This window comes from Salvelinus sp. IW2-2015, linkage group LG11 (assembly GCF_002910315.2).
Source record: "Salvelinus sp. IW2-2015 linkage group LG11, ASM291031v2, whole genome shotgun sequence".
In the NCBI taxonomy this organism is placed as follows: Eukaryota; Metazoa; Chordata; class Actinopteri; order Salmoniformes; family Salmonidae; genus Salvelinus; species Salvelinus sp. IW2-2015.
The window spans coordinates 34,409,138-34,526,518 of record NC_036851.1 but is presented as its reverse complement, the minus strand read 5'-3'; the positions used below and the strand labels follow the sequence as shown (position 1 = coordinate 34,526,518).

Below are 117,381 nucleotides of genomic sequence, written 5' to 3'. Positions count from 1 at the left end.
TGCTCTTTACTGAGGGAAGGAGGTTGTTGCTAAGATCTCGCATACATGGCCCATCCATCCTCCCCTCAATACGGTGCAGTCGTCCTGTCCCTTGCAGAAAAGCATCCCCAAAGAATTGTTTACCACCTCCATGCTTCACGGTTGGGATGGTGTTCTTGGGGTTGTACTCATCCTTCTTCTCTCCAAAACACGGCGAGTGGAGTTTTAGACCAAAAAGCTCTATTTTTTGAATCATCGAAGACCACATGACTTCTCCCATTCCTCCTCTGGATCATCCAGATGGTCATTGGCAAACTTCAGACGGGCCTGGACATGCGGCTTGCCTTGAGCAGCGGGGACTTCTGTGTGCGCTGCAGGATTTTAATCCATGACGGCGTAAGTGTGTTACTAATGGTTTTCTTTGAGACTGTGGTCCCAGCTCTTCTTTCAGGTCATTGACCAGGTCCTGCCGTGTAGTTTCTGGGCTGCTGATCCTCACCTCCTCATGATCATTATGCCCCACGAGGTGAGATCTTGCATGGAGCCGCAGACGAGGGTGATTGACGCATACTTGAACTTATTCTCATTTTCTTCTATTTTTCTAATAATTGCGGTCCCAACAGTTGTTTGCTCTCTCACCAAGCTGCTATGCTATTGTCCTAGTAGCCCATCCAGCCTGTGTGCAGGTCTACTAATTTTATCCCTGATGTCCTTACAAGCTCTTCTGGTCTTTGGGCCATTGTGGAGAAGGTGGAGTCTGTTTGATTGATTGTGTGTTGGACAGGTGTCTTTATACAGGTAACGAGTTTAACAGATGCGTTATACAGGTTAATGACGTGAATGAGAACAGAGAGGGCTTCTTAAAGAAAAACTTAACAGGTCTCGTGAGAGCCGAGATTCTTACTGGTTGGTAGTGATCAAATACTTAGTTCATGCAATAAAATGCAAAATTAAATACTTTGAAAAATCATACATGTGATTTTCTGGCGATTTTTGTTTTTAGATTCCGTCTCTCAAGTTGAGAGTGTACCTCATGATAAAAACAAGACCTCTACATGCTTTGTTTTTAAGTAGGAAAACCTGCAAACAGGATGCAAGTATGGGTCAGTGTATTCAAATACTTGTTCTCCCCACTGTAGGTATTCCTCTTGTCCAGATGGGTTGTAGGGGCTAGTGTGCAGTGTGGTTGCGATTGCGTGCGTCTGTGGACCTATTGGGGGTAAGCAAATTGGAGTGGGTCTACTGGGTGTCAGGTAGGGTGGAGGTGATATGGTCCTTGACTAGTCTCTCAAAGCACTTCATGATGACGGAAGTGAAGTGCGACGGGCGGTAGTCGTTTAGCTCAGTTACCTTAGCGTTTTTCTGGGAACAGGAACAAGGCTTTTATGCCGTAAAGTGGCTCTGCCCGTCTTGGTCATATGGGACTGTGTTCCTGTGGGGGAACAGCGACTGGATTAAGGATGATTGAAATATGTTCCTTAAACACCACCAGCCAGTCTGAGTCTGCGGCGTCCTCCTTCATGCTCTGAGGCGCATGGGAGCGAGCCATCGTTGTTCAGATGGAAATGCCGTATGTGGCTGGACCTGCAGTCCTTGCGAGGGGTTAAACACGGTTAAATTGTTTTTTACTTTCACCTCGCGAGGCCTGCAGTGAAGGACTGCACTTTGGAGCCCGCAGGTCAAGTTTTAACGGTTTCAATAAGCGGGGCCGTTTTGATGTACTTTAGTATTGCACCCGTTCGTACTTGTCTCTTCAGGAAGCGGGACGGAAGGGCACTTAAAAAGTGGTGATTAAGGCCACTTTGGTCTCGTGGGTTTCTTTGCTTTTGACGCTTGTGGTCCTTGAGGCCGTAGTAAACAATCCTGTCGTCGCCATGGACTGACGGTGCATCCTGCCTGTTTGGTTAGTTGATTGACTGTAGAGTCCATTGCACCATCTCAACCTCTGTGCTGTTATACCCTCTGAGCTGATTGCCAACCTTTGCAGACCCATTGTTGTCAACTTCTGATCACTACCAATATACTGGGACGTGATCTAGCTTGTATTGATTGCCATTAGGTGCGGAGAGAATAGCGCTACACTTTTTGTATCGGTTCATGTTTCCGTCTCACCCTATGCTGCGGCTTCTTAAAGCAAGTGGTATCGCGTTGCTTAGTTCACCGCCGGAACAGAATTGCTGAATCAATCCACGGGGTTTTTACTAGTTTGAAATTAAATAGTCCAAGTTTTAATCCAGTTGATCGTTGTAACTGTACGACATCGTTCAATGCACTTTCTTAATGGGAACTCGCTCTAATTTAACAAGGCACACCTGTTAATTTTAAATGCATTCCAGTGTGCCGATACTAATTCCTCATGAAGCAGCCTGGTTGAGAGAAATGGCTAAGCAGTTATGCAATACGTTGGTCTCCAAGGGAAAATAGGTGTCTACGGTTGGGAAGAATTCTCAAATATAAAAATTTTTAATTTTGTGATTTTTTTTAAACACTTTTTTTCGTGCTTACTACATGATTTTGGACACGCAATGTGTATTGCGATTCCAAATACACAGTTTGATTCATGCTCCTTACCCCAACTATTATATCTTACAATGTAGGAAAATAGATACAAATTAAAGAAAAACTGGTGGTCTGTTACATCGATTGTCTTCCTAATGTGTGAGTCAGGTGGATGATTTCTCTGGATATTTTCCCTGTCTCATAGAGCATGGTGACGTGAGAAACACGGGACTCCTCAGAAGTTTGAGTAATTGAGAAACAGATGTAGCCAGTTTCACTGACCATTTTATGACCTATTGGTGCCGTGCTGAGCTTCTTGACCATGTGTTTCACTCCTGTTTCCTCTCAGGCAGGGTGATCGAAAGCAGTCATGTGGAGAGGGCCTGCAGTTTGGTAATCACGCACAACGCAATTTGGGTTCCCCAGCGGAGACTCAGGAAGAGACTCTCAGGTGGACGCACAAACGCAAACAGATCGGCTCACTGACGTATGTAAACTAAATGGGTTGGGGGACATTCTCTGAAGACTAAAATCATATTCCAACTGTACCGAGTGGGCAGGGAGCCTTCACGCGAATTTACAGCTGTATCACAAATAATACATCAGGTTTTCTGTAATAGACAAAATAGGTCGGATATAGATCTACAACGGCAAAAATATGTGACACGTCATTGTTTCACAAAATTTTTTCACGAAACACAGGGAGGGCGAGACAAAAGTATAACCTACACGGGAATTACAGTTCACAAAAATACACGGAACAAAAAGCTATACTACACGGAAATTACAGTTCACACAAAAATCATTACTACACGGAATTTACAGTATCACAAAAATACACGAACAAAATATACTACAACGGAATTACATATCACAAAAATACACGGGAAACAAAGAATGGATCCATTACTACTATACGGGAATCGTGGGTATAAGTCATTAGCGACCAAAAATACACGGCAACAAAAACTATACTACACGGACATTACAGTTCACAAAATTAACGGAACAAAAATATTACTACACGGAATTACAGTTCACAAAATTACTACACGGATATAATTCACAAATGTTGCAACACATCAAAAGGTTATATTACTACACGGATTAACACTTACGAGTTCACAAAAAACTCAGGTATCAGTACCCACGAATCGGGACAATTACAGTTCCAAAAAAGTATACTACCACGGAATTACAGTTCACAAAATACATACGGGGAAACAAAAAATGTACTACCGGAATTACAGTTGGCACACAGAAATACACCGGAACAAAAACATGAATGTGACTACACGCGTAGAATTAACAAAATATAAGCGTATTTACAAGTGGAGTTTTTTTTTTTCAGTTGTAAATACGTGATTACTTTAGCCGTTGTTAAAATTCCCCGGGTACCATGTTTCATGAAGCGCTTGAAAACGTAAAAACTTATTGAACCTGCAGCAAAACTCTCTTCTTACCAAGACGCTTAGTTTCTCTCCACATTTTGTGGTCGAGGCACAGTGGTGGTTTACACCCCTGTTAGTGCGCAGCAATGGTTCTGCCTTACTCATGCCAAGATAATCCATCCACAGTTGACAAGGAGTTTAAAGGTTGCGCATTATCTCAAGAAGCTGATGTAAAACATGATCGATACACAGGTGCTTCCTGATGGTACTATGGACACAATTCAAGATTTGTCTGCTAGAAGGGCCACTCTAACTTTTTGGCGAGTTTCGTCACACAGAAAGGACGGAATAAATACCTAGCATCAACGTGGCGTCTTCAGAAGTGTGGATTATAACGAAGAGAATCCCGGGATTTGCGTGCAATTGGGATTGCTGGACTGCAGAACTTTACCACCAGAGACTAATTGCGGGTTATCGACAACTAGCGGAATATTGATGATTGTGATGAGTGATTCAATTCTCTACCATTAAGCCGCCTCCAACATAGTATTAGAGTAAACAGGGCATTTATGACTTGCCAGTACAGGTTCTCCTGACTAGTGGTTGTTATGATCACACACGTTCTCGCCCCGAACACAAGTTAACATAAGGCATACCGCACCCTTATTACTGTTCCATTTATTCAGTTCCAGCCAATACTATGAGCCCATCAGTTTATCGCCGGATTTAATGCGGTACATCGTCAGTGTGCTCAAATCTGTTTGTTCACTCACTTTGTCTATTGACTTTCTTATGTTCTTTGACTTGAATATGAGCTGACAAGTGTGCCATTGCTTCCTCTGAGATTGTGTGTTACAACGTAGTGCTTTTGAACGGGCCTCTGCCCCAGATGCCTGACCCCAGGCGGTATAAGAGTCGCAAACCCATTAGTAATTCCTGGTTGGTTGAGTGTAAAGTAGGGGTGGGTGTGTCATGGGTAAGAATGCGTGCACTTGAGGCGAATGTATAGCGCTACATGCTTGTTGACACAGAAATGTGGACAGACACAATTGCATCTTCGTATATCATTGGGGAAGATGGCAATATTGTGTTTATCACCTCAGATCAAAAGGCCAAGTGATTTTCTTCGCGTGATGACGACCTGAGGCCCTACCATTGTCGTGCCATATTGCATCCTCCAAGCCCAATATTCAAGTCTACATGCTTCAAGAGCATGATAAATGATCTCACTTTGGCTCACCTCCATGTCACATAGCGAATCTGGTACTCGACTAAGATTACGCTGAGTGTTAAAAGGCCAGTTTTCTCATGAATCATCGTCTCATAGTTACGTTATCACCAGTCGAGTCGGTTCTAGACATTACATCACCAGCGACCACTCTAGTCACGCGTTCTCTCTCATGACGAGCATGTTTTGGCATATCTCATCTGTACAGATGGAATCGAGTGTGTGATAGAACTAGTCCAGTGTTCTTCCTTGTTCCCACCAGTATTCCAGCATACTATCAACACATCCATTAAGAGTCGAGTTGGATTGATATTACATTACTCGACAGCCACATCAAGCAGGACTCTGGATCCACTCTTCAAATAGTCCAGAAGGAGATAGGCTCGGTGTCACTGTCGGCTGCGATGGTAGATGCTAACGGTTTCTTTGGTCAAACCAGATAAACTGACTAGTGAGTGTTCTTGATTCACACGGTTCCACCACACAGGTATATTTTTAAGCGATACAGGATAGTGGTATGCCGGCAACAAAAAGTAAGGTTTAGTTCAGCGCACACAAATGATGACCGCACAGTTCTCCCACTTAAAATAATGTTAGGAGATGCCTGCCTGTAAATTTTCAATCATAAGGATGGTATACCCTTTCAAACGACTGCATGACAGCAGCATCCAAATGAGAATATAAAATAATCAATCCAAGACTACCATTGACCCATCCTGATTAGTGTATTTTTATATATGACAAATCAAAACATCATAAACAATTGACAATTTAATTATAGCAAAATTATGGTTGCAAATAAGTATTTGGCTCACCTAAAATAAACAACGTGCAAGAATAGTAATGTTCTACAGGTTTTGCATCTCACAGACGCTGTAAACTTCATTCTTTAAGAGGCTCCTCTGTCTTCACTTCGTTACCTGCATTAAGGCCTGGTTTGAAACTTTGTTATCAAGTATAAAAGACAACCTGTCCACAACTTCACAGTTCACACTCCAAGATCCACTTATGGCCAAGACCAAAGAGCTGTCAAAGGGGACACCAGAAAATCAAATTGTAGACCTGCACCAGGCTTGGAAGACTGAATCTGCAATAGGTAAGAGCGTTGGTTTGAAGAAATTACAACTGTGGGAGCAATCTATTAGGAAATGGAGACGCATACAAGACACTGATAATCTCCCTCGATCTGGGCTCCACGCAAGATTCTCACCCCGTGGGGTCCAAACATGATCACAAGAACGGGGAGCCAAATAATCCCAGAACCACACGGGGGACCTAGTGAATGGACCTTGCGAGAGCTGAGACCAAAGTAAGTCGGAAGTTACAATCACCTTAGCCAAATACATTTAAACTCAGTTTTTCAAACTCCTGACATTTAATCCTAGTAAAAATTCCCTATTTTAGGTCAGTTAGGATCACCACTTCATTTTTAGAATGTGAAAATTCAGAATAATAGTAGAGAGAATTATTTATTTCAGGTTTTATTTCTTTCAATCACATTCCCAGTGGGTCAGAAGTTTACATATACCTCAATAAGTATTTGGTAGCATTGCCTTTAAATTGTTTAACTTGGTCAAACGTTTCGGGTAGCCTTCCATAAGCTTCCCACAATAAGTTGGGTGAATTTTGGCCCATTCCCTTGACAGAGCTGGTGTAACTGGTCAGTCATTTGTAGGCCTCATTGCCCTCGCACACGCTTTTCAGTTCTGCCTACACAAATTTCTATGGGATTGAGGTCACGCCGGGCTTCAGGGACCTCATGTAGTCCTGCCAGCTGCCAGAGACGGTGCACTTCCCCTGCTCTTAATGGCCAGTACATAGTCGCTTAGCCATCTGTAATGTGGGTGTGTTTGCTCCTATTAAGCCATTTTTGCCCCAGAGGCTTGTTGATTCGTAGAGAGTATGCTTTAGTTGATCCAGAAGAAGATTGGAGGGGTCGAGTTGATTCTATCATTTTGAAACACACTCTGTCAAGATGAAACCATTATAGCGGTACTCAAGACTCTTTTTAACTGTGTTACAAAACTCAACTCGGGATTGTCGGTATTGGGAGGTATCCTCAGAAGAATGCTGGGAGTTGCTCAGGTTAGCAAACTTCACATAACATTTCTCACATTAATCCTTTACTGTAGAAGCAATGGTCGTGGAAACATCATGCGCTTTTGCTGTGCTGTTTTTTCTGCAATGGAGACAATGCAGCGACGCACCTAGATCCGTGCTAGTAAGGATTTTGTGAAGTCCACCACAGAATGAATGGGGCATGTATCTCGCACCGATTTTGAGCTGAAAACCTCCTCCATCGCAGCGCAAAGGCACCCCGCACAAACATGATGCTGAAGGGCCACTTGCAGCAGTGAAGACGTTGCTTCCTGGGTCATCTTCAGGCCATGACCAGAGTGGATCCCCATCACACCGCCGAGGCCAACGCCAAGGAGATGGCACTTCGTCTGTAACAGCATTTTTATACCCTCTCGTGCTAGCCAGTCTCCACGATCTCAACCGCCTCTTAGAAAAACTCTTTGGAGGAGTTGAAAGTACGTGTATGCCCAGCAACAGCCCAGAAACATCACTTGCTTCTCTTAGAGGAGATCTGCGAGTGTTGCAAGGACCATTGCGCCCTGCCAGATTGTATACGTCAACAGCTGCTGATGACAATAACCCTTGGGAGACTTACAGAAACGTTTGATGGTCGCTCTTGTCATTGCCAACTCATAAGAGTGTATATAAAGCAACCATATTGAGACTAATAATACTTTTGTACTATTGATAGCATTGTCTCACAAATCAGAGTCTAGACCTCTTAAATGTACTCAGGGGCGGCTTTAAAGGTGGATGGGTCACCATGGGAATGACAGTATGTGTAACCTCAAATGTATAATTCCTCAATACCACTGATTTAGTATTTTCATGGGACAAACTGACCACATCTCTGACCGATAGCCTTATAGTTGATCAGGTCTCTCCACGATTAGAGGGATAAGATCCAAATATAATTGGCATCACTTTGTCTTGCAAATATTTCATTTTACATTTTACTTCTTAGCTATATTTTTTTGCCTTTCTCTTTATAGTATTGTATGCGTTGTATAACATTTTTTCAAAATAAAATGCTCTAGTGCTCACAGAGAGGGAGTTGGATTGGGGGACATTTGTATTTTGCCTGGAGTCTCCTGGCTGCCCACCACTGTCCTTTTGAATAGGCTCCTAAAATTGTTAAGTCCATCACTAACTGTGCCTCTGTTTCCAACTCGCCACTTTCCCCTGTTCCAATTGTTGTGTGAGAGCATCCCATCCGCAGATCAGTCAGCACAGGAAAGAACACAGCAGCATGCTAGTGTGATGTGGTTGCCTATCGGGCAAATAACATTCTCCCTTCCTGTCTAGCAGCYATGTAGGCCTAGCTCAGCCATCCTAGGTTGATATCTCAAAAGTACAGTACCATCTGCAATGCATTTGCCATGGCCGCAGTTCAGGGTGCCATAACATCAACATTTTGGCTCGACTAGTGCCGATAGAAAATTCTCCAACTCATTTAAAAGGCATATTAAGGTATGCATAGATAGGGGTATGCATAGTATCAGGCTCAGAACTGAAACTCTGGCTCACTTTGTCTCCATTTCGGCTCAAATTAATTAGACTGAGCTGATACCAGAGCTCATGTGGAGGTGTATTCTGACAGTTGCTTTTTTTCCGGAGTATCTGTTGTCGTCACTTTAGTAACGCTCAGAACATCCAAGGGATTGAGGTATTGATCCACTCAGACCTTTCAAATAAACTCTGGATTAAATTTGCTTGTCTCCTCTTCCTGGTTGGTTTGTTGTTGTAAGGGAGGGTAGGGAGGGGGGGATTTGGGGAATTTAATATGGATAAAGTATATTTTGAGTGTTGTGTTCTCTCTCTATTTATCTTGTTTATCTTCCTAACCTATCGCCCTCAACACACCCCTCAAGCACCTTCTAGAATCTAGTTCCACAGAAACATGGTCCTTTTTAGTTTTTATTTTCCGATAGTCCTGTTTAGTATTTAATACTGAGAATACCAAACTCTTTCAAGCCTAATATAACAAAKATATTTTAAATAATGCCTTTGGGGAAAAAAAGTAGATTTATAGCATTGTGGGTAATACCATTACATCATGAAATATTGATTTACCATGATGTTTTAAGAATAAACCATATACAATCTTTCCCATTGTCCATCATTTTACTAATGGAATGAACAATGTCCTTGTTATGCGGTTTTCATCCGACGTTGAGGGAGAGTATCTTATTGAACTCCTGGTAGTGATATGGAGTGAATGCCTGGTTCTAAGGTATGGGATTGGGGAGGTTCTTTCTGAGATGGGGCAGGTCGAGGGAAAGGAGTGACTTGGTGATATAAAACATTGATCAGCATTGATTTAGTGTCTGTGCGTGCTCCAGCCTCTCTGTCCCGTCCCCCCCCCCCTTCCCCCTGCCTCCATAATTACGCAGGTGCACCGTGTGCTGGGGACAATAAAAGGCACTCTAAAATGTGCAGTTTTGTCACACAACACAATGCCATGTCTCAAGTTTTGAGGGAGTGTGGAATTGGCATGCTGACTGAAGGAATGTCCACCAGACCTGTTGCCAGAGAATTGAATGTTCAGTTCTCTACCATAAGCCACATCCAATGTCATTTTAGATAATCTGGCACTACGTCCAACCTGCCTCACAACCGCAGTCCATGTTTATGACGTTGTGTGGGTGAGTGATTAGCTGATGTCAACGTTGTGAACAAAGCGCCCCATGGTGGCGGTGGGGTTATGGTATGGGCAGGCATAATCTACAGACAACAAACACAATTGCATTTTATGGATGGTAATTCGAATGCGCAGAGATACCGTGATGAGATCCTGAGGCCATTGTCATGTCATGCACTGCCATCACCTCATGTTTCAGCATGATAAACGGCCCTATGTCACAAGGATCTGTGCACAATTCCTGGAAGCTGAAAATGTCCCAGTTCTTCCATGGCCTGCATACTCACCAGACATGTCACCCATTGAGCATGTTTGGGATGCTCTTGATCGACGTGTACGACAGTGTGTTCCAGTTCCCGCCAACATTCCACAGGCCAGAATCAACAGCCTGATCAACTCTATGCAGAGGAGATGTGTAAGGAGATACTGACTGGTTTTTCTGATCCACGCCCTACCTTTTTTTTAAGGTCTGTGACCAACAAATGCATATCTGTATTCCCAGTAATGTGAAATCCATAGATTATTGCCTAATGAATTTATTTCAATTGACTGCTGTCCTTATATGAACTGTAACAGTAAAATCTTTGAAATTGTTGCATGTTGCATTTATATTTTTATTCAGTATACTAAAAGAATCTCCCCATTAAGAAATGCTCACTTCAGTTGCTAGGTCGTCATGTGTTGTCCATGCTGGACGAAAAGGCTCATGTTTTCTCTCACTCACTCTATCTCTCTCTCTCTCTCCACACACCATTAGTGTCTCTGAATAGCTAAGCCCCATTCTACTTCAGTTATCTCAGATCGAGGAGTCAGTCAGTGATTCGATGGGACTGTGAGCTGCCTTGCTGAGCATGTCACCCCTCCAGTGAGCAAACAGCATATGGCAGACCTGAGATCAGTGTGTGTCCCCAACAGGGGTGGGTGGATCTGAGTGTTTGTACAGGATACATCCCAAATGGCACTTTATTCCTTTTAAGTAGTGCACTACTAAGGGAATATGGTGGCATTTGGGACACAGCTCCATCCACTGAGCAGAGCACAGCAGGTCTCAGGTCTGTGGGAAAGTGTGGCTGAGAGTCTCTGCTGTGTCACAGCGGCAGGTGGCAGCTCTCCAGATGGCTGCTGAGGAGCGTGGAGGCCACAAGGCTGAAAATCCCATCAAGTACCAGTTCCAGGCCTGTGCGCCAGTGCGCCATTGGACAGGCACAGCCAAACCCTGACACATGTCCTCTTCATGTCCCTCTTTCTTTCTTTCTAAATCATTTCTCCTCCTTTTTCTTCCTTCCAGGAGAATACTGCATGCCCAACAAGCCAGAATACACCACAGTGTTGCCCCAGGGTTCGTGCCCTCGCTTGTTAAATGAAGGTGTTGACTGGCTGATTGATAGACCCTCACCAGTCCCTGCACCTCACAAGTTTATCCAGTTTGCCTTAAATAAGAATCCTTTGTTGGGCAGCCTGACATGGGTGTTTGTTAAATGTAGAGTTTGATGGATGGCACCAATTTTACTCCAAACCCAGATGAGCCACCTAAGCAACACCCCCCCACAGCCGCCTCGTTCCACCACAGGTAAACCCCCTGTGTGCGAGAGGACAGGAGTATTCCAAAACGGTATCAATCACACCAAASCCCACACCGCCGCAGTGCAATGTTTCAATTATACCTTCTTGGCCCCCTACTCAAAGGAGAGTCTCCAACCCTCTTATCACCGAAGTGCCCTCTTTATAAWCCAAATTCATTGTTTGATTCACAGTTTTCTCCACTTCGATCACCCTGTCTAGTCTACAACACGGTCCTCCCTTCCTTACCCCAATGTGCCACACGTCAAACCAACCTCAGAGTGGACAGATACTGCCGTCGTCCAAAAAGGCCGTCTTCCACACCACAGCGCACGGCTGTATCTGAAAGGCATGGTTTGAGATCCGTAGAGGCCGGCCCGGCCGGGGCTTTGTCGGTCTGCTGCAGTGGGTCGGAGACAGACAGGCAGGCAGGTGGATAGAAGAGATAAACAGATGCGAACCCACGGTCTCCAGTGTGTCAGGTTCATTTGTTACCTGGAAGGACAGACATATTCCCCTCAGACGGGGCCACAGCAGCACCAGATGGGAGGTCAGTTCCGTGGCAGAATAAAAACCTTGGTTTAAGGATAAGGATTTTCTCGGCTGTGGGCTTTTATTTCCCTTGTGGTGCATTCGAAGCAGCCAATACACCTAAGCACTCACAAGACTTATCCAAGAACTGTTGCTCTTTTGAACTCTTCTCTCTGCCACTCCTCCTTTATGTCGGTTTTCCACTGTCTTCTGTTTTCTTTTATGAAATKAGCTAAATGTGATGCTGACTGTCTTTTCAGATTTTGTATACAGTAATTATTTAACACAAGAGCAGTCATTTGATAGGCTACAATACATATTTCACTGAAAGGACTCAAGTCTTCAGTAATATTCTTCACTCTCAAGTGACTTTTTCCTCTTAAATTTGTATGTATTTAAACGTTTTGACATTTAGCAGACACTCTTATCCAGAGTGACTTACAGTAGTGAGTGCATACATTATGTTCGTACTGGTCACATGTGGGAATCAAACACACAACCCTGGCATTGCAATCGCCATGCTCTACCAACTGAGCCACACAGGACCATGTAACCTGTAGGGATGATGCATAAGGACCAGGTCCCATATCAACAGAAAAACTGACTATGAATACACTGAATACGGACTACAACAGCAACCAGATCAGAAACCCCTCTATGGAACCAACTGGTTGCATCCCTCATGCATGTCTGGTACCATGAACATCCACATTACCGGACATAACTGGTTTGAACATCACTGAATGGCAAACTGAACGAACGTCTCCACCATCTATGTAATTCATTAGGTGAGTTTTACTATCATACTATAGGCATCGCTATTGATTAGCCTAACTAGATKTAATCAATGAGTCTTGCATAAACCTCATACAGTTGAAGTCAGAAGTTTACATACACCTTAGCCAAACACATTTAAACTCAGTTTTTCATAATTCCTGACATTTAATCCAAGTAAATATTCCCTGTTTTAGGTCAGTTAGGTTCACCAATTTATTTTAAGAATGTGAAATGTCAGAATAATAGTAGAGAGAATGATTTATTTCAGGTTTTATTTCTTTCATCACTTTCCCAGTGGGTCAGAAGTTTACATACACTCAATTAGTATTTGGTAGCATTGCCTTTAAATTGTTTAACTTGGGTCAAACGTTTCGGGTAGCCTTCCACAAGTTTCCCACAATAAGTTGGGTGAATTTTGGCCCATTCCTCTTGACAGAGCTGGTGTAACTGAGTCAGGTTTGTAGGCCTCATTGCTCGCTCACACTTTTCAATTCTGCCCACACATTTTCTATAGGATTGAGGTCAGGGCTTTGTGATGGCCACTCCAATACCTTGACTTTGTTGTCCTYAAGCCATTTTGTCACAACTTTGGAAGTATGCTTGGGGTCATTGTCCATTTGGAAGACCCGTTTGCGACCAAGCTTTAACTTCCTGACTGATGTCTTTTGCTTCAATATATCCACATAATTTTCCTTCCTCATGCAGCCATCTATTTTGTGAAGTGCACCAGTCCCTCCTGCAGCAAAGCACCCCCACAACATGATGCTGCCACCCTCGTGCTTCACGATTGGGATGGTGTTCTTAGGTTTGCAAGCCTCCCCCTTTTTCCTCCAAACATAACGATGGTCATTATGGCCAAACAGTTCTATTTTTTTTTCATCAGACCAGAGGACATTTCTCCAAAAAGTTTGGTCTTTGTCCCATGCAGTTGCAAACCGTAGTTTTGGAGCAGTGGCTTCTTCCTTGCTGAGTGGCCTTTCAGTTTATGTCGATATAGGACTCGTTTTACTGTGGGTATAGATACTTTTGTACCTGTTTCCTCCAGCATCTTCACAAGGTCCTTTGCTGTTGTTCTGGGATTGATTTGCACTTTTCGCACCAAAGTACGTTCATCTCTAGGAGACAGAACTCGTCTCTTTCCTGAGCGGTATGACGGCTGCGTGGTCCAATGGTGTTTATACTTGCGTACTATTGTTTGTACAGATGAACGTGGTACCTTCAGGCGTGATGAACCTGATGAACCTCACAGTCAACTTAGTGTTCTGACCCACTGGAATTGTGATACAGGGAATTATAAGTGAAATAATCTGTGTGTAAACAATTGTTGGAAAAATGACTTGTGTCATGCACAAGGTAGATGTCCTAACTGACTTGCCAAAACTATAGTTTGTTAACAAGAAATTTGTGGAGAGGTTGAAAAATGTGTTTAATGACTCCAACCTAAGTGTATGTAAACTTCCGACTTCAACTGTATATAYAGAGTTTAAATACTATTTTAAATAGTATTTGAGCGTTAGCTTTAGCCTGCCTGGAGTGCCAGGTTGGACTGGGTTTACAATTTTCTATTGGTTCCATTGAAACAGGCAAGCTCAATCAAGCACAGCTAAAGTATTTGACATTTTTAAAAGAGTATTTGAACCCAGTTCTGGTTCTACCTAGCTTCACTAACCCAATGACTCAGCCCAGCCGACATCACTACTTTAGGCTCTCTGCAATCACTCAGGGCACTAAATGCAGTCTGTTGGTCAGATCTTGGTTGACATTAACTAAATAATTAGATATTCAGCAAAAAAATATGGGAGTGTATGCCTCGTTACTGGCTCTTTAGTCAGGGTTTAGAAAGCATGGCCCACTTGACTTTGATTTAAGTGAGTTTGGGGGTCTTAAAAACTACCCTTTTCATTGACATTTTTTTTTGTTATTACTGTGAAAATGACTACTGTATACCTACTTTCTACAAAGGCGTTCTTTCCATTTATATCAACCTGAATTATGTTGCTATAGATGGTGAATTTCATGCTATTCCTGTCACACAAGTGCAAACACCACAGAGCCAAGATGACTACTGTTCAACCTACCCAAAATATTTCAAATTGTGTTGTTATGGCTACAGGCGTCTTGGAGTGGGCCGGTCCGATCCATGGCTTTTAACATGAAACCAGGAGCAAACACGGYCTATGAGCAATGGCTATGGAATTCACAGTAGGACAGACAGACCCCGAAAGGGAAGTTTGGTGGGGTGGTGCTTGAGTTGAGACACACTGGCCCAAGATCAGAACTGGCACCTTTCCTCCGCAGATGGACACACAGGTGGGGGAGGGAGCTTAAGGGCCCTTGCCAGATTTGTGTTCTCCGTGCTGCTCCGTGTGTGTGTTCCAAGTGTTTTCTGTTGCCTTGTTGCTGGTCACATCTGGACTGTGGTCCGCTCACCGTCTTCCTTTCTGAGGCTGTAATATGAATCTACACTGCACTCCAGTGGACAACAAAGGTAGTGCCACAAACTTAATGATTAATAAATGATGTGGTCTTTATCTTCTGTTTTGATTTAGAAGACTACATTTGAACTAAGTTTTGAGTGAATGTTTAATATTTGATTGTTTAAAATGCAGCAAATACAACAGGTGTTACTACTTGTGGGAGAGTTGGCTATATGCATCATTTATAATGTATTTATAGTGGTGTGTATCATGGTCCAGTTACTTTTTTATGCTACTGGAGCATGGAGGCACAGGGTTATTATAAATATGTGTATCCACACTTTTCAATTCGTAAGAAGTGCTTCTTTCCACCAATGTTATTGCCTTCACATTAAATATGGATATTCACACATCCTTGTTACATAGGCCTCGAGGTCCTCTTTTAAAGCAACATTTGATCTTCCCCCGTCAACCCTCATTCAAAAGTAAAATTGCTTGTCTATCTTTTGTCCTATTAAAAAAAAWTCAAACAATCATTGCAGAAAAGCAAACTTACAATAGTATTGATTTCCTTTAACGTACAGACAGCAAATCGATGTGTCTCCTCAGCGCAGGCCGTGAGACTAGTTACATTTCAGAGAGGAGTCATTGACAAACGAAGTGGAGTTGCTCCAAGGCGCGTTCAGCGGTGTGGACTGTGGTGAATTTACCATCAAACCAGACCATTGCTATCATAAGTGGTCAGTATGTTTGTAAGACTAAAGAGCAAAGGTACCATCATCYTCACTTCCCCAATTTGGGTAATAAAAGACTAGTTATCAATTAAATATAATTTGAYATTTACCAGACGCTTTTGTATAACATGTCAGCCTGTTTATCTAAGATTCTCTTATTGCGGTTACCCTATCCATGCATCTTTACCATCCCCTCACTCCGTGGCCCTCCCCTCTAATCCCAAACTACGAGATGATGTATTGATCAGAGGTAGCCTCCATGTAACCTGTAGAATTGCTTCATTGCTTTCCCATTATCATCCCATGATGGGCTGGGTCACTGAAAGCTACAAAAAGTGTCTCCCTAAGGGGATCTTATTCAACGGGGAACGGTGGAGAAATCTGCTTCTTCTAACGGCCAATTCTTCTAAGGTTGCAGAAGGTTGGAGGTTTGATCATTCTGTCGGCGAAGCAGCAGACACACGTTTCAGACACTGGACATGTATTACTGTACCATTCAAATACAAAGGCAGATAATTGACAATCAATAAAATTGTATATTATTTGCCACAACGTAAACATAAGGGGAAAAACAGACAGTTATAAAATTCAAGCAAATTAAAGATGATCATTGTACATTTTAGTCATATGAATAAACACAATCCAGGCTATGCATTGAAGACAAAGGCAACATGACTTCCATTGTATTGTTCCTAGAAATAGAGGTTAAATTGGAGTAGTTACACTAACTCAAGTTTTTTAGTGACATGTCAACGTCACAATGAAAGGCAACTGTGGCAATACTGTACCAGTCATATGAGTAGATCATCACCATGGCAATGACACTGAACAAAAATATAAATGCAACATGTGAAGTGTTGGTCCCATGTTTCATCAGCTGAAAAAGAATAATCCCAGAATTGTTCCATACACACAAAAAGCATGTTTTGTCACACAACACAATGCCACAGATGTCTCAAGTTGAGGGAGTGTGCAATTGGCATGCTGACTGCAGAAATGTCCACCAGAGCTGTTGGCAGAGAATTTAATGTTAATTTCTCTACCATAAACTGCCTCCAACGTCATTTTAGAGAATTTGGCAGTACGTCCAACCGGGCCTCACAACCGCAGACAATGTGTATCCACGCCAGCCCAGGATCTCCACATCCGGCTTCTTCACCTACGGGATCGTCTGAGTGGGGTGGTGAAGAGTATTTCTGTCTGTAATAAAGCCCTTTTGTGGGGAAAAAAAACACCTGATTGGCTGGGCCTAATTTAATTTCAGTTGACTGATTTTCTTATATGTACTAACTCAGTAAAATCTTTGAAATTGTTGCATGTTGCATTTATATTTTTGTTCAGTATATATTAAAACCTGCTCAATGTCCCTGATAACATAAGAATTAGCCTTAAAAAAAAATATTAAAAGAACACAACCATGTCTAAGTATTTTCAACAAAGCTGGTGGTGGTCCTTGAAATTCAGCATTAGGATATATAACTTYACATTTCAGCAAGATACTGAATGACAAAATGTAAAAAGACATCAACATAATACCGAAGGTCCAAAGATGTCCTTACTTATGTCATTGAAACAAACTCACGTTTCTGTAGCTTTACTGATTTGCACCGTCTTTTGCCAAATTGGCAACAAGGGATGCAAAATAGTAGCTGGGGATACCGGTCTTTCTGCTTAGCTAACTTAAATTGTCAGCAATTTGATGTTCTTGAATAGCACAGTTCAGTAGGCCTACCTCCACTAGTAATATGTAACCACATAACCACATTTAATTACACAGTAGCTTTTTGTAGTCGTGTGTAGAAAGAAAACATTTCAAAGTGTTGTATAAGCGTGTTGTATCTGGCTTAGAAAAAACCCAATGAAATTGATTGACATACACTGAGAATATAAAAAGGGCATTTCCAAAGCTATCCTCCTAAAGGAAAAGGACTCGTSTCACAAAGTCAGTAAGAAGCAAAAAATAAATTWAAAATTAAATTTAAAAAAAAGGCTAACGTTGAGAACTTTTCCCAATCCATCATTTGAGGCCATGAGCCATACATTCATTGCTATATCAGTGCGTACCTTTCTCTGACTAACAATACATTGATACTTTACTCTTTTGAACCTCACATTGTTATAAAACTAGCCTTACCATAGTCTTCACTGTTCACACAATCTTATGAAGAACAATGTGATGCAAGCAAATACAACTGCAAATCAAACTGTTTGACTTTATGGTGGTGGGAGACCCTCACAATAACTCTCCCACATACAAACAATGTAATCAGTCAACCTAATACACATCTACCTGTTCCAGGTCACATAATGCTGAACGTGTATTGATAAGCCTTCGCATATTGTGGTTTTGGCCGAATTACTACATTATGCTGTTCACTAGAAAAATATATAATAAAAAGGTACTTCATATAAAAGTTAATCAAAGCGGTTTCACCTGCAATGACAGTTCCTGCAAACTATGTTGCTATTTCACTCATGTTTTTGGCTTGCATACAAAATCTCCTGTCATGGGTAAAGAGTGCTCTGAAATTCAAAGGGAAGTCTGTCAGCATCTTGATGTTTTTGTTTTGTATGTACCAAAAGTGGAAAAAACTTAGGCTAGTTCCAGCGAGTCTTTCAGGAGAGCATAGATCTACTCTTGTAAGGTAATAGTGCTAGACATAGACGATGACGGTCTAGACTAAAGGTCGATATGAGAACTGCTATAAATAAGCAGAGATGTTATGGAGAAGCTTCTGCCAGTAAAAACAATGACCCCTAGGTGACCTAAGAGTTCACAATACCGCGACATGGTGAATCACACGTACACAGGTTCAATCTTTAAGGTCTCCAAGGACTGGCTAACAAAACAGTAAAAAAAAAAATTGCAATATAACAATTACAAAGAGTAGTGACATTCAAATATCGGTCAGAAGTATAATTCATGCAGTCATAAGTCATGCAGAAAATGTGGCAGTATATTATTTGTTAAACGGCATTTAAGACAGTCTGGATGGATATTTGACATATGTCACACACAGTGGTTCCAGTTCAAAGTTCAGTTCACTCAGACCTCATAGCATCTTACATATTGGATTATTTCATTATTGCCTACTTAAACAAAACTTGAATAGCACGCATTTCAAGTCCTCTCAATGAAGCCTGTAATGTAAATACTATTTAGCCAAAGGTTGAGGGTATAATATTAAAAAGTGACACCAAATTAAATGGATAGTTTGTCACTTAAAACATTACAAGACTGAGAAAGTAATTAAGCTTTAAGCACTCAAAAAGACATGTCTAATCACCTACTTCCATGACAAGAAGTGGGTCCCAGTATGTCTGAGCGGCTTGTATGAGTGGAGGTTTGGAGATGCTAAAAGTGTTTATGTTAATTAATGGTCAGTTACCGTGAGACCAGCAGTCTTTTGCATGACAATAACCGGCTGACAAAATGTTATGACCGCCACAGTTCTAGTCCCAGATGGCACCATATTCCCTATATAGTGCACTATTTTTGCCTTATACATAGGGAATAGGGTGCCATTTGGGAAGCACACAAGGTTAACACAACAGGGGAAATATGACACCCAACTTCCTGAGAAATCTTCAGGTGTAGAATCTCACGTGCACCTTCTTTTGATTTCAGAGTGGGGAGAACCTTAACAGAACAACCACTGACTGAACAATTACACACTGTATTGTTAAGTGCATTGACACAATAACAAAAATATCAGCAAAACCAAAAAATCATTAACATATATGTAAGTATACAAGGCATTTTCACATGTCAAATATACATCTTCCCTTCTTAGTGTGTTGACTCATAAATAAGACATGAGAGCATTCAAATATCAGCCCTTAAAAATGTCAAAGACAGCCGATGACTATTCTGTTAATAGTCGACTGTTATGTCATGCTGAATAAATGTTTGGGTCATATGTCTCATGATACATAATTGTAATGCATGAACATATCTACATTCCAGAGGATGCTGGTGGGAGGGTCTATAGGAGGACGGGCTCAATGTAATGGGTGGAATGGCATAAATGGAACGGTAAACACAGACATGGAAACCACGCTTGACTCCGTTCCATTAATTCCATTCCAGCAATTACAATGACCCTGTCCTCCTATAGCTCCTCCCACCTGCCTCCTCCGCAACATTCCTGGTTTATTGCAAAGGCACATGTTTGAGCAAGCAGGAAAGGTTTCTCCTTGATCATTCTTCAATAATAGTGATTCTAAATTTACAAGAACACAAATGTGCTGTGAGCCCTGACATCAGAGAAAATACTATAAACAAATGCATGCAGGCCCACCCGCTAAGCTGTCCAGCCTTGTAACCCTCTTCACTAAACCCAGACAAAGTAAGCAATTTCATCAAGATCTACCGGGTAGTCTGTAAGGTGCAGAGGCTCCTTAATATCAAACCGTTCTCCCTTGTAGCTCCGCCAGTGTCCAGCCGGGAGATAGATGTCCCTCTCCTGCTTTCCAGGCTCCAGTACTGGCGCCACCATGAGGTCATCCCCTATCAGGAACTGGGAGTCAATCTTATAAGCAGTCTCGTCGCCAGTGGCGATCCACCACAGAGGTCGTATGATGGGGTCTCCTGTGTCCAGCACCTCCCCAGCAAGTTCCAGAACCCGTGGGGCCACTATGCTCTCATGGATAGCAGTGTACTTCCGGGCGATCTCCACCACCTCGTTATCATACTCCCAGGGGGGGATGGAGAACTGCATGGAGGGCATAAAAGCAGACAGCTCCAGCCAGCGGATGTAGAGCTCACGGTCCGGTAAAGTGCGCTCACCATCAGTGCGGTTCAGATAGGCGTTGCCCCCGATCATGTCCGGTAGGATGAACTGGTAGCCGAGAATGCTGATGGTAAGCACAGTGGGAATAAGGGACTTGAGGCCTAGCTCATAGCCCCAAACAGAGTCCCGGTCAATGGGCCTGAAGAAGCAGGAGATGTTCTGGGACTGGTAGCCTGAACGCAGCTCGGCCCGCTCATTGTAAGGAATAGCCATCTCGGTGTAGCGACGGGTGAACGTGCTAGGGTCGCGAAGGGGTATTTTTGTACTGAATTGCCAGGGCAAGTAGTTTGTCTCGCCCGCGTCCAGCTTGAAGGAGGACACTCCGTACTTGGATCGTAAAGACCGCAGGTGGGAGGCGAACCAATCACGGGCCTCTGGGTTGGTAAAGTCTAGAATGCCCCCGATGCCGTTCCACCAGCTTACCAAAGCCGGAAGACGACCTGTAGGTTCTCGTACAAAAAGCCCTCTTTCTACACAGGTGTGAAAATTCTCAGAGTCATAATTGACAAAAGGGTGTGTCCAGAGAGAGACCAGAAAACCGTCTGTTTTGAGCTTCTGGAACATGGCTGTAGCGTTGGGAAACTTGGCCAAGTCAAAATCAAATTCCCCATAGCGGTTTGTGTAGCGATCGTCTATCTCCAGGTGGCTACAGTTGAAGCCATGCTTGCGGATGTTGGCAGCAAACTTCAACAGTTTCTCTTGGTCTATGTCAGTCTTGTGTAGTGCCCACGTGGACCAGATGGGATGGCGGAACATGGCTTTGGAAGGCACCTTGTTGGGCTTGTTGAAGTATCTACGCACCATGTACTTGTGAATGGATGTGACATCCAAGCCCACACAGACTCTGTAGCTGAGTTCAGCACAAGGTGCCTCACCAGGGTTTGGCTTGTAGGGTGTGTCATGGTACCTCGCCTGGAAGTACATGGTCTTCTCTGTGTCGTTCCAGCCAAGATGAAAGGGCACAGAGTCATTGATCTTAATGGCCGTGGCATTGGATGAGAGCCAGTAGCGTTCCAAGATCCCCCCAAAGCCATTTCGGTTTGAGTAGATATCACTGGTGACAAAAGGTTTGGGTGCCTGCTGCCCGGAGATGGATATAGGCCAATGCTGTATGGCAGTCTCGGCTCCACCATACCAGTGCGAGACGTTGTAGGTCATGGCGTGCTCCACGGGCAGGTTGGGAACCAATTCTTCCCAACGCACACGGTAGCATTGGACTGTATTGTCAAATACAGTCTGGATGAAAAACTTGAGTTTCCTATCACTGGTGCGCCCACAGCTCAGTATCTCCCCCTCCTTAGAACACGAGTCTAAGTCCAGGGTGCCAGACCTGTCATTCAACATTTAGAGAAGAATGATCAGTTACATATCACATTTCTTTGCATTCAAGTCTCAGGCTATATTCATGTTAGAGCAGTTGATTTATGATTACATTTGGCACTTTAAAATATAAATACCTGAATAAGCTCATATTGTTTCTAGTCATGATTTGATCTCAGTTTGATTATTTTTAAAGGGGAACTGTACCAGATTATGGGGCAAGCATGCTTTCCATTCCCCAGTAGATTCATTTGAATTGGATACAGGTATTTAATAGAAAGAAATTCTCAAATCACACCTAACACACTTTCCATAATGATTAATAGTAACTGTTGGTTAATGAATACTGATTGATGCTGTCCTATTCTGAAGCGAATCACAAACCTGAAAGACATCCTGAAGACAATAGCCCCTGCCTGGTTGCGAATGATGTAGCCATCCTTGTTAAGGTCCAGAAGTTCTGTCTTGAGCAGTTCAGCCTTGCGCAGAGAACCAATGTAATAGCACCATGCGGTCACCGCAGCAATCACCAGCACCAAGCCTAAGACACTTGCTACAACTAGGGGACGAGCGTCCCTTTTCAGTTTCTGTTTGATAGGTGTAGCATTGGTAACTGTGCCCCCTGCACCTCCTGGTACCACTTGGTACATTGTGGTTATTGTTCAACAGTCCCCCAGTGAAATGGGTTGTAAGAAATCCCTTAAATTGGTGAAAGTGTCTTTAAAAAGTAAAGCAGGAGTCCCCTGATTGACACACCAGTCACAACACAGTTCTTCCTATATGCAGAGACTTCTATGAGGCATGGCCTTGCAGACTGCCGAGGGAATGTCTTGGTTATTTCTTCAGTAGACGTTGCTCTCTTCCCCCACTATTTTCATCTGTTTACCTGCCTGAACGAAAAGAAAGATAACCGGCTTTTAGATCAAAAGTCTCAAGTCAAAGTTCACCCTAGCAGTTCTTCAGATCTAAAATCACAGAGAAAGAGGGAGAGTTTACTTGCTGCTGATCCCCTCTATAAATAAACCGCTCACCAATTGTTTGAAATCAAAAAGAAAACAAAGAGAAGATATTCACTTTCTCTACTATCACTTTCGTAGTTTCCCCTGCAGCAATACCAAAATGTTTGTTTGGTTCAAACACAGACCTAATTTGTATGCAATCAGGTAGATTTTGGAGTCGATGCAGGGCGAATTCAGGCCTACTCTGGGTCTTTTGTTCTAAAACCCCACGAAAGCCAAGAGGCACACATACAAAACATCCTGTCGCACTAAGTTAATATAATGCCAGTCACGGAACCTTTGACCACATTAGTGGAACTTAAGGGAAATGTGTAACCAAAGCAACAACTCCACTCAGCTATGGGGGTAGGTGGGAATAATCATCAAACCAGGGGCTAAGAGCTTGCCAATGCGCTGACTCATATGTAAACACACAGAAGCTTCAAACACACACAAAACCTCAAGGGTCTTCCCTGGTAGGCCAAAACTAAGCAGACAGGGTGGTTCTGGGTCATTACATGGCTGATGTTAGTTACCAGGACAAATCCAGAGAGAAGTTCAATTCAAGATGCACCAGGCCCAGTGATATGTTCTCTGCCTCTCTCTGAAACCTCTTGCTTGCTGACTGGTATGCCTTCATAGCCTGCCTGTGCTGCTGGGGGTCGATAATTGTARTTAATTAGCAATCTAATGGTCTAATTCTGTGTTCAACCAGCCTTGCTATGGATTTTAACCTCAGCGTGAACGCCAACCAATCTTGAAGGGTAAGCAATGGATTTTACATTAACAGGCTGTGGCTGCCAGACCAAACATAGCACAAGTATTAGCATACAATTGCATGTGATAGCCAAGGTGATACCAAAAAATGCATGAATCATGTTTTTTGGTCAATGGTCTGTGAAGGTTAGGCCTACTAGTTGTCATTTCAGCTGATTTCCTATCAGCTAGGCAAATGTCTGTGTGAAATAAACAAAGTACTGACAGGAACCATGAACGTTTCACAAGATATAACAGCAAGGAAGTTAGTGTTTATTTTAGTAACCCCACCCTAAAAATAAAATGTCCACTTGTTGAGTGAAGAACATATATTATAAACTGGGTGGTTCGAACCCTGAACGCTGATTGGATGAACGCTGTGGTATATCAGATCGTATATCAGGGGTAGGACAAAACATTTATTTGTACTTCTCTAATTACGTTGGTAACCAGTTTATAATTGCAATATGGAACCTTAGGGGTTTGTGATATATGGCCAATATACCACGACTAAGGAATGTATCCAGGCACTCCGCGTTGCGTCGTGTTTAGAACAGCCCTTAACCGCGGTATGTTGGCCATATGCAACACCCCCTCGAGCGTTATTGCTTAGTTATACCATACAAACTTTAACCCAACTAGTCTTTGTAATACCCATGAGAGATTGCGTTATCGCTCCAGCCAGGCATAAACCGTTAAGCAACTTGAAGAGTTGATGTGTTCTGAGAAAGCGTTTTGACAGCCGTGCAATTGACACAATACGCAGGTCAGTCATTGACAGTGCCAAGTAGCTATTTTACAACGGGTGAGTATAATTTGTGGAACGTTCCAACAGGAATCTTCGTAAATAACAAGGTTGCCAACAAACAACGCATACAAAGTTGTACAGCGGCATAATCAGATACCGGGTAGGTTGTGGGCTATTTAATTACGTTTTTCACGCACACGTTTATTCCGAAAATTCCTCCCTCTGGTAGTCTATGGACAAACATTAAGAATAAGTTACGTGGTGAGTTGATGCCTATTCGGCAGCTAGTTAGCTAGGTGAATTGATAATGCTACTTTGTATGCGTTTGTTGGCAACCTTGTACTTTACGAAGTTTTTGGAACAGATTCCTGTTGGAACGTTCCAAATTACACCCACCCACTTACAACTAAAACAAAATCTGTATATTAACACGATGGGTGTTTAATAGGAGAATTCATTGCAATAATACTCACCGTTCAAGGTAGCAAAATATCCTGTTCCACACACAACGCTTGTATGGTTGCATCGAGTCTGGTCGAATTGCTTGCGCTCACAAAAACAAGACTCCATAGGGTGCTTGGGAAATGTAGTTTCAGATGTGGAGTTCATACAAAAAAAGACGTTAAATCTTTTAGTTTTGGTCTCTCAATAGCTAGGTTTCCATCCAATTAGCAACAGATTTCATGCAACTATTCTAAAATCGGCATAAAAACAATAACCAAAATGAATTATACTTCTGTTAATAAAAAAAATATTTAACCTTTATTTAACTAGGCAAGTCAGTTAAGAACAAATTCTTATTCACAATGACGGGCTACCAAAAGGCAAAATGCCTCCTGTGGGGAAGGGGGCTGGAAATAAAAATATAGGACAGGACACACATCACGACAAGAGAGACATTACAACACTACATAAAGACAGACCTAAGACAACAACATAGCATGGTAGCAAGTAAGAGTGTCAATGATTGAGTCTTTGGCCTGGGAGGGCGGTAATTCTTCCGTCGCCAGTACCCCTTGCAGGTCTTCCACTGAGAATTATTTCAGGCCCAAACACTTTTCTGATGATTCTCGTTTGACAAACATTCACTAATGGTTGGGGCGTATTCACTACCATATCATCAACACTAGCGCCACTTGCGTTCTCAATTGTTCCGACTGGCCGTAGGAGATTCTATAACCTGCCCTTACTTTTGCCACCTTGACCTCCTTCACCTTTACAGGGCACTCCAATAACTCTGGATCATGATCCCCACCACAGTTGCAACACTGATCTTCTTCACTCTGATTTTCAATACACTCCTTCCGCCTGCAAACATTTGYAACATGGCCAAATCCTTTACAGTTATTGCATTGTAGTGGCTTGTGGACAAATGCTCTTACTGCATACTTTACATAACCTAACTTTATATGTGTGGGGATGTGCTCTTTATCAAAAAACTAAAGAACCAATAGACTTTCTTCCTTTTCTCCATTCACCATGCGTTTCAGATGACGAGCACCAACCACATCTTGGATTCTCTTGAATAATTAAATATCTTCTTCCATCGACACCCCGGATATGACTCTTAACAGGTGCTCTACTCCTTCAGTTCAAAGTATAATACTTTGGAATTTGACATTCTTGTGATTCCCAATGTATTCTTCTTCTACTCTTCAGTGACACAATTAACCAGCAAAAGCCCACTCCTGGTCACTTCGATTGATTCCACTTTTCCCAAAACATGCTTTACCTTCTTCGATACCTCAAACGGGTTTCCCAGATGCACATCCTTATTTTAAAAAATGCAGCCCAACAAGAAACAAATCCTTTTCAAACCTACACTCCTCATCCATTACAATGTTTTACATGTGTTTCCATCAAATTGACTTGTTGGGGATAAAAGGCTATGCCTTTTGTGGTTAAATTCCCATGGACCGAATAAAAAATACAAGTTAAATGGATTTCCATCACATTCAACTCTACTGATGGCTTTCTCACAAAATATGTTATTCCGTGATATAGCGAGTGTGCCATCTCTGGTGTTGGCAAATGGCTCTAGCCAACAGCTCACAGATACAGTGTGAGTATAGCCTATGTGATGAGATTATTATGGACAAAGACCAAGATTATTTTTATTTGTCAAACAGCAGCCAAGCATCAGTGATCATGTCACCAGAATAAAAACCTCAATATTTATTGGAAAGGAGCATCAAGCTCATCACCTTGCACTTTCCTGATTTCCTGATGTGTCATAGTGGGAGGACCACACAACATGTCATCGTGTGACTCCCAAGTTTACTTCAATGTGATGGTTATTATATAAATATTTGCCCATAAAAGCGTTTCCACTGACATTTCTCGCATAATAAATTGTACTGACACAAAAAGATCAAACCATGCAATAAAGACTAAAACTGGCTAAAGAAAATTGTGATTCATAAAATATACCAGTTTCATTTAAGGAGCAAAAAACTGACAGCTGCCATACAGGTTGCAAAATAGTTGGGAGGAGATTTTCGATGTACCGATTCCATGGCACATGGTTTGTGAACTGATATACAAAACGACACTGGATTCAAAACGTTGAGTTTTTCAATTTAAATGATCATACAAAATGCTTGCAACCAATATAATGTTATGTATATGGGGATACAACCATTACACCTCTGCAGATTTTGCTGTGAAGAGACCGAATCATTAGATCACTTGTTTTGGTACTTCCCATATGTAGCTTGTTTTTGGTTGCAGGTTAAGTAATGGCTGCAATATTTATTTGGAGCAAACTCTGCAAATAGCACTGCTGGGTGATTTAAAAAGTCCTAGTCAATTGATCAATAATACTCTTAGCAAAGGTGTTTATCTTTCATTTACAATCTGTAGAAACTATGAGAATAGAAAGGTTCAGAACTTTTGTGAAACAGCACAGTAGAAAAATATATGGCAGCTAGAAACTGGATGTTCTTCAGAGATAGTGGGAGGGGTTTAGGATAGCTGAAGGCTGAGACTAAAAACAAACAAAAGATAACTAATGTAAAATATACTGTCCGTGAAAGTTATGTAGTATGAAAAAGCTGGAAGTGGAAGCCTAAGTCCTGTTGTCCATTAGGTTACTCCAATTAGGCGAGGGGTGGTAGAGTTAGGGGGAAATAATAAAGAAGGAAAATATATTCAAAAAATATATATATATTTAAAATAATATGTGGTACCAGTCAAAAGTTTGAACACACCTACTTATTCCAGGGTTTTCTTTATTTTTACTATTTTCTGCATTGTAAAATAATAGTGAAGACAAACTATGAAATAACACATATGGAACAATGTAGTAACCAAATAAGTGTTAAAAATATATATTTTATATTTGAGATTATTCAAAGTAGCCACCCTTTGCCCCGATGAAGAGCTTTGCACACTCTTGGCATTCTCTCAACCAGTTTCATGAGGTAGTCACCTGGACTGCATTTCAATTAACAGGTGTGCCTTGTTAAAAGTTAATTTGTGGAACTTCTTTCCTTCTTAATACGTTTGAGCCAATCATTTGTGCTGTGACAAGGTAGGGTTGGTATACAGAAGATAGCCATATTTGGAAAAAGACCAAGTCCTGAAGAGACATTTTAAAGTCTTTTTTTTTTTTTTTTTCATGTCAGACATGAAGACAGTTGGAATTTCCCAACAAACTAACGTGTATAAATTGGATATGCCCTATCGAATGAATGCTGAATGTACTGTATGGAGTACAAATTGATACCGGTGATACACCAAGATTTTGTATCTGTCAAACTGATTTGAGACAATGGTTTTTCTTTTGGTCTCATACATTGACAAAGGCCATTTGCTATTTTTACATTCAGAGGTCAGACTCTTACCTGAGTCCCTGTGATGAGTGTGGATGGAGGTCACCATGGTAATGCTGGATATCAGTCAGGGAGCCATCTGGCCTTTGTTGTAAGAACTTGGAGGAATCGAAGTTACTGTAATCAACATCAAGTCATATTAATCTTAATTATTAGTCTTCTCCATTAGAATGAATCACAGAGAAACTCAGCCAACCTTTCTTAGGAATCCCAATCTTGATTTAAATCAACAGTGTATATGCAACACTTCACTGCTTCATTTTCAGGTCTGACAATAGACTTTTTTTTAAATTCTTTTTTGTATTTCACCTTTATTTAACCAGGTAGGCTAGTTGAGAACATTTACATTTACATTTAAGTCATTTAGCAGACGCTCTTATCCAGAGYGACTTACAAATTGGTGCATTCACCTTATGATATCCAGTGGAACAACCACTTTACAATAGTGCATCTAACTCAAGTTCTCATTTGCAACTGCGACCTGGCCAAGATAAAGCATAGCAGTGTGAACAGACAACAACACAGAGTTACACATGGAGTAAACAATAAACAAGTCAATAACATAGTAGGGAAAAAAAAAAAAAGAGAATCTATATACAATGTGTGCAAAAGGCATGAGGAGGTAGGCAATAAATAGGCCATAGGAGCGAGTAATTACAATTTAGCAGATCAACACTGGGGTGATAAATCATCAGATGATCACTTTGCAGTGCGTCATTATAATAATACTGTACATGCACTGGTTAACTGATTTGGACAGTCCTATTAAAGAACCAAAACTAAAATACATAAGAAATGAATAGCTCATACTCTTCCCCTGTATGTTTTTCAGGAGTGGTTGAAGTTCTCTGATTGAGAGGTCAGTCATTGGTTTGTGTAGCCAGCCTGCAGAGGGCAGCACGTGTGTTGTTTTGGATGAGCTGAGTGGAGGCATTCGAGGTGGCTCTGTATCCACAGCACTCAGAGAGCGTGCACGTTTGCTATCTGGTGGGAGAAGAGCCACATAAGACACTGCACAACAGTAGGCCCTATGTAGGCCTACAAAATAAATACGGACACACATTTTAAATACTTTATTTGAATCCACAAATCGCATTACAGATCAAGAAGGATTCAAACATTTCAAAGGTCATATGGCCATTTATGKGTAAACAAAAGCAATGTCATACTGGTTTGGACCAGACAGCATCAGATAGATGGCCTACATGTAGAGAGACAGAAGGGGCGCTGTTTCACTCGCTCAGATGCTTTCTCCTGTGAGATACATTCAGCCTCTTGTGAATTGAAGGAAAATTATGAAACACAGAGAGACTAAAAATACATTACGTTTTATTAAAAAATTGTATTGGTCAATTTTTTGGGGAAGCCTGGCTTCCCTTGGCATCCATGAATACACGCCACTGAGTTTTGCATAGTAAGTCTTGCATAGTTCGTTTAGTCTCGGTATGTTGCATTGAAAGGGGTTTTAATATTGCATTGATTCAATCACAATTCCAACAGTAAAGCGAAATGTTGATAGTGTTAACTAATGGGGAAAACTCTAGAAATGTTTCTTCCCCGCCACAGCCCCGGGAGAGCTACACAGGCACGCAGTTTAGAGGGAACATTGCTGCACACACACCCACAGAGAAACAGAAAGACACAGAACAAGGGGGAGATGATGAGAAGATGAAAAGTCAATGTTGAACTGGTAGAATGGAGCACAGACAGTCGTACCTGGGTTATGCTGAAAAGAGAATTGCAGGACAGGAGGGAAGAGTGGGCATCCGTTGTTTACAGCAGCAGCTGACCCCTAGAACACTGACCTGGAGGCCCTGTGGCTCATCTGTAGTTTCCTGAGCTACAGGAAGTCCTGTTTGGGCAGATGAGGAAAGAGAGGAAATAAGACATCTGTCCCTCAACTCTGGACACAGAAGATGTATGATTGGTTTTATAAGCTCAGGTGAAGCATTGTGGATAATTATGGGAATACTAGTGTAAGAAGAGGATTTTGTAACACTTGTTAGGTTCTAAATGAACCTAGTAAAACTCACGGACGATTAGTAAAGCTTAAACCAAGTTTATTCACCCATTGGGTCATCCACCAGTGGTAGTATACCCCAATTTGGGGTGGAATCTCCTCCTTCTCTCTAAACATTGCATCTTTGTTGCTAAGCAGGCCCTGAACCTCGGCCCTTCCTCACTAAACCACATCTCTCCACCTTTATCAGTGCCTGCCAACATGTGATCATCTTTCCTTCGTGATTCAAAAACAAACACCACTGCATGTTAAATAAAAAAAAWWAMAAAAATAGAATAACCAATCAACTTAGAATTACAACTCTTGATAACTCCATAAGAAAATAATGGTATCCCATAAGGTAATGGTAAAATAGACTAGAGACTGGTGTCTCTCATTCATATTATAATTAAATCCCACCTGTCTCGATCATTTCTAGTGAGGTTGATTCCTCTGTGTACGTGCTGAGCTTGAGCTGAGGAGCCGTGATCTCCCCAGTCTCTATACAGTACCTCTCTTACACAGAGCTGTGTCTCACTCTCCACCTCTCCTACCCCACCTTAACCCATAAGAGTATAAGCCCTGTCTAAGCCGGGGGAGGGTGGGGGGTACTACCAAGCTATATGAAATTGTTTTAAGAAGGTCATACCAAGGATCATTTTACTATTTGATTTTTAATTTTAAAACACCTTGAAGTATCAAAAAAATATTTGAAAAAAATATATTTGATGAAAAAAAATGATTTGGCATTACTGCTATTAGCGCATACAAATGCATTGAATAACATATTCACTACATGGAACAACAGATAGTCCCCCCTCAAAAAAAATATCTAAAGAAAGTTTGTTCTGAAGCGTCTATCCTTTATCTGAGAGATATAAGATCAAGAAACATGATTTTTTTTCTGTTTTTTTTTTACATGTATTTGAACCCCATATTTTTGTCACTAAACAGTCTCCATATATACTTCAGTAAATGTTTTTGAATGGTACTGGGGGACCTCCACATGAGTCTTGTTAGGTCTGTGGGCATCCTAGAGAAAAACAACCAAGATGTACAGTATCAGTCAAAAGTTTGGACACACCTACTCATTCAAGGGTTTTCTTTATTTTTATGAAAAGCATGCCCAAATTAAACTGCCAGCTACTCATCCCCAGAAGATAAGATATGCATATTATTAGTATATTTGGATAGAAAACACTCTGAAGTTTCTAAACTGTTTGAATCATGTCTGTGAGTATAACAGAACTTATTTAGCAGGCGAAACCCCGAGGACAAACCATTCAGACTACGAATTTTTTTTTTTTTTTTGAGGTCACTCTCTTTTCAATGAGGTTTCATTGGAAACCAGCTTTCTAAGGGACCTTCTTGCAGTTCCTACCGCTTCCACTGGATGTCAACAGTCTTTAGAAATTGGTTGAGGTTTTTCCTTTGAGAAATGAAGAAGTAGCCATGTTCAGAATGAGGCTCCAGTGAAGTGTACTGTTTGTTAGAGGCGCGTGACCAGAAAGCATGCTACACATTGTTTTCCTCCGGTATTGAACACAGGTCCGTCTTCAATTTTATCGATTATTTACGTTAAAAAATACCTAAAGTTGTATTACAAAAGTAGTTTGAAATTTTTTGGCAAAGTTTACAGGTAACCTTTGAGATATTTTGTAGTCACGTTTCACATTTTGGAACCGGTGTTTTTCTGGATCAAATGCGCCAAATAAATGGACATTTTGGATATATATCGACGGAATTAATCAAACAAAAGGACCATTTGTGATGTTTATGGGACATATTGGAGTGCCAACAACAGAAGCTCGTCAAAGGTAAGGCATAAATTATATTTTTATTTCTGCGTTTTGTGTCGCGCCTGCAGGGTTGAAATATGCTTCTCTCTCTTTGTTTACAATGGTGCTATCCTTAGAAAATAGCATCGTTTGCTTTCGCCGAAAAGCCTATTTGAATTCTGACATGTTGGCTGGATTCACAACCAGTGTAGCTTTAATTTGCTATCTTTCATGTGTGATTTAATGAAAGTTAGATTTTTATAATTTTTATAGTAATTCATTTGAATTTGGTGCTCTGCATTTTCTCTGGCTTTTTGCCAAGTGAGACAGTAGCGTCCCGCCTAAACTCAGATTTTTGGATATAAATATGAACTTTACCGAACAAAACATACATGTATTGTGTAACATGAAGTCCTATGAGTGTCATCTGATGAAGATCATCAAAGGTTAGTGATTCATTTTATCTTTATTTCTGCTTTTTGTTACTCCTCTGTTTGGCTGGAAAAATGGCTGTCTTTTTCTGTGACTTGGCTCGAACCTTAAAAATAAAGGAGAGCCGCACACTCTAGGAGCTCAGATGCAAAAATATTTAATTTACCAGGGTACCCTGATGAAGACAGCTTGCCTGTCGAAACGTTGGTAAATTAAATATTTTTGCATCTGAGCTCCTAGAGTGTGCGGCTCTCCTTCATTTTTAAGTTTTCTACTCCGCTAGCCAGCACCTCGCCTAAATAGGTGTGCGTTTCTTTTTCTTCTAGATTACTTGGCTCGAACCTAACAATCGTTTGGTGTGCTTTCGTCGTAAAACCTATTTGAAATCGGACACTATGGCTGGATTTACAACAAGTGTATCTTTAAAATGGTGTAAAATACTTGTATGTTTGAGGAATATAAATTATGGCATTTTTGTTGTTTTGAATTTGGCGCCCTGCAGTTTCACTGGCTGTTAACGAGGTGGGACGCTACCGTCCCACATACCCTAGTGAGGTTAACAGGTGTGCCTGGTTAAAAGTTCATTTGTGGAATTTCTTTCCTTCTTAATGCGTTTGAGCCAATCAGTTGGGCTGTGACAAGGTAGGGGTGGTATACAAAAGATAGCTCTATTTAGTAAAAGATCAAGTCCATATTAAGGCAAGAACAGCTCAAATAAGCAACGAGAAATGACAGTCCATCATTACTTTAAGACATGAAGGTCAGTCAATACGGAAAATTTCAAGAACTTTGAAAGTTTCTTCAAATGCAGTCACAAAAACCATCAAGCGCTATGATGAAACTGGCTCTCATGAGGACCACCACAGGAAAGGAATACCCAGAGTTACCTCTGCTGCAGAGGATAAGTTCATTAGAATTACCAGCCTCAGAAGTTTCAGCCAAAATAAATGTAGAGTTCAGAGGAGACTGTGTGAATCAGGCCTTCATTTTCTAATTGCTGGAAAAAAATAACACTAATAAAGGACACCAATATGAAGAAGAGACTTGCTTCGGCCAAAAAACATGACCAATAGACATTAGACCGGTGGAAAGTCCTTTGGTCTGATGAGTCCACATTTTTGTGTCTTTGTGAGACGCAGAGTAGATTAACGGATGATCTCCGCATGTGTGGTTCCCACCGTAAAGCATGGAGGAGGAGGTGTTTTGATCTCAACCCAGGTTCCCCTCTCTCTAGTCATTGTGCCTCAGATTCATCTATTATTGAGCCAGCGGCTGCAGGTTCTCTTTGTGTCTTCACTGGCCCACTACCCACCTGACAAGGTATGGCCAGGTCAGCTTCCCAAGAGTCACAGGAGCGGGGCAGCCAATTAAAAGGAAGATGGTCATGGTAAATCTGTTGGACCTTTATTAGCTTATTTCAGCTCACTGTACCCTTTAAGGATCCACTCCAAGTTATAAGTGTAGTGACCCCAACATTCTACATTGATATACTGTAGTAGGCTACATATAGAGAGATGCACCCCCGTTCATTCGTCCTCACTTGTGTGGACCATTTGTCCTCGCGTGCACAGTCCTGCTCACAAACTCCCGATCTCTTGCATTCTAGCACCCATCTCCCACTGGAGCTTACAAGTCTGGGGTCATAACCTCTGATATCTTGATCAACATCTCACTTAAGCCTATTACCCCTTATTTGTTGCAGGCTGCTCAATAACAATGACACAAGGCCCGGCCAAATAGTCAGCCCTTAGCCCAAGTTTTCACCTTCAATAAATACCAAAACACATCATTCCTTTCTAAAAAAAAGCTGGCACATTTCCCACCAGCTGGCCTGAGGCAGGAATGACAGTCAATACCGGTGAACTCTCTCTCTCCCTCAATGTGTACATTTGCATCTGACATTTGCATCTGACAAAAAAAGGTCACAAAATTTCTAATACGTTATCTTCATACTTGCTTATGTGGTGACATAGAGAAGACAGAACCTACATGCCAGGAGGTGTCTAAGAAAGGCCTGAAAAATTGCCAAAGACTACAGCCACCCGAGACATGGACTGTTCTCCATGCTCCCGTCCGGCAGGTAGTACCGGTGCATCAAGGCTCAGACCAACAGACTCATAAAAAGCTTCTATCCCTTGGCCATAAAACTGTTAAACGGCTAACTACTACTGTTCCCCTTATACTTACGCTGCTACTAAAATTATTATTGATTCGATTTATTACTACCACCACGCTGCTGTTCATTGATTATTGATTGCCATTATCATAGGTATTTATCCTGCTACTGGCCACTATTACTCCTGTTTACATGTATATATTACCATTAGAATATTACTAAAAGTATTTCTATATTCCTGCTACAGTCACTTTTCATCCCTGGTTACATGTACTGTATATCCGCCTATAATGCCTACACTGACACTCTTACATACACACACGCACCACTACGCACACACACACCTACCTCCTATGCTGCTGCCATACTATTATTATTATTATTATTTATCCTGCTACCAGTCACTTTTCCTAATCCCTGCCTACATGTAAATATCTACCTCAAATACTCCAGTATCCCTGCACATTGTACATTTACCCTGTAGAGTATATACAGTTGAAGTCGGACATTTACATACACATTAGCCAAATACATTTAAACTCAGTTTTCACAATTCCTGACATTTAATCCTCGTAAATATTCCCTGTTTTAGGTCAGTTAGGATCACCACTTTATTTTAAAAATGTAAAATGTAAGAATAACAGTAGAGAGAATGATTTATTTCAGCTTTTATTTCTTTCATCACATTCCCAGTGGGACAGAAGTTTACATACACTCAATTAGTATTTGGTATCATTGCCTTTAAATTGTTTAACTTGGGTCAAACGTTTTGGGTAGCCTTCCACAAGCTTCCCACAATAAGTTGGGTGAATTTTGGCCCATTCCTCCTGACAGAGCTGGTATAACTGAGTCAGGTTTGTAGGCCTCCTTGCTCGCACACGCCTTTTCAGTTCTGCTCACAAAATTGAGGTCAGGGCTTTGTGATGGCCACTCCAATACCTTGACTTTGTTGTCCTTAAGCCATTTTGCTACAACTTTGGAAGATATGCTTGGGTCATTGTCCATTTGGAAGACCCATTTGGCGACCAAGCTTTAACTTCCTGACTGATGTCTTGAGATGTTGCTTCAATATAGCCACATAATTTCCTTTCCTCATGATGCCATCTATTTTGTGAAGTACACCAGTCCCTCCTGCAACAAAGCACCCCCCACAACATGATGCTGCCACCACCGTGGCTCACGGTTGGATGGTGTTCTTCGGCTTGCAAGCCTCCCCCTTTTCCTCCAAACATAACGATGGTCATTATGGCTAAACAGTTCTATTTTGTTTCATCAGACCAGAGGACCATTCTCCAAAAAGTACGACCTTTGTCCCCATGGCAGTTGCAAACCGTAGTCTGGCTTTTTTATGGCGGTTTTTGGAGCAGTGGCTTCTTCCTGCTGAGCGGCCTTTCAGTGTTATGTCGATATAGACTCGTTACTGTGGATATAGATCATTTTGTACCTGTTTCCTCCAGCATCTTCACAAGGTCCTTTGCTGTTGTTTGGGATTGATTTGCACTCTTTCGCACCAAAGATACGTTTCATCTCTCGGAGACAGAACTCGTCTCCTCCTGAGCGGAATGGCGGCTGCGTGGTCCATGGTGTTTTACTTGCGTACTATTGTTTGTACAGATGAACGTGTTCCTCAGGTGTTTGGAAATTGCTCCCAAGGATGAATCAGACTTATTCTTTTGATTTTCCCATGATGCCAAGCAAAAGAGCACTGAGTTTGAAGGTAGCCTTGAATACATCCACAGTACACCTCAATTGACCTCAATGATGTTTAATTAGCCTATCAGAAGCTTCTGAAGCCATGACATTTTCTGGAAATGTCCAAGCTGTTTAAAGGCACAGTCAACTAGTGTATGTAAACTTCTGTCCCACTGGAATTGTGTACAGTGAATTATAAGTGAAATAATCTGTGTGTAAACAATTGTTGGATAAATTACTTGTGTCTTGCACAAAGTAGATGTCCTAACGACTTGCCAAAACTATAGTTTGTTAACAAGAAATTAGTGGAGTGGTTGATGTAGCAAGTTTTTTATGACTCCAAACCTAAGTGTATGTAAACTTTCTTACTTCAACTGTAGCTTCCTTTCTTTTTCTCGTGTTAGAATTTTTTTGATATTATTTTTATATTGAATACTGCCACGGTTGGGTAAAGCTCGCAAGTTTTAGCATTTCACTAAATCTTCAAACTTGAAATAGAGAGAGGCGGGTCGTTGAGTTGCACTCTGCCCAGTAGTCATACCGTTTGTGTTCCATGGAACTCCACCACGAACCCCCCCCCCCCCACTTAAACTCTGCATAAAGGTGCAACAAACTATTCAGACTCAAACAAACCGACTAACACGACTCCTGACGTATCTGAGGAGAGAAGAGGAAAGGAGAGGAGAAAAGAGAAGAGGGACTTTTAATGAAGACATAGTTTATACTATTGGGGGTGTCTTGACTAGACATACTCAGAAGACTCCAGATGTGTGTAGTTAGAGTTAAGGGACTTCTAACAATAATCTACCAGTACTGTAGTATCTGATAACACAGCAAAGGTCGACAGGCAGACATTATTTGTCCCACGAATGATGTACAACAGAATGCAGGAGTATGCTCTGACAGAATGACAAGTGAGTAACTGCAGCTCCTTCATACACATCTGTTGAAACAGTTACTTGTAGTGTGCTCACTACAAGGTGAGCACACTACATCCTGTGGCATAAAGGTCCAGACCTCATGGAAGAGGTCATTTTACTCACATATAAGGCTGTAGTATTTGTTTTCAGCCGAATGCTGTTTGACTGTTGTACTGTATATATAGTGCGTTGTTGTTGTTAACATAGCCGTTGCCTCAGGCTGGCAGGTATAACTGATAATTTTCCTGTGGTTTGTAACATTTGCATCAGCGAACAGACCTACACGAGCAGAACAACATAACTCGTGTTCACCTGAGGACACACTTCCTCATTCCAATGTAACTGCCTAGTGCTATTTTGGATATGGTGGKCCTGTCCAGAAACAACCACACACCCTTAAAACCTAGGTCCTAGGCAGGTCTAAGCAACATGGTAATAGTGCCACCTTTCCCTAACAGTTAAATAACATAATAGAAATGATTCTGCTGATAATGATGATGATGATTAAAAGGATGGTCAATGGTCATGATGCCAACGATATCGAATACTGTGATAATGGTGATAGCGATTATGATAATGGGAGCGATAGTGTTGATTAAGAGGGTAATAATAACGATGATGGTAATGATGATGAAGGTGATTATGGTGATAGTTACGCCAATGATGATGCCTCTGTGTCTCTCCCCAGCTCCGTGGCTTGAAACGTCCCACTCGCTCGACTACACCCTTCCGCCAGTGATCATTCACCTTGGTAACCACACGACGACAGCATTGAATAGCAACCAGTCCTGTAGTGGTGATGACGAGTTCTTTAAGTACCGAGCCTACACTGTCACCTACCTACTGGTGTTCCCTATGGCGTTTCTTAGCAACATTGGAGCGCTGTTTGTGTTCCTGCGACTGATGCCCAAACGGTCTGCGTCCTCTGTCCTCATGACCAATCTCGCCCTATCGGATGCATGCTTCTCCCTCACCCTGCCGCTGCGATTGGCCTACTACTTCAGAGGCGCTCGCTGGGACCTCCCTGATTGGCTGTGCCGACTGTGTGTGTTTTGCTTCTATCTCAACCTCTACACCAGGTACAGTACACACACACACAACCTAATTATCAGAATGTGAGTTGACACTGGTTGCCCAGAAAGACACCTAACTAATAAACTATGTCTTAACTATTCTTCCCTACAGCGTTCTCTTCCTTACTGGACTGAGCGTGCTCCGTTGGCTGGCCGTGCTGAAGCCTCTCCGTCATCGAGCCTTGGCCACGCCCCTTCGTGCCTTATTGGCATGCTTGGGCATTTGGCTGTTTGTGGGCGGCGCTTCAGTCCCATTCCTGTTTTCGGGGACCAGGGTGAGGGCGGGACTAACACGCTGCTTCGAGCCACGTAACCCTGCCTCCTGGAAGATGATCTTCGTTCTCAACTACGTGGGCATGACATTCGGCTTCCTGATCCCGTTCGTCACCATCCTCGGTTGCTACGGCTGCATCATCCACCGACTGACAGCTACAGCCTCGTCAGCATTAGGGTTGACTGGTAGCCTGAACAGGAACAAGATACGTAACCAGGGGAGACGTCGGCGCCGGCGCCGGTCTCTGCGTCTGGTCGCCATGGTGATCTGCACATTCCTACTGTGCTTTCTGCCCTATCACGTGGCTCGCTCACTGCACTTGCACGCGGTGGTGGGCAGGTGGGGCTGTGTAGCTACGGCGACACTGCAGCGGGTGTTGGTGGTGACGCTGTGTCTGGCGGCGGCCAACAGTGTGGTTAACCCTCTGTTCTACTACTACTCCGGGGAGTCCTTTAGAGCGGTCATACGCAGCGCCTCGTCACGACGACGGTCCTTCTCCTCCTCCTTCACTCAGGGCAGCCTGCTGCTCTCTCGCAGAAAGAAGACCACAATGCATACAACACCAACAATGCGAGACTCACCCCTCGCTCCACCCCTAACCCTTCCTGGGTCGCTACCAGATACACCCCTCACTCCACCCCTAACCCTTCATGGGTCGCTACCAGACACACCCCTCACTCCACCCCTAACCCTTCCTGGGTCCCTACCAGACACACTCCTCACTCCACCCCTAACCCTTCCTGGGTCACTACCAGACACACCCCTCACTCCACCCCTAACCCTTCCTGGGTCGCTACCAGACACAACCCTCACTCCACCCCTAACCCTTCCTGGGTCCCTACCAGACACAGCCCTCGCTCCACCCCTAACCCTTCCTGGGTCCCTACCAGACACAGCCCTCGCTCCACCCCTAACCCTTCCTGGGTCCCTACCAGACACACAAAGCCGTGTGGAAGACAGTCTATAAAGGGTTCAAAACCTATTTGCCCTATACCCCACCTCTACTTACAGACACTGAGACCTGAACCCCTAGCTACACTCTCCAGAATCAGAGACACTTTGCTGCACATGTAAAATGGAGCCCTGAGGCCTGAACCACACACACACACCCACACAGAGACACTAACCCCCCGAGGCACTTTGTGGGTGTGCTCTCTGTTATTTCCATTCCCGCTGACCGGCCGGCAGTTGCTCATCCCTGCAATAGGCCGTGCAGCCACAGGTGCCGGGCCTACTTTTGTTTGATTGTTTATTATTCCAGTGTTAATCATTACACTCTTCATAGATGTATCATATAGGTCAAAAACTGTGTTGCACAAGTCCCACAGGCTCACATTTGTAGGTAAAATGTAATAATATCTTCAGTTGATCATAGTGATTAACAAATGTTGCCTAGATAATACATATTTWGTTTTTTCCTTGACATTGAAGTGACAGATAACTATATTTGATGCAAGAGCTTCGAACACCACGAACACCACCTCACAAAAGACCTCATCCAACATCAAGAGGCTCTTGTCCAGTTTGACATTGCATATAAAGTTACCAGGACCATTGGAGACCAGGCAGACCTCATGCAGAGATTTGATAAAGACTGTTGGCTGAAGCCAGAGTCTGGAAAGCACTCAATCTCAAGGACATCTGAGGATATCAACCATAAGTGTGCTTCTTGATCAGGTGTGTACCTGATCAAGATTACTTTGACACCTGTCAGGTTTTACCAAAGCTTCCAGAACATCCAAATAAACCTGTTGCGCAAATTGGACTATGAGTAACTAGTGTTGTGGATCAGCAACCACAAACTGAAATTACACCGTGAGAAGAACAAACTCTCTGCTCATTTGGCACACAGACAGAGGCCCAAAGTTGACAGTTGATTTCAGCTGTAGTGCTGAGACCCTAGAATAGAAATTGTTATCTTAAATGCCACAGTTAGAGAAGTAATGTAAGAAATGGGAAAGAATAAGTAGTACTGAAACCAATGACAATGTAGACTCACAAAATGTGTATTTATTTTTATAATGTTCAGTGGCGTGTTTTCATGGTTGCCAAGGGAAGCCAGGCTTCCCACAAAAAATTTACCAAAAATAAATAAWKAATTTATCTTTCATCTCTGTGTTTCATAATTTTCCTTCAATTCGCAAGAAGCTGTATGTTTCTCACCCTCTGTCTTTGTATGTGTAGGCCATCTATCTGATGCTGTCTGGTCAAAAAAGAGTATGATATTGTTGCCTCCTGTAGCATTTAATGCAAGGGAGGCCAACAAGCATTTGGCCTCCTTTGATAAAAAAAAGTATAAAATAATAGCCAATCAGCGTTGAGCTAAACTGAGTGAGTTCAACTGTGAATGGTCCTGGAGCACCAAAAAAAAGTGTCAAGGGAAGCCAGTTAGGATTTGGCTTTACTCCAAACGTAATTGACAGAAATAAAACTTGAATTGTTGCATCTCGTTGTGTTTTTGTCCTCCAGTGGCTAGCTAGCTAAARTTGGTATTTTCCTAAATTGGCCATGGATGGAGACAGGGATTTTGACTTTTTAAACTCTCCGTACTGGCCAATGATTATAACGGCTAGGCTGATCYAACCATAAATTCATACATTGTTGTGCCTGAGAGGATGGAAGTTCCATATGTAGCTAGATGTAGTAGGCTAATGTTAACTAGCTGGCCTGGCGCATTGTTGCCCATGAAAGGAAGTTAGGCTAGCAAGCAAGCATTTTAGTTAGATAGCCTAGGACAACAAAAAATGTAAGTCATAGACCGTTTCGTCAACATGAAAGCGAGGAGGATGGCATTGGTGTTTCTCTACAAGTAGGGTCAACATGTTTTTTCTAGTTGCACGGACGCACGCACACACACAGAGAAGTCAGAACCATGGAAAGCCACATCATATTTGGCTTACGTAGTTTGAACTATCTTTTAGTTGTCACTGTATTTGATTAAGGTGATTTGATGATGTCGAAATGGTGCTTGAATAGTGGAGGCAGCTCCTGTTTTCTTTGTGCATTAACTCTCCGTGGTTCTAAATCAATAGTCGTTTAGTAGTCCAAAAATGTTGGAAACATTAACTTGCTTGACCATGCTGTAGGTCATGTAACTGTTTGTTACATGCAATATACTTTGTGGACTTCACCGGACAAAGGTTCCTCTCCAGTTTTGATGATAAAACAAAGGTGTGGTTGAATTTATTCTGCCACTGTGACTTCTAATTGTCTTGGCCTTAGGCCTATATATCACGGGTGCAAGGCATTTGAACTAACAGGTTATAGAGCAAACAACACAATTATCACAACACATAGGTTGTAATATGGCTTTTTTTCTGGCTTGGCTTCCCCAGTGATTTTATCCACGCACCGCTACTGATAACGTTACATTCTTTGTGGCATTTATTTGTGTAATTATTTTAACTGAAAATATTCCCTGTACCTTTTTTTTGTACCATTTATTTGTGTAATTACTTTGTTATGTACTGTTAATATTCTTCCTGTTGTTGCAGTCTGAGACTTTATATAGGAATACGTTATATGGGCTGTGATATGTACACCATGCAAGAGCAGTAACACAACTGCCATAGCCTTTTCCCAATTCACTTTTTCAACTTTGAAAGTTTATAGTAGTACACTTTGTTACTTATTTCATCCAAAAAGGCAATTACAAGTTAATTTACAATAGTCATATAATCCACTGAGCATTGATGTTTCCAAATCTGGATTATTTATTGAAGTCAAGTGAAGAAGAAAAATTAAGGAACAAGTAACTAGGTGACAGGTCACATCTTGGCCCACTCTATTCTTTAGATCAGGGTTTCCCAAACTCGGTCCTTAGATCTGGGGTGCACAGCTGTTTCAAATAATCAAAGCATGGTGAGTTGGTTATTTGAATCAGCTGTGTAGTGCTAGGGCTAAAACCAAAATGTGCACCCAGGTGGGCCCCAGGACCGAGTTTGGGAAACCCTGCTTTAGATAACTCTAAATGAGTATTAGAACAAATCTTTAAGCTAAATAATATCCTAGACTACATACCCCTTTGAAGTGTTAGGCAGATGAGACAATATTTACAGTATTAATCAACACAGGATGTACAAGTCCACACTACACAGTCGTGTCTACAAAAGCCACAAGTTGTCCCAACACTGACTCATCATGATAATCATCATCCCACAAAACCTAAGTGATGATAGACATTCGAGCTATTGCATGTCTCGTGTCAGTAATGGAAAGAGCAGAAAACATTTCCTCAATTCAGAAAAGTAAGGGAACTGCGCTCAGAATGATTTTGTTAGTCTTACTCTAATTAGCTGATGTGCAAAGCACTACCATGAACAGTTGTGTGGTCATGTAATACCTCTCTCTGTTATTGCTGATGCCCTTCACTGACCAGTCTATGTCTTGGTTGTAATTGTTGTCCTGCATGCCTCTCCTTGCAATTGCATGAGGTAGCACAATTGTCACAGCTGTTATGTTTGGGTGATATTGATTGTGTGACCTCATCATCAAAGAGCTGTAACAGTTCTGAACAAATATTCTGAAATTTCCATCCCCAACTACAACATTTTCCACCAAGATAGGACTGCCAAAGGGGGCGGAGTTGCAATCTACTGCAGAGATCTGTCATGCTATCCAGGTCTGTGCCCAAACAGTTTGAGCTTCTACTTTTAAAAATCCACCTTTCCATAAATAAGTCTCTCACTGTTGCCGCTTGTTATAGACCTCCCTCAGCCACCAGCTGTGCCCTAGACACGATAAGGTGAATTGATTGCCCCCCATCCATCTTCAGAGTTCGTACTGTTAGGTGACCTAAACTGGGATATACTTAACAACACGGCCGTCCTACAATCTAAGCTAGATGCTCTCAATCTCACACAAATCATCAAGGAAACTACCAGGTACAACCCTAAATCCGTAAACACGGGCACCCTCATAGATATCATCCAGACCAACCTGCCCTCTAAATACACCTCTGCTGTCTTCAACCAGGATCTCAGCGATCACTGCCTAATTGCCTGCGTCCGTAATGGGTCTGCGGTCAAACAAGCACCCCTCATCACTGTCAAACGCTCCCTAAAACACTTCAGCGAGCAGGCCTTTCTATTCGACTTGGCACGGGTATCCTGGAAGGATATCGACCTCATCCCGTCAGTAGAGGATGCCTGGTTATTCTCTAAAAGTGCTTTCCTCACCATCTTAAATAAGCATGCCCCATTAAACAATTTAGAACAAAGAACAGATGTAGCCCTTGGTTCACTCCGGACGTGACTGCCCTTGACCAGCACAAAAACATCCTGTGGCGTACTGCATTAGCATCRAATAGCCCCTGCGATATGCAACTTTTCAGGGAAGTTAGGAACCAATACATAGTCAGTTAGGAAAGCAAAGGCTAGCTTTTTTAAACAGAAATTAGCATCCTGTAGCACAAATTCCCAAAAGTTTTGGGACACTGTAAAGTCAATGGAGAATTAGAGCACCTCCTCCCAGATGCCCACTGCAGTGAGGCTAGGAAACACTGTCATCACTGATAAATCTATGATAATCGAGAAGTTCATGCTTTCCACCTGGCTACCCCTACCAACAGCTCTGCACCCCCCGCAGCAACTTGCCCAAGCCCCCCCCCCCCCCTTCCCCACACTTCTCCTTCACCAAAACCAAATAACTGATTTCTGAAAGAGCTGCAAATTTGGACCCCTACAAATCAGCTGGGCTAGACAATCTGGACCGTCTCTTTTCTAAAATTATCCACCGGAATGTTGCAACCCCTATTATTAGCCTGTTCAACCTCTCTTTCGTATCGTCTGAGATCCCTGAAGATGGAAAGCTGCCGCGTTCATCCCCCTCTTCAAAGGGAGACACTATAGACCCAAACTGTTACAGACATATCTATCCTGCCCTGCCTTTCTAAAGTCTTTGAAAGCTAAGTTAACAAACAGATCACCGACCATTTCAAATCCACCCCGTACTTCTCCGCTATGCAATCTGGTTTCCGAGTGGTCATGGGTGCACCTCAGCCACGCTCAAGGTCCTAAACGATATCATAACGCCATCGATAACAGACAGTACTGTGCAGCTGTCTTCATCGACCTGCCAAGGCTTTCGACTCTGTCAATCACCACATCCTCATCGGCAGACTCAATAGCCTTAGTTTCTCAAATGACTGCCTCGCCTGTTCACAATACTACTTCTCAGATAGAGTTCAGCGTGTCAAATCAGAGGCCTGTTGTCCGGACCTCTGGCAGTCTCTATGGAGTGCCACAGGGTTCAACTCTCGAGCTGACTCTTTCTTTGCATATATCAATTGTCGCTCTTGCCGCGTTCATCCCCCTCTTCAAAGAGGGGGATTCTCAAATCCATCTCTACGCAGACGACACCATTCTGTATACATCTGGCCTTCTTTGGACACTGTGTTACAAACCTCCAAACGAGCTTCAATGCCATACAACACTCCTTCCGTGCCTCCAACTGCTTTTAAATGCTAGTAAAACTAAATGCATGCTCTTCAACCGATTGTTGCCCGCACCCGCCCGCCCGACTAGCATCACTACTCTTGTTCTTTTGACTTAGACTTGTGTACGACTACAAATACCTAGTGTCTGGTTAAACTCTCCTTCCAGACTCACATTAAGCATCTCCAATCCAAAATTAAATCTAGAATCGGCTTCCTATTTTGCAACAAAGCCTCCTTCACTCATGCTGTTAAACCTACCCTTATAAAACTGACTATCCTACCGATCCTTGACTTCGCGATGTCATTTACCAAAATAGCCTCCAACACTTACTCAACAAATTACTGTAGTCTATCACAGTGCCATCTGTTTTGTCACCAAAGCCCCATATACTACCCATCACTGCAACCTGTATGCTCTCGTTGGCTGGCCCTCGCTACATATTTGTCGCCAAACCCACTGGTTCCAGGTCATCTATAAGTCTTTGCTAGGTAAAGCCCTGCCTTATCTCAGCTCACTGGTCACCATAGCAACACCCACCCGTAGCACGCGCTCCAGCAGGTATATTTCACTGGTCATCCCCAAAGCCAACTCCTCCTTTGGCCACCTTTCCTTCCAATTCTCTGCTGCCAATGATTGGAACGAGTCTTATCCCTCTCTAACTTTAAGCATCAGCTGTCAGAGCAGCTTACTGATCACTGCACCTGTACACAGCCCATCTGTAAACAGCCCACCCAACTACCTCATCCCCATGTTATTTATTTTTGCTCTTTTGCACCCCAGTATCTCTACTTGCACATCATCTTCTGCACATGTATCACTCCAGTGTTAATGCTAAATTGTAATTATTTTGCAATAATGGCATATTTATTACCTTACCTCTCTAAATTTACTACATTTGTACACACTGTATATTGATTTTTCTATTGTATTATTGACTGTACGTTTGTTTATCCCATGTGTAACTCTGTGTTGTTGTTTTTGTCGCACTGCTTTGCCTTATCTTGGCCAGGTCGCTATTGTAAATGAGAACTTGTTCTCAACTGGCCTACCTGTTTAAATAAAAGGTGAAATAAAGACATTCAATAAAAAGTAGAGCTCCTAGAGATTATAGATTCCTTTATTGACAGGAAACGTTTTTTGGTGAAGCCGGCTATATTGTGGTAGCTGTCGGCCACACTTGATACACTAAACTTTTACCGTACCCTGTAGGTTTGACACGCCAAAATGTCTATTTTCTTTTGTAGAGTGTTCAAGCAGAGTTGTAATGCCTTCATCGACTAAATGTTGTGTGTAGAGCACATTTCTGGCAAAACAGAATACAATTTTTTTCTCCATGTTTTCTTCCATTTTCTGCAATGTTGCAAACTGGCTAGCATACGGAACAACTTTCTACTAAATGTGTCCTACCTGGTCGTAAAACAGTGACGAACATAACACGTATCACCCCCTTCAACCGGCGTGTGGGGGGAGGGTTCTTGAAATGTAACATCCAATCAAAATCTTGCCGCTGGGAGCCAGCGGACCATTCAAACCGTTTTTGCAATACTATAACAATAATAATAATAATAATAATTATAGTTATTTTATTTTGTATTTTACTTATTTATTTTTATTGCAGAAAAAACAGTATGCTTACAAGAAGTATCAAATCAAATCACCATTTATTTGTCACGTGCGCCAAATCCAATATGCCTAGTCTACTGCTGTCTYGGCTAGTTCTTATCGTTTTATTTCACTGTAGAGCCCTCAGTCCCGCTCAACTTGCCTTAGATAGGGCTTTGTCCCACCCCCCACTCATGCGGAGACCTCATCCTGGCTTAACTGGTGCCTCCAGAGACGAAACGTCTCTCATCGTCACTCAATGCATAGGTTTACCTCCAATGTACTCACATCCTACCATACCCTTGTCTGTACATTATGCCCTGAATCTATTCTACCACACCCAGAAATCTGCTCCTTTTATTCTCTGTTCCCAACGCACTAAACAGCCACTTCTTATAGCCTTTAGCCATACCCTTATTCTACTCTTCCTCTGATCCTCTGGTGATGTAGAGGTTAACCCAGGCCCTGTAGCCCCCAGCATCACACCTATTCCCCAAGCGCTATCATTTGTTGACTTCTGTAACTGTAAAAGCCTTGGTTTCATGCATGTTAACATCAGAAGCCTCCTCCCTAAGTTTGTTTTATTCAACCCTGATGTCCTAGACGTGTCTGAATCCTGGCTTAGGAAGGCCACCAAAAATTCTGAAATTTTCATCCCCAACTACCACATTTTCCGCCAAGATAGAACTGCCAAAGGGGACATGTTGAAAATGTCAGTGAAGACACCTGCCAGTTGGTCAACACATGCTCGGAGCACACGTCCTGGTAATCCGTCTGGCCCCGCGGCCTTGTGAATGTTGACCTGTTAAAGGTCTTACTCACGTCAGATACGGAGAGCATGATCACACAGTTGTCTGGAACAGCTGATGCTCTCATGCATGCCTCAGTGTTGCTTGCCTTGAAGCGAGCATAGAAGTGATTTAGCTTGTCTGGTAGGCTCGTGTCACTGGGCAGCTCACGGCTGTGCTTCCCTTTGTAGTCTGTAATGGTTTGCAGGCCCTGCAAACAGACAATGATAACATATGCTAGGGGGTACAACAAATTACAGATTATACAAAGACTTTAAAAGATGCACACATATTTTGTAACAGCTTTCTTATTGGAAGAATATAGAATGGTCTTAATGTACTGCTCAAATTCCATATAGAAAACACGTTAGAGTTTTTTTATTAGTGAATTTACATTTATGAATATTACATTTTTCCATTAGCACAATTAGATTTAAGAGGGAAAATAGTTTTTCTTTATCCTTTTTGTAGTTAAGGAACCGAGAAGCACATTCTCCCATAAAAAAACAAAAGTCATCAAGAATACAAACAAATATAAAACTATGAATATCTTTCCATAATTTCTTTACATGTAGACAATGCCAAAATAAATGCAAAACTGTTTCTGGATGCTCAACACAAAAAGTACAGTTAATGTTAATGTCTTTTTTGAGTTTCTTCAGGTAATGATTCGCAGGGTAATACTTATAGATCATTCTGAAAGAGACCTTGAACTTGTTAACAAACAGGCATTTGTGTGGTAATAACCAGACTTTTTTCCAACAGATATTATTGACAAATGAATTCCAGTAAGTTGTGACATAAGGAATGGATACAATATCCCTTTGAAATAAAGCACATATAGATCTGTTGGTCTGATGGAGGAATTACACTTTTCCTATTGGAGATTCAACTGGATTAAGCGAGGGTAGGTCAAGAAGGTGAGGTCTGGTTACACCTCTAAACATCATGAGAGGTCCAAATGGAATAGCATCAAAGACTATGGCGAACTCTCTAGGTGTAACAGGGAAATTGTAACGCGATAAAAAATTCCTCATAATTGAGTAACAAACCTTCTACATAAGAGTTGACTCACCAGCAGGATATGATTATTAAACCAGTTCTTAAAAATTAAGACTTGATTCTATACAAAATATCCTTATTGTTCCAATGAAATACCTATGCAGGTTCATTTTTTGCAATACAGACCTACAAGGGAGCGTGACAACAACGTGATTTTGGAGGTATGGCAACGCGAGACAACTACTCACCTAGCTCTAATTTAAAACCATTTATTTGACCTTAATTTAACTAGGCAAGTCAGTTAAGAACAAACTATTATTTACAATGATGGCCTACACATTCGCAGTACCCCAGTCCTCATTATTTGTATTTATGGAGACTAACTTGTGTTTACTGTACTGAAATAAAACTTAGAGATGGAACCCAGCCGGTCGCTCTCTATAATGTTCATTATGGATGATCTATAAAATCATTATGGATGAGTTGGGAATTAAAAACTATGGCATCACAATAGCCCGAAGAGAGAATGTGGAGAAAAGGAGGGATTTTAGGAAATACAGTGGGGAGAACAAGTATTTGATACACTGCCGATTTTGCAKGTTTTCCTACTYACAAAGCATGTAGWGGTCTGTAATTTTTATCATAGGTACACTTCAACTGTGAGAGACGGAATCTAAAACAAAAATCCAGAAAATCACATTGTATGATTTTTCTGTAATTAATTTGCATTTTATTACATGACATAAGTATTTGATACATCAGAAAAGCAGAACTTAATATTTGGTACAGAAACCTTTGTTTGCAATTACAGATGTTTCCTGAAGTTCTTGACCAGGTTTGCACACACTGCAGCAGGGATTTTGGCCCACTCCTCCATACAGACCTTCTCCAGTTCCTGGTCAGGTTTCCGGCTGTCGCTGGGCAATACGGACTTTCAGCTCCCTCCAAAGATTTTCTATTGGGTTCAGGTCTGGAGACTGGCTAGGCCACTCCAGGACCTTGAGATGCTTCTCACGGAGCCACTCCTTAGTTGCCCTGGCTGTGTGTTTTGGGTCGTGTCGAGCTGGAAGACCCAGCCACGACCCATCTTCAATGCTCTTACTGAGGGAAGGAGGTTGTTGGCCAAGATCTCGCGATACATGGCCCCATCCATCCTCTCCTCAATACGGTGCAGTCGTCCTGTCCCCTTGCAGAAAAGCATCCCAAAGATGATGTTTCCACCTCCATGCTTCACGGTTGGGATGGTGTTCTTGTGGTTGTACTCATCCTCTTCTTCTCCAAACACGGCGAGTGGAGTTTAGACCAAAAAGCTATATTTTTGTCTCATCAGACCACATGACCTTCTCCAATTCCTCCTTGGATCATCCAGATGGTCATTGGCAAACTTCAGACGGGCCTGAGATGCGCTGGCTTGAGCAGGGGGACCTTGCGTGCGCTGCAGGATTTTAATCCATGACGCGTAGTGTGTTACTAATGGTTTTCTTTGAGACTGTGGTCCCAGCTCTCTTCAGGTCATTGACCAGGTCCTGCGCGTTAGTTCTGGGCTGATCCCTCACCTCTCATGATCATTGATGCCCACGAGGTGAGATCTTGCATGGAGCCCAGACCGAGGGTGATTGACCGTCATCTTGAACTTCTTCCATTTTCTAATAATTGCGCCAACAGTTGTTGCCTTCTCCCCAAGCTGCTTGCCTATTGTCCTGTAGCCCATCCCAGCCTTGTGCAGGTCTACAATTCTATCCCTGATGTCCTTACACAGCTCTCTGGTCTTGGCCATTGTGGAGAGGTTGGAGTCTGTTTGATTGAGTGTGTGGACAGGTGTCTTTTATACTGGTAACGAGTTCAAACAGGTGCAGTTAATACAGGTAATGAGTGGAGAACAGGAGGGCTTCTTAAAGAAAAACTAACAGGTCTGTGAGAGCCGGAATTCTTACTGGTTGGTAGGTGATCAAATACTTACGTCATGCAATAAAATGCAAATGAATTACTTAAAAATCATAGTTGAAGTGTACCTATGATAAAAAATTACAGACCTCTACATGCTTTGTAAGTAGGAAAACCTGCAAAATCGGCAGTGTATCAAATACTTGTTCTCCCCACTGTATATATATATCTTCTTCTTTTTTTCAAGCCAAATTTCTTCAGCCTCCTGAGGCGCTGTTGCACCTTTTTCACCACGCTGTCTGTGTGGGTGGACAATTTCAGTTTGTCCGTGATGTGTACGCCGAGGAACTTAAAACTTTCCACCTTCTCCACTACTGTCCGGTCAATGTGGATAGGGGGGTGCTCCCTCTGCTGTTTCCTGAAGTCCACGATCATCTCCTTTGTTTTGTTGACGTTGAGTGTGAGGTTGTTTTCCTGACACCACACTCCGAGGGCCCTAGCCTCCTCCCTTTAGGCCGTCTCGTCATTGTTGATAATCAAGCCTACCACTGTAGTGTCGTCTGCAAACTTGATGATTGAGTTGGAGGCGTGCATGGCCACGCAGTCATGGGTGAACAGGGAGTACAGGAGAGGGCTGAGAACGTACCTTTGTGGGGCCCCAGTGTTGAGGATCAGCAAAGTAGAGGTGTTATTTCCTACCCTCACCACCTGGGGGCGGCCCGTCAGAAAGTCTAGAAAGTTAGCACACTAGCTAGGTTATGAAATGCAGCTAGCAATCTAGCTAAATAGCTGATTGTCAATGCTTCAAAATTCAGAATTGAATTCAGAAATTCAATACAACTTTAACTGTCAACATATGTTACAAAAAACGTTTGCTTATCTTAGCTGGCTTGCTGCTAGCTAGCCACGGTCTGGTTGCTAGCTAGCTTGGGTAGTATTAGCTAGTTATCTTGCTAACGTGTGAGCAGCCAACCACAAACTCCACGATTTAGCTTGTGTCGTGGAATTATTCAGTCAATAATATTTCTCAAATACCGGAGCTTGTGAGTTCAAATAGACTTTATTACAGAGTAACAAAATCCGAGCTGGTTCAGGAAGCAACTTATCTTTCCAGTCTCAGCACTCTCCTTTTATACAGTTTTACCCTTACATAACATGGTCACTCCACTTTATGTAAATGATTAATACCTTTTACCCTTGGCCACCCTTATCTTTTTGCCTTGCTTCGTTTCCATTCTCTTATTGGCTCAGACATTAGGGCGTGACCATTGCAATGACATAAAAAGAAACAGACATGCACACTCCTACTGCAGGTGTATGTCTAATGGTGCCTATAAATGATTAACGAATGTTCCTGTCCAAAGGCCTTCATAAGACCAAGCCTGACCCAAAATGACTAGGCCTGTGTTGATCCAGTTTCGCACAATCACATGGATTCTGCTTTTATTCTGTTTACACATGTCTAATGGTTAACCCTATATTGATTCTGTTTACTACTTCTAAGAAAACAGTATATATACACTGGGAAATTCCCACACTGGCAAACATAACACAAAGTTAATGAGCTGAATCTAGCAATTTCGTCAACTATTTAAACTTTATGTTAAACAATTAAGCAAACGTTTGGTGGTAATGCTTACCTTGGTATGATAGATATCCGCTCTCCTATCAATGCATGTGCCAAGCTGCTGCCTGCTGCATTCAATTGGCGCCAATTGTGTGCGCGGGCGTTTGAATGAGGCATCCAACGTGTTTCTGATTCGTTGTCAAATGGTTTCTAATGGAAATGGCAAAATGCTATGTGAAATATTGACTAGTCTTTAATTACACTAACCTTTTTAATAGATCTGAAGAGTGATGTAGAGGATGGTGACTTTGAAATAGAGGAGGAAGTGTCTGATATGGAAGAGGATGTTGGATCATAATGAATCATACTCTGATGAGGACGAAATTGCTTAAGTGGTGATATTAATGTAAAAAAATGACACTATGGCATGGTCTTCTACCTGAGAGTCAAGGTAGAATGCAGTGGTAATGTCAATACCCATAACTTCACAGTCTATGTTTGTAATATAATGATCAACATTTGTAACATGACAGACAATATCATTCTTTTTACATTATCTTCTATACCTTTATGCATGTTTCATCTTAAACTGTACTGGATTATTAATAAATAGTAAATGAACTGGCTTAATCAGTTAAATAACAGTCAGTATCTGTTAAATTATATGCATTCACTTTTATTGAGGTATTGCAAGTACTCATCATTTTACAATTAATGTTTAATGTAGTGATCAATATCAGTACAATCACAGATGACAGCATTATTTTTTGCATTCTCTTGCATAGTTGTATACTGTTTATAAACATCATAAATAGTTTTTTTACTATAAGTATCTGCATTTAGAATGCAAAACTAAAGTAAATATCCATAAAACAATGGTAAATAGTTGTTTCTTTATAATGTGTATTAGTGTATTTCTACAGCTTATTGTTGTGAAAAAGGATGCATGTCTGTAAAAATACAGGAAGTTTCATGTATTTCACATTTACTGATGTTTCCTATTATTCTACACTACGAAAGTTAAATATAAGTTTATCCCTGTAATTTCACAGTATTCTACCATTATTCATAAATACAGAAAAAGTATTGTAAAAAATWTTTTTTTTACAGTGTATAGACAGGTGTGTGCCTTTCCAAATCATGTCCAATCAATTGAATTTACCACAGGTGGACTGCAATCAAGTCATAGAAATAGCTCAAGGATGATCAATTGAAACCGGATGCACCTCAATTTCGAGTCTCATAGCAAAGGGTCTGAATACTTGTTATTTTTCGTTTTTTTATAAATTAGCAAAAATTTGTTTTCGCTTTGTCATTATGGGGTATTGTGTGTAGATTGATGAGTAATTTGTTTTATTTAATAATTTCAGAATAAGGCTGTAATGTAACAAAATGTGGAAAAAGGGAAAGAATCTGAATACTTTCCGAATGCACTGTACAAAAATCACTGGTGGGAATGAATGATTTCTGGGCTCTGGCGGTTTTGTAAAGATGGACTCTGTATCAGCGGCCTGATGGTAGGAGCTGTTACTCCTGGTTGAGTGGGTGTCAAGTCAGTTGCAGTTCTCACTCGTGCCCTCACTACTCTCTCCAAGAACAGCGCTTCCATGTTCTTGAGATTAACTCCACTGATTTTGCTTGACAGCTTTACTATTTTGTGTAGTTGGTTTTTATTCGCGATGGATAGCTGATTGTACCAGGCTTGAAAACAGGAAGTGAGAACACTCTGAACAAAGGATGTGTAAAATATGGTTATTCTTATTATATTTACTTAATCTCCTCATGAAATATAGTCATTGTTGTCCCTTTTTGTTTATATGTTGTGTGTTTGCAGTCCAGGAGAGTTTTGAGTCAATTATATTTACAAGATATTTGTACTGCTCAACTGATTATATTTGTTCTGAGTCCATGTGAATGGGCCCGGTATGGTCTTTTATAGTTCTGCTACTGTTTGTAATTTCCTTGGGGTTTTTCCCACTAAAGATGAGTCTGTTTTCCTTGCACCATTGGGTGAAGTGTGTTATTTCTGTCCTGTAGTCATCCTTGGAACCCTCTATATTGGTGGTTAGTGGGTCCGATGTATTTGTATTCAACCTCACTCTTCTGACCTGACTGGTGAGAAACCACCTGATCCAGTTGATGAGACGCGCGTTTACGCCCATGGTCGCAAGTTTGTTCACCAGAATACCAGGGTGTAATGTGTTGAAGGCAGATAAAACATCTACTAAAAGTATTCTATCATATGAACGTGGTTTATCCAGTTGCATGTAGATTTTATGAAGAAGGAAGAGCAGTGCATCTTCAACTCTGCGGCCTGGTTTATATTCGAACTGGAACAGGTCCAGTAGGCTCTCCGTGTGCCGGAGGTGTTCCAGGACAATACGCTCCAAACATTTGATTATCACTGTGGTCCAGGAGATGGGACGATAGTCATTCAGGGATTTGGGATTATTCTCTTTGGGAATTGGCCCAATAGTTGCACTTTCCAGATTTGGTGGATTCTGCAGCTGTCCAGTGACATTTGAAAACGCATTCTATTGATGTCAAACAGTTGCCATTTTCACTTCCTGATAATCTGCCGATTTACACCATCACAGCCTGTTGCTTTCCGAAGATTAAGATTAGAGAAGCACCGAAGAACATCCTTTTCAGAGATGATTATGGGACTGTCATTCAGGAGGGTTAAGTTCATTGGCTAGATTGTTGTCAGTAAGAGGCACTGCTGCCAAGGTTTTCTCCATACCCATCATTTGTTTAATACATTTCCATGCATCCTTTGTTAGTTATTTTCAGGCATGTTTTCCATTTTGAGTTTGTAATCTAACTTGTTCTTTTTGATCTGTTATTTGATGTGTCTGTGTATGGATTTCGTCAGAATTGTGTCCTTAGCACTCATTGGTTTTTGCTTTTGGTCAAGCTTCCAGAAAATTTGAATGGAAATGGCACTCCACTAAACTGGAAGTCTTCTGATTAGCTTGGAAAGACAGTCCCTTCCAATATCGAAGAGCCCTCACTGCTGGTAAACCTACTTTTCCAACCTAATTGARGAGAATAAAAACAAGCCAACATTTATTTTTGATACTGTCGCAAAGCTAACTGAAAAGCAGCAAGAGAGGATGGACTTCACTTCAACAGTGATGAATTCATAAACTTCTTCGACGAAAAGATCATTAGAACGAAAATGACAAACTCCTCTTTGAATCTGCATATTTTCCAAAAACTCAGTTGTCCTGAATCTGCACAGAACTGCCAGGACCTAAGATCAATGGAGACAAGTTTCTTAATCCTGTATCTCTCAACACATTCACAAAAATAGTCATGGCTTYTAAACATTCCAGCTGCCTACTGGACCCCATTCCAAATAAACTACTGAAAGAGCTAATTCCTATGTTGAACATAATAAACAGCTCCCTATCCTGCAGATGTGTACCAAACTCACTAAAAGTTGCAGTAAAAAAGCCTTTCCTGAAAAAGCCAAACCTTGACCCAGATAAAAAAATGTAACCTTTCGGCCTGTATCGAATCTCCCATTCCTCTCAAGTTTTGGGGAAAAACCTGCTACGCAGCAACTCGCTGCCTTCCTGAAGACAAATCACATATGCAAAATGTTCAAGTCTGGTTTTAGAGCCCATGATAGTACTAAGACTGTACTCGGGAAGGTGGTAAATTACCTTTTAATGGCGTCAGACCAAGACTCCGCATCTGTCCTTGTGCTCCTAGATCTTAGTGTCGCTTTTGACACCATCGATCACCACATTCTTTTGGGGAGATTGGAAACCATAAAATGGGTCTACATGGACTGGTTTTTGCCTGGTTTAGATCTTATCTGTCAGAAAGATATCAGCTCGTCTCTGTGAATGGTTTGTCCTCTGACAAATCAATTGTCAGTTTTAGTGTTCCTCAAGGTTCGGTTTTAGGACCACTGTTGTTTTCACTACATATTCTACCTCTTGGTGATGTCATTTGCAAAAACAATGTCTACTTTCACTGCCATGCGGACGACACATGGCTGAAACATGGTGAAGCCCCAAAATATCCTACCCTGGAAGCCTGTGTTTCAGACATAAGGAAGTGTACGGCGGCAAATGTTTTACTTTTAACCTCGGACAAAACAGAGATGCTAGTTCTAGGTCCCAAGAAACAAAAGAGATCTGTTGTTTGATTTGACTATACAAACATCAAGATTAATTTTCATCTCAAATAACATTGTGAACGACCTCGGCTTTACTCTGGACCCTCATCTCTCTTTCGATGAGCATATTAAGAATATTTAAAGGGCAGTTTTTTTCCATCTTCGTAACATTGCAAAAATCAGAAACTTTTTTGTCCAAAAATTATGCAAAAAAGCTAATGCATGCTTTTTTCACTTCTAGTTTAACTACTGCAATGCTCTACTTTCCGGCTACCCGGATAAAGCACTAAAACTTCAGTTAGTGCTAAATACAGCTGCTAGAATCAAGACTTGAACCCCAAAATTGGGTCATATTACTTCAGTGCCAGCCTCCCAACATTGGTATCCTTTTAAGGCTAGGGCTGATTTCAATATTTTACTGCTCATACAAATCATTACATGGACTTGCGTCTTCCTATCTCTCCGATTTGGTCCTACACGTACGCTACGGTCACAAGTTGCAGGCCTGCTATTGTCCCTAGAATTTCTAAGCAAACAGTTGGAGGCAGGGCTTTTTCCTATAGAGCTACATTTTTATGGAATGGTCTGCCTATACACGTAGGAGACGCAAACTCGGTCTCGACCTTTAAGTCTTTACTGAAGACTTCTCTTCAGTAGGTCCTATGGCCCAGGGGTGTCTGGCCCAGGGGTGTGAAGGCGAACGGCAAGGCACTGGAGTGACATACCGCCATTGCTTTCGCTGTCTGGCTGGCTCCTCTCTTTCCACTGGGMTTATCTGCCTCTGACCCTATTACGAGGGCCGAGTCACTGGCTTACTGGTGCGTCACGTCGTGCCAGGCTTTTTTCACTATACTCCACTTGAGTGGGTTGAGTCATCGACGTGGTCTTCCTGTCCGGTTTTGCACCTCCTCGGGCTTGTGCGGTGGAGATCTGTGTGTGCTATACTCAGCCCCCCCCCCCCGTCTCAGCCTCCAGTATCTATGCTGCAATAGGCTGTGTGCTGGGGGGCTTGGGTCAGTCTGTAATCTGGTGAAATTCTCCTGTCTTATCTGGTGTCCTGTGTGAACTTAAGTAAGCTTCCTCTAACTATCCCATCTCTCCTAGGACCATGCCTCAGGACTACTTGGCCTGATGACTCCTGGCTGTCCCCCGTCCACCTGGTTGTGCTACTGATCCAGTTTCTGCTCCTTTGCCTGTGGCTATGGAACCCTGACCTGTTCACCAGACGTGCTACCTTACTGTGCTGCTGCTCCAGTTTCAAGTGTTCAGCTGTGGATATGGAACCCTGACCTGTTCACTGGACATACTACCTTGTCCCGGACCTGCTGTTTTCGACCCTCTCTCGCTCTTCCTCTCGCGCACCTGTTGTCTCAACCTCTGAATGCTGGGCTATGAAAAGCCAACTGACATTTACTCCTGATGGGCTGATTGGGGTTTTAGGCTGGGTTTCTGTATTAGCACTTTAGTGACATCTGCTGATGTTAAAAGGGCTTTATGAATAGATGTGAGTAGATTTAATGGTTTAATCTACTTTTAGCTAAAACTAAAAGCATTGGATTTGTTTCAAAACATTCGATAAGACCTAAACCTCAACTGGAGTTGTGTTTAAAGCGTGTGGCCATTGAGCAAGTTAAGGAAGCTAAACTCGTAGGTATAACATTGGATGGTCAACTATAATGGTCATATCATATTGACAAAGTTTTTGTGAAGATGGAGGGATATGTCTGTTATAAAACTATGTTCTGTGTATTTTAGACCAAAAAAGCAAATGTACTAGTTTTTCAGGCTATGGTCTTGTCCCATCTTGATTACTGTCCGGTAATATGGTAAAGCGCAGCAAAGAAAGACCTTGCAAAGCTGTAGCTGGCTCAAAACAGATCAGTACGCCTTGCCCATAAGTGCACATACAGAGCTAACATCAACATGCCAGTCTTTCCTGGCTGAGTGTTGACGAGAGATTAACTGCTTCTCTACTAGTTTTTATGAGAAATATTGTCTGCATAATTCCAGATTGTCTGCATAATACACAGCTCAGACACCCATACATAACCCAAAGACATGCCAACAGGGGTATTTTCACAGTCCCCAATTCCAAAACAAATTCATGGCAAAGTACATGATTATATGGAACTCCCTTCCATCTCCAATTACACAAGCAACAGCAAAAGTACCTTTTAAAAATTGATAAAACAACATCTCATGGCACAATATGGACTGTAAAATCACACACAGACATGATTTAGTTTTATTGTTTGTACAGTTGAAGTCGGAAGTTTACATACACTTAGGTTGGAGTCATTAAAACTTGCTATTCAACCACTCCACAATTTCCTTGTTAACAAACTATAGTTTTGGCAAGTCGGTTAGAACATCTACTTTGTGCATGACAAGTAATTTTTCCAACAATTGTTTACAGACAGACTATTTCACTTATAATTCACTGTATCACAATTCCAGTGGGTCAGAAGTTTACATACACTAAGTTGACTGTGCCTTTAAACAGCTTGGAAAATTCCAGAAAATTATGTCATGGCTTTAGAAGCTTCTGATAGGCTAATTAACATCATTTGAGTCAATTGGGGGTGTACCTGTGGATGTTTTTCAACGCCTACCTTCAAACTCAGTGCCTCTTTGCTTGACATCATGGGAAAATCAAAAGAAATCAGCCAAGACCTCAGAAAACAATTGTAGGCCTCCACAAGTCTGGTTCATCATTGGAAGCAATTTCCAAACGCCTGAAGGTACCACGTTCACCTGTACAAACAATAGTATGCAAGTATAAACACCATGGGACCACGCAGCCGTCATACCCCTCAGGAAGGAGACGCGTTCTGTCTCCTAGAGATTAAGGTACTTGGGTGCGAAAAGTGCAAATCAATCCCAGAACAACAGCAAAGGACCTTGTGAAGATGCTAGAGGAAACAGGTACAAAAGTATCTATATCCACAGTAAAACGATTCCTATATCGACATAACCTGAAAGGCCACTCAGCTCCAAAACTGCTCCAAAACTGCCATGAAAAAAAGCCAGTCTACGGTTTTCAACTGCACATGGGGATAAAGATCATACTTTTTGGAGAAATGTCCTCTGGTCTGATGAAACAAAAATAGAACTGTTTGGCCATAATTACCATCATTATGTTTGGAGGAAAAAGGGGGTGGCAGCATCATGTTGTGGGGGTGCTTTGCTGCAGGAGGGACTGGTACACTTCAAAAATAGATGGCATCATGAGGAAGGAACATTATGTGGATATATTGAAGCAACATCTCAAGACATCAGTCAGGAAGTTAGAGCTTGGTCGCAAATGGGTCTTCCAAATGGACAATGACCCCAAGCATACTTCCAAAGTTGTGGGAAAATGGCTTAAGGACAACAAAGTCAAGGTATTGGAGTGGCCATCACAAAGCCCTGACCTCAATCCTATAGAAAATGTGTGGGCAGAACTGAAAAAGTGTGCGCGAGCAAGGAGGCCTACGCACCTGACTCGGTTAAACTAGCTCTGTCAGGAGGAATGTGCCAAAATTCACCCAACTTATTGTGGGAAGCTTGTGGAAGGCTACCCAAAACGTTTGACCCAAGTTTAAGGCAATGCTACCAAATACTAATTGGGTGGATGTAAACTTCTGACCCTGTCACGCCCTGACCATAGTTTGCTTTGTATGTTTCTATGTTTTGTTTGGTCAGGGTGTGATCTGAGTGGGCATTCTATGTTGTATGTCTAGTTTGTCTATTTCTATGTGTTTGGCCTGATATGGTTCTCAATCAGAGGCAGGTGTTAGTCGTCGTCTCTGATTGGGAACCATATGTAGGTAGCCTGTTTTGTATTGTGGGTTGTGGGTGATTGTTCCTGTTTCTGTGTCTTTTTGTATGTCACCATACGGGACTGTTGCGTTTTCGTTCATTTTTCCGTTTTGTTCTTTGTTTTCAAGTTTYCTAATTAAAATGGATAATCATCACGCTGCATTTTGGTCCTCCGATCCTTCTTACTACTCCTCCTCAGATGAGGAGGACGACGATCGTGACAGACCCACTGGGAATGTGATGAAAGAAATAAAAGCTGAAATAAATCAATCATTCTCTCTACTATTATTCTGACATTTCAAATTCTTAAAATAAAAAGTGGTGATCCTAACTGACCTAAGACATTAAATTTTTACTATGGTTAAATTTCAGGAATTTTGAAAATCTGAGTTTAAATGTATTTGGCTAAGGTGTATGTAAACGTCCGACTTCAACTGTAGAGTTCAGTGTGTCAAATCGGAGGGCCTGCTGTTCGGACCTCTGGCAGTCTATGGGGGTGCCTCAGGGTTCATTTCTCAGGCCGACTCTTTTCTCTGTATATATCAATGATGTTAATCTTGCTGCTGGTGATTCTCTGATCCATCTCTACGCAGACAACACCATTCTGTATACATCTGGCCCTTCTTTGGACACTGTKTTAACAAACCTCCAAACGAGCGTCAATGCCATACAACACTCCTTCCTTGACCTCCAACTGCTTTTAAATGCATGCTCTTCAACGGATTGTTGCCAGCACCCGCCCGCCTGACATCACTACTCTGGACGGTTCTGACTTAGATATTTGTAGTTGTCCACATATTCTAGGTGTCTGGTTAGACTGTAAACTGTCCTTTCAGTCTTAAATTAAGCATCTCTAATCCAAAATTAAATCAAGAATCGGCTTCCTATTTCACAACAAAGCCTCCTTCACTCATGCTCCCAAACATACCCTCGTAAAACTGACTATCCTACCGATCCTTGACTTCGGCAATGTCATTTACCAAATAGCCTCCAACACTCTACTCAGCAAACTGGATGTAGTCTATCACAGTGCCATCCGTTTTGTCACCAAAGTCCCATATACTACCCATCACTGCGACCTGTTTGCTCTCATTGGCTGGCCGACACTACATATTCATCGCCAAACCCACTGGCTCCAGATCATCTATAAGTCTTTGCTAGGTAAAGCCCCGCCTTATCTCAGCTCACTGGTCACCATAGCAATACCCACCCGTAGCACGCGCTCCAGCAGGTGTATTTCACTGGTCATCCCCAACACTTACTTTGGCCGCCTTTCCTTCCAGTTCTGTGCTGCCAATGACTGGAATGAATTGCAAAAATCACTGTAGCTGGAGTCTTATCCCGATCTAACTTTAAGCATCAGCGGTCAGAGCAGCTTACCTGTACACAGCCAATCTGTAAATAGCACACCCAACTACCTCATCCCCATATTTTATTTATCTTCTTGCACCCCAGTATCTCTACTTGCACCCCAGTATCTCTACTTGCACACCATTATCTGCACATCTATCACTCCAGTGTTAATGCTAAATTGTAATTATTTCACCTCTATGGCCTATTTTTGCCTTACCTCCCTACTCTTCTACATTTGCACACACTGTACATAGCCTTTTCTATTGTGTTATTGACTGTACATTTGTTTATGTGTAACTGTGTTGTTGTTTTTGTTGCACTGCTTTGCTTTATCTTGGCCAGGTCGCAGTTGTAAATGAGAACTTGTTCTCAACTGGCCTACCTGGGTAAATAAAGGTGAAATAAAAGATGCTTTATTAATTTCGGGCCCAGGCAATTTGGCTGGGAACCAATCTTTTTCCAGATATTTTAGGGATCTCTATAGATGTACAGATGTAGGCAAACGTTGGCCTTAGCTAGCCTGTTTTATACTTTAATCTGGCCCAGCACCTCTTATAAAGAGTACATTTTATGTATCATTGCATTGAGCTTTGTCAGTCCAGAGAGCCCGGGTGTCACGTTTCTGACCTTATTTTCCTTTGTTTAGTCTTTATTTAGTTGGTCAGGACATGAGCTGGGTGGGTATTATCTATGTTATCTATTATCTATGTGGGGTTTCTTGTTTTGCCTGATATGGTTCTCAATCAGAGGCAGGTGTTAGTCATTGTCTCTGATTGGGAACCATATTTAGGTAGCCTGTTTTGTAGTGTGTTTTGTGGGTGATTGTTCCTGTTCGTGTGTTCATCTGGTCTGTGTTCACTAGTTCGGGACTGTAGCGTCTTCGGTTCTTTGTCAGTTTATTGTTTTTGTTCGTTGTTTAAGTAGCCTATTAAAATATGGATTATCATCACGCTGCATTTTGGTCCTCCTCTCTTTCACCCGAAGACAGCCGTTACACCGGGTTTCGATGCAATTTGCCTCTCGGTATTCTATTGTAATACATTCTATATCCAATAGATGGCGCCATGTACCATCTGTTTCAGGCTGATTCCCCAAAGATACACAGTACAGAATAGTACTATAGATTTTCAAAACATATTATTTATGAATAATGTTTGCAGGGTATGCATGCTGCCAGGCCTTCCTTTTTATAACAAAAACAAGTATATAGACAGAATGAATGCATTAATAGCATCTATAGACCAGAGTAAAGTTTGTTTTGTCCAAGCACCGTTCATTGGTTTAATTTTCGTTCCTACACAGCCTTTTTTGTGCCACAGGGCTGAACATTGTGAAAAAGCTCTCTTTAAAAATCAGGGCAATTCTCCCTTTTTGCACAGTAATAGAAATCAACAAAGCATTGCAGTCACATGTAGATTTCCATGTGTATCAACATAAATACAAAAACCTTCCGCATCAGGCCTACTCTTAAAAGGTTATGGACTGTCATTCAATTTCTAAAGCCCAAATGTGGCCCTTGAAATTGGCAGTTTACATGTTTTTTCCCACTTGACCACATCACTACTGTAATATTCATATGTGTAAACATACTGAATTATAATTGGATGCATTTTACCGCCATATCATACTGTGCTATGATTGGTTAAGACCACCCAAATGGTTAGGTGATACGTGAACATGCCAGTTATAGCTAGCTAATAAAGAGCTACGTTAAGAAATATCCTGTAGTACTGCATTTTATTATTTTGTACAAAGTGTGCAAAACAAGACAACTACTATTGTGTGTTTTCCTCTCTGTACTCCGTCTGTGGCTGGATCGCTCTATCCGATTGTTCCTGGGAATTTAGTGGGAGTAAAATAACCAATACAAATGCCAAATGAGCAATGCATTGCTGCTCGGAACTACAGCCTAATAGATATTATCATCAGGGAGCTGAGCGGTTCAAATTAGAAATAAATGATTTTCCATGTCTCCTTCAGCYCAGTCAGCCAGCTCTGCTCTGCCCACACTTCCATACTGAGCCCAGTGAAAATACAAAAGAATCCATCTCTATCCAAGTGTCAGACTGCTCCAAAGTGTCTCTCAGTACCCTGTTGCTAGGTAACGTCTTTAGAATGCTGCTGTTCATTCAGACTTCCCGACCATTCATGTGTTGCTGTATGCCTCTCGTCGCAGAACTTTTATTAACATCCCGACTAGTAGCTGCTGCCTTCATTGCTTCCTGTATATATTTATAATGCATGGACCAACAGCAGCACTGCTGGAATACAAGAGACATTGTTGCATTACAGATACATTTTGGAGCTCTTGGTGGTTTAATATATGACCAATGACCATAGAAACTGTATGTGCTGGGTGTGGTGGTAATGCTTGTCTTTTTGCTTGGTTTGAAACGAAAACAAAATACACCTAGCCATTTGGTCACACAAGGCTCCAGTCGGTCTGATAACATATGACATTTTTTACCTTTATTTAACTAGGCAAGTTAGTTAAGAACAAATTCTTATTTAAAATGACGACCTACCGGGGGAACAGTGGGTTAACTGCCTTGTTCAGGGGCAGAATAACATATTTTTACATTGTCAGCTCGGGGATTCGATTCAGCAACCTTTCGGTTACTGGCCCATCACTCTAACCACTAGGCTACCTGCCGCCCCGAGATATGATTGTCACGGTACTATGCGTGTTTGTGTTTAATTTCCGTGTATGTGTTGATAGGCGATTGAGTACCTTCGGGTAGAGACCTGATGGCTCTGATGAACAGATATGAAGAGCAGTTTGATGAGGCCATGGCCCAGTTTTACCTGATCAAATGAGTGAGCCGCCATTCCACTCTGTGTATCAGATGGGCTTTTTAATACGCTCAAATGTGCTGCACACCTGTGTACTGCTTATGTGAATCCCAGAATAGCATTGTGACTGGTAGAGTCAAGGTTCAAATAAGGTTACTACAAGGATAAGAGCCAAATAATAGTCACTCTTTGTTAGATCTCTCACCTGGGTTGTCAAATTGTTTGTTCTGGTCTCGGCTCCTCCCTGTCCTTCCATTCCCATTTGCTTTCTCCTGCATTCTCTCACATCCTCACTTCTTTCCTGTTGCAGAGATGTCAAACCAGAGAATGTTCTCATTGATCGCATGGGATACAACAAGCTAGCAGACTTTGGTTCAGCTGCCAAGCTCACTGCTAATAAAAAGTTAAAAGCTTTACTTTGAATGATCACACATCAGACAGTGACACAATTGTAAATACCAAAGGTAATGAATATACTAAAGATGAATCCTTATTTTTCATTTTGAATGTGTGGAGAAGGTTCCGCAATTTTTTTTTAACACAAATGGAATGCAATGGAAAATTGTTAACGACTCCAGCCACCCAAGCCATAGACTGTTCTCTCTGCTTCCACATGGCAAGCAGTACTGACATCAACAGGCTCCTGATCAGCTTCTATCCCCAAGCCATAAGACTGCTAAATAGCTAACATAATGGCTACAGGGACTATCTGAGTTGACCTTGTACTGCTTTTTGTACCATCTCTATGCCCACTCACAGGACTCTACACACTCACTGCACACTCCAACATGCACATAACATGCACACACATTTATACTGACTCCACACACACTCAAATACAATCATCATTTATACTGCTGCTACTCTGTTTATCATATATCCTGATGCCTAGTCACCTTACCCCTATACATATCTACCTCTATACATAGTATCCCTGCACATTGTAAATATGGTATTGGAACTAGGGCTGTTGTGGTGACCGTATTACCGCCACACTGGCGGTCATGAAGGCAGTCAAATTCCACGTGACTGTTTAGTCATGGTAATAATGCTTCTATAAGCTCTGATGCTGCTGATGGTCATTGAAGCCTACCAAACTTGCTAACTGCCTGGTACTCAGGACTCCATTGTCCCTCTAATCACTCTGATATCAATGCAAATGTWATCGAAAATCTAATCAAACACTTCATGAGAGCCCATGAGCTCATGTTGCATATCATTTCTATAGGCTATGCAATTGCGTGAGAAAACAGTGATGGCCTCTTAAATAGAGGATCCCATCAACTTTCTATAGGCTAGGCCTACAATATTTATTTCTCAACTTTGCTAATATTAAGCACATTGCTTCTCTTTACAACAGGAGTTTAACCTACCTGGCTGGCATGAAAATTAACCACAGGAAAATAATCCTCCAATCGCTATTTAAGTGCATAGATAACTATTTTCTTCCCCTGCCCCAGTTGAGACAGGTGCATGATAAGGGTCCAGTCTAAATCAAAACAAATTTCACACATATAATATTTAGTATATGTGAAGACAAGATTAAATCAAGAAAAGTCTGATGGGTGATAGGCTAATATTATCACTTACATTTACATTTAAGTCATTTAGCAGACGCTCTTATCCAGAGCGACTTACAAATTGGTGCATTCACCTTATGATATCCAGTGGAACAACCACTTTACAATAGTGCATCTAACTCTTTTAAGGGGGGGGGGGGTTAGAAGGATTACTTTATCCTATCCTAGGTATTCCTTAAAGAGGTGGGGTTTCAGGTGTCTCCGGAAGGTGGTGATTGACTCCGCTGAGCCTGGCGTCGTGAGGGGTTTGTTCCACCATTGGGTGCCAGAACAGCGAACAGTTTTGACTGGGCTGAGCGGGAACTGTACTTCCTCAGAGGTAGGGAGGCGAGCAGGCCAGAGGTGGATGAACGCAGTGCCCTTGTTTGGGTGTAGGGCCTGATCAGAGCCTGAAGGTACGGAGGTGCCGTTCCCCTCACAGCTCCGTAGGCAAGCACCATGGTCTTGTAGCGGATGCGAGCTTCAACTGGAAGCCAGTGGAGAGAGCGGAGGAGCGGGTGGACGTGAGAGAACTTGGAAAGTTAAACACACACGGGCTGGCGGCGTTCTGGATGAGTTGTAGGGGTTTAATGGCACAGGCAGGGAGCCCAGCCAACAGCGAGTTGCAGTAATCCAGACGGGAGATGACAAGTGCCTGGATTAGGACCTGCGCCGCTTCCTGCGTGAGGCAGGGTCGTACTCTGCGAATGTTGTAGAGCATGAACCTACAGGAACGGGTCACCGCCTTGATGTTAGTTGAGAACGACAGGGTGTTGTCCAGGATCACGCCAAGGTTCTTAGCACTCTGGGAGGAGGACACAATGGAGTTGTCAACCGTGATGGCGAGATCATGGAACGGGCAGTCCTTCCCCGGGAGGAAGAGCAGCTCCGTCTTGCCGAGGTTCAGCTTGAGGTGGTGATCCGTCATCCACACTGATATGTCTGCCAGACATGCAGAGATGCGATTCACCACCTGGTTATCAGAGGGGGAAAGGAGAAGATTAATTGTGTGTCGTCTGCATAGCAATGATAGGAGAGACCATGTGAGGATATGACAGAGCCAAGTGACTTGGTGTATAGCGAGAATAGAGAGGGCCTAGAACAGAGCCCTGGGGACACCAGTGGTGAGAGCACGTGGTGCGGAGACAGATTCTCGCCACGCCACCTGGTAGGAGCGACCTGTCAGGTAGGACGCAATCCAAGCGTGGGCCGCGCCGGAGATGCCCAGCTCGGAGAGGGTGGAGAGGAGGATCTGATGGTTCACAGTATCAAAGGCAGCCGATAGGTCTAGAAGGATGAGAGCAGAGAGGAGAGAGTTAGCTTTAGCAGTGCGGAGCGCCTCCGTGACACAGAGAAGAGCAGTCTCAGTTGAATGACTAGTCTTGAAACCTGACTGATTTGGATCAAGAAGGTCATTCTGAGAGAGATAGCAGGAGAGCTGGCCAGGACGGCACGTTCAAGAGTTTGAGAGAAAAGAAAGAAGGGATACTGGTCTGTAGTTGTTGACATCGGAGGGATCGAGTGTAGGTTTTTTCAGAAGGGGTGCAACTCTCGCTCTCTTGAAGACGGAAGGGACGTAGCCAGCGGTCAAGGATGAGTTGATGAGCGAGGTGAGGTAAGGGAGAAGGTCTCCGGAAATGGTCTGGAGAAGAGAGGAGGGGATAGGGTCAAGCGGGCAGGTTGTTGGGCGGCCGGCCGTCACAAGACGCGAGATTTCATCTGGAGAGAGAGGGGAAAGAGGTCAAAGCACAGGGTAGGCAGTGTGAGCAGAACCAGCGGTGTCGTTTGACTTAGCAAACGAGGATCGGATGTCGTCGACCTTCTTTTCAAATGGTTGACGAAGTCATCAGCAGAAAGGGAGGAGGGGGGAGGAGGGGGAGGAGGATTCAGGAGGGAGGAGAAGGTGGCAAAGAGCTTCCTAGGGTTAGAGGCAGATGCTTGAATTTAGAGTGGTAGAAATTGGCTTTAGCAGCAGAGACAGAAGAGGAGAATGTAGAGAGGAGGGAGTGAAAGGATGCCAGGTCCGCAGGGAGGCGAGTTTTCCTCCATTTCCGCTCGGCTGCCCGGAGCCCTGTTCTGTGAGCTCGCAATGAGTCGTCGAGCCACGGAGCAGGAGGGGAGGACCGAGCCGGCCTGGAGGATAGGGGACATAGAGAGTCAAAGGATGCAGAAAGGGAGGAGAGGAGGGTTGAGGAGGCAGAATCAGGAGATAGGTTGGAGAAGGTTTGAGCAGAGGGAAGAGATGATAGGATGGAAGAGAGAGAGTAGCGGGGGAGAGAGAGCGAAGGTTGGGACGGCGCGATACCATCCGAGTAGGGGCAGTGTGGGAAGTGTTGGATGAGAGCGAGAGGGAAAAGGAAACAAGGTAGTGGTCTCGAGACTTGGAGGGGAGTTGCAATGAGATTAGTGGAAGAACAGCATCTAGTAAAGATGAGGTCAAGCGTATTGCCTGCCTTGTGAGTAGGGGGGGAAGGTGAGAGGGTGAGGTCAAAAGAGGAGAGGAGTATCACTTGAACTATATATTATCACTGATGCCCAGCATAAGGCAAGAAACAATGCATTACTTTTTTTTGCAACTTTTTTAAAATCAATCATAGTCGCACACCTCATGTAGCCTAGCCCATAGGCCTATATGTTTTGATAAGGTTTGTATCACAACTAAAGTGGCCAAATAACTTTTTTTAATTGAGCACATTAATCCGCTTAACAATGGGTGTAGAGCCTAACTGGCATACATACAGTTGAAGTCGGAAGTTTACATACACCTAGGTTGGAGTCATTAAAACTCGTTTTTCAACCACTCCACCAATTTCTTGTCAACAAACTATAGTTTTGGCAAGTCGGTTAGGACATCTACTTTGTGCATGACAAGTCATTTTTCCAACACTTGTATATAGACAGACTATTTCACTGTATCACAATTCCAGTGGGTCAGAAGTTTACATACACTAAGTTGACTGTGCCTTTCAACAGCTTGGAAAATGTCAGAATGTCATGGCTTCTGAAAGGCTAATTAACACAATTCGAGTCAATTGGAGGTGTACCTGTGCATGTATTTCAAGGCCTACCTTCAAACTCAGTGCCTCTTTGCTTGACATCATGGGAAAATCAAAAGAAATCAGCCAAGACCTCAGAAAAAAAATTGTAGACCTCCACAGTCTGGCTAATCCTTGGGAGCAGTTTCCAAAATGTCTGAAGGTGTCACGTTCATCTGTACAAACAATAGTATGCAAGTATAAACACCATGGGACCACGCAGCCATCATACCACTCAGGAAGGAGACACGTTCTGTCTCCTAGAGATGAAGGTACTTGGGTGCGAAAAGTGCAAATCAATCCCAGAACAACAGCAAAGGACCTTGTGAAGATGCTGGAGGAAACAGGTACAAAAGCCAGACTACGGTTTGCAACTGCATGTGCAACTGCACATGGGGACAAAGATCATACTTTTTGGAGAAATTTCCTCTGGTCTGATGAAACAAGAATAGAACTGTTCGGCCATAATGACCATCGTTATGTTTGGAGGAAAAAGGGGGATGCTTGCAAGCCGAAGAACACCATCCCAACCATGAAGCACGAGGGTGGCAGCATCATGTTGTGCGGGTGCTTTGCTGCAGGAGGGACTGGTGCACTTCACAAAATAGATGGTGTCATGAGGAAGGAAAATTATGTGGATATATTGAAGCAACATCTCAAGACATCAGTCAGGAAGTTAAAGCTTGGTCGCAAATGGGTGTTTCAAATGGACAATGACCCCAAGCATACTTCCAAAGTTGTGGCAAAATGGCTTTAGGACAACAAAGTCAAGGTATTGGAGTATCACAAAGCCCCGACCTCAATCCCATAGAAAATATGTGGGCAGAACTGAAAAAGCGTGTGCGAGCAAGAATGCCTACAAACCTGACTCAGTTACACTAGCTCTGTCAGGAGGAATGGGCCAAAATTCACAAAATGCTTATTGTGGGGAAGCTTGTGGAAGGCTACTCAAACCGTTTAACCCAAGTTAAACAATATAAAGGCAATGCTAGCAAATACTAATTGAGTGTATGTAAACTTCTGACCCACTGGGAAAGTGATGAAAGAAATAAAACCTGAAATAAATCATTTCCTCTACTATTRTTCTGACATTTCACATTCTTAAAATAAAGTGGTGATCCTAACTGACCTAAAACAGGGCGTTTTTACTTGGATTAAATGTCAGGAATTGTGAAAAACTGAGTTTAAATGTATTTGGCTAAGGTGTATGTAAACTTCCGACTTCAACTGTATGCAGTACATGAGTTTCAGGTTTGGGGATGATAATTTTCACCATAAAAATGAACCTTTGATAATAAAAGCATTACATGCATAATCACATTTGCAGTCACTTTTGATGGTGTTTTCCTGCTAAATGGAACATTTAGCTTATAGCCTACTAATCTGTGTGCATTGCTGCATTTTTAATGTGAAGAAATAGCCTAATAGTTTATCAACATTTTAAGCTAAATGTTCTGATCTGTTGCGTTAGCCTTATTGCATAAAAAAGATTTGGGGATCTAGTGGTTCTATTAATTTGGGATCTATCACATCCCACAACTGTCCCAGACTATGTTGTATATTTATTTCTCGCACAATAGAATACATCAACTTTTGTACTATGGGGATAGTAGATTGACATTGGCTAGTGCTGTTTGTTAGGCCTACTCATCTTGTTGGTTGACAAAAAGTAAATGTGGACAGTTCTTCCAATATGCGCCTCAGAATTGGATAAGGATGCACGCAGTTGTGTTCCCGATGTGTCTGTCTTCACTTGTAGCCTGTGAGAAAGACCCAATCACGTGACGGAGAGCCATGTGAGTGAGAGGTGTTTCAGAGCACACAGCATGCAGGGAGAAGGGAATTATAATTATTATACTCTGCCCAAGGGCACAATGGCCTCTGGCCCCAAAAGGCATGGATTTTTTAGGGGGCATTACGGCCACACAAAGGGGATGCTGCTGGGAAATTCGAGGCATTATCAAGTCCTTGTCAAATTGTGAATGAGAGATTGATGAAGTGTGTACAGCCAGCGCAAAAAAAAACAAAGCATATCTCATGACTTTCTTGCGACTTTTTTCAAAATCATCATTAGAGTTGCATCATGCTATCAGACCTCAGGATAAGACCAGGATGCAGACAGGTCGAAGTAACAAAAGTTTATTACAAAAACAGGGGGCAGGGAAATGACAAGTCAAGGGCAGGCAGAGGTCAGTAATCCAGAGCAGAGTCCCAAAGGTACAGAACAGCAGGCAGAGGTCAGTTATCCAGGGCACTGTCACAAGGTACAGAACGGCAGGGTAAGGGCAGGTAGAATCGTCAAAACCTGGAAAACAGGAACTAGAGAGAAAACAGGAGTATGGCAACACCGCTGGTAGGCTGAACAAGACGAACTGGCAACAAACAGAGAACACAGGTATAAATACACAGGGGATAATGGGGCAGATGGGTGACACCTGGAAGGGGGTGGAGACAAGCACAAAGACAGGTGAAACAGATCAGGGTGTGACAATGCAGCCTTAGAATGTAATACAAATCTAAACATATAGCCCAACGTTTGTATCACAACTAAAGTTACATAAATAACTAAGTGAAGCATATAGGAGTACCTGTTTCTTTGTTAACTGCTTTTATTCAGCTTTGTTCAATTGTATTCTTCATACTATAAAATAATGCCACGGAATTCTAAGCAAATCTTGTCTGCTAAATTAACTAGTGCAGACCACAGCCATATGGCATAGCCAGATCAGGACCAAACGGAGTATGCATTTCTGTTCTTCTGAAATAGGTCTAAAGAAACATGATATGAAGAAAATGTAGTCTGTCTAAAATAAATAATGGATTTATAGGGAAGGTGTAAGCTATATTACATGGATTTATTAGACTTTTTAAAATGTAGATGTTCCAAAAGGTTTGCACCAGTGGAAGCCAGGAGATGCTAAATGTGTTTAAGTAAAAATGGTCCATTACCATGAGTCCAGCAGTTATTTGCTTGACAATTACCAGCTGATGAAATTTTGTGAACACCACAGGCCCTAATTGGAACTGACCCTGTATATGTCTTCTTACTTTCTCATGTTCTTATTTCTGGAGTGTTTTTGTTCTACCTTATGTTATTTGTAGTGCTACATTGATATTGATTACTGCATTGTTGGGTTTGGAGCTTAAAAGAAAGGCCTTTCACTGTACTTGTGCACGTGACATTAAAACTACATGTTTACTGTTATATTTATGTTGGTATCTGGTTTATACTGTAATAGCAATAAGGCACCTCCTGGGGTTTGTGATATATGACCAAATTACCACTGCTAAGGGCTGTATCCAGGTACTCCACTTTGCATCGTGCATAAGAACAGCCCTTAGGCGTGGTATATTGGCCAATATACCACACCTCCTCGGTCCGTATTGCTTAAATATAATAGCAGTTATAACTTTCATATAATAACGTTGATTAATGTGGAGATGATGACTAAGGTGACAGTAACTCGGATGTCCATTTTGCAGGTGGTAACCCCCAGTGTACCTGTTGGGGCGCAGTACTACCTGTCCTCTGGAGGTGTTGAGAGCTATGAAAGGGGGTGTCCCAGTGTAGCTACGGCCTGGAGTGTGACTGGGGCTATTGCCTACGAGATCATCTACATCAAGTCTCCCTTCACTGATGGCACCGCCACCAAGACCTCCCACAATATCATGAACTTCCAGGTAGACCCTTTTCCAATATACACAAGGGCTTGAATTGCCAGGGACTTCACAATACGATATTATCACAATACTTAGGTGCCAATACAATATGGATTCTCACAATTCTATATGATTCGATACTGCGATTTTGTTGTGATTTGATTTTCCAAAAATATTACTCACCATGTCTGCTGCAGAGAGCATGAGAAAATGTGTTTTGACTAGACAGACCCACCACTCAATGTGCTTCCGAATAAAGAAAACATATTGTACACAGCGTAATCCACACACACACGCACAGTAGTAGTAGCAGTAGTAGGATTCACTACAGTCTGGCAGGAGGCCAGCACTCTCCAGAGGGGGGTGTTGATGACAGATCACTGTGTGTGGGATCCTCAGGTGTGTGCTGGGTAAAGGCTGTGTAATATATATATATATATATATATACACACACACACACACACACACACACACTCTATGTATAGCCTATTCATTACACTAGGATGAGGTAACATATTCATGAGAGAAAAGCTTGTGTGTTAGAGTTCAGAATCTCTGAATAGCACTGAGATGTGATTAGAAGATGGCAAGAGCCTTTAATTGACCAGATATGGCAAATTTCCTCATTGATGGTCACTATTTACAATTGTTGTCAGCGTAAATAGTCAAACCTGTGAAATTAGAATTAGTGAGTAATTCTATTTTTATAAGAGGATCTACTGGAATGTCTTTCCTTCCATGAAATAACTCTGATGTGTTGACCCTGGTGGAAATAAAATTGTAGCGAAATTCAGTTGTGAGAGTGTCGCTTGTCCAGGCACTTGATCATAGAGCTACTGTATTAGGATCCTTTGTTTAATTGACATGTTCTGTTAATTGTCTATCATATCAGATGTAGCCTGGGTGGCTGTTCACCAGCCCAGATTAAATGGGCTATTTGTCAAATATGCTATAATCAAAGGAACGTTAGTGAATCCAAATACTTCATGGGGATAAAATGCTGTTAAAGATTATCATTAGATGGTGTGATTGCTGTGTGTCTGAAATGCAGAATTGTGTGTGGGTTTGTGTGATTGGTTTGTGTTTGTGTGTTGTGGGGCTGTGTTTGTTGACAATTGAGTGAGTGCAAAGCAGAGCAGATAGCCTAGCACTCTATAGGGCTCCAGCTGATTAGCCGGAGCTGCTGCAGTGAAAGAGAGAGAGGGAGACACTACAGTGTATGTATTAGTGGGAGAGAGGGAGGGAGACAGAGGAGATTGTGTGTGTGTGTGTGTATGCCAGTTGCGGCGCTACATCCCCTCTCCTGCCTCACTCTTCTATCACTTCCCCATTTCAAAAAAATCTGTTGCCTCTTTCACGGCTTACCTCTCTCACACTCTCCCCCTCTCTTCCTCATTCGTTCTTTTCTCCCTTCCCTCCTCCCGCAGCCCTCCCTCCCTTCGTTCCGACGCTCCGCGCCGAAGATGATACCTCCAATTTTGAGGAGCCTCCGGAGAAGCATCGGCCCTGGCAGGCGGATGGCTAGCGAGACCCCGTGCGGCCGAGCTTCCAGGGCCAGGACCTGCCCTTTCTAGGCTGGTTCTTCAACAGGGCGTTGACAGCACTGGCCAAGTCTGAGTAAGTACTGTACCTTGAGCTGCGTCAGTCAGTCGAACCCCTCTCCTCTCCCCTTGATAAGTGTCAGTCACAGGTGGTGGCTGGTTTGCCTTGTGGGTTGAAATTGAGCATTGCCACAGCAACACTCTCCAGGTATCCTCCAACCGTGTCTTTCTATATGCTGCCTGGGTCTATTGGCTGTTTTTTTTCTCATCTGCAGTGGCAGTGCTTGGCTGGTAGCTTTATAATGGCTTGGTGGCGATGTGCTGTCAGACAGAATGAGGGGATTCCCCCCCTCTCTCCTGTCTCCTTGGAGACAAGCCCCTATTTCATGCATTCTAACTGACTGTTTTTACCATTGAAACACAGCTGTCTGATTGAGAAATGAATGTTGGGATTGAGAATAAGAGGAGTGCCAGTGGTTTGTTGGCATCTGTCTACCTCTTCGACTGCTGTGGAGATCAGACCGATCAGAGCTGTGTGGTAGGAGAATGTAGCTTGCTTCTATTATTGAACCTTCACAGAGCTGGTTGGTATTCCGGTGAGTGTCGATGTCATGCACTGCTGTGAGGTAGAGGAGACTCTCCCTCTTCTCCCCAGTTGTGTGCATGTTAAGGGGCTCTGTCTTTGTTATTGCCCCTTGGTGTATAACGGCTTTGCCAGTTTAACAGCGGGGTGGTTTGTTTGATAATTGACTCAACTAGTTAGGGGTTTGCTAAATGCTAATTCCCTAATAATGCCCCAGCTGCATTTCTAGCACTGACTGTTCCCTGCGGCAGGTTAATTGCAGAAGCTGCTAGATACAGAGGAGCAGGAGGACAAAAAGACAAAAAAATACTAAACAAAAAGCAAGATTGGGCTAGTCAGAGAAAGGAGAGATGCAGATTGGTGAAGATAATGTATTTTTATGGAAACCAGGATGTTATTTGTCCCCACCCCCATTGTTCTCCCTTTCTTTCTCTCTCCCCCGCTCTCTTCCCTGTTTTTACATTCACATATTTTTCTTCTCTCCCACGGTGCTGTAGAGCTCTAACAAACAGTGATCTGTTTTTGGTTTTCTTTTTTGCTCTGCTTTTAATGACAACAAACAAGCAGCTCAATCAAGACAGAAGTTTGTGTTACCTATGCAGATTTKATTAAAATGCTCATTATGCCCAATGATGGGAAAATGCAGATCAATCCAGGCAAAATGCAAATCGACATCTGTTTAGCAGACTAGGAGCAGATGGGATCTCCTGTAGCTGACCTGTGCAAACATGTAACCACACAGAACCTGCCCAGCCATCAGTTCTGGCTATCTTAGACAATGTAGCCAGCACTGACCATCCATCTATTACCTCTGCACAGTGTGATGCCGGCAGCAATACCCATCGTGTGTTCGCTGTTGACCAGCCTCCGTCTCTCCCAGAGGCATTGAGATGAGGGATATATCTCGCTCAGTACGCCCTCAAGGAAAACTGGTGCTGATTTTGGTGGATGCATGTACCCATTTCTGTCATTTCAATGTATCAGTCAGTTTCAATCTGTATTAATGTGTTGGTGGTCCTGATCGCTCTAGGAAATGTGCTGTTGTGTTTACACAGCAGATTTCTAGTTTGGCATTTGACTATTTTCTCATGGTTTGTATGTTCATAATTTGACGGACCATTTGTCGTTATGTAAACAAGATTCTCTGTGATAGATATTGGTGAAAGTGGAATCTATATTGTTTTCATATGCAAATATTCATTAATTAATGTCATTCACATCTTTTTATAGTAGTCAGGGAAAATACAAAATGGTTCAAACATAATCCTTTTTGATTGAATCTATAAAAACATGTTTTCCAGAGCCAGAAAACTAAATGGATCCCTGTGAGATTTAAGCACTTCATTTCTATGATATACTGTGATCTGTAGTGGTGAAGGAATGACAGCAAGAGAAGTCTTCATTTTTTAAGAATTAGGTCTAGACATCATTTGTTTACTCCTATGACAACAAAAACATAAGCCTGTGATAAAAAACAAGTGAAGAAAGTCTCTTATTTTAAGGCGATAGTTCCGTCCTCCAACATCAAGCGGTCGATTTATTGTACCTTCCCTTTAATATCTTAATCCTCTCAATTAGTCATCTAAATACCACACATTAACCTTCTAAGCATGAGAGGATTGACTTCAAATTCAATGTCTGCCGACTCTGTCTTGACTTTTCAGATTGACTCAACATAGTCTAGAATAGATGGACGCTGTACCAAATTATATTGAGAGGAGAAATAGGCCTAGTTGCTTTGAAGCAAAGCTAAATGAAATCGTATTATAAATGCATTCTTTTTTAGCTTGAATGGCAGTCATGAAATAAGCTATTGAGTGCCAATAAAAATTACACATTTGTCAAACTCAAGGAGCATATGCCTTTGCGTTCAATTCAAAATGTATTTATTTTTGTCAAAGAATGGTGTATTAAATTTGTTCTCCCCTATGTCTTTTCCTAGGCCAGTGGCTTCAGGCCTCAACTCTCCTGCCAAAACCAACTCCATGGAGAAAAAGCTTCATATTAAAAAGCAAAGATCTAGTTGAAACTCATTGCAAATGTCACAAGGTAATGTGCAGCTTTTTTTTTTTCCTTCGCTTTTTCCCCTGGAAATGGGCCACATGTTAATGAGCATTTTATCTTTATTTTAATAACTAATTGAAAATCACAGAGAAATTAGGAGATTGTAGTGGAGTTATGTGGATGATGCGCAGCATAGCATACATGACAGACTCTCTAGCTGGGTATTGATTTCAGTGCAACTATAACCAATAGAGTCTTATCTAGAATCAGCTTTTAAACCAATCAATAACAGTTAATTAATTATGTATTGATTACCAGATATCGCCTGCCCTATCTTGTGACATTTACAGTGATATAGAGCAAACTTTAAATATAAGCACCTTTTGAGTGACAATATCCCTTCTCCTTTGGTAAAATTGTATACAACTCTGAGAAACCTTTGGAGTGACAGTACAATATTACGTGTCGGTGTCTCTTGTGGCTTACGCCCTAGATGGAGCAGGAGATCTCTAGGTTTCAGCGCAAGATGACTGACCTGGAGTCAGTTCTGCACCAAAAGGATGTGGAGCTTAAGGCCTCTGAGACCCAGAGGACCATCCTGGAGCAGGACCTGGCCACCTACATCACAGAGTGCAGCGTGAGTACCTTATTATAGTGCATGATCTCAAAATATGTCAGTGTGTTGGTTTCTTATCTACATCTATACGTACAGTAACTACATCAGAGTTCAGTTCAGTGCGACTACCTTATAGCGTGTACACTGTYACATCCATGTTGCTGTAAAATACATGTTGAGGTGACATTTTAGTGCATTGGGATTCAATTACAAAGTAACACGTGTGCATGTGTTTTGTGTGTTTTTTTGTGCATGCATGTATGTGTGTGTGATATATGCGTTTCAACAGAGCTTAAAGCGCAGCCTGGAGGCAGCACGTGTGGAGGTGTCTCAGGAGGATGACAAGGCTCTGCAGCTGCTGCATGACATCAGAGAGCAGAGCAACAAGATGCAGGAGATCAAGGAACAGGTAGAATTATACTCCCTTACGGTGAACATCATGCTTACTAAACTCACACCAAGGGTCGTATGCATCAAGCATCTCAGAGTATGGGTTCTGATCTAGGATCAGACCCCCCTGTCCATCCAGCTTAGCCTATCCGTATGACGTAAAAGGCTAAACGGATCCTAAATCAGCACCTACTCTGAGACACTTGATACATACGGCACCAAACCTACTAACTAACCCTCTGCCTTTGAGTTGTAACACAAACTAAGGCTGTGTCCAAAACTCAAGACATCTCCCCTTGTTAGATGTTCTTCTAAAGGAAACACAATTTTGTAGACTTTCCCAAAATCTAGAACAAATAAAATGCACTCTAGTAAGAACCAATGATGTATATCTATGATCAGGACTCCTGAAATCATTGAATGGTTGATGAGAACCATTTTAGTTCATTGTGTAGCCTAGTCCTAGCCAGTCCAGTGTTACTGTTCTGCTCTTCCATCTCTGACTCATTATGCATTATACGGTCATCATTGGAACATCCATCATACAGGAAACGCTTTCACATTTGCAATGCATATACACTTTAATGCAGTATATTGCACTCATTACCAATTCCTCTCACTATAGTATTTATCTTTATTGTAACTCAATGCTGTGACCCTTCAAACATAGACACAAGGACACACACACAATCCTTTGTAGAAACTAGCCTGGTGTAGCTCTGCAGTCTAACTCTCTGGTCTGCTGTGAATCTCTGGGTGAATGTCTGTGGTAGGACATCTAGGAGCCAGTGGATGATGCCCTCTGTGGCAGGCAGCAGTATGAGAGAGGGAGAGTTCCACACCCACCATAGGGATCAGGCTTAGCAAGCCTCTCTTAGTCTGTGATTCATCATCATATACTGTCCAGCAGCAGAAAGGCTCATGCTACAGCTGTTAGTACAACAAGCCGTTTAAACCCACCGTCTCAATGAGAAGCTCATTCTACAGCTGTTAGTACAAGCCGTTTAACCCCACCGTCTCAATGAGAGGCTCATTCTACGGCTGTTAGTACAACAAACCAGCGCTGGTCGGATATTATCAATTAGAAATGGGTTTGTGAATCATAAATGGAAAAGCATACTTTTTATTTTGACATTATAATTATTATAAGGAAGCGGTTTGCCATCCTGAAGGCTGGATGTCATTATAGCAGGGATCTCCAGCAGGTCGATCACAGACCACCTATGAGTAGCTCACCAAACAATTCTGAAAGTGTATGTATTTTTCATGTGTTCCATCGCAAAATGTCATAAACAAATATCACAAGTATAAGACACCTCAAGCTCCCGGCTACTATCCAGTCAAATCCACATTGGCATTATCCCACCCCAGGTTGGGCTTAAAAAGTTAAAGGTAACACAATGTCTCCCTAATAATTTCCAGCAACGTTGCCCATGTATGTCTGTGGTGCGCGCATTTGTCTCATTCAATTCATGTAGCCAGTAGAGAAAGAGATTTTCTTTTCAGCCCTTTAAAATGGTTTTCCATTTCTGATTTAAGCAAGGACATGGACTCAGAACATCCAATTGTATTGTTTCTCTATGAATAATTGTAATTTTGAGAGTGAAACTGAAAAGAATCCCAAACCAGGAAAAACAGAATTCAGAAAAATACAAAGAGAGCCTAAAACAAAATACAAAGAGAGCCTTTGAAAGCTAGGGTAAAATGTATGAGTAGCTCACAATGTTTCATAATTAAAAATTAGCTCTCATGCGTCACTGCACAGCTATTTTCAGGTTTCTCCAGAGACGTTTGATTGTGTTCAAGTCCGGGCTCTGGCTGGGCCACAAAGACATTCAGAGACTTGTCCCGAAGCCACTCCTGCGTTGTCTTGGCTGTGTGCTTAGGGTCGTTGTCCTGTTGGAAAGTGAACCTTCGCCCCAGTCGGAGGTCCTGAGTGCTCTGGAGAAGGTTTTCATCAAGGATCTCTCTGTACTTTGATCTGTTCATCTTTCCCTCAATTCTGACTYGTCTCCCAGTCCCTGCCGCTGAAAAACATCCCCACAGCATGATGCTGCCACCACCATTCTTCTCCATATGGATGGTGCCAGGTTTCCTCCAGATGTGACACTTGGCATTCAGGCCAGACTTCAATCTTGGTTTCATCAGACCAGAGAATCTGTTTTCTCATGGTCAGAGTCTTTAGGTGCCTTTTGGCAAACTCCAAGCGGGCTGTCATGTGCCTTTTACTGAGGAGTGGCTTCCACTCTACCATAAAGGCCAAATATATTACACTCCTTTCTTGAAAAATGTATATCTTTTCACCTATTGAAACCTGGGATTCATACTTTAGTTGTAACATTACTGTCCTTTACTTTCATTGAAAAATATCCTCAACTTTGTCTAAATTTACTTGACTTGCTGATAGGGAACAGTGGAGGAAATTGTTGGAAAGTTGTGTGCTCACTATTAGTAAGGGGAGACGGGGAAATTGTTACAAAAGTCTTTAGATCTATTATAGACATGTTGGCGAACCTATTGGACATAGGCCTTCAGTGTGTGACCGGCTCTTGATGATAAAAGGACAGCAACCGTAATTCCAGCAATCATGTAGGAGAGTGCACTTTTTGTAAAACACAAAAGGGCTAGTGGTGTAGTGGAGGCTATACACAGGTATACGCCCGATACCCAATTTTTTTGCAGTGGGCATTGCGTACACTCACTTCTTAATTCCTCCTGTTGTGTATCAAAGTAGTGTAGTGGAGGTATAGACATATTAATGATGTAGTACAATAGCGAAATCATGCACAAAGTAGCCTACACATTCGCAAAGCACGTAAAATATATTCACATGCGCACATTTTACATTTTAGTCATTTAGCAGAAGCTCTTATCCAGAGCGACTTACAGTAGAGTGCATACATTTTATTACATTTTTTACATACTGAGACAAGGATATCCCTACAGGCCAAGAGCAGACGCTCTTATCCAGAGCGACTTACAGTAGAGTGCATACATTTTATTACATTTTTACATACTGAGACAAGGATATCCCTACCGGCCAAACCCTCCCTAACCCGGATGACGCTATGACAATTGTGCGTCGCCCCACGGATCTCCCGGTTGCGGCCGGCTGCGACAGAGCCTGGGCACGAACCCAGCCCAGCCTGGGCRCGAACCCAGAGACTCTGGTGGCGCAGCTAGCACTGCGATGCAGTGCCCTAGACCACTGCGCCACCCGGGAGATGGTGGCGGTCCCGCCACCCGCACAGCACACACAGCCTAGTTTCAGCATTATATTATCTGCAGGCAGCAAGAGCGTGTAGCTCTCAACTGGTTGTCACATGGAGCAGCTCACAGAAGAATGACATCGGTAGCCGGTAGGTATTTCAACTTATGATACACTACACGATCAAAAGTATGTGCTCGACAAACATCTCATTCCAAAATSACGGGCATTAATATGGAGTTTGTCCCCTCTTTGCTGCTATAACAGCTTCCACTCTTCTGGGAAGGTTTTCCACAAGATGTTGGAACATTGTTGTGGGGACTTGCTTCCATTCAGCTACAAGAGCATTAGTGAGGTCGGGCACTGATGTTGGGCGATTAGGCCTGGCTCACAGTCGGCGTTCCAATTCATCCCATGGGGTTGAGGTCAGGGCTCTGTGCAGGCCAGTCAAGTTCTTCCACACCGATCTCGACAAACCATTTCTGTATGGACCTCGCTTTGTGCACGGGGGCATTGTCATGCTGAAAGAGGAAAGGGCCTTACCCAAACTGTTGCCACAAAGTTAGAAGCACAGAATGTCATTGTATGCTGCAGCGTTAAGATTTCCCTTCACTGGAACTAAGGGGTCTAGCCAAAACCATGAGAAACAGCCCCATACAATTATTCCTCCCCAACCAAACTTTACAGCTGGCACTACGCATTTGGGCAGGTAGCATTCTTCTGGCATCCGCCAAACTCAGATTTGACGTCGGCCCGCCAGATTTTGAAGCGTGATTCATCACTCCAGAGAATGCATTTTCACTGCTCCAGAGTCCAATGACGGTGAGCTTTACACCACTCCAGGCGATGCTTGGCATTGCGAATGGTGAACTTAGGCTTGTGTGCGGCTGCTCAGCCATGGAAACCCATTTCATAAAGCTTCCGACGAACGGTTATTGTGCTGACGTTGCATCCAGAGGCAGTTTGAAACTCGGTAGTGAGTGTTGCAACCGAGGACAGATGATTTTTACGTGCTTCAGCACKCGGCGGTCCYGTTCTGTGAGTTTGTGTGCCCTACCACTTCGCAGCTGAGCCGTTGYTGCTCCTAGACGTGTCCACTTCACAATAACAGCACCTACAGTTGACCTGGGCAGCTGTAGCAGGGTAGCAATTTGACTAACTGACTTGTTGGAAAGGTGGCATCCTATGATGGTGCCACATTGAAAGTCACTGAGCTCTTCAGTAAGACCATTCTACTGCCAATGTTTGTCTATGGCGATTGCATGGCTGTGTGCTCAATTTTATACACCTGTCAGCAACAGGTGTGACTGAAATAGCAGAATCCACTAATTTGAAGGGGTGTCCACATACTTTTGTATAATATAGTGTATCTACCAGTAAATGCTAACTAAGGCAACAATGGGTATGCAAACCAGGGATTGAACAAGTTTGGTCCTTAGTCTAGTAGGTTAGTAGGCTATTTGCGAGTCATCCTGACTGTTTGCATGAACATTTCTAAAGGCTGACAGAATGATATAATGCTGACTTATCAATGGGGAGGGCATTTGTTTTGCTCAATTGAATTAAAAGGCAACTACACCTTCCAAAAATATGTTTTCGATTTTTCCCAGACCTCAAAAATGGTCTCTTGATGTGGTTGGTTTAAGCATTGTTGTGGACATCAGTGTGAAGATCTGAAAAATCAATAGGAAAATATAGAATTTTTCACACAGGGTTCCTTTCCTTCACACAGGACCCACTACACCACTTGCATAGGGCCGATTTGAAAGACAGCAGTCCATTCACTCCGACATAATAAGCCAGTAGGTCCCAATCATAAGAATACAAAAACAACCATTAGGCAAAGCATTTCCCAATCGAAATGTACCACTACTACAACGCATTGCAAAAAAACATTTCCCATTTAACACACAAAGTAACCACTGATCTAAGGTTTAAATGCAACAATGTTTCACACAGGTTATTTTCAAAGAGATGGCTAACAACAGCAAGCGTGCTGCAATAAAAAAACACAGTTCCACTCACCAGATGATGATCATTTGCAACTTTACTTCTTGTTGAAAGTTATTCTTGAAAAGGGAGAAGCTAACAAACTAGCAACAACATCCTCTTCGATAACACCTGCTGCAGCCGCTGCAAACTAACCTACAACAAAAGCTAGCTAGAACTTGGGAAAACTACTGCTCACTATCAGACAGTGACCAGTTGGCCTTTAAGAAGGCAGAAGTTTCCATTCATTTTTGTAAAAACAGTCCCACCATTACAAGTCAATGTGATTGGTTGATTCTTCTGTCACTCCAAAATGTTGCCCTAATACATTTGATTGGTAGATGCATTCTATCAAGCTTCTGATGGCCTGCTAGGCAATGGCTGACTTAGCTAGCTAAATATATCTCCCCAGAGACCACAAATGAAAAATCCTGATTGGATCTTTTTTTCTCTTCAGTGTTAACCTTTCTAACAAAAACTGAACAGATTAAATCAGAACATAATTATATTATTAATCCTTAGAATTAACAGATTAAATCAGAACATAATTATATTATTAATCCTTAGAATTTCTATGAAAGCGTAGAAGGCTCTTATTGTTCCCCACTGTGTTTGGGTTAGTAAACTTTGGTGAGTGGCTCTATTTGCCCTCAGCATGCATTTCTTTTCACCATTCTGAATGTCTAAAAGATCCATATGTTTTTTCTGAAATATGAACACAGAAATACTGCACATTTTGAACTCTTATTGTGGTGACGATTTGACAAAATTACAGTCATGGTCTTGAATTGGACCCAACATTTTCTGGTCTCGGACCGCTCGTCTCCCTCCCGGTCTCGGTCTTGACTCGATTCTCTCCGGTCTTGAATAGGTCTCGCTTTAGGTGGTCTCGAACACAACACTGTATATTATGTCTCTTCCTTTGCCTTCTGCTCCAGGAGTACCATGCCCAGCTGGAGGAAATGCAGGTCACTATCAGACAGCTGGAAGAGGACCTGTCGGCCGCCCGGCGCCGTAGTGACCTGTACGAGTCAGAGCTTCGAGACTCCCGGAACACTAGCGAGGAACTCAAGAGGAAGGCTGTGGACTACCAGCAGAGAATCCAGAAGGTGTGTGTGTGTGTGTGTGTTTGTTTGTTTGTTTGTGTGTGTGTGTTTGTGAAACTGAGTAGGCCAGGAGAGGAGGTTTTTCCTATGTTGCCACTGAAAGTAATCTACAGTTGTTGTGAACTGTGAATGCTAACATGTATGCATGTCTCCTCAAGGCGAAGGAGCAAGGGAAAGCCGAGGTAGAGGAGCTTCTTTGCAAACTGGAGAAGGTATGTCCTAATGTCCTGTCCATGGATGAACTGTACTGCTGAGGAGATAATAGACAATGTGCTCACTCATACTCTTCAAAATGGTTGGGTTCTGAATCCTCGTTTTGTAAAGTCCATAGGGAATGAAATGGATAATATCAAAAATGTATGTATTGCCTTGCACTGATGCGTTTTGGCCTCCGCCTTCTTCAGCATGCAGAGATTGGGTCCCATTATTAATAGATCAATTTCACACATTGACATTACAGTCAGCTAATCTTTCACACTGTTTTTCAGACCAATGCTGAACAGCAAGTGAAAATCCAGGAACTCCAAGACAAACTTTCCAAGGTACATTTTCTATTGTTTTCTTCTGACGAGACACTATGGGAATTGCTTGAACTGATAATTAGAAATGTTGTTAGATATTTGCCAAAAAAGGTTGACCTATCCCTTTAATGGACCCAAATTAATAGTTAGTCATCAGCTGTCATCACTGTGGTCCAATAGGTACAAAGCGCTGAATAGTTTTGATGTAATGAGTCATTGACATTCACAATTGACACAAGTTGTGATAAAAAACTATTCTTGGCTAAATGCTCCCGAGTGGCACTGCATCTCAGTGCTAGAGGCGTCACTACAGACCCTGGTTCGATCCCGGGCTGTATCACAACCGGCCGTGATCGGGTGTCCCATAGGGCGGCGCACATTTGGCCCAGCGTCGTCCGGGTTAGGGGAGGGTTTGGCCGGGGTAGGCCGTCATTGTAAAATAAGAATTTGTTCTTAACTGACTTGCCTAGTTAAATAAAGATTAAACCCAAAAATAAAAAGCCATTTATTTGCATTGTGTCATGCCCTTTGCTCCCTCTGTGTTGGAAAACTTGGCATTAAAAAGTAATGAAGCCTAAGGGGCTTTGTTGTCTCCACACGCTGTTTCATTTGACCCTTGACCCCAAGGCTGTGAAAGCCAGCACAGAAGCCACAGAGCTGTTGCAGAACATCCGGCAGGCTAAAGAACGTCTGGAGCGGGAGCTGGAGCGCCTGCGAAGCAAGGCCGACCCCAGCGACACCCTCCGACGACGTCTCAGAGAGACCGAGGTACAGACTAGACAGTCATATTTGTGATTGTTTGTTTTATTGTTTGCATTGTAATATCCATGTATTTCAGTGTTGTTGACTGTCCTGTGGGTATTATTATGAACTTGAACGTTGTGTGTCCTGCAGGAGGGTAAGAAGACCCTGGAGAATCAGGTGAAGCGTCTGGAGATGGTGGAGCGGAGGGAGATCAAGCTGAAGGACGATATCCAGACCAAATCCCAGCAGATCCAGCAGATGGCTGATAAGATCCTGGTGAGAGATGAGGGATAAGGTTCCTCTTAAAACGCTGACTCCCCTCCACTCCTCTATTCCTCTCTTCCTTACCCCCTTATCCCAGAACACCGCTGTAGAGTGGGCACATACACACACACAGTCGTATACATATGCACAGTCGGATGCCACACACACACACACACACACACACACACACACACACACACACAACACACACACACACACACACACACACACACACACACACACACACACACACACACACACAACACACACACACACCAAACACACACACACACACACACACACACACACACACACACACACACACACACAGAGAATACCCTGCTTGCTGCCCCATGGCATGCACACACACACACATTTCTTTCTCTTGGGATGTCCCGCCTGCTGTCACAAGCCACAACAGATCCGCTGCTCACACAGGGGACGTCTTTCCTTACACATTCCGCTGGCTGTGCTGCACTCCAACATGAAACGCCACCACTACCACTGTGTCATGGACAAACAGCTCTTCCAAGCGAGTTTCTCTGTCATGGACTTAGTGACAGTGTGGATAGTGCTTTCATCATCCATACTGTGTTTCCTTTTATGTTCATTTTGTAGTTTCTTCTTGTTACTTTGTGTACATTGTGAATATTCATGGCTGTGTGTGTTTTGGCTGGTACAGGAGCTGGAGGAGAACCTGAGGGAGACCCAGTCCACAGCCCAGCGGATGGAGGCTCACCTGGTGCAGAAGGAGAAGCTCTACGAGGACAAAATTAAGGTAGAGTGGACTTTCAGTCATCCTTGCAACCTGCATGATGAGCATGCTGTCTTTCTATATTGAAAAGTGTGGACAAGTCAGCTACCTGGTCACCTGGCTTTGTTGATCCCCTTCAACCAGGGGTCATGTTCAATACGGTAGACCGTGGCAAAACAATGTTTGCAACTGAAAAACAGAAATCTGTGTTCTTATTGGACATGGTCCGGTAGAAGTCTGCATTTCACTGTTTCAGTTTTTCTCCCTGCTGAACACTATCCAGGTCCTTGAGGCCCAGATGAAGGTGGACCTGGCAGACAAGGAGAGCTTGGAGTTCAAACGGGCCCACCACCAGGAAGAGGCCCGGGAGAAGTGCAAGCTCCTAAGTGAACAGAAAGCAGTAAGGACCATTTTCACAGAGATGTATATAAATAATACATTGTCAGAGAAAGAAGTAGAACACAATCTCATCAATTCTGCTCCAGCCTTATTTCTCCTGTTCAATTCAGTGATCAAACAGTGCTAAGAAACCAACATGAAACAAGGAACTGCCAAAAAAGTTTTAACTAGCGTACTCTGCACTTTTTACCTGACTGCACTTTGAATCTAGTTATTTAAAATAGTTCTGCACAAAGCTGTGTTGATTGTCCATACAGTAGGTGCAGGACTGTGTAGTGCAACAGTGCTTTCATTTTGGAGAGGAAAATTCTGTGCAAAGTGAACATTAATGTGAATTCAATCGCTTGTATGTAAGTCGGTCAGTTGCGAGACTGTAGATAAAAGTGGAGATGAGAACATTGAATGAAACGCATCATAAGCTGCATGTTATTGACCAGAAGCAAGCCAATTTAAGCGAGCAAGCTGAATAAAAGGGGCAGTGTATGCAGGAGCCTCAGAGATCTCTGCTACAGTTTGTGATTGTTTGAGGACAGATTCTCTGACATGGTTATGGGCTAAGTTCTGTTTGTTTTCTTTGGCGCTACGCTCAATTTGTCAATGGGAATCTTGTGGAGGTTAAAGGCTGGGATAATTCAGAGTATTCTGTTACACCGGGTCACTCTGCAAAGTCCTGGATTAAGTCTGTAATCTGGTTAATGTGATAGACTTGAGTTAGCTCCCGCTAATAGGCTTTTGGACCAGAGCCAGACGACATTTGACATTGACAGAAAGAGATTCTGGCCTGCACCTAAATGTAGCTTTAGCCTATGTATTCTATTCTTTTAGCGTTTCAATACAGTAGCTACAATCAGAGCCATATGTTTCTTTTATATTTAGTCCCAGTCTGAATATATGGGTCTGGCTACAATCTTCTACCATTTCTTAAACAGTTTCAAATGTCTGTGTTTTGATGGAAGTGATGAACAATGAACAGATATTTTTGTGTGTGATGAAAGCATTTTGCTTCATAAATAGATAGGATCACTTTGCATCCACGTCTCAATTATTGTGATACAGTGCTGCCTTGTGACATTTTTCACACCCGCCCTGGCACAGGTTTCAATTTATGTTCCCTTAAATTGAAAGGTAGAAATGCATTAAATTAGTTTTTTATTTCACATATTATTTCAAATATTTACATCAAAGTGTGATGCACTTCCTTTTTTTCCAGACTATCAACGCTATGGACTCCAAGATGAAGAATCTGGAACAACGGATCGCCGAGCTCTCCGAGGCCAACAAGCTAGCCGCTAACAGTAGCATCTACACCCAGAAAAACTTGTGAGTCCTAACAGTAGCATCTATATCCATAAAAAACATGTGAGTGTGGTGGCCTTCAACTGGGACTCCACACCCAACTAAACCCTCATGCCATCCCTTTATAGAACCAAAGTTGCATACAATACCAAATAAGTTTACTATTATCCCCCAAACAATGCATTTGGGTTGAAACCTCAATGGTATTCTCTCTCTCTCTCTCTCTCTCTCTCTCTCTCTCTCTCTCTCTCTCTCTCTCTCTCTCTCTCTCTCTCTCTCTCTCTCTCTCTCTCTCTCTCTCTCTCTCTCTCTCTCTCTCTCTCTCTCGGTCTCTCTCGGTCTCTCTGTCTGTGGTTGTGGTTGTGGCAGGAAAGCCCAGGAGGAGATGATCTCGGAGCTGAGGCAGCAGAAGTTCTACCTGGAGTCCCAGGCGGGGAAGCTGGAGGCCCAGAACGCCAAGCTGGAGGAGCACCTTGAGAAGATGAACCAGCAGGAGCAGAGCAAGAGGAGCCGTCTGCTGGAGATGGAGACCAGGCTCAGAGAGGTCAGAGTTGAAGTGAATTGAATTAACATTATTGATCCCCAGAGGGGAAATTTGACAAATGGGAGAGGATCCAGAGGAAAGGAGAAGGGGCCACTTGTATGGCGCAACAATAAGACTTTATTGGCTGGTTTCCTAGACACTGATTAAGCTTAGACCTGGACTAAAAACCATGCACATCTCCATTGAAAGTAATTTCTAGGCCAGGACCAGGCTTAATCAGTGTCTGGGAAACCAGCCCTAAAAGTGTTGACTTTGGCTGACATTTACACAAAGCTACTTGCATGCAACTTCAGTTGCAGTTTCAAGTGATACATCACCTCAAGCAACTTTACTGTTCCAAAGAAACAATTAATGCCTGATTAGACCCACACCCATGTATTATAAAATCCAAAGCAAAGCGATGACCCTTTAACCTCTGACCCTTTAACCTTTGGTATTCTAGATGGGCCTGGAGCATGATGAGCAGAAGCTGGAGATCAAGCGTCAGGTGACGGAGCTGACATTGTCGTTGCAGGAGAGGGAGTCCCAGATCAGTGGGCTGCAGGCAGCACGCCATGCCCTGGAGAGCCAGCTGCAGCAGGCCAAGACAGAGCTGGAGGACACCACCGCCGAGGCCGAGGAGGAGATCACCGCCCTCAGGGTAGGAGAGGATATGAGAGGACGTTGGCAGGACAACCAGACAAGTCAACCTGCACAGCCATACACGCACATACACAACCAACCTGCCTCATGTAAATCACACCAGAGGTCAAGAATAATAATACATAATAATATATGCCATTTAGCAGATGCTTTTATCCAAAGCGACTTAGTCATGTGTGAGTACATTTCAGTTGCGGGTGGCCCCAGGAATCGAACCCATAATCCTTTTTGTTTCTTCAGGCTCACAGAGATGAAATCCAACGCAAGTTTGACGCCCTGAGAGACAGTTGCTCAGTAAGTGGAATTCCAACAAATTCTAAACGCAGGAAATGGTAGTATAGCATGTTGACTTTTTTGTGCGTTCAAGCAAAGCAATGAAACACCTACTTATTGAATTATGTTTGGTTGTGTGTGTTTTACCCCCATCAGGTGATAACAGACCTAGAGGAGCAGCTGACCCAGCTGAGCCAGGAGAACGCCGAGCTGAACCGACAGAACTTCTACCTATCCAAGCAGCTGGATGAGGCCACGGATGAGACGGACGACCGCCTGCAGCTGGGGCAGGACGTGGACCGCCTCCGCCGCGAGGTGGCCGACCGAGAGATGCACCTCAACAACCAGAAACAGGTGACAGACGTTTGCTCATCATTTGTTCTCTCTAACTTCCTGAATGTTTGTGATACTATGTTCAATGACTGAAGAACAGCTGGACCTGGGGCTGGGAGATATGGCCAAAATATCATATCATGGTATTTTATACATTTTTTACAGTATTTTGTGTTTTAGATTAATAAAAGTTCTAAATTTGCTTTATGAGTAGTGCGTGACCCTAGGGTGGCAACACATATATTCTAAGTGATTTCAATGGGTCTTTCTCCATTCTGATTGTTTTATACTGTTCAATTCAACTTCAACCTAAAATAATTTCCTGCATTTCCATCAATTTCCATCAATTTCCACATTTCCTGGACTCATTTGAGATCATTTCCACACTGCCACGATATGGGCAAAAATACTAGGCCTTATTTTTAACCATATGTCGCAATTGCGATTTAGATCAAAACACTTGGGTGAACTTTTGGAATCATGATTCCAAGAACACAGGATGAGATGTTACTATCCTTTGTGCAAGCACTTCCAAGAGTTCATGAACAGTGAGACTGGTGAAATTTGGGGAGCGCATCGTCAGTAGTGTACCTTTGGTTCCTAGGGTGTTTCGGCCTTTCACACTATACACCCTCCCCAAAGGCGGCCAGCGACAGGGTGATCAATCCTACGCTTGCGTCCCATTCCCAATTAGTCATAGGAGTTGCCTTGTTGTTGATAGCCAACGTCCCATGGGACTATGCATGGCAGGGGTGTCTTCCTCCCTGAGTCAAGCATTGTTGACCGCATACCTCCTGGCCCTCTCACTTCGGGGCCCAGCTGGGGTCTTTCCTCTTCATAATACATAATTATAATTAATATAATAATAATAATAATAATTAACCATATGTCGCAATTGCGATTTAGATCAAAACACTTGGGTGAACTTTTGGAATCATGGAAATATAATGTTTATTATAATTATATAGTTAGAATATAAATAATATTGGGCACTTTGAATACAGTGTTGCTTGACATATAAATGAATGAAAATGCCATGGACGAGTTATTGTGACAGGGTAGGAACCAAAGTAATGTTCCGTGTTTCCTAGGGGACCCTATAATCTTTGGCTACATTAAATCTTTATTCATATAGCCAACACATTCATGCTTCGCCTATTCCTCATTGATTTAGAAGACACTGTTGCGCAAACAACATGCTGAATTAGGCCTCCACCAGCACGGGTATCAGGCTGTATTAGCTAGCTACGTTTGCTCCGGCTAGTTAGCTAGCCAGCGATTAGCATTAGTGACTAACACGATTTAGCTTAACTTGCTAAGAAAATGCAAACTAGCTGTTTGCAGATGTAAGAAACACAAACTAATATTGTAATTATAGAACGCTTGTGGATTTATAATAAGATCAAATTGGAAACAACATTGTTGCATGTGCTGCATTGACCATGCAGACTGAATGAAAGTGTCTCGTTGTCAAGCAACAACAAATGCGCTCCTTGAGTTACCGGGGGTGGGACTCGGTCTGTGTAGAGAGAGAGAAAGCGGAGAGGGATGACTCAAGTAGCGGAGTAAAACTATAAAAATTGACGTTACACACGGCGTATCACATTTAACAAACCAAACATTCAAATACTGTTATAGAAGGTAAAGTAACAACCCAAACCGGTCCATGCATCAATACCGGTAAATAGTAATTCACGATATACCGCCCAGCCTTAGCTGGACCTTGAGATGTAACGTAAACTCGTACATCGCCTTGGTCTGTAAAATTCCCCTTATTTTAGCGCCCCAAAAACGTAATACTTCCAGATCAACTGTAATGTCAATACCATTGTAAAGCACAATTTCTCCCCTTTCCAACATAATCAATTACATGACCTAAACGCTGCCCGTTTCTGCATAATTCAAGCAGGCAATGAGCCCCGTCAGGTCTTTTTAAAAATGGCAGGTGGAGAAGCGAAACTAATGTGTGATAGTGAGAAGGAGAGAGGTTGTGTGGGAAAATTGCTTTTTTTCACTCGATTTGTCCAACTTATCACCTTATCGCCTCTAAAATTTAAATAAAACACTATAAAGAGTTTATATAATGTGTCATTACATACCTATTTGAAGGTTTGTGTCGAATTTGAATCGGGTTTTTAGGGCGGTGCTAAAGTGATCTTAGAAGTAAGCAGCGGCTTTGAGAATGATGATCGCATGCAATGATGATGCAAAAAAATGACTAGGTATCCCCCCCTTACCCCCGTCACTGTCCATTTCTTGTTTTTAAACGATGAGAGAAGTACTACACCTGGTGGAGAGAGATTGTAAGACAGAAATAGTTGCTTTATGCGTGCTGTACGTTACGACATGACACGTCACGATGTAACGGAGGGTCAGTTTTTTTCAACTTTTCTCCAATACTATAGAGCCATTACCATGTCGATCAACGCTTGAATAGAAACCTAGTTCACACCCCCGATTTTGAAGTCAACACAGTCGCTACAGTCCCATTCGTTTTCTTTGTAGCCTCGTTTGAACGTTGCGGTTGCGCACATTTGTACGGAATGGGGTGAGTTTACTTTATACAGACTCAGCATAGGAAGCGACAAGTGTATCAGGTCGTTATTGCGAAAGATTGTGTTCTCAATGATTTACCTGGTTACATAAAGGCATACCTAGTTACATAAAAACAAAATAAAACAAGTGACTGGTGTGCCTGTAGAACATTGAGACTCTGAAGACGACATGCAGCATGCTGGAGGAACAGGTTGTGGAGCTGGAGAGTCTGAATGATGAACTGCTGGAGAAGGAGAGACAGTGGGAGGCCTGGAGGGGAGCACTGGAGGACGAGAAGAACCAGGCCGAGAGGAGGACCCGAGACATGCAACGCCTGATGGACAACGAGAAGCAGAACAGGCATATACACACACGCACGCCGGGTATCATACACACACGTAACATGAGCAGGCATTATACACACACGCACAAGCGTTAATATGTACACAAATAATTCACGTGTCATACACACCCATACTATCATACATACACACATCATACATACAGACACCCATACATAGTACATACACACGTGCTCATCTCATATTGACATTCGCGAAGGCCGGCACACAAAACACACACTGCCATCTCACAGACTAATCATACAAACATAGCTTCCTACCAACACACAGCTGTGCACACCCAGTGAATGTTATGTTTGTGTGCTCAGGCTGCGTGCAGACCAGCGCAGTACAGAGTCTCGCCAGGCAGTGGAGCTAGCGGTCAGTGAGCACAAGGCGGAGATCGTGTCTCTGCAGCAAACTCTGAAAGAACAGAGATTGAAGGCTGAGAGTCTCTCTGATACGGTGAGTCTTGTGTAGAGCGTGACACTAGCAACTCCAGGTTTGTTGGTTTGATTCCTGTTGGGGTCAAATATACAAAAATAAATATGCAATGTAAGGCACTTGGATAAAAATGTCTGCTAAATGGCATGTTATATTATTATGATTATTTTACACACATTTTGAATCTGTATGTTTATTGTCAGCTGAATGACCTGGAGAAGAAGCACGCCATGCTGGAGATGAATGCCCGCACCCTGCAGCAGAAACTGGAGACAGAGAGGGAGCTGAAGCAGAGGCTAATGGATGAGGTAGAAAGTACCCCACAATGCTCATCTAGGATAAGTTTTGCCTTTTAAATCATAATGAATAAGGTAACATGGACAATGGGGGGCTGATCCTAGATCAGCACTTGTACTCTGAAACCTTTTGTGAAGACGAGCCCCATTGATATAAGACTGTAAAATAAAGAGTTAACAAAATAGCTTTTAGCTTGTCTTGGAATGATGTGTGTTTGTGTGGTGATCTGCCCACCACAGCAAGGCAAGCTGCAGCAGCAGATGGACCTACAGAAGAGCCACATCTTCCGTCTGACCCAGGGCCTGCAGGATGCTCTGGACCAGACTGACCTGCTGAAGACTGAGAGGACTGACCTGGAGTACCAGCTGGAGAATATTCAGGTGACATTACGCTCACTCCCACTTAGACTGCTATTACACTGCTGAGCTGGGCTGTACTGGCCTGGGAGATATTCATTAGGCACCAAACGGACTGAAACAGGGAAGGATTGTGTGGTCTTGTCCAATAAGAAACGCTCATTTTCGTTTTCTGTGGCAAAACACTTTGAAAAGTTTTCTGTTGTGTTCCCAAATGAATATGACACAGATTACGCATACATCCTCCATAGTTGCTGGAACGCAGCTGCTACAGCTAGTTCAATTTGAGATGTTAGCTGGTACTCTTATATTGAGGCTGATTCTGAGATGTTGCTCCTCTCCCACCACACACAGGCTGTCTATTCTCATGAGAAAGTCAAGATGGAGGGCACCATTTCTCAGCAGACCAAACTGATTGACTTCCTACAGGCCAAAATGGACCTGCCCACCAAGAAAAAGAAGGTGAGAGAACTTAGTGCTGGAAATGTGGTAAATGGCAGAGTCTGCATAGAAGCAGATATTTATTTTTCTTCGAGAGGTCACTCACTACACACAGATGTTTCAATTATCGTGGTCCTGTGTAGCTCAGTTGGTAGAGCATGGCACTTGCAATGCCAGGGTTGTGGGTTCGATTCCCATGGGGGACCAGTAGGAACAAATCTGAAAATGTATGCACTCACTACCGTAGGTCACTCTGGATAAGRGCAACTGCTAAATGACTAAAATGTAAGTGTTATGTCAATGAGAATGAAAACAGAGACAATACAAATGTTACTATATGTGAGAGTGATGCTAACTCTTTCTGAAGCTCCATCTAACCCTCTCTTTCTCCTGCCAGGGTATCTTTGGGCGTCGTCGTGAGGAGCTGGGGTCCAATGGGAACGGAGCTGGGGGATCCGGGGCCCAGGCTCACCCGGCGCTGCCCATCCAGTACAGTGACATGAAGGTGGCCCTGGAGAAGGARAGGACACGCTGCTCAGACCTGGAGGAGGCTCTGCAGAATATGAGGATAGAGCTGAGATCATTAAGAGAAGAGGGTAAGAGGGTGGGCGGTGTCGCCAACAACCTATTGCAGGATTTAGACCCATATTCATAAAGCCTCTCAGAGCAGGAGTGCTAATCTAGGATCAGATCCTAGATCCTGTCCATGCAATATTATTCATTATGATCTAAAAGGCAAAACTGATCCTAGATCAGCACTCTTACTGTGAGTTGTTTGTGAATATATGCCCTGATGGTTGTCATAGTGTTTGGTTCAAATCCTGGACTGTATCCTGTCCTTTCGTTGATCTAACATGATATTGGGGAGAGCAGTCCAGTGGAAGTGAGAAGACGTTTTTAAAGTATTTGAACACGGTCATTGTATATTGATGATGGGGATTGTATATTGATGATGGGGACATGAAGCAACGTTTCTGGTGTGTCGAAGTGTGCCAGATATGTACCCAAAGGCTAACGTTTCCCCTGCCTTCCTCCCTGGGGGTGGCGGGTAGCCTGGCGGGTAGGAGCGTTGAGCCCGTAACCGAAAGGTTGCTGGATCGAATCTCCAGACTGACATGGTCAACATTTGTCATTCTGCACCTGAGCAAGGCAGTTAACCCACTGTTCCCCGTGGATGTCAATTAAGGCAGCCCTCCGCACTTCTCTGATTCAGAGGGGTTGGGTTAAATACAGAAGACCCATTTCCTTTGAACACATTGATGTACAACTGATTAGGTATTACCCTTTCCCCCCCAGCGGCCCATTTCAAAGCCTCAGAGCATGCTCCGGCCACGCCTGCCTCTGCCCGCCAGCAGATACTCATGTCGACCATCGTCAAGTCCCCTGAGCTCCAGCCCAACCCCAGCATTCTACTGGCATCATCCAGCTCTGCCCGCTGCAAGGAGAGCTCCACGCCCGAGGGTAAGTCCTACAGCCCCTGCTCTCTCTTGTCGCTCTCTCTCTCTCTCTCTCATTTTCTTGCTCTCCTTGATCTTCTGCTGTCACCTAGCCACTTTTAGAACTCTTTTTTTCTCCCTCTTATTCTGCTCACAGAGAAGCGAAGAGTAACTTTTGAAAGTAAGTGTATTCCCAGTTTGAAAATGTTTTTTGAAGAGGTCACCATCTTCCACCTCAATGTGCTTGTGTTCATCTCCTCGCTGCAACTGGTTCATGGGGCACATTTACAACGCTCGCCTGCATCTGAGGTGCATGTGATGCAGGGTTTCCATTTGCCGGTAAATGCTGTCTTTTGGCCATTTTCTTTTTTTAAACCAAATAAATAAAATTGTTGCCAGACAAATTGTCCTAAAAAAAAATCCATTGCAAAAGAATGCTTTTTATTAATTGATGGAAGTACCAGTAGATGGGCTCCAACTTCAAAGGCAAATATGCTTCATAGGCTAATAAATCATCAAGCTGCTTGGAAATTTGTGTCTGGTTTGTGTTTCTATTTTTACTCACGCAAAAGACACAAGGTCCTCATAAGGGACTTCAGTTAAGTGTACCCAGACTGGGAAAAATTGACGAAGATTGTGTTGATTATCCCTGTTTCTAGTGTGAGGGGATTCTTTCTCCAAAACAGAGTAAAGACTGCCTCAAGATCACGTCTTCTTGAGGACAAAGTAACGAGGCTGATGCGCATCGGATGGTGCTCCAAGGAGTTGGACGGTTTTGACTTCCCAACAGCAGCGGCTCACTTTGAGCAGGCCATTGTCTGCCGCAAACACAAGTAAATTAGAGGCAAATTCTTGTGTTCGTCAGGCCTGATCCTAGAAGTTCTACTTTAAATGGACAAAAAATTAGCTTTTCTTTCAAAAACAAGGACATTTCTAAGTGACCCCAAACTTTTGAACGGTAGTGTATATTATATTCATTATTGATTTATAACAGGGATGAAGCTGCAATTGGCAATGTTTTGCTTTTCAATAAAACTTGTCATGTTGGTATAAGAACATCGTTCTACTTTATTTTATTAACTTTACAGGCTAATTTATATTCTGGTAAAATGAATTTCAAGAATCTAAATGTGATTTTGAACACCTTGGGTGTACGCCCTAATGCGTTAAGCACCCGATGCATATATGAATGTTCGGTACATTTCTCAAATRTCCTGTGTATTGAAATCTTTCCAGTCACATTGTCCAGCGCCAAAGTTTCCTAAAAGAAACCATGATGTGATGCTGTCAGGGTTATTGGCTGAAGGAACAAGTGTTTAGAGTATCAGTGGGCAAAAATAGAGAATGATTCAGAATCCACTGAGGAAATGCTCCATCAGTTGGTCAACAAGATGTGGGTGGGTCTTGGCAAATGTAACTGCCACTGAATTATATTTTATTCTGTGCCAAAGGCCCTCAAACGCAAAGAAGAGGGTGAGGATCAGGACTTCTGGTTTACAGTTCGCTGCACTTGTTGATAACGAAATCTGAAAATACTCTGGATACATAAGAAAATGACTGGAAAATGTGGAGTATGTGCAACATAAGACAAGAAAATGACAAGTGTTTGAGTGAGAGGACTAACTGGTGTCTCCAAGTGGCCCCACACATCTCCAAAGTGTGCACAGTTCCTAAGTAATTTCAATGCCCTTTCAGAACAGTCTTCAACTATAAGGTGATTTTCTGAGCTCTCCTAGCTGTGCCGTTGAGGAACTGGACTAAGCACACTTGTAGTTGTTTTGTTTGGAACCCAATCACACACCATCCAAAAACATCCCTTTATAAATTGCAATCTGGGTCAGGTGGACAAAGCTTTTCTATTGCCAACATGACCAGCTAAGTTATAAAATACGATCTTACAGTGTTAGGCTTTCCCAGGGCAATTCAGAGAAAATATGTTTTGTGCGCGTAGAAAGTAGTCGTGTGCATTCAGGTGCATGTTGCGCTGCAAATTCTCTTCACAATAGACAAACAGACGCATTCTGTTCAGAACAACCCAGGGTATGACACCATGTCATCTTGTAACTGTACATCAAACATAGTGATCATAAACGTTGACACTGTATATGACATGAGCTTTATGATCTGGAAATGTGAAGTGCACATTTGGACTCACTGTTGTTTGGCTTGCTTGTATGACATCAAAGCGGTATTTATTATAATCCTCAACATCTCATCTTGGAAATAATTTACAGCAATTCCCTCACTCAGACAACAAAAAATGTGCAAAAGTTTCCCAATTAGCGGGAGGGATGATGGGGGCAACTTCTTGTCGTGTGCGATGCTCAAGTTCAGAAAGGCTGTCAGTCAAAACCCATACAGGGCTGTGAGGCGCTGAGCTCTGACATCATTTATAGCATGTTAGTATACAGCCACTGCGTTCCAATTTAGGTCCTTATCACTGCCCAACTCTGCCATTTTCAAACCGTATACAGGTATGAGTGTAAAGGGTTAACCAGCCTTTCTTTTTGCAAAACTGAGTAGATCTGAAACCATTACCCATCTTTTGTAAATACATTCACACATTGTCATCTGCATGATCCAACTCATAGTCATGGTTATGTCACTAGAACAGAGAACATGCAAAGGCAGAGAATGTTTTGGGTATACTATGCCTCGTATACTTGCTTAGTCTTGCTGTCAAAAAACTGCTGCTTATGTCAGGAACATTTAAGTGACAAGAACAATTTGCAAGGTATAAAGTGCATTCGGAAAGTATTCAGGCCCTTGACTTTTTCCACATTTTGTAAAGTTGCAGACTTATTCAAAAATGTATGAGGAAACCATTTAATCAATCTACACACAATCAAATCAAAGTTTATTTGTCACGTGCGCTGAATACAACAGGTGTAGTAAGGACCTCTCAGTTGAAATGCTGTATACAGGCTCAACCAAAGTGCAAAAAAGTATTAGGTGAACAATAGTAGGTAAAGAAATAAAACAACAGTAAAAAGACAGTGAAAAATAACAGTAGCGAGGTTATAAAAATAGCGAGGCTACATACAGACACCAGTTAGTCGCTGATTGGGTAGTATGTACATGTAGATATGGTTAAAGTGACTATGCATATATGATGAACAGAGAGTAGCAGTAGCGTAAAAGAGGGGTTGCGGGTGGTGGGGACACAATGCAGATAGCCCGGTTAGCCACTGTGCGGGAGCACTGGTTGGTCAGCCCAATTGAGGTAGTATGTACATGAATGTATAGTTAAAGTGACTATGCATATATGATAAACAGAGAGTAGCAGCAGCGTAAAAAGAGGGGTTGGGGGGTGCACACAATGCAAATAGTCGGGTAGCAATTTGATTACCTGTTCAGAGGCTTATGGCTTGGTGTGTAAAACTGTTGAGAAGCCTTTTTGTCCTAGACTTGGCACTCGGTACCGCTTGCCATGTAGTAGAGAGAACAGTCTATGACTGGGGTGCTGGGGTCTTTGACAATTTTTAGGGCCTTCCTCTGACACCGCCTGGTGTAGAGGTCCTGGATGGCAGGCAGCTTAGCCCAGTGATGTACTGGGCCGTACGCACTACCCTCTGTAGTGCCTTGCGGTCAGAGGCCGAGCAGTTGCCGTACCAGGCAGTGATGCAACCAGTCAGGATGCTCTGATGTTGCAGCTGTAGAATCTTTTGAGGATCCAGGACCCATGCCAAATCCTTTAGTCTGAGGGGGAATAGGCTTTGTCGTGCCTTCTTCAATACTGTCTTGGTGTGTTGGACCATTCCAATACCCCATAATGTCAAAGTGAAAACAGGTTTTAGAAATGTTAGCAATTTTATATACACTGCTCAAAAAATAAAGGGAACACTTAACAACACAATGTAACTCCAAGTCAATCACACTTCTATGAAATTAAACTGTCCACTTAGGAAGCAACACTGATTGACAATAAATTTCACATGCTGTTGTGCAAATGGAATAGACAAAAGTGGAAATTATAGGCAATTAGCAAGACACCCCAAAAAAGGAGTGATTCTGCAGTGGTGACCACAGACCACTTCTCAGTTCCTATGCTTCCTGCTGATGTTTTGGTCACTTTTGAATGCTGGCGTGCTTTCACTCTAGTGGTAGCATGAGACGGAGTCTACAACCCACAAAGTGGCTCAGGTAGTGCAGTTCATCCAGGATGGCACATCAATGCGAGCTGTGCAAAAAGGTTTGCTGTGTCTGTCAGCGTAGTGTCCAGAGCATGGAGACGCTACCAGGAGACAGCCAGTACATCAGGAGACGTGAGGAGGCCGTAGGAGGGCAACAACCCAGCAGCAGGACCGTTAGTTCCGCCTTTGTGCAAGGAGGTGCACTGCCAGAGCCCTGCAAAATGACCTCCAGCAGGCCACAAATGTGCATGTGTCAGCATATGGTCTCACAAGGGTCTGAGGATCTCATTCCGGTACCTAATGGTAGTCAGGCTACTCTGGCGAGCACATGGAGGCTGTGCGCCCCACAAAGAAATGCCACCCCACACCATGACTGACCCACCGCCAAACCGGTCATGCTGGGGATGTTGCAGGCAGCAGAACATTCTCCACGGCGTCTCCAGACTCTGTCACGTCTGTCACATGTGCTCATGTGCTCAGTGTGAACCTGCTTTCATCTGTGAAGAGCACAGGCGCCAGTGGCGAATTTGCCAATCTTGGTGTTCTGGCAAATGCCAAACGTCCTGCACGGTGCTGGGCTGTAAGCACAACCCCACCTGTGACGTCGGGCCCTCACACCCTCATGGAGTCTGTTTCTGACCGTTTGAGCAGACACATGCACATTTGTGGCCTGCTGGAGGTCATTTTGCAGGGCTCTGGCAGTGCACCTCCTTGCACAAAGGCGGAGTAGCGGTCCTGCTGCTGGGTTGTTGCCCTTCTACGGCCTCCTCCACGTCTCCTGATGTACTGGCCTGTCTCCTGGTAGCGCCTCCATGCTCTGGACACTACGCTGACAGACACAGCAAACCTTTTTGCACAGCTCGCATTGATGTGCCATCCTGGATGAACTCGACTACCTGAGCCACTTGTGTGGTTGTAGACTCCGTCTCATGCTACACAGAGGAGAGCACCGCCAGCATTCAAAATGACCAAAACATCAGCCAGGAAGCATAGGAACTGAGAAGTGGTCTGTGGTCACCACCTGCAGAATCACTCCTTTTTTGGGGTGTCTTGCTAATTGCCTATAATTCCACCTTTTTTCTATTCCATTTGCACAACAGCATGTGAAATTTATTGTCAATCTAGTGTGTGCTTCCTAAGTGGACAGTTTGATTTCACAGAAGTGTGATTGACTTGGAGTTACATTGTGTTGTTTAAGTGTTCCCTTTATTTTTTTGAGCAGTGTATAAAAATTAAAAATACCTAATTTACATGAGTATTCAGACCCTTTGCTTTGAGACTCGAAATTCAAATCAGGTGCTTCCTGTTTCCATTGATCATCCTTGATGTTTCTTCAACTTGATTGGAGTCCACCTCTGGTAAATTCAATTGATTGGACATGATTTGGAAAGGCACACACCTGTCTATATAAGGTCCCACAGTTGACAGTGCATGTCAGAGCAAAAACCAAGCCATGAGGTCAAAGRAATTGTCCGTAGAGCTCTGAGACAGGATTGTGTCGAGGCACAGTCCTTGGGAAGGGTACCAAAAACTTTCTGCAGCATTGAAGTTCCCCAAGAACACAGTGGCCTCCATCAGTCTTAAATGGAAGAAGTTTGGAAACACCAAGACTCTTCCTAGAGCTGGCTGCCCGGCCAAACCGAGCAATCAGGGTGGAAGTTCCTTGGTCAGGGAGGTTACCAAGAACACGTCACTCTGACAGAGCTCCAGAGTTCCTCTGTGGAAATGGGAGAACCTTCCAGAAGGACAACCATCTCTGCAGTACTCCACCAATCAGGTCTTTATGGTAGAGTGGCCAGACGGAAGCCACTCCTCAAAAAAAGGCACATGACCGCCCGCTTGGACTTTGCTAAAAGGCACCTAAAGGACTCTCAGACCATGATGAACAAGATTCTCTAGTCTGATGAAACCAAGATTGAAGTCTTCGGCCTGAATGCCAAGCTTCACATCTGGAGGAAACCTGGCACCATCCATATGGAGAAGAATGGTGGTGGCATCATCATGCTGTGGGGATGTTTTTCAGAAGCAGGGACTGGGAGACTAATCAGGATTGAGGGAAAGATGAACGGAGCAAAGTACAGAGAGATCCTTGATGAAAACCTGCTCCAGAGTGCTCAGGACCTCAGACTGGGGCGAAGGTTCCCCTTCCAACAGGACAATGACCCTAAGCACACAGCCAAGACAACACAGGTGGGGCTTTGGAACAAGTCTTTGAATGTCCTTGAGTGGCCCAGCCAGAGCCCGGACTTGAACCCATTCAAACATCTCTGGAGAGACCTGAAAATAGCTGTGCAGCGACGCCCCCCATTCAACCTGACAGAGCTTGAGAGGATCTGCAGAGAAGAATGGGAGAAACTCCACAAGTGCAGGTGTGCCAAGCCAGTAGTGTCGTACCCAAGAAGATGGTACTGAGTAAAGGGTCTGAATACTTATGTGATATTTCAGTTTTGGATTTTTTATTAAAAACATTTTTTTTAATGAAAACCTGTTTTTGCTTTGTCATTATGGGGTATTTTATCTAGATTGATGGGGGTGAAAAAACGATTGAATCCATTTTAGAATAAGGCTGCAACGTAACAAAATGTGGAAAAAATCAAGGGGCCTGAATACTTTCTGAATTCACTGTATGTGCAAGACCACTGCAAACTCATTCATTCTAGTTTTCACAAATTTTTCTCCCTCCGTCTTGTTGTAGAGTATGGGCGTCGTGTGAAGGAGAGGATGCACCACAACATACCCCATCGTTTCAACTTCGGACTCAACATGAGGGCCACCAAGTGTGCTGTCTGCTTGGACACCGTGCACTTTGGACGGCAGGCCGCCACCTGCCTAGGTTAGTAGGTCCTACTGTACTGCACTGCCTTTCTTCCTCATCACTGTTGTGGTAGCACTGCTGTTGAGTTCATGAGCAATGTCCCAGACCACTGCATTATGTTCATTACCAGGGCTCCAGACTGTGTCTACCTGCCCGGATACCTCTTTCGCTTTGGCCTGCTGCTGTTTTGATCTCCTGTCTTGGGGAACAAAAATGCTCCCGGAGAATGAAATGTGTTCTGATTGTATAACATTTTGAAATCCAATTGCTGGCAAAACACCGCTATCATGTTTTCACAGCTGTAAAGAGGAGGTTCTCAGCTTTCTGTAGCTATAATTTCAGTTTTTTAACTTTGTGCTGATTAGCAACTATTTTACAACTGAAATATTTGATATAGCTTTGAGATACAGAGGGCGCAAAATTATTAAGTGCATTAGCCATTGCGATTGCATAGATCTCATTGGGCGGTAGGCTACAACTGCAAAAATAATTGGGACATTACATTTACTTTTAGATTAATACATGGCTACTAACAGTGGGTATTATATTTGGAGTTAGTGATTGAGCTAATGTGTTTTGAGTTTCCACTTACTCAAGTGATGAATTGGCCCCAAAAAATTTGCCTATGATATCCGTGCAGGCAAATTCATCTCTATTGAACAAAATCAAAAATGCAACACTAAAATATAACAAAAGCCTAATTGTCAACCCAAGATGACAATCACTGGATTAGGAACCAAATTTAAGTATTTAGAATCACAACATGAAAAGATGATGAAACAACCTATTTCTTGAATACAATCTCAGTAGTCTATAACACTTTTTAATAAAGCACGGTGAATGACTTTCTAAGATGATATAAAAAAAAATCATCTTGTGACGCTGCGCAAAAAATTGGTGGGACCAAATAATGGGCTGGTGCCACCAACCAGTGCCATCAGGGGGAAATGTTAGTCTAGAGCCCATACTGTATTTCAACTTTTTCTTAAAATCAAACTTTTCTAGCTTGTGGTCATTATTTTCTATAAAAATTGTTTCAATTATTCCTGACACTCGTATACAGGTATGAAGATAAAATGGATTGACAACACAACTTCTCAGAATACTTGTTTCAGCCACCATAGCTCCAAAAACCAACCCTACAGAATGAATGCCTTTCCTTCTCTCTCTTCCTGGTCTACTGTAGAGTGCTACATCCTGTGCCACCCCAAGTGCTCACCCTGCCTCCCTGCCACGTGCGGCCTGCCGGCGGAGTATGCTACCCACTTCTCAGAGGTGTTTTGTCGGGAGAAGGCCAACTCCCCTCCCCTGCAGCTCAAAGAGGCCGCTGGCCATGTACGCCTGGAGGGCTGGATGAAACAACCCAGGTCTGTGTACTTATATTTGTCATGGTTCCACCTGTCACCAGAGGGCGGCAGAGACCATCCTAGAGCCAATTATGACAGTCAGGTGTGTTCTATTACTCATTATGATTTCCCCTTTCAAAAGAGATGTGTTTTCTGTTTCTCTTTGCAGAAGCTAGAATCGTTTACCGTGTGCGTTCGTTTCCTGAGTGAGTTTTCGAGACTTAGTGTTTGTTGTTTTTTCAAGTGTACTGTGATCCTGCGGATACCGTTTCTCAGTAAAGTATTATGTTTATCCTTAACCTCTCTTGGGTAGGGGGCAGTATTTTCACGTCCGGATGAAAAGCGTGCCCAAAGTAAACTGCCTGTTACTCAGGCCCAGAAGCTAGGATATGCATATAATTGGTAGATTTGGATAGGAAACACTCTAAAGTTTCTAAAACTGTTAAAATTATGTCTGTGAGGTATAACAGAACTGATATGGCAGGCAAAACCCAGAGGACAAACCATCCAGCCTACCACTGTTTTCAATGGCTGTCACTTTTATTATAAGGCAAAATCCTCCCAGATTGCAGTTCCTAGGGCTTCCACTAGATGTCAACAGTCTTTAGAAAGAGTTTCATGCTGGTTTTTGGAAAAATTATTTGAGGCTGAAATTCTGGTGGCCCAACATGATTGAGGAAGTGAGATCCTTTGTTGCGGCCTGTTCCACCTGTGCTCAAAGCAAGTCCTCATGACAGCGACCGGCTGGGTTGCTCCAACCTCTGCCATCCAAATAAAATTGTATTGGTCCTCATGGTTAGCAGATGTTAATGCGAGTGTAGCGAAATGCTTGTGCCTCGGCATAGACAAGGTGCAATAGATGGTATAAAATACAGTATATACATGTGATATGAGTAATGTAAGATATATAAACATTATTAAAGTGTCATTGTTTGAAGTGACTAGTGATTGGGTCTCAATGTAGGCAGCAGCCTCTCTGAGTTAGTGATTGCTGTTTAGCAGTCTGATGGCCTTGAGATAGAAGCTGTTTTTCAGTCTCTCGGTCCCAGCTTTAATGCACCTGTACTGACCTCGCCTTCTGGATGATAGTGGTGTGAACAGGCAGTGGCTCAGGTGGTTGATGTCACAGGAAGGCCAAAAAGATCATCAAGAACATCTGTTGTTGTAGGTGTCATGGAGGGCAGGTAGTTTACCCCCGGTGATGCGCCTTTACCACACTGTCACAGGGTTACCTCCATCCCAAGGGCTTACGACTATCTTGGTGGTCGTTGATCAGTTCTCCAAGGCAGCCCATTTCATTGCCTTACCCAAGTTGCCCTCAGCAAAGGAGAGCGCTGATCTCATGATTTAACCATGTTCTTCGAGTACACGGACTTCACCAGGACATTGTCTCGGATCATGGGCCACAGTTCATCGCACGGTATTGGAAAGCCTTCTTCTCCCTGTTGGGTGCGTCGGTGAGACTCTCCTCAGAGTTCCACCCACAGTCGAATGGGCAAACGGAGTGGGCCAACCAGGAGCTGGAGAAGTTCCTCTGCTGTTTCGTCTCCATCCAGGCCAGCAACTGGAGCAAGGCGGAGTATGCTCACAACACACTGCCGAACTCGTCCACTCGTCCCCCCCTGTTTCGTGAACAAGAGGCCAAAGTGGGGGCGCCATCAGCCGACGCATTCATTCAACGATGTCGCCGCACCTGGATCAGAGCGCRATCCTCCTTGCTCCGCTCCTCTACCCGACACCAACACCAGGCAAACCAACACCAAAGGCCTCTTCGGGTCCTCCGACCGGGTCAACGGGTGTGGCTGGTCTACCTGTGATCTTCCCTTAAAGGTGGACTCGCGGAAGCTCGCTCCGCTCTACATAGGACCATTCAAGATCCTGAGTCGCATCAACCCATTCACCTATCGTCTCCAGCTTCCCAGGTCTATGAGGGTCTGTCCATCCTTCCATGTCTCCCGTCTCAAGCTGGTAAGGACCAGTCCCTTCTCACCCCCCACCCCCACCCCTGCCCCTCCGCCCCCTCGACTTGTTGATGGTCGTCCGGCCTACACTGTCYGGCATCTGATGGAGGCTCACCGGGCCCGAGGTACCCTGCAGTACCTGGTGGACTGGGAGGGCTACGGCCCCGAGGAGTGGGCGTTGGTGCCAGCCCGGGACATCCTGGATCTGGGATTTCAACCAACTACGTGGTGTTCGCCCTGTTTCCGCAGCTGGAGCCATTCCTAGAAGGGGGGGGGTACTGTCATGATTCCACCTGTCACCAGAGGGCGGCAGAGACCATCCTAGAGACAATTATGACAGTCAGGTGTGTTCTATTACTCATTACGATTTTCCCTTTAAAAGAGATGTGTTTTCTGTTTCTCTTTGCAGAAGCTTGAATTGTTTACCGTGTGCGTTCATTTCCTGAGTGAGTTTTCGAGACTTAGTGTTTGTTGTTTTTTCAAGTGTACTGTTTATCCTTAACCACTGATTCCTTGTGTGGTCTCCTCTGCACCTGGGTCCAACCCTACCACGTCACAATAGTAACCGCTTTATTATGGACATTCTTCTGTTTACCTGCCTTACCTTGCTTTATGTAGAGCACTTTGAGAATTTCTTGTAAAGCCATTTTTAAACTAAACTTACTTTTCCTTCCCTACTCCTCCTCTTCCTCCTTCTTGGGCATGAGCTCTGGGTATGGCACTTCACAGGGAAAATGTAACACCTGTGAATATTCTGGTTCATAGTGTGTGTGTGTCTGCAGGAACTCCAGGCGTGGCCAGCAAGGCTGGGAGAGGAAGTATGTGGTGCTGGATGGGACCAAGGTGTCCATCTATGACTCTGAACCCAGAGAAGGTACTGCTCCTTGACTTGACTCTCCTTTTGTGTTTATTCAACAGACTGTTTTGGCAGTGTTTTCATGACCATGGTCTCCTGGGACTTGTCCAATAGGAAATTATAATTATTTGTTTAGCATTGCAAACATTTTTGCTGCTGTTTTCTCTAATGAATATGACCCTGGTGTGTTTCCAGACTCTCTGAAGCCAGAGGAGGAGTTTGAACTGTGTCTCCCTGATGGAGAGGTGACTATCCATGGAGCTGTGGGAGCCTCGGAGCTCATCAACACGGCTAAGTCAGGTACAGTTACAGTGCGCCTGTCTAAGGAGGAGTAGGGAAGGAAAAATAAGTTTAGTTTAAAAAGGGCTTTAGAAGAAATTCTCAAAGTGCTGGTACAGGTTGTGTTGGTACAGGTCCACCTGTCTCAACTTCTGTTTTTCTGCAAAATTCCACCATCTGGAACAAACAAAGTTAATGGTCCCTACATTAAACCTAACAAAAGTTATAGATGACTCCTCCAGATATTACTCATTTAAGTAGCTTAATCAGGTGTGGGTGTGTGATCAAGTCATGTTTCTTCAATCTGTCATCTTGTTGTGTTGGTACTCTTTGTGCAGACATCCCATACATCCTAAAGCTGGAGTCTCACCCCCACACCACCTGTTGGCCTGGCCAGTCCCTATACTTCATGGCTCCCAGCTTCCCAGACAAGCAGCGCTGGGTGGCTGTCCTGGAGTCAGTTGTAGCTGGCAGCAGGCGGCTCCAAGGACAATGTTGAGCTGACGCGGTGAGTGTGTGTGTGTGTGTGTGTGTGTGTGTGTGTGTGTGTGTGTGTGTGTGTGTGTGTGTGTGTGTGTGTGTGTGTGTGTGTGTTGTGGGTGTGGTGTCGTGTGTGTGTCTGTGCATATCTCGAGAGCCATCTTCAATCTCTAGTCAGTTGATATTTGAAGTATTGTTGTAACTTTTAATGTCTCCATCTGAGTTCTCCTGCTAGTGCATTAGAGTTTATAAATGAACCACACTCAAACATGAAAGAGCAAGACTTGCTTGGAGAGTAGGGTCAGGTGTATTCACACTCAATAGTCTCTCTTTCTCTCCCCTTCCCACCCCTTTCCCTTTCTTTTTGTCTGCATGTTGTCCCTCTACTATCTGTGTTTGTTGTCAATGATTTTTATGTATGAATACATATTTTACGCATATTTTACACTGTATGTGTAAATATACTGAGGTGTTGTTGACCACACTGTAGACAGCTGTTCCTAAAAAACAGAAGAACCTCTCCCCATTGGTCCAGGTAAAGATCTGCATGAGTCTGCCTTATGCTTGGGCCGACAGAGCATGCAGACACACACTTACTGTATACATGTACAGACATATCCAAGCACACAAACTACACGTCACTATCACGCATACAGTAAATGCAAACACACTCTCACGCCCTGAAAGGCAGCCACATGCCCACACATGCAGCACTCATGCAGCGCCTGTATGTGAGATGGCACTGTTGTGCAGCTTTGTCCCCTGGCTTCATGCATGCACTTCCATGTTAATGGTCATGTACTCTACGCCCCACCAATGCAGCCCAACGATTGATTGATCAATTGGTTTTGTCTATTGTTTAAGGATTGATAGTTTCACCATCCATTGCTATGTCTTTATAGTTGTTTCAAGTGTCTGTTGTTAATTTAGATTTTTTTATTCCCCCCCCAAGTGTCCATATCCAGCAGCTCACAGTCATGTCTGTGTTGTCACCTGCTCTGTCCTGGCAGACTCTTGCCTCTTGTCACAGCCATTGTGCATATAACCTGCTGAACTGTTGCTTTCCCTCTCCTATATGATGACAGAAACTTCTAGGGAATTCTCTGCTGAAGCTGGAGGGAGACGACCGGCTGGATATTAACTGCACCCTGCCCCTCACCGACCAGGTAGGACCTGCAACTAAACCATGCTACGGCCTTGAGGTATACCTTTTATCATGGATGGAATAATACTTGGCTATCTAAATAGATCATTCACAAGAATGTGAAAGAAACATGGCTGTATTTGCTCAATTCTCAACAGCAAAATATGTATGCGATGGGTTATGTTGCTATTTCCCCATTCTAACTGTGTGGCCTTCTCTCTGCCTCTCCATAGATAGTGTTGGTGGGCTCTGAGGAGGGCCTGTATGCCTTGAACGTCATTAAGAACAGCCTGACTCACATCCCCGGCCTGGCCTCCGTTTTCCAGATCCGGATCCTCAAGGAGCACGACAAGCTGCTCATAATTACTGGTCAGTGTTGGGGACAAACTGTGTCCAGGCAAGGTTGCTGTAGCATGCGAGCATAGTTCACCGAAACAGTTACAGCATATTAGTACCACGATTATAGAGAATGTTAATACAGTGTAATATCTGTTTATTATCCCATCTCTGTTATTGTGTGTGGGATGGAGTGTGCAGTTTGTACTGTAGGTGTTTGTGCTTACTGTAAAAGTACTTTGTGACAACTGCTGATGTAAAAAGGGCTTTATAAATAAATTATTGATTATGTCTATACCATGTCTGGTCCAGGAGAGGAGCGGGCCCTGTGTCTGGTTGAGATCAAGAAGGTGAAGCAGTCACTGTCTCAGTCCCATCTCCCGGCCCAGCCAGATCTCAGCCCATACATCTTTGAGACGGTCAAGGGATGCCACCTCTTCTCCTCTGGCAAGGTGTGAGCCACCAATTTATGTTTCTCTTCATGGACTTTTTTCACCTTATCGAAATAGAATTAAACATTGTTTTCTGTTAAAATAATGAGTCTCAGTCATAGCTCATAGCTAATTATTCACACACCGTTTGATGATGCATCAAGTTGTCTGTTAAATTCCTTGACACTGTAGACACACAACTGATTACGCCATATCTCTGGAGTGATTGTTGTCTGACTGTTTTGCTTTTGTCCCTTGTGCAGATTGAGAATGGCACATGTATATGTGCAGCCATGGTCAACAAGATCACCATACTGCGCTACAACGACAGCCTCAATAAGTTCTGTATCAAGAAGGAGATTGAGACGTCAGAGCCCTGCAGCTGTATCCACTTCACAGGCTACAGCATCATCATCGGCACCAACAAGTTCTACGAGATCGAGATGAAGCATTACGTGCTGGAAGGTAGGTCAATGACTCCTCACACAGGATGCAAGTTAATGGTAGATACTTATCTCGGGTTAAATGGACTAAAACAGGGAGGGACTACCTGGACTACCTGGACTACCTGATTGGTGTGGTGACCTCCCTCTTGCAGAGTTCCTGGATAAGAATGATGTGACGTTGGCCTCGGCCATCTTTGCAGCCTCCTCCCACAGTTTCCCCATCTCCATCATCCAGGTCACCCAGGCACCGCAGAAAGACGAGTACCTGCTCTGCTTCCACGGTCAGACACGTTTCATTCACATTCATACACATTCTATAGGCCGTGTGTGTGTGCGTGTTTGTGCTCGGCTGGTTGTGAGAGAGGGAGAGTGTCTGCTGTCATTATGATTAGTGAAAGTGCTACTGTCAATTTCCACACAGTTTACCTGCAAGAATGATTGCTAATTTCTGCTTGTGGTGATTCCCTGTCCAGAGTTTGGGGTGTTTGTGGACGAGCACGGCCGCAGGAGTCGAAGTGAGGACATCCAATGGAGCCGTTTGCCTCTCTCATTTGGTAAGTCAAATAATGTTTTACCACTATAAGGATAATCTCGGAAGGACTGAAGCATTGCCATTTAGAAAAGTGTTATAAGACATTATAAGGGCTCATACATGCTTATAACACAGTGCTCCTCTCCATTTCAGCCTACAGAGAACCCTACCTGTTTGTGACCTATTTCAACTCGTTGGATGTGATCGAGGTCCAGGGCCACTCTGCTCTAGGGTAATATCACCTCCCTGATCTTTTAGTTTACTGAAACCCTGAATGAGTTAGCATAACATTGTAAGATTTTTCAATGGGGGTATTGTGTCTTGTTCAGGGCCCACTCGTACGCTCACCTAGACATCCCCAACCCGCGCTACCTGGGCCCAGCCATCTCCTCCGGGGCCATTTACCTGGCTTCATCCTACCAGAACAAGCTCCGGGTCATCTGCTGTAAGGGGAACCTGGGACAGGAGGGGGAGCTGCAGAGGAATGGCTCTGGACGCAGGTACATGGCTCTTACTTTTTCTTATTTATTTCTCTCTTTCACTCACTCACCCTACACTCACTCATTCCTCACCAATGCTGAGCGATTAACTGAAATGTTGGTAAAAATGTTTCTTTTTTTAAACAACCAATTGACAGACCTTTGTTAAATTATTTGAATTCCATCTCCTTCGTTTTTTTTCTGTGAGCTCAATGCGCACATTGCATAGTTCCTCTAGAGATAAATCCGATCAAGCCCGAACTATGCGATGTAGTAAGGAGTTGTAGTTTCCAACAGGACAAAATTCTACATAGTTTAGCTCTGAAAACGTGGTAATTACTAAATCCATTGCGCGCCGGTATATTTCTTTTACACTTGCTACATAAGGTTAGTGTCGGGCAGACACAAGAGAGAAGACTGAGTGATCAAGAGGGATAGAAAGCAGTTGCTTGACGAGGTATAGTATTTGTACCTGACAATACATGATTGATAGTTTGTATTCAGCAGTCATAAAAGTATGCCTTATTTACTTTGAAGAACTACTAAAATAGTGATTTTGTCAGACAGCATATACAGCAGCTCTATAGAGATGAGATGATGACATGAAATAAAGTCATGAAATAAAATTAAATGTAATATACACAACTGAAATATTTTATTAAAGTAATGTGAATTAATGATGGTTAATAAATAATGATGATGATGGTTAATAAATATAAATGGTTAATAAATAAATCATTGTTTTATTCTGTGTTACAGCATTCAACCCACATAATGCATAGTGCATTAAAAAAATATTGAAATAGAAAACCGTGATTATTTTTTTATAATCAATCCGAACCAACCACAAAAAGCACTACTCACTCACTCACTCACTCACTCACTCACTCACTCACTCACTCACTCACTCACTCAGTCACTCACTCACCTCACTCACTCACTCACTCACTCACTCACTCACACTCACTCACTCACTCACTCACTCACTCACTCACTACTCACTTCACCTCACTCACTCACTCCTTCACTCACTCCTTCACTCACTCACTCACTCCTTCACTCACTCACTCACTCACTCCACTCACTCACTCAACTCACTCCTTCACTCACTCACTCACACTCACTCCTTCACTCACTCACTCACTCCTTCACTCACTCACTCACTCACTCACCACTCCTTCACTTCACTCACTCACTCACTCCTTCCACTCACTCACTTACTCAAGAGTGGCATAGGGTTCATTGCAATTTTTCTCATCTTCACCAAAAATATGTTTTACTATAAATACATTAGAGTACAAAGACAAAATTTGAGAAGGCCATCCAAAGTGTAATTGTTCCAGCTGGTGTTGTCATATCATTGATTCCATAATCCTCCGTGTAATATAAAATGGGACATTTTACTTCTGGAGCGAACATGTGACTATATGACAAAATGTCTTTGGCTCGCCAATCCATCGATGGATACAAATGTGCAGTGACAGAATCAACCATACTCATTTTTGTCCTGTATACTTGCTCATGTTTTGTTCCTACTGTGACAGTGGCTAACCCATTAGCTGTTTGCATAATCTTCAGTGATTTCAATTAGAATTGCTTTCTCGACACCAAGCCATTGCTTGCCACTGTCTTGATTTAATTTTACATAGCTATTGAGAGATATTATCATAGTTATGATTGACTAAGCTTAATAACCTCTACCGCTTCTCTCTCCCGGATCGGGATCCTCCTCATCAAAAAAGCTGACTAGCATAGCCTAGCCTAACGCGACAGGGATATCATATAATATAATTTTCATGAAATCACAAGTCCAATACAGCAAATGAAAAAACATCTTGTGAATCCAGCCATCATTTCTGATTTTTAAAATATTTTACAGCGAAAACACTATGTATTTCTATTAGCTAACCAACATAGCAAAACACTCAACCGCATATTTTCACCATTTTTCTACCGCATAGGTAGCTATCACAAAACCGACCAAATAGAGATATATTAGTCACTAACCAAGAAACAACTCATCAGATGACAGTCTTATAACATGTTATACAATAAATTTATGTTTTGTTTCGAAAATGTGCATATTTGAGGTATAAATCATAGTTTTACATTGCAGCTACCATCAAAAATATCACCAAAGCAGCCAGAATAATTACAGAGAGCAACGTGAAATACCTAAATACTCATCATAAACATTTTAGTGAAAAAAATACATGGTGTACAGCAAATGAAAGATAAACATCTTGTGAATCCAGCCAATATTTCCGATTTTAAGTGTTTTACAGCGAAAACACAATATAGCATTATATTAGCTTACCACAATAGCCAAACACACAAATGCATTTATTAGCAGCAAAAGGTAGCGATCGCAAAAACCAGCAAAAGATATAAAATGAATCACTAACCTTGACCAACTTCATCAGATGACAGTCTTATAACATCAGGTTATACAATACACTTATGTTTTGTTCGAAAATGTGCATATTAAGAGCTGCAAACCGTGGTTATACATTGTGAATATGTAGCATCGATTCACCAGAATGTCCGGAGCTAGTTTGGACACTCACCTAATCTGACCAAAGAACTCATCATAAGCTTTACTAAAAAATACATGTTGGACAGCAAATGAAAGATACACTGGTTCTTAATGCAACCGCCGTGTTAGATTTTTAAAAATAACTTTACCATAACAAACAGCTTCCGTTATAGCGAGACAGCGCCCGCCAAAACCGCGGATAATAGGACTCAACATTTTACACAGAAATACGAAATAACATCATAAATTGTTCTTACTTTTGCTGAGCTTCCATCAGAATCTTGTACAAGGAGTCCTAGGTCCAGAATAAATCGTTGTTTGGTTTTAGAATGTCCTTCTCTCCTGTCGAATTCGCTCCACAAGGCTAGCCGATGTTGATGACGTTACCAATTTCTCTCGAATCAGAGAACGGAAAACTCCAAAAGTCCCATTAAACTTTGAATAAACTGATGAAACTCGGTTGAAAAAACCTACTTTATGATGTTTTTCTAATATGTATCAAATAAAAACAAAGCCGGAGATATTAGCCGTGTATACCGAACGCTTATCATAAGACAATATGGAGGTGCTTCCCGCACCTAGGTAGAGAAAGGAAATTCTGGACACGTCATTCCAAGAGCTCTTGTTCGACCTCAGATCAAGCTAGACACCCCATTCCACCTTCCACTGCCTGTTGACATCTAGTGGAAGGCGTATGCAGTGCATGCATATCCATAAATATAAGGCAATTCAATAGGCAGGCCCTGGAACAGAGCATCGTTTTCAGATTTTTCACTTCCTGTCTGGAAGTTTGCTGCAAAATGAGTTCTGTTTTACTCACAGATATAATTCAAACAGTTTTAGAAACTTGAGAGTGTTTTCTATCCAATAGTAATAATAATATGCATATTGTACGATCTAGAATAGAGTACGAGGCAGTTTAATTTGGGCACGATTTTTTACAAAGTGGAAACAGCGCCCCCATATTGACAAGATTAATATAAATATATATATTTAATGCACCACTTTGTACCAGATCACTTCTTTAAGCTGGATGCATTAGTTGCAGTTTCATGGTTCTGTTCAGTAACTTCATCCAGATACTCCCCCTCACATCACGGCAGCAGTACACTATGCAATGCTGTTTACCCTGTGATCTTTGTCCTGTGGCGCCCTGCCCTGCCCTTTCCATCTCCACAATGGGTCTCTCCAATGCCTCCTCTTCATCCACAGCCCCAACAAGCGTGGGCCGCCCTCCTACAACGAGCACATCACCAAGCGCCTGGCGGCCAGCCCCGCGTTGCACGGTGACCCGGGCACGCCACACCGCTACCGCGAGGCCCGCACTGAGTTCCGCCGCGACAAGTCACCTGGCCGCCGGCCACACTCGGTGGAGAGGGAGAAGTCTCCCAGTGGCAGGATGATGATGGACCCACGTCTGGCCAGGTCTCCAGGGAGAGCCTTTGGGGGGGACCTACGCCTCGGTCGCTCCCCAGGGAGGTTGATGGACCGGGATGTGAGGAGGGAGAGGTCGCCGGGACGGGGGTTCGAGGAGCAGCAGCATGGAGTTCGCCAGAGACTCCACACCAGCTCCGGACGCACGCCCCTCACCACAGTCAACAAGGTTAGAGAGTAGACTATGTATGCTTCCCAAATAGCCCTAACACCCTATTCACTGATTTCCCTTGCCTGATTTACAGGACATAACATGAGTGGTATTGGGTGACTTGTGAACCCTTTTCCCTATTTAGTGCACTACTTTGGACCAGAGCTCTGTCTTTTTCAATATGGCATAATTTTTATAGATTCTTTGGATATGCTGATTTGCTTGAAAATGTATTTTTCTATAAGACTTTGCTATTTCAGTGATCAATCTTCTTTGATCAAGCCTTAATGATACCAAATAATGTAAATTCCTCTGCCTAACTTCTGTGTTAGTGCCCTAACACCTGACCCGATCTGTCTCTGATCTTTCTGTACAGGTGTGGGATCAATCATCTGTTTGAGGAACAGCAATGTCACACCAGCCAGAAGAGTGACATCCCCCTTACCCGGGTTAGGGAATAGGAGGTTGGTCAGAGTATTACATCACCTAGAGAGCCCAATAGGAAAAGCAGCTAAAGCGTTGAAGACACACTGTCAATGCTGAATGTCAGAACTATGGGATTTTACTAGAATAAATAATGGTTAATGCAATGTTGATATAGAGTAACAAATAATTTTTTATATCCAACATTTGACGTCTGCAAGGACCAAAACACCTTAAACAATATTTGTCACAAACACTGAGATAAACACTTGGAATATCTGCTCAATTAAATCCTGGAAATTTACAGATAAATCTCAGAGTTTAGAAACACAACTAAACGTTCTCCTGGATTTTCTCTCTCCCCTGTGCATATCAGATAGATCAGTGGTGGGGATCTCCAGTCCTAGAAGGACACACTGTGTGCAGGCTTTTGTTACAGCTCAGCACTAATACGCCTCATTCAAATAATCAACTAATCAAAGTCTTTAATTTAGATCAAGTGTAATTAGGTGTTTGTTAGAGCTTATCTGGAATAAAGTCTACACACACACACACACTGCAGCCTTCTATGATTAGTCCACCCCTGAGCTAGATGACTACACTAAAACGCACTAAAACCGCACTACCCACAATCCCCAGCACCAGCTGGCTCTTGCAACAGGACCTTTATAAATAACCATAATGCTAATTGACACTGTAAATAGGCAGACTTAGGTTTCTTCCAAAATGGCACCCTACTCCCTATACACTGCACTACTTTTGACCTGGACCAACAGGGATCTGGTCAAAAGTAGTACTCTATATAAGGAGTAGGGTACCATTTCAGACAGAGCCATGCTTTTTATAGATACTGAAAGGGAACCTCAATGCTGGAAAAGCCACATCTATTTTTGTTAAAGATAAAAGTGATTGTTACATGTATGTGTCTTCTTAAATGTCAAATGAATATTATTGTTTTAAAACGTCCTTTATCAAGTGAGCATCTTGCCTTGGACCCATCTTGTGTAATGCACTTCTACACGCAAAAAGCAAACATGCGGCTTGAGAGATCATTAAGCTTACAACATACTACTTCAATATTCATTTTTTTTTTACAGCAATCTCCCTTACCCTCTTGTATATACCCCCCAAACTGTTGTTTATGATTGATTGATGAAGAATTTTTTTTTGTTGACTGATTTGTCAAAGGCATGGATGTACTTAAATGAAAATCAAAAAGAAATATCCTATGCTCTTCAGCATCATATTAATTTCAGTGAACAATGACGGCGATTCGACACTGGAGCATGGTGAGCGATAGGAAAAATTATATTTATACATGTTTTAGTTAAATTTACATTTTCCTACTGCTGAACACCTCACGAGCAAGAACATATGGTATTTTCAGTCACATAAGCCTACTCTTTTAACTTTTAATATATCAACTTACTTTTGATGTACTTATTCTTTATATTTGCTTAACATCAGCCACCCACAAACATACAACAAATGATTTATATTCAAGTGAACGACCATGACGACCAAAATTCAGTGAGCAGTGAAAGGGCACGTAGCAAATTCTTGTACAACAGGTTAGCCTACATGTGCAATAATAAACATTTTGCTCACATCCTCTATATGCATATTTACTCAGCATCTGGGCGGGAGTGTACAAGGTTGTAAATTGACTTAATTTCATACATGCCTATCAAATTAACATTGCTACCTAAGTCCATCCCTCTACTTTTTCACTTTTGGAAACTTTGCGAGCAGCAGAATACCAATGTGAGATCGGTGCATTTTGCGACGACGCGTTTAGACGAGAAACATGTCGCCCTGTTCTCGATATGATGATGTTGATGTCTTACAAATGATTTACTAGCTTTCCCTGTAGATTTTGTCACACAATATTAAACATAACCAATGTCTTTACTTACTATCGTATCCTGTGTTTTGATGTTTCTTTTATCATTTTTTTAAAGAGGAGATCGGAGTTCCGATCAACTTACAGTTGAAGTCAGAAGTTTCCATCCACTTAGGTCAGAGTCATTAAAACTCGTTTTTCAACCACTTCACAAATTTCTTGTTAACAAACTATAGTTTTGGCAAGTCGGTTAGGACATCTACTTTGTGCATGACACAAGTAATTTTTCCAACAATTGTTTACAGACGGATTATTTAACTTACAATTCACTGCATCACAATTCCAGTGGGTCAGAAGTTTACATACACTAAGTTGACTGTGCCTTTAAACAGCTTGGAAAATTCCAGGAAATTATGTCATGGCTTTAGAAGCTTCTGATAGGCTAATTGACATCATTTGAGTCAATTGGAGGTGTACCTGTGGATGTATTTAAAGGTCTACCCTTCAAACTATTCCTT

At 42.7% G+C, this 117,381-nt stretch overlaps 2 protein-coding genes, 1 long non-coding RNA gene and 1 pseudogene across 4 annotated transcripts; 2 read left to right on the top strand and 2 right to left on the bottom strand.

Annotated features, from left to right (window-relative positions):
- Positions 1-18,023: 18,023 nt before the first annotated feature.
- LOC111970278 (myogenesis-regulating glycosidase) lies at positions 18,024-25,033 on the bottom strand. 2 transcript variants are annotated; one of them, XM_023996932.2, is made up of 3 exons: positions 24,925-25,033; positions 22,334-22,839; positions 18,024-21,959 (listed from the first exon to the last, which is right to left on the bottom strand). In XM_023996932.2, the coding sequence occupies exons 2-3, from the start codon at positions 22,597-22,599 to the stop codon at positions 20,171-20,173; spliced, it is 2,055 nt and encodes a 684-aa protein (XP_023852700.1). In that variant the 5' UTR covers positions 22,600-22,839; positions 24,925-25,033; the 3' UTR covers positions 18,024-20,170. The 2 variants fall into 2 exon arrangements, with proteins under 2 accessions (XP_023852700.1, XP_023852701.1); XM_023996933.1 differs by having other exon boundaries at positions 22,334-22,835; positions 24,925-25,026.
- A 3,583-nt stretch (positions 25,034-28,616) lies between these two features.
- On the bottom strand, positions 28,617-51,999 carry LOC111970280 (uncharacterized). Its single transcript, XR_002878096.2, has 3 exons — positions 51,922-51,999; positions 30,001-30,136; positions 28,617-29,268 (listed from the first exon to the last, which is right to left on the bottom strand). It is a non-coding gene; the product is annotated as an uncharacterized lncRNA (long non-coding RNA).
- Positions 36,937-40,678, top strand: LOC111970279 (cysteinyl leukotriene receptor 2). Its single transcript, XM_023996935.1, has 3 exons — positions 36,937-37,215; positions 37,910-38,300; positions 38,407-40,678. The coding sequence occupies exons 1-3, from the start codon at positions 37,209-37,211 to the stop codon at positions 39,533-39,535; spliced, it is 1,527 nt and encodes a 508-aa protein (XP_023852703.1). The 5' UTR covers positions 36,937-37,208; the 3' UTR covers positions 39,536-40,678.
- A 24,276-nt stretch (positions 52,000-76,275) lies between the features above and the next one.
- Positions 76,276-116,000, top strand: LOC111970697 (citron Rho-interacting kinase-like; annotated as a pseudogene).
- The last annotated feature ends 1,381 nt before the right edge of the window (positions 116,001-117,381 follow it).

Bases quoted from the DNA above. Each gene is read 5' to 3' on its own strand.
- LOC111970279 (XM_023996935.1), top strand. The intron at 38,301-38,406 runs GTACAGTACACA...TCTTCCCTACAG, and splicing joins TATCTCAACCTCTACACCAG to CGTTCTCTTCCTTACTGGAC.
- LOC111970278 (XM_023996932.2), bottom strand. From the start codon at position 22,599: ATGTACCAAGTGGTACCAGGAGGTGCAGGGGGCACAGTTACCAATGCT. The intron at 21,960-22,333 runs GTTTGTGATTCG...GTTGAATGACAG, and splicing joins GTCTTCAGGATGTCTTTCAG to GTCTGGCACCCTGGACTTAG.